Genomic DNA, 118,777 nt, shown 5'->3' on the forward strand with positions numbered 1-118,777 from the left:
AGCAGGAGTTACTTTGTTAAAGAATTTACAACTGATTATCGGGGTCGATAATTTGACATGTTTATTAGTTTCAATTTGTGCATAAAGTGATAAACTCTTGATAAGGATGTGTTTGTGTATTTATAACGATATCATTTTTAGGGTTCCGTAGCCAAATGGCAAAAAAACGGAACCCTTATAGATTCGTCATGTCTGTCTGTCTGTCTGTCTGTCTGTCTGTCCGTCTGTCCGTCCGTATGTCACAGTCACTTTTCTCCGAAACTATAAGAACTATACTGTTGAAACTTGGTAAGTACATCTACTTCTCTGAACCGCATTAAGATTTTCACACAAAAATAAAAAAAAAACAATAAATTTTTGGGGTTCACTATACTTAGAACTTAGAACTGAAACTCAAATTTTTTTTTTCATCAATCCCATACGTGTGGGGTATCTATGGATAGGTCTTCAAAAATGATATTGAGGTTTCCAATATAATTTTTTTCTAAACTGAATAGTTTGCGTGAGAGACACTTCCAAAGTGGTAAAATGTGTGTCCCCCCCCCCCGTAACTTCTAAAATAACAGAATGATAAAACTAAAAAAAATATATGATGTACATTACCATGTAAACTTCCACCGAAAATTGGTTTGAACGAGATCTAGTAAGTAGTTTTTTTTTAATCTATATATATAAATGCAAGTGTCCTGACTGACTGACTGACTGACTGACTGAATGACTGATTCATCAACGCAGAGCCGAAACTACAAAAGCTAGAAAGTTGAAATTTGCACACTAGGTTGAATTTATAAAGTGTACAAGAGATAAGAAGCGATTTTGAAAAATTCAACCCCTAAGGGGGTTAAAAAGGGGATGAAAGGTTGTATGGGGTGCAAGTTTTATTTCAAGCGAGGAATTTGAAACTTTGTAAAAATGTACTATATTAAAAACCAAGAAAATTAATTTCTGCGTTTTCGAAAATTCATCCCCCAAGGTGGTGAAAAAGGGGTTGAAAGTTTGTATGGAGATCAAATATTTTTGTGAGTGTTGGCCTTGAAACTTTGTATATGGGGATATTATTATAAGACGGGAAAAGTAATTTCAGCGTTTTTGAAAATTCATCCCCTAACAGGGTTAAAAAGGGGTTGAAAGTTTGAATCCATTACAAATGCTTTGAAACTTCTTAGAAAGGCATAATAGCCGATGACAAAAAAAAGTAATTGCGACGTTTTAGGTAATTCAACCTCTAAGGGGGTAAAAAAGGGGATGAAACTTTGTCCTGGGGTGCAAATTTTATTTTAAGCTAGGACCTTGAAACTTCGTAAAAATGTACTATATTAAAAAACAAGAAAATTAATTTCTGCGTTTTCGAAAATTCATCCCCCAAGGTGGTGAAAAAGGGGTTGAAAGTTTGTATGGAGATCAAATATTTTTGCGAGTGTTGGACTTGAAACTTTGTATATGGGGATATTATTATAAGACGGGAAAAGTAATTTCAGCGTTTTTGAAAATTCATCCCCTAACAGGGTTAAAAAGGGGTTGAAAGTTTGAATCCATTACAAATGCTTTGAAACTTCTTAGAAAGGCATAATAGCCGATGACAAAAAAAAGTAATTGCGACGTTTTAGGTAATTCAACCTCTAAGGGGGTAAAAAAGGGGATGAAACTTTGTCCTGGGGTGCAAATTTTATTTTAAGCTAGGACCTTGAAACTTCGTAAAAATGTACTATATTAAAAAACAAGAAAATTAATTTCTGCGTTTTCGAAAATTCATCCCCCAAGGTGGTGAAAAAGGGGTTGAAAGTTTGTATGGAGATCAAATATTTTTGTGAGTGTTGAACTTGAAACTTTGTATATGGGGATATTATTATAAGACGGGAAAAGTAATTTCAGCGTTTTTGAAAATTCATCCCCTAACAGGGTTAAAAAGGGGTTGAAAGTTTGAATCCATTACAAATGCTTTGAAACTTCTTAGAAAGGCATAATAGCCGATGACAAAAAAAAGCAATTGCGACGTTTTAGGTAATTCAACCTCTAAGGGGGTAAAAAAGGGGATGAAACTTTGTCCTGGGGTGCAAATTTTATTTTAAGCTAGGACCTTGAAACTTCGTAAAAATGTACTATATTAAAAAACAAGAAAATTAATTTCTGCGTTTTCGAAAATTCATCCCCCAAGGTGGTGAAAAAGGGGTTGAAAGTTTGTATGGAGATCAAATATTTTTGTGAGTGTTGGACTTGAAACTTTGTATATGGGGATATTATTATAAGACGGGAAAAGTAATTTCAGCGTTTTTGAAAATTCATCCCCTAACAGGGTTAAACAGGGGTTGAAAGTTTGAATCCATTACAAATGCTTTGAAACTTCTTAGAAAGGCATAATAGCCGATTACAAAAAAAAGTAATTGCAACGTTTTTGGAAATTCAACCCCTGAGGGGGTTAAAAAGGGGTTGAAAGTTCGTCTTAGGGTGCAAATTTTATTTTAAGCTAGGAACTTGAAACTTTGCAAAAAGGTATTGAATTAAGATACAAGAAAACAAATTTCAGCGTTTTTAAAAATTCATTCCCCAAGGTGGTAAAACATGGGGTTGAAAATTTGTACGGATATCAAATATTTTTGAGAGTGCGGGACTTGAATCTTTGTATTTGGGGATATTATTAGAAGACAGGGAAAGTCATTTCAGCGTTTTGTAAAATTCATCCCCTAACAGGGTAAAAAGGGGTTGAAAGTTTGTATGGAGTTCAAATTTTATTTTAAGCTAAGAACTTGAAACTTCGTAAAAATATATTTTATTAAAATACAAGAAAGGTAATTTCAGCGTTTTTGAATATTCATCCCCTAAAGTGGTGAAAAAGGGGTTGAAAGTTTGTACGGATATCAAACATTTTTTCGAACGCGGGACTTGAATCTTTGTATTTCGGGATATTATTAAAATACAGGAAAAGTAATTTCAGCGTTTTGTATAAATTTGTATGGCGTTCAAATTTTATTTTAAGCTAGGAACTTGAAACTTCAAAAAAATATATGTTATTAAAATACAAGAAAAGTAATTTCAGCGTTTTTGAATATTCATCCCCTAAAGTGGTGAAAAAGGGGTTGAAAGTTTGTATGGATATCAAACATTTTTTCGAACGCGGGACTTGAATCTTTGTATTTCGGGATATTATTAAAATACAGGAAAAGTAATTTCAGCGTTTTGTAAAATTCATCCCCTAACAGGGTTAAACAGGGGTTGAAAGTTTGAATCCATTACAAATGCTTTGAAACTTCTTAGAAAGGCATAATAGCCGATTACAAAAAAAAGTAATTGCAACGTGTTTGGAAATTCAACCCCTAAGGGGGTTAAAAAGGGGATGAAAGTTCGTCTTAGGGTGCAAATTTTATTTTAAGCTAGGAACTTGAAACTTTGCAAAAAGGTATTGAATTAAGATACAAGAAAACAAATTTCAGCGTTTTTAAAAATTCATCCCCCAAGGTGGTAAAACATGGGGTTGAAAATTTGTACGGATATCAAATATTTTTGAGAGTGTGGGACTTGAATCTTTGTATTTTGGGATATTATTAGAAGACAGGGAAAGTTATTTCAGCGTTTTGTAAAATTCATCCCCTAACAGGGTTAAAAAGGGGTTGAAAGTTTGTATGGAGTTCAAATTTTATTTTAAGCTAGGAACTTGAAACTTTGTAAAAATATATGGTATTAAAATACAAGAAAAGTAATTTCAGCGTTTTTGAATATTCATCCCCTAAAGTGGTGAAAAAGGGGTTGAAAGTTTGTATGGATATCAAACATTTTTTCGAACGCGGGACTTGAATCTTTGTATTTCGGGATATTATTAAAATACAGGAAAAGTAATTTCAGCGTTTTGTATAATTCATCCCCTAACAGGGTTAAACAGGGGTTGAATGTTTGAATCCATTACAAATGCTTTGAAACTTCTTAGAAAGGCATAATAGCCGATTACAAAAAAAGTAATTGCTATGTTTTTGGAAATTCAACCCCTAAGGGGGTTAAAAAGGGGATGAAAGTTCGTCTTAGGATGCAAATTGTATTTAAAGCTAGGAACTTGAAACTTCGTAAATAGGTAGTTAGGTAGTAGGTTTTATTAAATAGAGGACATGAAAATCTTCTAAGGGGGTTTAGAGGGATTATATCGAGGACAATTTTATTCAGTTAGGGGCTTGAAACTTAGTAGGTTGTGAAAGACAAGTCTCATGCATTGTATAATATTAATAATTAAGAAATTATTAACCGTCCTACCGCAATCTCTTGCTGCATAATGTTCTAAGCTAATGTAGAATATATAACCACCAATATACAAATCCACGCGTACGAAGTCGCGGGCAACAGCTAGTACGTCATAAATCGCCTAAATACGGAACCCTTCATGGGCGAGTCCGACTCGCACTTGGCCGCTTTTTGTTAGTATGAAGCATTACATTTTGCCATGTTTTATTGGTCGTACTTAGTAAAAATCTCCTTTGCAGATAGGGCGTTTTGCCCTATATTTCGAAAATGCTTTTTCATTTCTCATGCTCTGAAAGGTTCGCAATGTCTAAATATGTATACACACAGACCCACTAATTTCGCAATTTGTTTTAGTAACTTCGACGCGTGTTAATTTTACTTACTTTTTTACACCTTAACGCGCTGTCAGGAAAATTTTCGGGGCATATATACAGGTTGGTCCAAACCTCAACGTTTTTTTCAAGCGGGCGGGGCGGCGGAAAGAGCCGAAATTTTAAAACGTAACAAATATAAGAGCCTCGGTAGAGAGTACCATTTTGTACCATTTGGAGTTGAAACTCTAGGTCCATGGGGTCCCAGCGCGCATAAGTTGTTCGCAGAAATCGCGAAACGTCTGGTAACTGGTGACCGAAGAGCTGGCGGCTACCTCGCACAACGTATCAGCATTGCGATACAGCGAGGAAATGTCGCCAGCATCCTTGGTACAATGCCTCAAGGCCCTCAAGGGCCTATTTTAGATTAACTAAAGCTAGTTTTTAATTTCTTTTAGTAATACCACTGCATATATCTGGTTTGTAAATAAATGATAAAAAAATAAATATTGGACGTCGATGTTTGGACCACCCTGTATATCATCACGGGATTGACAAAATTAGATCAGACAAAGTGTTTAAATTTTATACTAAATACAATAAAATGTAAATTTTACTACCTGTAGCTTCCAGCGTTGGCACTCCGCCAGATTTAGATTAAGTACGATAAAAATAGAACTAACTAAAAATGCCAGTGTTTAGTGACCTTACTAGACAAACCAGCTGATTAGCGGGCTGATAATAATTAGAAACAAAATTTATAGTGCTTAGTGTTTAAATATTAAAAATTAATTGAGGTATTCTAACGGGTAGGTACTTACTGATTTCGACTTGAGCAAGACATTTTTTGACGGTGAAATAGTGAAATAAATAGTAAGTTTTACACTTTAATACAGTAAAACTAATCTGCTGTCTGCTTAAAAATTATGTATAAAATAAAATTAAAGTGTAGATACTGTAACTGTATATACATATCGGTAGAAAAGTATGAAAGTAATAAAAGTTAAGCTATTCTGGACTTAAAAAAGTCTAGACATAAATATTTGAACTAGTGTTCAAATCCCTGTATCAAAAGCATTTCAGAAAATTCCAATGATTACGTCTACTCGTATATTTTACGTATCTCCAACTGATAAATTGGTATTCGATCGATAAAAAGATCTATAAATCTTGCTGAAAAACACTTTTAAACTTATGGCGCGCTGCCAAAACATAGATATATATATATAATATACGTTTACAAACCACTTGTTTTAAATAAAAGCTGTAAGCGATTATTATGATTTATGGTCTGAAACTCTGAAACATGTTATGGAGATAATTGTATTGAATGTTTATTTGATGAACTCTAAATCAGTGGAAGAGAAAACGATTGATGTGTGTGTGTGTGTGTGTGTGTGTGTGTGTGTGTGTGTGTGTGTGTGTGTGTGTGTGTGTGTGTGTGTGTGTGTGTGTGTGTGTGTGTGTGTATGTGTGTGTGTGTGTGTGTGTGTGTGTGTAGGTACTATAATAGGTAGTAATTTAGGAATCTCAGGCGATTATATAAATTTTATACAAATTATAAACACTTCGTTGTTATAATTTAGATAATCCGGTACCTACGCTTATACTTGCCAAAAAGCAAAGGTCGTGAAAAAAGCTTTCTCGATAGACGTACTAACGCCACCTAAGGGCTCATTTAGACGGCGCGCAAACTCGTATGCGAGTTTCATTACATTGCGGGTTTTGATCGGTCGGTTGAATTGGACGTAACCAACAGTCCGCAATGTAACCAAAATCGCATGCGAGTTCGCGCGCCGTCTAAATCTGCCCTAACGCTATAATTTTGTTATGTCATGTATATTATTACATGCATATTAAAAGTCTTTTGCACCCATAAACACTCCAACAGACTTAAACTACATTAAACATGTTGTAAAAAGACGCATCAGAATAGCATCGGAATGTAGATAATAAAAAGTCGCCAAGAGTAAATCTGGCTTAAGCTACGAAAACGCTTAGTGATAGAGAATTGTTTTCTCTTTTGTACCTTGTAGGGAATTCTCCCGGTAGAATACTGTATGGCGAGAGAGAGTTTGTATGGCGAAAACTCCCGGTTCCGGTACCGTATTTGTATAGAAAACGAGTACCGGGAGCACTCCCTAGTACTACCTAGGTACCTTGAAGATCGCTGATGCGGAATGAAGTGAAAGTGACGTGACGATCGGAAAAGTCGTATCAAAACCAGTTCGAACCCATAACAAATTGTTAAATTAGAATTGACCTCCCAGATCGAATTCCAATCCGACCGAGTCGCGGGCACAACTATTATCTAAATACAACTATAAAGCATTAAAATGAAGTGCTTCGGATGCTCACTTTATTTATACCCATAATCAATAACCCTTAATGTTTTTATTTTGCTTATCAAGCAATAAATAATGTATGCCAAATTAAATAATTTGTAATACTGCGAGCACAAAATAAATTACGTGTGGAGATATTTTATTACCCTTAATTCCACTTCCAAGCCCAGTTGTACGGCTACGTATTAAGAAGCAATATAATTATAATAACATACCTACTAAACTTAACTGTAATAACTGTACTTGGTTTACATAGGTACCTGTACTTATCTTGATATATTAAAATATTTAGTAAAAAAGATAGGTACCTACGTATCGTAACATCGATGGTAATTTTGGTTTTTTTTTGCTAAATATCACTGTGTGATCATTAGGTCAAGTAACACAAAATTAATTATGATGGATTTATGTACAAAATTGAATACGAATTTCAAATTAAGATAATGACGATTAGCAAAGAATATGTAATGGATTTAAGCCACATCTAAATTCACATACCTACATTACAACAAACAAACCTACTTATTATGCGAAAAGCTAATAAAATCAGCACGCATTAAATTAAACCGCGAAATAATTTTATTTACCATGTATCATTTAAAAATTACATAAATCGAGATTAATTAACTTCATCGACATTCATTATCGAACTAAAGATAAATTAATATTTAAATGCCTTCCTTTTGCAGATACAAAAACCCAACACCTTCCCCAATTAGCGTCGTTAACCAATATATAACTTATATAACATATGTAGATTTATAAGTTTATTTTAAGTTTTATAATACATGTAGGTAGTTTAGTTAGTGAGGGATTATCATTACGTTATTATCAAACGTAATATTTTTGTAGGAATTTGACATTAATTATGAAAAGGGGTAACCACACTTTGTCATTTCTAATTCATACTGGCTGAAAATTTAAAATAAAACAAGAGTGTTCGCATATACATGTGGAAAGTGTAGTTCAATTCAAACTAGGCTAGTCACGAGTAGATAACCAGATAGAGAGCTAGAAAGCCAGAGAACGAAAATATTATTCTTGTATCCCGGATTTAATGAAAATTCTTCATACGTGCTGGCCGAAAACATTTATTAAGTTTCCAGAGTAAAAAATCAACAATCAGTCACTAATGTGCATTTCATGCATTTGTTTTAAAAATTCAGATTCGTAGGAGTGCGAAAATGTTGTTCCGTATCGAATGAAAATTCTTCTTCAGCGTTCCTTCGGCAGTCCGTCTTGATGATCCATCGCGAGCAGACGCTATCAACAGTGATGTCAACTGTCTATATTTTACGTAAACAAGATTCGGCGAAATAGAAACGTGGATAAAATGTTTTTGTTTTAGAAAAATGTGCATGATGTTTAGATTTGGCGTGATAGCGCTGTTTAGTGACAATGATAAATAATTAACTGTTTATAGTTTTTTAAGGATTATTTAGTGAAAATGTGTGCCGTTTGGAGATTACAAATGTTTGCCGTGCTGTTTTTAATTTTATTAAGTGAGTATGAATTACTATAAAATAAAGCTTTGACTAAACTTTAAGCTTAATATTAAACATTAAAAGTTAATATTGGTTAAAAGTCTTAGTTTTCGTTTAGATATAGGCATATATGTATTATCTTTTAATTACCTACATAAGTAAGATCTATATATAAGGTACATAAATGCCAACTATTAGGTACCATGTTTACGACAATTACTTATGACCATTTTGAGGTTTTCACATATACCTTTTTGTTTTTATTTTTTTAGAAGATATCTAGGTACTGTTTGTACCGTATTTGAAAGTGTAATAAAAGATTTAAGTACCTATAAAACGAGAGTAAATAATACTTATATACCTACAGTACTGACGTGCCGATCTTTGACCGAAGTGTCGAATTTTTAATGCATTTTAAGAAGAATTTATTAATATATACCTACGTCGTATACCATTGTCCCAAATACCTTTAGGTACATTATGTTAAATATATTTTAGGTACAGGCACGTATTTGGATAAAGTCTTATATTATTATTCCCAGAAACAACAATACTACGTTGAACTCATAAAATACGGGTCAAATACCAATTTTACAGCAACATGTAGGTATTGTATATATTTAAAAATGCATTTATGGTAACAACATATTATTTAGGTAAACTCAAGCTTTCGTATGTGTGTGGTGGTAAAAAATCATGGGTTCAAATCTTAGTCGTGCCGGATAGAGCAGAAAACTTAATTCTCGAAAAATGTTCAAAATACAGTAGTAGTAGTAGTAGTGTAGTACATTGTAAATACACAAGGGGGGTAAGTGAAGTATTGGAAACGAGGGTGTAATTAAAGACTCAATTTCGCAATATTCTTACCCCCGGAGTTACACACAATGTATTCATCACACTTGCGAAGAAAAAACGAAATATTAAGGGAAATAATTCTTTCACAAAAGGTGATGTCCGGATGGTACGGTTATGTTTTTATACCAGGGATCAACTAGCGGGCCAGCTAATAAAGCCAGCCGAGCCGCAGGTTGAGTATCGCTGCTCTATGACCAAGAACAATATCTGATTTTCCTATGTTTGAGTCATTAATCATTTCCAACGCTCACGAAAATGAGAAACTTCACATTAGCACGCGACACATATTACTTATAGAAAACACTAATAGGGTCTTTAGTGATTAATTTTTTTCACGGACATAAGCTCTTTTATAGCCACGTATTTTTTGCGGGAAAATTGCGACGCCCCTATGTTGTGACAGGCAAACAATGAGTGACAGTATAATACGAGTACGTATAATTACGTGAATATAAATATGATACGAATAAAGAATTAAGGAGAGGAGGTGTTTGTTTATGTGACGAGACTAATCAAGGCAAAGATAAAGAATTAAAAAAAAGTGATGGGAAATTAACTAAATGAACTAGGCACTAGGTTTTAAATAAAAGGTCCCTCTGAAGTGTCTTTAGTGCTTTTCTCAAGAAAATTCTCAAACGTAAAACTAAACCAACCAAAACCAATGATCTAAAAACACAAACTGAAAAGCTGCTGCTTAAAATACAGAATGCTGCCAAAGCGATTTTTTAAATTATTATAACGGTTTCCACTCGTTCATCGTTCGAACCAAGTAGGACAGCAACGTGATTGTGGGAGCTAGGAAGAACTGAAATGGCCGAATCCTCAAATCACCCCTGCGGCAGACTTGGCAATGGCCGGTTGCCGTTTTAGTTTTTAATTTAAACATTAAGTACCTATTATTAATTATTATCTTAAATTCATTGACATTTTGGTCCGATGTCCTCTGGGTTGTTCGAAGCTTTAACCGAGTGGTTAAAGCGTCTTCTTCTTCTTCCTATTTAAAAGCTGTGTTCTTGTCGGTGGAGCAATCTCCAACTCATCCGATCCTCTGCCAACTCCTTAACCTTCTGGTATGACACGACCTGCCTTTTCTTTTATTTGGTTGAAATATTTTTTCCTCGGTCTTCCTCTCCTTCTCTTTCCTTTAATTTTTCCTTCTATGATGTTCTTAAGGAACAAGTCATGTCTTAGCAAATGTCCAATCAATACTCCTCAATATTGTGTAGTGTATTTTACGAAGCGTCTATGAGGAATTATATTTATCTGAAAACTTAGATCGAACACGGTTAGATGTGTTCTCGAACATGTACGTCCTCCACTCCAGTTAGACAGCATGACTGACGGATTAGGCTGTAACTCAATGATAACGACCAAAGACGCCGCTGATAGTGGTTCCTACACCGCAAACTGACATACGATACGAGTACTTATTAGCGAAATGCTGCTATATTTTTCTATTATACCTATACTGCGAGCAGCTTATCCTTGAAAGTCCCGGCGTACTTGTACACAAATTACTTATAAATTGGGGGTTTGAACTCTTAAAGAAATAAGGGAAAGTTTCAAATTCAAAAGCGTAAAAATCGTGAGATTTTCAATTTTATTAGTACGGTCAAGTTCACAGTCATCTTTACAAGTCAAAGTTCCAAATATATATTTACACGCCTCATCATACCATCATCAAAATAAGGTAGATATAAATACCATACCTCCGGCCGCATCTACATATGAGTATGTCCGCGTAGAAGTAGTACGAAAATTTTAGGTCCGTTTTCACCCCCAGGGATTGAATTGTAAAAAAAACCATTTCATGGTGGAGCTCTAGATACTCTACCATATTTGAAGACATTATGTTTCAAATTGCAAGGTTTCTTTTATATTTAACGGTTTAGGCTTTGTGTTACGGAACTGTTTTATAGGTTTACTAATTTGACAGCCTCCTAGCCAAGTCGCTAGTGACTCTGCCTACGAAACAGGAGGTCCCAGGTTCGAATCCTGGTAAGGGCATTTAGTTGTGTAAACACTGATTTAAACTTTCACGATTTTTACACATTATTAAATTGTACAACGGGACTTAATCGCGTATCTAAGTTTTAAGATTTACCTCCGACGTTTCGAGGACGGCGTTGTCCCCGTGGTCTCGGAGAAGACTGGCTTAAGTTGACATCAGCATCTTCTAACCGCGCGAGTTTTTCGAACTACCCGCACTTGGTCTTGTTTACAGTCTGATTTTGTAAGTTGGACACGCCAAATTGAATGTTTTGTGTTAGTATCGACAGTCGATATTCGTTTACGCTTAGGTACATTTACTAATGGCTGATAAACAAGACCAAGTGCGGGTAGTTCGAAAAACTCGCGCGGTTAGAAGATGCTGATGTCAACTTAAGCCAGTCTTCTCCGAGACCACGCGGACAACGCCGACCTCGAAACGTCGGAGGTAAATCTTAAAACTTAGATACGCGATTAAGTCCCGTTGTACAATTTAATAACATTTAGTTGTGTGTTTATCACAAATATTCGGGTCATTTTTGAGCTCTATATATTTACAAGTCGTTATACATATTTACAATTATCCTTCATATAACATTTCAAAATATATAACAATTAATAATAACATTTTATTTATTACTCCTAATATACTCAGACTCCTATAGTTATTCTAGTTCATTGATATATTGGTACATTATAACTTGAGTAAGACCTATAATGTTTTACTTCTGGTCGTACTCGACGGGTGGCGAATTGGCAGTCTTATTAGCAGTCTATAGGTCGCTGCCGTTACCTACTTATATAGCATCTAATGTCATAAAAACATCAATTGGCCTCCATATGATAGAATATGTATTGTTGCACTAATACAAGATCCGTTTATATGGGCTCGTCTAGTAGTACCTACAGTAGTTAAAGTGACCCCCTCTGCAAACAAATTTCTTTACTATTCTCAGCTTACTGTACTATTTTTGTTAATTATATTAGTTACATAGGCAAATAGGCAATAATAGCCTATGTAACTATTACATTACGCAAATTAAAAATGGGGTATTTGACTGTATTTAAAATAAATTAGGTAAAGCACCGGAAGATTAATAGAGAACCGTAGACAGCAGTATTTTTTAGACAAAACGTATTAAACTATAAAGAGTAGGTATTTTGATTGTGACGTCACATGCCAGTGTTTCATATAAATTCCATAGTAGAAAAATCGTTATGACAGTTCGAAAAAAGAAACTGATTTGACTAGTAGTCAAATACTCGTATCATCATTCATCCATTCATTCATTCATTCGGTCATTGTAATTAATCCTCCGAACCTTCGACAGGCTTGCTATTCTAGACCAAAGAGAATTAAATCACTACGTTCTAGGCTAAACCTGTATCTTGGGGCAATAATTTAACTTTGAAGTAAAGCCACTTTTACTTTCACGTCTGTCTAAAGACAACAAAGTCAAAGGCCGATAATCTCATATTATGTGAAGCGAGGCGACGTACAAACATGTTATACCACGTGTTTGCCGACAATATCTACACTTCTACAGGTGATTACGGTAATCTTTTATCTTCGCTTATCGTATCATACTTACATGCTTGCCGGTATTTCTTTAAAAAACACTCTTTAAGTATGTAGGTAGCTGTTAGCAAAACAAAATGTTGTTTAGAAGGTAGCTTCTAAAAACAACAGGTTTTCAGACAAAAAGTGTACGATTTACTTTTTTCTAAAATTTATTAGGTAGTATCAACTTTTGGGTATTGCTAAGATGTAAATCAGTACACTTTTTCTGAGAATGCCCACAGATCAAAGAAAGCCAATGATAGATGACTTAAGAACTACATATTTGACGATTTACATATTTATCGATAGGTATCGATAGGTAAAATATCGATTTGACAAGCTGTGTAACAAAATTCTACGATATTTTGAGACAGCTGATTAGTGACTATATCCCTATGCGTCGAATCAACGTTTCGGCGTCCGTTCCGGTGTGGCACACTAGACCATTAATAAAGTTGTTACGTGAAAAACGTAAGTTTCATAAGAATTGGAAAAAATACGGCAATCCTTTGGATTATGAATCTTTTAAGATATTACGTAAACGAGCAGAAAAAATGGAAGCACAATGCTACAAAAATTACATTTCTCATTCCGAATATAAAATAAAATCATGTCCAAATTATTTTTGGTCTTATATAAAGTCTATTAATTCTAAAAATAAATTACCACAAACGATGAGATATAAAGATCATACTACCTCAGATGGTGCAGAAATCTGTAATTTATTTAATGACTTTTTTCACTCCGTTTTTGAGGAATCTCATAGCAGCTTGTTTGTCGATACTTTACTGCCACCCGCCGAACCCTTAGTAGATATGTGTACTATAAACATTGATCGAGCATCTGTCCATAGGCTTTTAAACATAATTAATACTAACAAAGGTGCAGGCCCTGACGGCATTCATCCTATTTTCATAAAAAAATGCTCAGCAAACCTCGCAATACCTTTAACTATTATTTTCCAAAAATCTATTAAATCTGGCTGTGTTCCCGAAATCTGGAAAAGAGCATTCGTGACGCCTATCCCCAAGGGTCAAGTTAGCAACAATATTGAACAATTTAGGCCTATATCAAAATTATGTCAATTCAACAAAATTTTCGAAAAAATAGTCACTAGTCAGCTTTCTCAAGTAGTTAAAAACCATATCAGCCCCAATCAACATGGCTTTTTCAAAGGTCGGTCGGTAGACACTAATCTCTTAACTTTTGCTAATGATATTTTAGTCGCAATGGATGGAGGCTCATGTGTAGAGGCTGTGTACACTGATTTTGCCAAGGCCTTTGACAAAATTTGTCACAACAAGCTTCTTCTCAAGCTTTGGCACCTCGGGATACACGGAGACCTTTTCCGTTGGATTAAATCTTACATTGAAAATCGAAGCCAATGTGTAGTATTATCGGGTTACACTTCTCAATGGAAAACAATTAGTTCCGGTGTACCCCAGGGATCTCATTTAGGCCCGTTGCTTTTCACGCTATTTATTAACGATTTAGATAAATACATCAAACACTCAAAGGTTTTGCTCTACGCAGATGACACGAAAATTTATAAAGTCATAAATACGATTGAAGATTATTATTTGCTGCAGGATGATTTAATAAGTTTTGAGACATTCTGTAAAGATAATGACTTATTTTTAAATATAAATAAATGTTCTGTAATAAACTTTACACGGAAAAAATATAATGCACAATATAACTTCACATTATGTAATAATTACCTGCGTAGAGTAACACTAATCCGTGATCTTGGAGTTCTAATGGATTCTAAACTGTCGTTCATACCTCATTTAGATTCTGTCATAAAAAAGGCGTACAAACAACTAGGCTTCATTCTAAGAGTTGGTAAACCGTTTAAAAATAGTACCACCTACAAAATCCTTTTTAACAGCTTTGTTCGCAGCCATCTCGAGTTTGCTAGCACAGTTTGGAAACCTTATCATAATATCCATATTGAACGAGTGGAACGGATACAAAGAAAGTTCCTTAAAACTCTCGATTTTAGAACTGGTCACACACATGTTAGCTATAGCGAATCACTGATCCACCATAAACTTCAAACACTCAGTAACCGTCGAGATATCGCAGATTCCGTCTTACTCTATAAAATTATGCGCAATATGTTAGATGTCCCCTCACTACTACACCAAATACAGCTCAGGGTTCCTCGTAGACGTCAGCGCCACTGTCAGAAGAAAAGGTTATTCTCGATTCCCAACAGTAGAACGTGTTATGCACAAAATATATTCATAAGACGTGCCTGCAAACTATTTAACGAAAATGACAAGCTCTCTAACATAGATATATTTACTTGTTCCACGAATACTTTAAAACGTGCTTTTCTTTAGGTAATATCTTTTCCTTTCTTTACGCTCTCAAATGTTTAGTTTTGGGTAACATTTAAAATTGTAACAGACTGTTGATTTTATGTAACAAATGAAACTCTAGGTCTAAACTTAAGCAATATTGTATATATAAGTACTGTTTGTAAACGACTGTATGTTTCTAAAATATAATAAATATAAAATGTAATAGGTACATTAAATACATCATCATCATCATCATCATATCAGCATTTTATCGCCCATTGCTGAGCATAGGCTTCTCTTCACACATACACATTATATACACTATACACACACTAGATATGAGCGCCGCGCCGGCGCGCCGCCGCCGCCGACAAAATTTTCGCGCCGCCGCCGCCGACGCTGCGCTATCGGCGTGGCATCGGCGTGACCTTGGTAGTTACTACTACTTTCGGAATTAGTTAATATATTTTTAATCGAGTTTAGATCATTAACGGCGCCACTTCAAACAGTTTATAGGCATTCACAAGGTATTTTAGGCCCATATAATTCAAAAATATCGAAGGCAATTGCAAACTTATCTGTCTAGTAACCGCGCTACTAGTCTTGGGGAAACGAAATGATTTAATATGAATTTTAACATCAATATGCTTGTAATAAACATACTGATTTCCTTCCATTTTATTGTGGAACGTTCCACATTACAATTTATAGATTGTATATAATATACACTACACATATGTCAATCACAATTAAAAAATTAACTGTGATCAACTCTGGCTAACGTGAGACTCGAACCCACATCTTTGGATTACCGATTAACCGATCCAATGCTTAACTAATTTTTGCCAGCTAACCATCCGTCATTTACCGCGAATTTAACCATTGCAAGCATGGTTAAAAGTCTTTAAAAGGCATAAAAGGGGGTTAATTTTGAGATATTAAGCGTTTCCACGTCCAAATGTCCGGCCGTTGGCTTCGCACGGAAGGGCGTCGGAATCCGGTCTCAATTAAACTTGGCCACTGTTTAAATTTCAAGCTTTGCTCTCTCGCAGCTTAATCTTTGGCCTTGCATCGCTCGCATGGAATTAAGCCGCTATCTGAACCTGCAAGTTTTTGGCCCTGTTTGGAGCTCAACTTTCGGCCTGTTTTAAAACGCTTGAGCATTGGTCCTTTTCCGATCTTAGCTCCATTGCAGCTCGGCCTTTGGCGTCGCACGAATGCGCCCGCAGGAAAGCTCCAGATCTTTAACACTATGGCTTCAGTCTTTATCGGCCTGCGCCCTCGCTCTGCTCTCTTGCAGCTCGGCCTTGCACAGAAGCGCGCCGCAATCGGCGCTCCAGGCGTTCGGCCGTCAGCCAAGCTTACACTTGGCGTTCGATTCTTAGCTGTATGCTTACCTGCAGCTCATCCTCTGGCCTCGCATTGGGAGGCGTCGAAATCAAGTCTTCGGTGTTACATGGAGCTCGGCGTTGGGCCTCACTTTTTGACAAAATCGGTTTTGTTGAATCGATATTGGTTAATGACGGAGCTCGATTTTCTTTGGACTGTCGACAAGACGTTTCCCTGATACAGTCATTTCGCAATTTTTAACTTAGCTCAAAAGATAAGGGCCTCGCTAAGATCTTACGGCCAGAGCCTCACCAAGATTAAGACCGCCTCTGATGCCGCGCGATACCGCCTATCCACAGTTTATACGATATCATTTTTTTTTCGTACCATTATTCAATAAATTATCATTGAAAATAAAAAATGCATTTATTTCCTAACTTTCCTACAGCAAAAACATGTTTTTTCGGTAAAATTTTGGTTTGAATTCTTTTTTCATTCATCGAAGGTGTTTCAAGGCCACGCCGCCGATTCACCGCCGCCGCCGACCAATTTTGACCGGCGCGCCGCCGCCGGCTAACTGCCTATCGGCGCTCATATCTAACACACACACACACACACACACACAGGACATTATATACGTGCCTGATGAAGTTATTGCCGGCGGCCCGCAATGACCGGCCCAAAATCAATATTTGGCCGATAAAACCGATTTATACATCTATCGCGGTTATATATCGGGCAATCTTTGATGAATTGATTTACGCCTACCCAAATTTATTTACGACTCTGCTATAGACTGGAAGACAAACGATAGTTTTACAACCTTATTATGTAGACAATACCTATACCTATTAAACAATTTTTTTATCAAGCAGAAACGTGTTTATTATTAAGAATGATTGACAGTGGATCGTATTGTTCTTATTTTCCTTCATATTATGACTGTTAGTTTTAGAATTTTATTTTATTGCATGTTATTTTTAATGTTGTATACCTAATAATATATCTGTTATTCAAACACAATGTATATTGTAAATGAATGAATAAATGAAATGAAATGAAACGTCTCGTCGTTTCTTTAATATAAAAAAAAATTAATATACCCAACCTACCTAAGTAGGTACCTAATATAGAGCTGAAATGACATTGTCTCGTAGACACTTGTTCTACTAAATAGGCTGTATTGTTGATTTTATATTATTTATTTTACATAACTGGTTCCTATATTTTATATGCTTATAAATATTAAAATACCTTACTTAATGTAATATATACACTTTTGTCATCCATACCAAAATTAAGGCAATTTTGTAATACTTTATGCTGATTTAGACAATGCGAGAACTCGCATGCGAGTTTCATTACATTGCGGGTTTTGATCGGTCGGTTAAATTGGACGTAACCAACAGTCCGCAATGTAACTAAAATCGCATGCGAGTTCGCGCGCGGTCTAAATTAGCCCTTCAAAAATGTGCATTAAGTATTGTTGACTGAAAATTCTTTAATTACTGTGTATAAGTACATACCAACATTGTCTGTGTGAGCAGAACTTTCGTCGAGGCCCAATGTTCGGGATGCTCAGTATATCTACCGATTGACGCAAACAAACCTACATTGGACTCCTGAGCTATAATTTACGATCGTCGGCCTTCATAAAATCGAATGTTTTAGTGTCGAACGCACTTTTTGTGAAAGGTACGGTTTCCGGGTACCTAGACGATAAAGTATTATTTTTATCTGCCACAAACCAGACATAAACATGACTTTTTGCAATAATCACGATTAAATCTCTTTATTTTACATGTCATCAATAACCATTTCAACAAACTCTGATCATTCATCTCAATTTAGCGCTTCCGAAAACCATTACTCAAGAAAGACTTCCGCTTAAACAAAATAGAAAACAATAAAGATATATAATAGTGGTACTATTTTTTTATGGGTTGATTGATGAAAGTTCTACAATATTTAACTATTTCTCTAAATCAGGTAAATAATGTGACTGGCCTAGCTAGGTAAATAAAAATATGGGTAAGTGTGAATGGCCTTCACATTGGGGCCTGTTTACACATTGATCTGTGTTTATCGCGAGTTTATACATTTGCCACTAAACGCAACTCGCAATAAACATTAATCAATGTGTATACAGGCCCCAATGTGAAGACCAGCCACACTTACCCATATTTACCTAGCTACAATTAAAATAAGATCTATAGGCACAAACAAAATAAATACTAGATTTGTAGAGGCAATTTGATTAAGTAGGTACCTAATAATCTAAAATAATAAAAATACTCATAGACTAAATACGAAATTTTTTATAACTAATTATGAATTAAATATTTAAAAGCTAAACTAAAATTAAAATAAACCTACTTAAAAATTAAACTAATACTTACAATATTATATAAAAACTAAAATATACTAATAAAATAGATGAATATAAAAATAAGTTATAAAAAGAACACCCCCACACACAATACGAAATTAGGTAAATGATAGTATGTACCGCAGTACCGTAAGTGTAAGGTCTGAGTGGACGCTCGAGTTGGGCGTGCAGCGGGGCGGGGCGTGCGGCGTGCATGTTAAACAAATGCATATAGGAGCGGCCTTAGTGCACGCTGCTCAAATTACTTGTGAGCCCGACGCCACGCTGCACGCCCCGCCGAACGCTCCGCTTCGAGCGTCAAACTCAGGCCTTACACTTACACTAACCCTAATCTAAATCTATAGAACGTGGGAAGCCATACAGCAGACAATTTGAGAGAAGGCCGAAAACATACTTTGTAGATAGTTTATATTGGGAGTAGTTCTAATATTAGACTAATGTAGATCGACTCAGATATATGCTCGTAAATAACGGCAATTTTTTTGAGATCAGATGGCAGTCGCTTCCGTAAAAACTAGTGCCTATTCTTGGTATTAGTTGCCAAGCGGACCCCCGGTTCCCATGAGCCGTGGTGAAAAGCAGGGAAGATGCTGCACTTGAAATGAAGCACTTGGAAGATGCTGTAATTTTTTTAAGAATATAATCAGTTTTGGGAAAAAAATAGTACTGAGCCGGATTTAGATTTGAAGTCGTATCAAAACCAGTTTAAAACCGTGACAAGTTGTAAAATCTGAATCGGACCAATAATTCGTATGAAAGCAGTTGTAATATTAAAACGGCAGCAAAGAAGCATACTTACGGCCCGCCTGATGGAAAGCGGATACCGTAGCCTATCGATGTGTGCAACGGTAGGGGTGTCACTTGCGCATTGCATGCAATCTTTATTGTACTCTACCCAAGATCCTTTTTTTAAAGCACCTATCCGAAACTATAGTTCCTTCAAAGATCAAATATTATTATGTACCCTTTATGTAGGTATTATGTTCTTATCAAATATGATTATGTAGATACCCTTTATTATGTTATTTTTTGTGCTAATAAATATTTCTTATCTTATCTTATCTCATCTTTAAATAATCTCTAACTTAATACCTATAGGTCTATTTTTGTTCGATTTGACACACGAACTAAAAGTATTTAGGTACTTATGCATTATTTAATTTAATGTGTACATCCGGGTGGCGAGTTATGTAAATACAAAGTTCTCATCAGTTATTTAAATAACCTATTATCGTTTTGCGTAAACGCCAGGCACTTGCCTGAGATACTTATCTCAAATCGATTTTAATGTTAATTTTTTTACGAACTAGAATCAACTTGCTTCCAGTCTTGCTTCCTATCCGCTGTTTTATGGCATAATAGAAACATCATTTTGGAATTTTTATTGGTCTGGGGTAGATTTATTATGGACTACAATACATACTTAAATGTTTTTCGCAATTAACTTCTGCTTGTATTTTAGTGGGTTCATCATCTTCCTCGAGTTGTCCCGGCATGTTGACCCTTATAATCCATACATATTTCGATGATACATACAGAGGGCCTAAGATGGTATATACAATATACATGACACCGTAAGATTGTGAATCCGTTAGTTTATAATCTAACGTAGGTTAGGTTAGGTTAGATTATAATCTCCCTACCGTCAGTTTATAATGTAGCTAGCGAGATTATAATATGACGAGTGTTTACAATTTTACGGTGACATACATATAGCTTTTATGAGGGCGTAATTTTGTAATAAGAAAGTGTGAGGAGGTTCAGAGTACAGGAACCCGATTCTGATATTATGATTTGCTACGGTTTTGATCTTACTTTGATACGACCGTGAATATCATATGTATGTTTGTAACATGCTTATGTATGTTTCTATGACACTCTAAAATAAGAGGTAAACAACGTTGAGTGTTGTTTTCTAACTAATACATTACCAGATCTTTAAGTATGTTTATTCTGATAACTGATAACACATTACGTGCGAAACTAGCATGCCTAATACAGAGGCTTAAAATATTACGTAACGTTTTGTTGCTGTTACCCAGATTAGCTAGGTCTGTTGCTTTACTGAAACGGCTGGTGAGGATAATGTTTTACGGTGTGTTCAGAAAGTATAGGGACAGACTCGCAGCCATTTGTTCACGGTCCTGCGAGGTCTACTAGTTCCAGGCCAGCTGATGCAGCCTCATTTTCAACTATGCGCCTCCAGTGGGCGTGAGCTACTCTCACATGTAGAAAATGAAACGTACTAAGTGTCGATTTCCATCTGTCCCCAGGAGATCACTATTTTAGTATTCTAACTAGTAAATTGAAAATTTATAGTTTCACTTCTGTCTCTGCTTAGTACTAAAATTAGGTAATTCACTGAATTTCCTCTCTTCAAAAACTAGTGCCCACGCCAATTCCTGGGATTAGTTGAGGATCGCAGGCTCCCATGAGCCGTGGCAAAATGCCGGGACAACGCGGACAGAATTTCCCCTCTAAGCTATAGTTTGTAGTGTCACGACCGACACGTGTCCCATCTTCCTTCGTTCACGACCGCCGCTGTTGACTCCTCACTTAGCGTGCCGTGACACACGCATTAGCTTCGACAGACGTTTGTACCGTCTCCGTGTACTTAATGAAGATTGAAGCGTCTTCTTTGCTAGATAATACATATATATATATATCGAACATTTGGTGTGGGGAGTCCCTTCCAATTTCTAAGCTCCAAATTTAATATGACATCGTAAAAAATACCAAATATAAATCTTTTTGAATCATTACGAATATATTAAGCGCTAAGGAGAGTACTTTTTGTCCAAGATTAAGGGAAATGTATTAGATATTTCGGCAAGAACATCACACATTAGCTTGTATGCTTTTCAACTATTATGAATCATGAAGAATGTTTATGATTTCAAATGAAGTGTCTAAATAGTCTAGTGTGATATTAAGTACTTATAATAATTGGCTATTGGCTACAATCTTTAGTCATGAGTCTTAAGACTTCATCATGCGAATACACAACAAAATCGAAATAAGCTACATAGTTGGAATTGTTGTATTAAATTAGATAGCACGAAATATTGGCATAAATAAGCAATTTAATGATGGAAATTCCTAGTTAATTGGGTCATAGCCTTAACGACCGACTACTGCTTCCGTGACGTTTGTTATTTGTGTAGACTGTCACGATAAGAAACTTTTACTGGCAGGTAAGGGTATTACGTCCTTCTTTAATGCTTTCTAAGAAAAAGTACAGTAAATTAAGTTTACCTTCCAAGAAATTTTCATTTTGCAGCGTAAAGGGGCCCACTGATTACCAGCCTACTAGACGATATCGGCCTGTCAGTTAGAACAAAAATTTGACAGTTTCAAACAACTGACAGGCCGATATCGTCCGGCGCACTGGTAATCAGTGGGCCCCTTAAGCGTCAATAGCCACTTTCATAAATTGTAAAATAATATGAAAGTTTTAATTTTTAACAAGCAGAAACGTCTGCGAAAGATGCTATTAAGTTTAGAATAAATTTAACAGTGGAATAATTTTACTGTCTTGGGTGCGACTTGAACTGACGGCCTCTGGATCTAGAGGCCGTGAGTTCAGACAGTAACTTAATTTTTCCCACACAAAACAGTAGGTAATTTTTCAACTTTAAAATTTAATTTAAGTTTAATATTATTGAAACTACATACGTTTGAAATTGACTAAGGACCAAGACGTCGCATAAGATATGATATTCAGTGCATTTTCTCTTAGTAAAGAGCTACACTTAGCCCTAGCTGGGCTTAATGTTTTCGACGCCGTGTCAAACACAAAAGCTGTCTCTCAGACGCCACGTCACCGAAGTGTCAAAACTGAAATTTAACTTTATGCATATGCACCTAGGTCTATGTTGCTCTGTGCTGGTCTATGACCGATTAATACGTCTTTGGCGTTGGACCTGCGGTGCGTATATATCGGTCATTGGCGTCCAAAAGGTTAAAGGTGTGGCTGCCTTGACGTCAATAACGTGCTAATGCATTATCTGTTACATGCTGCAGCTTTATGGGTACACACAGCAATCGTTGGATCTTATGCCTTTTGTAATAAGGTTTACGAATTGTCATTTAACAATGTGGCCGATGGTACCAAGAAAATATGTATAACACAAATAAATACTGGATTGACACTTGATCAAAAAACTCTTTGGTGTTGATAAAAACAACTAAGAATCAGGTTCAAAGTATGACTACCTATGTGTTTCTGTGTTTTCCAAACTAGTGTGTAAAACCAATTCATGAGCTAAGAAAATAGTTATTTACGATACAAGTGCGGAAAAGAGGAAATTCGAAACGAGTGGCGATAAATTAAGACACGACCGAAGGGAGTGTTATAAATCGACACGAGTTGCGAATTACCTATTCGCACGTGTATCGTACAACGTTTTACAAGTACATATTGTCCTTTAAACTTTTGACATACACACGAAAAATGCTATTTTACGCACTAGTGCGGGAAAATAGGGCCATATGTACTGTAAAATATATTTCTTCGGGATTCACTGTATCTCATATCTGCAAAACAATGCGGATAAAAAATTAATAAGCCAAGAGATAACCTTGTACAACTGTAAAATATAACCTGGATTTTAGAAATAAACAAACCGATTAAATAAATTGAAAATCTCGTTATAGTGTAAAATTCAACGAAATAAAGGCAGTAAAATGAGCCAATGGCAATGACACCGTCGTGGCATTAGATCACTTGGCTTCATAAAGTTGTGACACTATTTGCTGTGCTCGTAAAAGGATCGTGACTAAGTGTCGCTTAGGCATGATTAAATACAGCTTCGGCAAAATTCGATTGATATGGTAAACATACTGCCAAGGGCCGCCCACTAGTGTGATGGAAAAGTGGAGAACGTAATATCGGGTGATATAACTGGGAAAAATGCACAATTACGTAGGCAGGCCGCACCCTTTTAAACCAAACCAAACCAAAACCTACTAAACATGTATTTTTAAACGCCTTGAGTGGTTAAGTAGGTAAGGGATGGTGTGGAAAGGTAAACGCCCCCCTAAGTATACAGGGTGGCCCATTAAGATCGGTCAGTATGGGAAAATCTGAAACTATAAGACATACGACGATCTCTTCTTAGGAACCATGTCATCGATTTTAGTAACAAGAAAAATTGCATTCATACATTTAATTTTTTTTTATGTAAAATGTATTGAAAAAAATGGTGGCCATTTCGAAAACATACTAAAATAAATTAAAGGATATTAATACAATGCATTTTATTCATTTCAGACATCATGTTTCATACATACCATCTACGTTAGATTAATACATTACATTGGTTACATATTTGCTAGATAGATAGCAAATTAAGAAAGGTGTCCAAGTATCCGAGAGCATTAACATAACAGATTATACATTCATTATTAGAATTATTTCGAATAGACTTATATATTTTAAAAAGGCAAAAACAGCATAATTTTTTCGTAGAGTTTGAACCTTCTTATTAAAAAAAGATAAAATCCAAAATATGGCGGGAAAGGCAACGTTTCACCCAGCGCTGAAAAATGTGGAAAAATCTACTGAACAACGCATAATATCTACTGTTTTTCGGTGATTTTCAAACAAATGTAAGTGTCATGAAGCCACCTGTCCACTCGTATCCGAAATGCTGAGTGCTTCATTAATTTTGTTGTACTGTCACCAAAATACTACTGAAAATACCTAGACACCAACTATGTAAAATACTTAGTACAGACATAACACTAAACAAACACCTACAAAATATGTGTAAAACAGACAGCCCCATGTGCAGATCGTGCATGGAAGAACAGGAAACAACTAAACACATTCTCCTAGAAGTATATAGGAGCAAATACCTACAGTGCTCCGTGCACACTAAAAGAGGTAGTTAGCAACCTAAAAACCATTCATGGAGGAGCTGGGGTGGTTAGAGTAGCGCTACCTCGTTTCGCGCAAAATAGGCACAATGGTTGTCGATTTGCGGAAAATGCCCAGAAGCACTATTTTCGATTTCAGCCTGAAGCCCCACATCGTTGCTTCTCCAAACAAGTTGATTGAATCCCTCCACTGACATTGAAATTATTTATCTCTTTGCTCTTTTTATCGCCACAAACGACCTCGGCCTGCCATGATGAATCGTATTTTTACGAATTTCATTCACACTTACAAATACGAGTATTGTAAAATACCTATTTACGGCTTTATCCAAAGATATTTCAAAAATCTGCAATATTCCGTTTTCAATTTGTAGGTACCTAAGATGCAACGGTCTCGTGAGATTGGAAATCTTAACAAATTGTAACTTTTAGAGTTACCATAGTTAGTGATTACTCGAGTGAATATATTAGGCATTTTTGTCACATTTATATTTATTTTTAATGGTAAGTAATGGTCAATAGGTATGTGAAAACATTATTTATTTTTGGAAACGTTTCCTAATTACATTTGGTTAATTGTTTTCATCATATTTGTTTAGTGACAAACCTACGGGTAAAGGAACATTTTAAGTTTAAAGTTACTTATCTTTTAATTTATTAAGCTACCTATTATATATCGGGTACTCTATCCATATATTCAAAGGGCTACTGAGTTGGTAAATAGTTTTCATAACGTTAACATGCAGCGTAAAGATAGCTCCATCATAAATAAGATACCTCCAACACGGATAATCCCGCCCAAAATAGCCCAATTTTATAAATAATTTATGATGTGGTAATTCTCAGTACGGCTCGTTGAAATGTTTTGACAGGCCAGATTAAACTCATGCACGACATTGTCTTTCAAGACGTCACACTACGATATTTTGTGTCTGGCACGTATGTTGCTCAGTGATCGGTCTATTACTTTTATCTGTGCTCATCCGTATATTTTAGTAAATTCTGTCTTAAACATAGCCCCCCCTAGCCCATCAGCTGGCGACGCCCTTGCAGAACACAGACTTGTCATTTTCGCGCTCGCGCTTGACAGACAGCTGAAGTGTGCGAAAGGGAAGCCATCACGTATATGAACATACCATGAGTGCGAAAGAGTCAGACTACCAATGAGAAAACGTGACCACTTTTGACTTTGACGACGGCCGCGGACGGCCAAGAGCGTATCACAGTAATTTTCAAATTGAAAAATATACACGGATTAGGACGAAAAGTATTAAATAAAGTAATTCAGTGAAGATTGTGTCTTGTAGTGTGCCGGATTTCAGTGTTACAGTGCCAAATAATCCAAGCAAACACTAATTTCAGAGGATTTATGATATTCCTAGCGAAATTTTCATAACGATATTTTGTCAAATTAACAGCGTAAAAAGTGTAAGAAGCTGGTTTATAAAGTTCATTATAAGTTTTTCTTCCTTTGTGTGCTAATATTTTATCATATTAGTCTATAATTTAAAATATTTTGTGTAAAAACATAACCTGTTACTTTACGCTAGGGCTTGACAAAATGTTCATATGACAGTATCGATAACTTGTCGGTATATTAATAGCTATGTAATTATTTCTTCACAAGACATCATTAAGATATTAGCTTTTATAACCGACTTCAAATAATAACGATTGTTATACCTTTTTGAAGGTGCTCATGTTTAGCGGTAAATTTAAACTTCACTTTCCAACACAGTAAGAGTTACATTAAGATAAGTCTGCAACGATTTTGATAGTACACGCAGTGCAAGTGTTATTTATACGTCATAATGTCGTAGAATTTTAACGTTTAAAATAACACATTTGAAAAAGTAGTCGATAAAGCAATCAAACATCGACAGATTATTAATATGTTGTAACATGACATCACTATTTTCGATCTCACATAGACAATTTACGCACACACTTGCATTTCATTTTTCGTCGCACTTTTGAAGATTGACAGTTGTTCTAGTCATATTAATTCTATGTTGCAGAATGTGCTTTCAGTACAGAGGCCCATTTCTCGAAAGGGGTTTATTAAAATTATGGAACGGCTTAGCATCAGCACGGTGCATCAGCGTAGTGTTATTATAGTAGCTAGCATCCTTAGAAAATTTGTAAAATAGAGACAGTAGATACCGATGATGGCTCTACATATTCAAAATGGTGCGCGCATGATCCTTCCATTGTGGTAACAAAACAAAATGTAGTTTCAACACTGAAATCTCTGGCCATAGGTCTTTATTTAAGTGTGTTAGTGGTAGGTACTCTTTATAACTTTGTATTAAAAATTTCAATTGCAGCGACCGAAACATATATTTTTTCATGTCTAAACATGCATTTTGCTGCACGGCTCAACGCATTAAACAGGTCGTTCTTGTCTGACCGAAGTAATCCTTAATGCACCTCCACTCAGCATGTCTGCACATCTGGTGTTTGTCCGACTTAATTGTCTGTCAATCAAGCCGATCACTTAAGGCCTTGTACAAATGTCTCTTGTAAAGATGCTCGATTAGACTTTGCATTGGCCCAGATCCTGTTATCACGATTACATTCGACACGTCACTGATAACGCTGTTTAAAATTGACAATTATGTTTGCTGAGCAGTCTGTGGGCAAACAGCGGCTAGCGCCAGGCATTGACAATGTAGGAAACAAGGATACAATGTTTTAAAGCGACATAAGGTCAACCGGGACAATTTCAACTATGGGGCAAATGCAACTGCTAAAAATACAAGAAGGTATACTAGGGCTATGCTAAGAGCCACTTATATTCATGGCACACTGTCGCCAGTCATAAAAGAGAGTTAACAGATGGTATAAACGCCGGCTCTAGCTCTGGCAGCTCCTTGTATTTTTAGAGTAATTGATGAGCATTTGTGCCATGCTTGCAATTGACCAGGCTGACCTTACTGGGATTCTATACACAAGAAGAAATTGGTCACAATATCGCCGGCTGAGAATACCTTTGTGCCATATCCATTTTTGAACAAAATTGTTTTTTAATGATTTCTAAAATAACAAAAAATATGCTATAATTGACACTAATCGGTTTTTGGAAAAACATATTTTTCAAAAATGTTGTGCCATATCCGCATTTTACTATAGGATAATTACACTCTGTTAACAGAAAATTATCACAAAAGTGTGACATATCCAAAACTTTTGTGTCATATCATACATTGTACGTTTAACATTTACTTACTCATCAAAAACGGATATGGCAATAATAAAAGTGCTTTTATTTCATGATTAATCACTATATTTACAATATTTGTATAGTACTAAATGATAAATAAGTTCAATATTTCCTAAATGTAAAACTTTTCGAGAAATATTTTTGTTTGCTTCTTTTCGCTCTTCTGTAAACCAATGTAAGTGGCGTATGGCACAAACGTATTCTCACCCAGCGATATGTAGTAGGTACAGCTTTTTAAAGTACACAGTACAAAATGAAAGTGAATTACAGTAGATACTTACGCACTCTAGCGCCTGGACAATAGAGGCGTGTTCAGATATTTGTAAGCACCTTGGCCACTCCGATATCTGATGGCGACTGTAGGTACAAGCCAACTTACTATACTCTTTGGTACAAGCCACGAGAATGCTTGAAAGCGTCTGGATTCGATCACATGTCGTATAAATCTCAACTACAAAACAAGTGAAGTAATAAAACGGCTTAATTGATGCCATCAACCATCAATTGCCTAATTTAAGCATTCGTATAAAGAGCATAAAAGTTCTGTTTACAAAACTTTAACGTTTTAATAGGGGCTTTAATATATGAATTGGTTAAAAGAATCATTATAAGAGTTCTGACTCTACCTTACCAAACCTTACCTAACAGAAGTAATTTATTCATAAAGTCTATCAAATCTAAGATGACTTTGATTTGATAATATTTGTGTTTGATGGAAAGAGACAAAATTTTGTAGAAGTAAGCAATGTTATTACTACCTGCCTAGGCAATAGATACCTAAATGAGAGGGTAAATTAAAAATGTTTCCTTATGTAAACGTCCCCTAACAATGTAGGCCATATCTTCTTATTGCACAATAGGTATTAAACTATTAATGGCTAATATATCCAACACAAAAGTTTGCTAATGGGGTCATATTTGCGAATATTTATGCCTAAGTATTGTCATGAAGAGTCGTGACCAAGAGTTTTTGCACGACATTGAAGGGAGATAAATGAAGCAATGTAGGTTAATGAGATATTTAAAATAAAGATCAATCAAATGACATTGAGATGTACCTAACGATATATGTGACGTTATCTATGAAAAGGGACCTTATTGTCGATGGCGCTTACGCTATTATTAACGATGCTCCGATGTAAATACAATGCCGCCTGATGCTGTACGGCGTAAGCGCCATCGACAATAAGGTCATAGATTGCCCCATATTATATAATATACAACCTAATGTTAAAGACACACCTCCAACACTACAACTACAAGGCTACCAATTCATAAATGTGCCGATATTTATTCTTTTGTCGATATTATTATAAAATTTTATAATATTTGGCAATTTTGAAGACTCTTGATTCTGGGCGGAATTAACAAGAAATCCCAATTTACGACAAAAAAATATGTAATTTTCCGTTGAATTACGAAAATTTCATGTACGTTTTCATAACTCACGGGAAGATTTTGTAGGACATACGGTGAAATTGTGCATTTATTACACATAATAAGGAACTCTATCTATTCACCAAATTTTATCGAAAATATCAAAACAACAACGAAATTAAAATCGCCCCGAACAAATTACGATAAAAAGTTAATGGATATGTTTATTAGGTATACATATACGTACTTACGAGTACGTATTTCTATTTAATGTACCAATCTGTTGATTTTTCCGTTTCCCTTTGAAGTTAATGTGTTTAACAGTATTAGTGCGTTTAGCGCCCATGGATTCTGTCTGCTGCAAATGCTCTTGAATGACATGTAAACAGACTAATGAATGTGCTCTCAAGTCCGTTCCATTGTACAGGAATAGAACCATTGAACTCGCATCACTCACTTACAGTGAGAATAATTGAGAATCGTTTAAAATACCTACTGTATTGTCACGTTTTGCAAATGATGGTATGAATATGGATAGAAAGAAGAAACAAATGAAAGAATTTAACTGGTGCAACGGAACATACGAGTAATTGGGTAAAAACATACCTAGCAAAACGTACCTATAAATTAAGAAATTGCCCTAATTCGTGATTGCTTGGTACTTCGTATTAGCAGGATGCTCAGAAAGCTGACCGCTTTTCTCCTCTGGTAAGGTAGTAGCTAATGCTTGATTTGCTGAGCGAAATATAGGCCTTTACCATTACCAATTACCTAGGTATCTATCTCATTTGTACAGTCACCTGCAATATTATGTTACATAACAAAGGCCGCAAAAATATCTGACAAGATCTTATTTGTAGCGCCATAACAGCGTGTCACATATTTTTGCGGCATTCGAAGAGTAACATAATATTGCAGGTGACTGTACATATATTGTTTTTTGTCCTCAGGCCGGCGAGCGCTTGGCGAACTGGTGACGGTGGAACTGTACAAGCCGAACATCACGTCACTGACAGCGCACGCCATCCACGCTGCCGGCTACCACCTACACACAGTTGGCCATCTGTGAGTATGTGACATGACGCTGTCCTGCACCTCCTTATCCAGCTAGTTATGTGTAAGAGAGAGAAAGAGGGCAGGTGACGGTACTGACGGTGGAACTGTACAAGCCGAACATCACGTCACTGACAGCGCACGCCATCCACGCTGCCGGCTACCACTTACACACAGTTGGCCATCTGTGAGTAATGTGAGTATGTGACATGACGCTGTCCTGCACCTCCTTATCCAGCTAGTTATGTGTAAGAGAGAGAAAGAAGGCTGGTGACGGTACTGACGGTGGAACTTTACAAGCCGAACATCACGTCAGCCAGTCGGATACCTGTCTGTAGGTATCTTTTGAACAATATCTGATTTTTTTTTTACTTTTTTAAGGTTCATAATGAAAATTCTGTGAAACAGTATTTTGTGAAACGCGTTCGAAATTAAATGAAAGTTAAGGAGTTCAACAATTTTTACAATTTCTACGAGCACGAAGTTGCAGCTAGTTGCAGCAGCTCAAGGCTGGTTTACCTTAAATATGTATAAGCGTTTTAAACCTTAAATATACCTACCTTATTATCATTGTAGGTAGTTTAATTTTGAGCTCTAGATTTGAATCGACAACATAACAAGAGCGATACGCGTGTACTGTCGTAATGCCATAGGGCTTTAGATATCTGCCTACATTCCGTAATTCCCAGAAATCTATTTCGGTCGGAATGACGAGTGTTTTGTTTTGCAGGACCATAAGAGATGCGCCGCTGCTCGAGCATGTCAAAGTTGAAGATCTGACCAAGATGCCTAATCTCAAATCCTTGTAAGTATTGCATTACTTATTATCAATTATTGTCTTTACCTATTTATTGACACTTTATTCATCAAACGAAGACCCGCAGCGAAATTCTTACCTAAGTAAGTGTAAGGCCCGAGTGGACGCTCGAAGCGGAGCGTTCGGCGGTGCGTGCAGCGTGGCGTCGGGCTCACAAGTGATTTGAGCAGCGTGCACTAAGGCCGCTACTATACGTTTGCATTTGTTTAACGTGCACGCCGCACGCCCCGCCCCGCTGCACGCCCAATTCAAGCGTCTACGCAGGCCTTACACTAATACGTTAGTCTATAAACATTTTTTGCGGTTACCAGAGGCCGGTATCACCACGCTGACAAATTGATACTAACAATTTTCTGTACATTTCCCGGTCGATAAGTAAGAACAGTACATATCGTTAATACTTGTTTACTTGTTGGAATAGCAATATACAGAAAAATTGACTCTTAGCCTCGTTAGCCTCACCAGGCATTAGGTACACTAATGTACCTAATCTACTGGACACTGGGTGTTCGTGTGAATAGGTATACCTATTAAGAGCCAACAGGAGCTGAGATTTAAATATTTTAGGTAAATATACCCGTCTCGCTAACGGAAGCTGCTCCTAAAACTAGTGCGATAAGGACAAGGCGAAAAATCCTGCGTAAAAATCTTAAAAATCGAGGTTTCGTACTCGACTGTTTCCTCCTCCAAAACTTAACCAATCGTAACCAAATTTGGAAATCTAAATGATTATGACATTATCTGTGTCGGACCGTTTTGCTTTTTTGGCTAATTGATATAAGTTTTGTATAGCGCGCCTCTCATTGCGGCATAGTCAATTAGGCCATTTTGTCAATTTTTGAAGGGCTCTAGCCTTAAAAAACAAAAATATCAAAAAAAGCAAAACGGTCCGACACAGATATTGACAATATTAATCTGTGTTGAAAAAATCATTGCTCTAGCTTCAAAACCCACGGAGGAAACAGTCGAGTACGTTTGTATGGAGAAATGACCACTCCTGTTGGCTCTTAAGCATAAGCAACATATGTATAATAAATATATGTTAAGCTTTATTATGTAATGTAAATAAAAAAAGTACCCACCTCCAGTTACATAATACTTTACAAATGAGTAAGGTGTAGGTAAAAGTATAAACGTAATATAGGTTTAACGTCGACTGCGCTTGATAAAAGACATATTTTATTTAGTATCTTTGAATGAGTATATATATGTACGGAAAAACCAGTCTTTTGACGTAAACACGTACAAACACTTTGATTTCAGTCGAAATAAAATAAAATTTCTACCGACAACGATACTTGACAGCTAACATACTACTTTCGATGAATAGCATACACTTATTGATAAGATATAGTTCAATTATCTATTGCTATCTTTTTGCTATTCATAGTCATGCGTACCAGGCTTTGGTAAAAGACCTAACATTGGTACCTACAAATATTTTCAACGATGGTAAGTATTGACATAGAGAAATATAGTAAGACAAGAGTGCTCACTCCATACATCAGACTATTAATTTCAGTGTCTACATCTAGCATCGAGTAGCGGAAGCGACTGCTACTTGACAATAGATGTAGCACCGACCGGAAAGTGTTATCTCAACAGCATAAGACTTTCCGGTCGGTGCTACATCTATTGTCAAGTAGCAGTACTGATAGTTCCGCTACTCGATGCTAATAGTCTTTTTGGTACTAAAACTGATCTATGGAGTGAGCAATCTATGTATTTTTTTCTCTATGGCATTGACCATTTGTCTGGATCATTATCTTCGTGACTCAGATTCATTAAGTGTCAATTGAGCCCATTGGATTCCATAAAGTCATTTAGGTATTATTACTTTGTTTGACTACGAATGTATATAGGCACGACACGACATGTGATACAAAGGCGGTGTGAGTAGGTACTAATTAGAATCGGATGTTAGACCTATCAAACTCTGCGCAAACTTTGCAGTAAGTATGTGCCACCGTAAAACTCTCATAGTACTAAAATAATTCGAAATTTATAGTGGCAATCAGTAATCAGTTCCACTGCAAAGTCGACGGTGTCTCTCTGGGCTAAAATTATTTTTTTATTATTATGTTATTATAAATAAACAATTAAGGATTATTTTCAATAGATAAAATTAAAGGAGACTACAAGGACGATTACAATATTGATGATCATGAATCATGATGATATGTAATAGGTACCTAATTAACTTGTTTACCAAAAAACAGATTAAGTATCTATAAATAAATATTTTAGTGCGTAAAATGTTTATCAAAAAAACAGACTTGGGGATAAATGTACGATAAAAGTTGTAAATAACTCCAGACTTAGGAAACTTAAAGTACAATCAGCAGCAGAAGCTACTAAGCGGGCGAGGTGTTCTAAAACTACCTTGACTCGCTCTTATTCTCTTAACAATAAAGTCGCGTCAAGATCATTTTGAACACCTCACCCGCTCAGCAACTTCTGCTGCTGACTGTACCTACTTACATTGTAAGATAATTAAGATATGTGTTTGCGCAGGTACATAACGCAAGCGCCGAAGCTGCAGCGAGTGGCGCCGTTGCCCGCCCTGCCGGAACTACTCACATTGTACGTATGTATGTTGCTATATATTACTATTCACTAACACCACTATATACACAGTAACCTTAAGTGTAAGGCCTGAGTGGACGCTCGAGTTGGGCGAGCAGCGGGGCGGGGCATGCGGCGTGCATGTTAAACAAATGCAAGCGTATAGGAGCGGCCTTAGTGCACGCTGCGCTGCTCAAATTACTCCTGACCCCGACGCCACGCTGCACGCCCCGCCGAACGCTCCGCTTTGAGCGTCCACTCAGGCCTTACACTAAGTAGGGCTACTACTAGCACGTTCCAGGGTTAGTCCCGTATAAACTGTATTGTTAACTCACGAGTTTAGACGGTTAACTCCGAGTTAGTCGGCTAACCCTGGAACGCGCAAGTGGCCCTTAGTGCACTGGTGTACTGGTGTTCAGACTTCTTGACCCAAGGGCCACGATCAGGCCCCTCGGTCTTAAGGGCCTAGCTAAGATGACAATTTTACATCTACAAACGCAAAAAATGTAACGGGATGACAAAAGCTACAAATCCTATCCATATCCACGATTGACATCTTGTCTAGGCTCCCTGTTTTTTTTTGCCGTGGGCAAAAAGGAAGGGCCCACGAATCCTATAGTTTCGAAACCCACGTTATAGTGTTGTGAACTCATGGAGTGCGTTTTTATTCATATAATTTATTCCTTTCCTACATTTTGTTTCGAAAAGTCAGTAGGAATTGGTTTTAATTAGTGGTCGTTATAGTTGGACGATTGTTTAGCCAAAATTCAAACAGAACCATCCACTCGGTCACATATTGTGATTGATAAAGTTGTGTGGGTAATTTACAAAACTATGTGTTTTATGGAATAAAACTTGTATTATTTTGGCAATAAAGGAGTGTACAGGTTTTTAAAAAAAGGTCGGCAACGCGCATGTAACACCTCTGGAGTTGCAGGTGTCCATAGGCTACGGTGACTGCTTACCATCAGGCGGCCAGTATGCTTGTTTGCCACCTATGTGGTATAAAAAAAAATCAGAACCCATGTGTCAAAGTTCTTGAGACATCTTGATTGCTTAGGAGTTAGGACTAGGTAGCCATTTCAAAATAAAGGAGAATGATCTAGAAATCCAATTTATAGCATGATCACGACGTCGGGCCTGGTGGAGGTGCCCAACCTGAGCCACGTGCACGAGAACAGGGTCAACACCTCCGCGGCGTATCTACAGGCCATGTAAGTACCGGATTCTTCCCGAAGACTCAAGAAACTACAAAGTGTGGAAATATCATCGTTAAATGACAATTTTCTATGAAAATATAACGTTTATAATATCACCCCCTCACTTTGTTCTTCTAAGGGTCGGTTGCACCAAAACGTCTGTCACCGTTAAAGCGTTTGCTAAATTTTATTGTATGGGAATTTTCATAGTTCTCTGCCGAGTTATGTTGATCAGTCTGTCAAATGTGGTTGGTGCAACTAGCCCTAAGTCAGTGCAAGTGCAAGGTAGCTTTGACGGACCCTATTAGGTTGGTTGGTAGGTACGATAAGGAAAACCAAACTACGCAAGCCTCTTGGTCAGACCACACCGGATCGTCTGCGATGGAAAGCCACATTATTATTGTTAAAGGACGCTAATAAGCACGAGGAATTTCATTTTTACGCCATTTCCTATCTCTATCTGACGTAGAATCATACGGTAGGTAGTAAGGTACCCTTTATGCATGATCAGACTCTTGGCCAGTTTTAAAACAATAACATTGTCCACAGAGACCTCGAAGGCAACCACATCAGGCGGATCCCGGCGCACGCGCTGCGCGTGCGCGCGGCTCAAGTGTAAGTCACTAGGTACATCCACGAAGCCAATTTTCTTTTCTGTTATTTTTACTTTGCGCTTACATTTTACTTAGAGCGGGGCCACACTAGCGATTTGAAAGTGTGGCAAGCGCGCAGGGAGTTCGCCTGGCTTTCAACTCGCTCGCAAATCGCCAGTGTGGCCCCTTTTTGAGATACCTACCTACCGATTTCCGTGGGTCGGTTTTTATGATGTAGCGCAGCTTAAATGTAAGTTACTAGATACCCCACGAAGCCAAATTTTCATTTATGTTATTTTTACTTTGCACATAACTACTTAGGGTACCTTTTACTTTGAGACCAATTTTGCGTGGGTCGATTTTTTTGATGTCGCGCCGCTCAAGTGTGACTAGTGTGAATCACTAGGTAGGTAGTGGTACATAACGACAAATGCATTTTTTGTATCTGCTGCTTTATGTTTGAATCTGCTTTCCATTGATTAGCCGTTCCCAGAGATTTCCCATAAAAATGAAAATAAAAGATGTTGTTCACATTGGAATAAATTTCCTCGACTCATTTTCTATTTCAAAAGTTTTCATGACGGTCATTTTAAACCCCACCTTCCCCCCTCATGAACATTATTTTCCCCCCTGCCCTAGCTTTTTGAAACCTGTTTGTTTTCTTTGTCATTAAGGAACCATTTGTACATGTAAGCTCATCTTGTAGCTGAATACGCTACGCCGATTACTACCTACTTAGCTACGCTTGTAATGCTACGTCGTAGCCTGTTATAGCCTGTAGCATAGTTTTTCCGGTATGTAGCTAAAATGCTTCGTAATAGTAGAGGCATAACTTGAAACCCTAGCTTACCAACATTCTACCAAATAACTTCCTTAAATTATGAAATCACAATTTCACAATTGTAAAGCAGATTCCACTCCCTAATAACAAACATTTTAGGTACGCGTCTATCTACAATACGTGCAAATTTTGTAATGGGTAAAAACCATGAAAATCTATGGGTTTTCTTCAATAGAGATTCTTCTTTTATTTTGTTACCCTAATCATAGAACTCATTAAAAATAATGAATGTATTCTGGGTCTACGATAATTGCTCCTGTAGGTATAGGTACTCTACTCCTGGTCCTGTCACAGTTACGGTAAAAAGTACCAAAGTGCAAAAATGACGCACGACATAATAGAAGATGAAAGGACGGTCATCCTTGTACTAATGAATAACAGTAATTGTGTTATTGTCACCTAAAAAATACAAAAGACTAGCAAATATAATCCGGTAGCCACCAGATATCAATATGTTCGACCTAACTTCGCTCGATAGCGATAAGATGTTCAAAATAAAATTACGTTCGTTTATCGGTTTATCGCTATAACACGCGTCTTTATTGCAGTTCACTGAACTACAACCTGATTGAAGAGGTGCCGGCACACGCCTTCAAGTTCGCTGAGATTTCAAAACTGTAAGTATAATCCTTTTCACTTATGGTGTTTTTAGAGTGAAAGAGAAGACCTAGTAGTCGGAACAACCACCTACAAAGGAAGTTTGACTGTTTCTAAACATTTAAAATATGAGTTTTAAGATTTACCACCGACGTTTCGAGGGCGGCGTCTTCTCCGAGACCACGGGGACAACGCCGTCCTCGAAACGTCGGAGGTAAATCTTAAAAGTTAGATACGCGATTAAGTCCCGGTGTACAATTTAATAATGTGTAAAAATCGTGAAATATTAAATAAGTGTTATTTAAGATATGCACTTACAGGATAAATTTATATCGTATAGCGTAATGTATGTATATAAATAAATAAGTATTAGGGGACACCTTACACAGATCAACCTAGCCCCAAACTAAGCAAAGCTTGTACTGCTAGGCGACGATATACAATACTTATGATACTTATATAGAAAAATACATACTTATAATACATAGAAAATACCCATGACTCAGGAACAAATATTTGTGTTCATCACACAAATAAATGCCCTTACCGGGATTCGAACCCAGGACCATCGGCTTAGCTTCATAAGCAGGGTCTCACTACCCAGTCTACCCACTAGGCCAGACCCGGTCGTCGATATTATATAATACCTATAACTATAACGCAATGCCATCGACACTACGGTGCTTCTAAAGTCTAAGTAGTTAATTATATTTACGACGTATTGTGTTCTATTTTCAGAAGTTTCAGGGGCAACATGAATCTGAAGCGTTTGGATGAAAATGCCTTCGCCGGAAACCTAGTACTCCGGCAGTTGTAAGTTAAATCTACATTTTCTTTATAACTTACATTGACTAGGTATATATTAAAAAAAAAACACGTGTTATTATGTAAACGTTAGGTACACACATGCATTGCACGCAGTGTTGGCCGAACGTTAATCCCAATTACCATTAAAAATTAACCATTGAAAAGGTTAATTCGAATTAACCATTAACCATTGAAGGAAAATTAATTGTCAATTCGCATTAACATCAATTTGCATTAATATTAATTTATTTCGAACCATTAAAAATTAAAAAGAATTAATGGTTAATGCTTCACAAACCATTAAAAATTAAATCAATTTTTAATGACAATTAAAAATATTATTGATAATTATCAATTAACAAAAATATATCGTAATTTTATAAAGGCGCCCGTAATTTTTATCTAGCTAGTGGACCTCAGGTTTGGTGCAACATAGAAACACGCCGTTTGGTCATCCGACTCGTCTTGATGAGCACTTGGGAGACCAGTACCCAAGATAGAGCTGATGCTGAACCCTGGGTGTACCTAGTGGAATTCAGGTTTGGTGCAACATACACACACGCCGTTTAGGCTATTCGACTCGTCACAATGAGCACTTGGGAGAGCAGTACCCAAGATGGAGCTGATGCTGAACCCTGGCTGTACCTAGTGGAACTCAGGTTTGGTGCAACATAGACACACGCCGTTTAGGCTATTCGACTCGTCACAATGAGCACTTGGGAGAGCAGTACCCAAGATGGAGCTGATGCTGAACCTTGGCTGTACCTAGTGGAACTCAGGTTTGGTGCAACATAGACAAACGCCGTTTTGGTCATCCGACTAGTCTTGGTGAGCACTTGGGAAAGCAGTACCCAAGATAGAGCTCATGCTGAACCCTGGCAGTACCTAATGGAACTCAGGTTTGGTGCAACATAGACAAACGCCGTTTTGGTCATCCGACTCGTCTTGGTGAGCACTTAGGAGAGCAGTACCCAAGATAGAGCTGATGCTGAACCCTGGCTGTACCTAGTGGAACTCAGGTTTGGTGCAACATAGACACACGCCGTTTAGGCTATTCGACTCGTCACAATGAGCACTTGGGAGAGCAGTACCCAAGATGGAGCTGATGCTGAACCTTGGCTGTACCTAGTGGAACTCAGGTTTGGTGCAACATAGACAAACGCCGTTTTGGTCATCCGACTCGTCTTGGTGAGCACTTAGGAGAGCAGTACCCAAGATAGAGCTGATGCTGAACCCTGGCTGTACCTAGTGGAACTCAGGTTTGGTGCAACATAGACACACGCCGTTTAGGCTATTCGACTCGTCACAATGAGCACTTGGGAGAGCAGTACCCAAGATGGAGCTGATGCTGAACCTTGGCTGTACCTAGTGGAACTCAGGTTTGGTGCAACATAGACAAACGCCGTTTTGGTCATCCGACTAGTCTTGGTGAGCACTTGGGAAAGCAGTACCCAAGATAGAGCTCATGCTGAACCCTGGCAGTACCTAATGGAACTCAGGTTTGGTGCAACATAGACAAACGCCGTTTTGGTCATCCGACTCGTCTTGGTGAGCACTTAGGAGAGCAGTACCCAAGATAGAGCTGATGCTGAACCCTGGCTGTACCTAGTGGAACTCAGGTTTGGTGCAACATAGACACACGCCGTTTAGGCTATTCGACTCGTCACAATGAGCACTTGGGAGAGCAGTACCCAAGATGGAGCTGATGCTGAACCTTGGCTGTACCTAGTGGAACTCAGGTTTGGTGCAACATAGACAAACGCCGTTTTGGTCATCCGACTCGTCTTGGTGAGCACTTAGGAGAGCAGTACCCAAGATAGAGCTGATGCTGAACCCTGGCTGTACCTAGTGGAACTCAGGTTTGGTGCAACATAGACACACGCCGTTTAGGCTATTCGACTCGTCACAATGAGCACTTGGGAGAGCAGTACCCAAGATGGAGCTGATGCTGAACCTTGGCTGTACCTAGTGGAACTCAGGTTTGGTGCAACATAGACAAACGCCGTTTTGGTCATCCGACTCGTCTTGGTGAGCACTTGGGAGAGCAGTACCCAAGATAGAGCTGATGCTGAACCCTGGCAGTACCTAATGGAACTCAGGTTTGGTGCAACATAGACAAACGCCGTTTTGGTCATCCGACTCGTCTTGGTGAGCACTTAGGAGAACAGTACCCAAGATAGAGCTGATGCTGAACCCTGGCTGTACCTAGTGGAACTCAGGTTTGGTGCAACATAGACACACGCCGTTTAGGCTATTCGACTCGTCACAATGAGCACTTGGGAGAGCAGTACCCAAGATGGAGCTGATGCTGAACCTTGGCTGTACCTAGTGGAACTCAGGTTTGGTGCAACATAGACAAACGCCGTTTTGGTCATCCGACTCGTCTTGGTAAGCACTTGGGAGAGCAGTACCCAAGATAGAGCTGATGCTGAACCCTGGCAGTACCTAATGGAACTCAGGTTTGGTGCAACATAGACAAACGCCGTTTTGGTCATCCGACTCGTCTTGGTGAGCACTTAGGAGAACAGTACCCAAGATAGAGCTGATGCTGAACCCTGGCTGTACCTAGTGGAACTCAGGTTTGGTGCAACATAGACACACGCCGTTTAGGCTATTCGACTCGTCACAATGAGCACTTGGGAGAGCAGTACCCAAGATGGAGCTGATGCTGAACCTTGGCTGTACCTAGTGGAACTCAGGTTTGGTGCAACATAGACAAACGCCGTTTTGGTCATCCGACTCGTCTTGGTGAGCACTTGGGAGAGCAGTACCCAAGATAGAGCTGATGCTGAACCCTGGCAGTACCTAATGGAACTCAGGTTTGGTGCAACATAGACAAACGCCGTTTTGGTCATCCGACTCGTCTTGATGAGCACTTGGGAGAGCAGTACCCAAGATAGAGCTGATGCTGAACCCTGGCAGTACCTAATGGAACTCAGGTTTGGTGCAACATAGACAAACGCCGTTTTGGTCATCCGACTCGTCTTGGTGAGCACTTGGGAGAGCAGTACCCAAGATAGAGCTGATGCTGAACCCTGGCAGTACCTAATGGAACTCAGGTTTGGTGCAACATAGACAAACGCCGTTTTGGTCATCCGACTCGTCTTGATGAGCACTTGGGAGAGCAGTACCCAAGATAGAGCTGATGCTGAACCCTGGCAGTACCTAATGGAACTCAGGTTTGGTGCAACATAGACAAACGCCATTTTGGTCATCCGACTCGTCTTGATGAGCACTTGGGAGAGCAGTGCCCAAGATAGAGCTGATGCTAAACCCTGGCAGTACCTAATGGAACTCAGGTCTGGTGCAACATAGACAAACGCCGTTTTGGTCATCCGACTCGTCTTGATGAGCACTTGGGAGAGCAGTACCCAAGATGGAGCTGATGCTGAACCTTGGCTGTACCTAGTGGAACTCAGGTTTGGTGCAACATAGACAAACGCCGTTTTGGTCATCCGACTCGTCTTGGTGAGCACTTGGGAGAGCAGTACCCAAGATAGAGCTGATGCTGAACCCTGGCAACCTAATGGAACTCAGGTTTGGTGCAACATAGACAAACGCCGTTTTGGTCATCCGACTCGTCTTGGTGAGCACTAAGGAGAGCAGTACCCAAGATAGAGCTGATGCTGAACCCTGGCTGTACCTAGTGGAACTCAGGTTTGGTGCAACATAGACACACGCCGTTTAGGCTATTCGACTCGTCACAATGAGCACTTGGGAGAGGAGTACCCAAGATGGAGCTGATGCTGAACCTTGGCTGTACCTAGTGGAACTCAGGTTTGGTGCAACATAGACAAACGCCATTTTGGTCATCCGACTCGTCTTGGTGAGCACTTGGGAGAGCAGTACCCAAGATAGAGCTGATGCTGAACCCTGGCTGTACCTAGTGGAACTCAGGTTTGGTGCAACATAGACACACGCCGTTTAGGCTATTCGACTCGTCACAATGAGCACTTGGGAGAGCAGTACCCAAGATGGAGCTGATGCTGAACCTTGGCTGTACCTAGTGGAACTCAGGTTTGGTGCAACATAGACAAACGCCGTTTTGGTCATCCGACTCGTCTTGGTGAGCACTTGGGAGAGCAGTACCCAAGATAGAGCTGATGCTGAACCCTGGCAGTACCTAATGGAACTCAGGTTTGGTGCAACATAGACAAACGCCGTTTTGGTCATCCGACTCGTCTTGATGAGCACTTGGGAGAGCAGTACCCAAGATTGAGCTGATGCTGAACCCTGGCAGTACCTAATGGAACTCAGGTTTGGTGCAACATAGAAACACGCCGTTTTGGTCATCCGACTCGTCTTGATGAGCACTTGGGAGAGCAGTACCCAAGATAGAGCTGATGCTGAACCCTGGCTGTACCTAGTGGAACTCAGGTTTGGTGCAACATAGACAAACGCCGTTTTGGTCATCCGACTCGTCTTGATGAGCACTTGGGAGAGCAGTACCCAAGATAGAGCTGATGCTGAACCCTGGCTATACCTAGTGGAACTCAGGTTTGGTGCAACATAGGCCCACGCTATTTAGGTCATCCGTCACATCTTGAACCTGCAGGTACTGCCAGGGTTCAGCATCAGCTCTATCTTGGGTACTGCTTTCCCAAGTGCTCGTCAAGACGAGTAGGATGACCAATACGGCGTGTGTCTATGTTGCATCAAACCTGAGTTCCACTAGGTACTGCCAGGGTTCAGCATCAGCTCTATCTTGGGTACTGCTCTCCCAAGTGCTCATCAAGACGAGTCGGATGACCAAAACGGCGTTTGTCTATGTTGCACCAGACCTGAGTTCCATTAGGTACTGCCAGGGTTTAGCATCAGCTCTATCTTGGGCACTGCTCTCCCAAGTGCTCATCAAGACGAGTCGGATGACCAAAACGGCGTTTGTCTATGTTGCACCAGACCTGAGTTCCATTAGGTACTGCCAGGGTTCAGCATCAGCTCTATCTTGGGTACTGCTCTCCCAAGTGCTCATCAAGACGAGTCGGATGACCAAAACGGCGTTTGTCTATGTTGCACCAGACCTGAGTTCCATTAGGTACTGCCAGGGTTTAGCATCAGCTCCATCTTGGGTACTCCTCTCCCAAGTGCTCATCAAGACGAGTCGGATGACCAAAACGGCGTTTGTCTATGTTGCACCAGACCTGAGTTCCATTAGGTACTGCCAGGGTTCAGCATCAGCTCTATCTTGGGTACTGCTCTCCCAAGTGCTCATCAAGACGAGTCGGATGACCAAAACGGCGTTTGTCTATGTTGCACCAGACCTGAGTTCCATTAGGTACTGCCAGGGTTTAGCATCAGCTCTATCTTGGGCACTGCTCTCCCAAGTGCTCATCAAGACGAGTCGGATGACCAAAACGGCGTTTGTCTATGTTGCACCAGACCTGAGTTCCATTAGGTACTGCCAGGGTTCAGCATCAGCTCTATCTTGGGTACTGCTCTCCCAAGTGCTCATCAAGACGAGTCGGATGACCAAAACGGCGTTTGTCTATGTTGCACCAGACCTGAGTTCCATTAGGTACTGCCAGGGTTTAGCATCAGCTCTATCTTGGGCACTGCTCTCCCAAGTGCTCATCAAGACGAGTCGGATGACCAAAACGGCGTTTGTCTATGTTGCACCAAACCTGAGTTCCATTAGGTACTGCCAGGGTTCAGCATCAGCTCAATCTTGGGTACTGCTCTCCCAAGTGCTCATCAAAACGAGTCGGATGACCAAAACGGCGTGTGTCTATGTTGCACCAAACCTGAGTTCCACTAGGTACTGCCAGGGTTCAGCATCAGCTCTATCTTGGGTACTGCTCTCCCAAGTGCTCATCAAGACGAGTAGGATGACCAATACGGCGTGTGTCTATGTTGCATCAAACCTGAGTTCCACTAGGTACTGCCAGGGTTCAGCATCAGCTCTATCTTGGGTACTGCTCTCCCAAGTGCTCATCAAGACGAGTCGGATGACCAAAACGGCGTTTGTCTATGTTGCACCAGACCTGAGTTCCATTAGGTACTGCCAGGGTTTAGCATCAGCTCTATCTTGGGCACTGCTCTCCCAAGTGCTCATCAAGACGAGTAGGATGACCAATACGGCGTTTGTCTATGTTGCACCAGACCTGAGTTCCATTAGGTACTGCCAGGGTTTAGCATCAGCTCTATCTTGGGCACTGCTCTCCCAAGTGCTCATCAAGACGAGTCGGATGACCAAAACGGCGTTTGTCTATGTTGCACCAGACCTGAGTTCCATTAGGTACTGCCAGGGTTCAGCATCAGCTCTATCTTGGGTACTGCTCTCCCAAGTGCTCATCAAGACGAGTCGGATGACCAAAACGGCGTTTGTCTATGTTGCACCAGACCTGAGTTCCATTAGGTACTGCCAGGGTTTAGCATCAGCTCTATCTTGGGCACTGCTCTCCCAAGTGCTCATCAAGACGAGTCGGATGACCAAAACGGCGTTTGTCTATGTTGCACCAGACCTGAGTTCCATTAGGTACTGCCAGGGTTCAGCATCAGCTCTATCTTGGGTACTGCTCTCCCAAGTGCTCATCAAGACGAGTCGGATGACCAAAACGGCGTTTGTCTATGTTGCACCAGACCTGAGTTCCATTAGGTACTGCCAGGGTTTAGCATCAGCTCTATCTTGGGCACTGCTCTCCCAAGTGCTCATCAAGACGAGTCGGATGACCAAAACGGCGTTTGTCTATGTTGCACCAAACCTGAGTTCCATTAGGTACTGCCAGGGTTCAGCATCAGCTCAATCTTGGGTACTGCTCTCCCAAGTGCTCATCAAAACGAGTCGGATGACCAAAACGGCGTGTGTCTATGTTGCACCAAACCTGAGTTCCACTAGGTACTGCCAGGGTTCAGCATCAGCTCTATCTTGGGTACTGCTCTCCCAATTGCTCATCAAGACGAGTAGGATGACCAATACGGCGTGTGTCTATGTTGCATCAAACCTGAGTTCCACTAGGTACTGCCAGGGTTCAGCATCAGCTCTATCTTGGGTACTGCTCTCCCAAGTGCTCATCAAGACGAGTCGGATGACCAAAACGGCGTTTGTCTATGTTGCACCAGACCTGAGTTCCATTAGGTACTGCCAGGGTTTAGCATCAGCTCTATCTTGGGCACTGCTCTCCCAAGTGCTCATCAAGACGAGTCGGATGACCAAAACGGCGTTTGTCTATGTTGCACCAAACCTGAGTTCCATTAGGTACTGCCAGGGTTCAGCATCAGCTCAATCTTGGGTACTGCTCTCCCAAGTGCTCATCAAGACGAGTCGGATGACCAAAACGGCGTTTGTCTATGTTGCACCAAACCTGAGTTCCATTAGGTACTGCCAGGGTTCAGCATCAGCTCAATCTTGGGTACTGCTCTCCCAAGTGCTCATCAAGACGAGTCGGATGACCAAAACGGCGTTTGTCTATGTTGCACCAAACCTGAGTTCCATTAGGTACTGCCAGGGTTCAGCATCAGCTCTATCTTGGGTACTGCTCTCCCAAGTGCTCATCAAGACGAGTCGGATGACCAAACCGGCGTTTGTCTATGTTGCACCAAACCTGAGTTCCATTAGGTACTGCCAGGGTTCAGCATCAGCTCTACCTTGGATACTGCTCTCCCAAGTGCTCATCAAGACGAGTCGGATGACCAAAACGGCGTTTGTCTATGTTGCACCAAACCTGAGGTCCATTAGGTACTGCCAGGGTTCAGCATCAGCTCTATCTTGGGTACTGCTCTCCCAAGTGCTCATCAAGACGAGTCGGATGACCAAAACGGCGTTTGTCTATGTTGCACCAAACCTGAGTTCCATTAGGTACTGCCAGGGTTCAGCATCAGCTCTATCTTGGGTACTGCTCTCCCAAGTGGTCATCAAGACGAGTCGGATGACTAAAACGGGGTTTGTCTATGTTGCACCAAACCTGAGTTCCATTAGGTACTGCCAGGGTTCAGCATCAGCTGTATCTTGGGTACTGCTCTCCCAAGTGCTCATGAAGACGAGTCGGATGACCAAAACGGCGTGTGTCTATGTTGCACCAAACCTGAGTTCCACTAGGTACAGCCAAGGTTCAGCATCAGCTCCATCTAGGGTACTGCTCTCCCAAGTGCTCATTGTGACGAGTCGAATAGCCTAAACGGCGTGTGTCTATGTTGCACCAAACCTGAGTTCCAGTAGGTACCTACTGCCAGGTTTCAGGGTCATTTTGTTGTCTCATTTTAAAATATCACGACCTGATAATTCACTGAAGCTTGTATTCATATGCTTATTTTTAATTTTAATACCTAGCTCCAAGTTTCTAAGCAATAGTAACATTAATTATTAGTTTATGAAAAAATTGATTTAATTGCATTAAACGTTAATTTAGATTGACAATCAATGTAATTAAACGTCTCAAAATTCAATTCTAATTAACTTAATTTAAATTGATGCGTAATGCAATTGACTAATTGCGGATTTAATGGTTAATGGAAATGATTAATTGTTAATTAGAATTACACATTACGGCCAACACTGATTTGCACGAAAGTCATGAAACCACCTTGCAGAGTTTTTTTAAGGTAAAATAACACGTAATTTAGATAAACAACTTGTTATCCAAATATTTAGGTACAAAAATATGCATTTTAGTACCTATTTGTATGCTAAGATTAAACGCTAATTAGCTATCAAACCAAATGCGTTTTTTTTTTCTTTTGAAGATGTAAAAGTAGGTACCTATAGGTACCAATATAAACTTTAGTTGCTAACTTTACTGTTATTCATTATTGTTTTATATGTGTTTCATTCTCAACAACGGCTCTAACGATTATACGAACTGAAGTAATATGAAAGACGTGATCTACAATTCTATCCTAGGTCTATCAGTTGTATGTCGTAACACTAAAGTCCTATGATGTAAGTAATTTTCTACCGTATAAGTAAGTTATAAAAGTTCTACGAAACGGCCAATAAGCCATACTTAGTTTTTAAACCAAGGTGTAGGTAGGGTTAGCAGCAAAGTTTTGTTAAATTATATTTTATGTTATTTTATAGTGTTGTATTTTATTGTATTGTATGAGTGTAAAACTTGAAAACAACAATTATTATTATTATATTTGGTTTGTTGCAGAGATTTAAGCAACACCGCAATTACCTCGTTACCTATAAAAGGATTAGAAAAGCTAGAAATACTCAAGATAGAGCGCACCCCCGCGCTCAAATACATCCCATCTATATACGATTTGCAGGTAAACTAGAGGTGTAGGTATATTATGATTGTACAAAATAAAATGTTATAAATTTGATCTGATGGATTTGTTATGAATGTTATGATGTGAATGGTATGTGTTACAGAGCCTGAAGGAGGCTCACTTGACCCACCACTTCCACTGTTGCGCGTTCGCGTTCCCCGAGCGCCATGACCCAGCGCGCCACGCACTCTATGAGCTCTACATAAAACAGCTGAAACAGGTAGAGTTCTTAAAACTATACATTTCCGCTTCTGTCCCCTTCGTCTGCTCCGAACTCTATGAACTCTAGATGAAACGGTTTAACTGGTTTTACATGATGAGGCAGAGTAGGTACTTAACTTAAATGCATGATGTTTTGTATAATTTCCTAATAAATTGAAATAGATGTAATGTTGTATAGATTGTGAGAAAAATAAAGAAAAAATTAACAAATACTATATGCATATTCAGCCACGGGCCAAAATATACGATGTGTACCTAGATCTACATCATAATGCATTTAAGGGTTAAAACACTGACTACGCGGACTCCACTTTATGAAGCGTTTTTTTTATCATAATAACTTTTATTTTTCAGAAATGTGCTCAAGATGCAAGAGACGCCTCTGCAGAGAGGCGACAGAGATCCCTGGAGCCTATCAGAAAATTTGACACGCAACGGTTAATGGCACAATTACAAGGGTAAGCAAAGCATCAAGTATTAATAGCACGCAATAGAACAAAGGTGGCTAAAATAGTACTTAATAATTTTTACCCTCGTGTACACTTCATCATCATCACCTTCAACCCGTAGTAGCCTGCTGAGCGCGTTACTCTTAGAGCGCCGCCGCGCGTACCGTTTCTGATCTAATTATTCACATTTTTTCCGCATCGATGGCAAACAAGGGTACTACAGCTTGCGTGCCATGGTGGGCGGTTACAGTAGCCTATTGACATTCGGAACTCCAGGCGTAACACGCGCGTTGCTTACCCTTCCTTTCGCCCTTTTTGAAGTGTCCCAAACTATAGTGACAATGATAGTCAAATATATATAATCTCATAAACATCGTAAACATCTTTGTCTAGGAATTCAGAAGAAGACGAGTCAACCGCAACAACGAGCGAGGACTACTCGCCGAACATGTTCGACTTCGACTACAGCGGCGACGTCAGCTCCGAATACGGCGACGAGATGTTCCACGAGGCCGTCAACACTACCGGCGCCGAGATGCTGGAGTGCGGCAACTTCAGCACCAAGTAAGATCCGCTGTCAATAGGTTTCTTAATTGTGAATCCAGCGACAGCTATCCAAAAAGCTCACAATATTTATTCACATAGTTTGATTAGATAAGGTATACCTACTATGTTAACCCATTCAGGGCCAGCGACTCAGCGTATGGGTCATGTTCAAACAGTTCCGCAGGGCCAGTGACTCACATGTGAGTCCTGAATAAATTCTGATTTAAACTTAAACGAAACGTAATTTGATGTAATAACGTAAGTAACATATAAGCTAACAATCATTTCTATAAGGCATATTAGGATAAAAATTATAAACACGTTTTTTTTAATGAAAACAGGGTCTCGAATATTCAAGTTTGGTTTACTATCAGTGCAATATAGTAAATATACTGAAATTCTAGATACATAATGCGATGCAAGCAAACAGAAAAATCTATATTGAAAAAATACAAAAAATATATATATTTCAGAAGTTATTGACAGGGCTCAAGGTATGGGTCACCGTGGCCTGGCGCTACTTGTAAAAACTGCTAATGTTTCCGTAGCAGGCTAAAATAAACTTTATTGGCTGGTTTTAAAGCTTATTTCATGTTGAAGCTGTTTGATATTGTACCATTTTACAACTGATTACTGTTTGGATGATGGTAAGCAACAATTTGTAGGAACCAACCCGTAGTATAATAATATTTTGTTTTGTATGAGGGGTAAGGCAACGAGGATTTTTTCCCACTTTACTTTTATGTCATAATATTTGGTGATCGTTGTATTGTATCTTAGGCAATTACCTACAAACAATGATGTTAAAGTTAATTTTTTTTCGTTTCAATATAGAACAAGGCGGTTGAAACAGTCACCACTAACTAATATGTATTGTATAACAAATAGTTTGTGACAAATATTTACAAGTTTTTTCAAACATCGTGGTTTCTACGGCAGATTAGAAAGTAAGTACTATAATACATTTTAAGTTCTATTGTTACTAATATAATGGCGTTTACCAAAACAAAGATAATGACCGACCAGGTGTAAGCTTATCGGACACACTTGGACAATAAACAAGAATGCATCCGAACGGCGGCGGCGGTATTATCTTTCATGTGGTATTTGTCACAAGAGTTCAAGATGTGATTCATCCCATCCCCCCTATTAGTACACTTGCACAGGCTGGGCTATAAAATTTGCTACCAACTTAGTTTGGTCAGACATTAAACGCTTGTAGAAAGTAAAAATATTCACTCCTACAAACTGTAATAATTAGTTTCTTTTTTGATAGGCACAGAAAATCGGTGGTTAGTAAAAATGTTGCATAATGCTGTCCAACTGGCCGGCTTCATAAGCGGCGATTTATTTACCGTTCGCGCCAGGCTCGAGACCCATAAGCTGAGTCATGCGTTTTAGCTAAAAACGATTTGTATGGTGGCCTGGCGTATTGTGTACGCTCGGCGGTTCGTGGCCATGAATGGGTTAAAGCGTAGAAAACTGGAAAATATTTCTTGTCTAGTGTGATACAGTAGGCATGTTACCTATCCCTACAGCACAGACAAGACATCCTCCAGACTGAGCATAGTAGCGCTACCCCCTCTGCCACAAATATACGGTAGTTTTACTCCATTTTCGAGTCAAAGTGTCTTTGTGTGACGTCCGTGTCTTTGAACGGACCAATCACGGCACGGGACTCGCTCACCTGACTCACCTCGTCCCCCGCACCCTAGTATTTTTGGCAGCATCGGTTTCATGAAATAATTGCTCTAAACTCCGTCTAGAGGATTCCTAGTCTATGCCCTACAGTTACGCATTACATGCTTTAGTAAGGCTCAAGAAGGTCATGCGCGATGAACAAGGCTATAATACGCCTGCTGGCTATGAGAAATCTCTCAAGATCATTCAGCCCTCCGAGGCAATAAGGGGTCGAAGTAACGCCAAATTTTGTCAACAGGCTGCGCGTGGTGAACTGCACGCCCCTCCCCGACGCTCTCAACCCTTGCGAAGACGTGATGGGCTGGACGTGGCTCCGCGCCAGCGTCTGGTTCGTGGTCGCCGCGGCCGTCGTCGGCAACCTCGCCGTCCTCATCGTCCTGCTCGCCAACCGCTCGGAACTCACCGTCCCGCGCTTCCTTATGTGCCATCTCGCGTTCTCAGACCTGTGCACTGGAATATACCTCTTCATGCTAGCTGTAGTAGACCTACAATCTTACGGCGCATTCTTCAACTACGCTTACGACTGGCAATATGGAACCGGATGCAAAATTGCTGGATTCTTATCTGTCTTCTCTGGGCAGCTATCAGTCTTTACGCTAACTATAGTGACATTAGAACGCTGGTTCGCGATTACCTTTGCGATATATTTGGAGAGGAGAATCTCTTTGGGAACGGCAGCTAAAATCATGATCGGTGGCTGGCTGTTTTCCATTCACATGGCCGGGTTGCCTCTGGCCGGTGTGTCAGATTATTCTTCTACTTCTATTTGCTTGCCAGTCAAGAGCTCGTCGACATCGGATGCATTGTATCAAGGGTCGCTGTTCCTTTTCAATGCCGTAGCGTGGGTGATAATAGTGGTGTGCTACGTGGGGATATACAGATCGCTTGGAGGCGGTGGAGAAAAGTACGGAGGCAGAGCGGCGGCGGCGGCCGCAGAACGACGCATCGCCATCAAGATGGCTCTACTAATAGGCACAGATGCACTCTGCTGGGCGCCGGTTGCGTTTTTCGGGGTGACAGCGCTCGCGGGCGTTCCTCTAGTCGACGTGAGCCACGGGAAAGTGCTGCTAGTATTTTTCTATCCGCTAAACGCGTGCGCTAATCCGTTTCTGTACGCAATACTCACAAAGCAGTACCGTAGGGACTTGATAAACTTGATCGCGCGCAGCGGGCGCTGCAATTGGTTGGTGGAACGGTACAAGCTAGCGGCCACGCCCCCCGCTACTGCGCACACTCAGCAGTCGGCGCCGGCGCCGCTTCTTCCACTAGTGCAGTATGGGAGGAGCACGTCGCAAATCAGCAAGGAAAATGGGGAACTGCTTTAATTTATGTTTGTTATTGATATTTGTAATTTTATGCTTACCTATTAGATAATTTATTAATTATTTTGTTTTTTATTGAATTGAAAAATACTTTGTTTTTGGTAAATATTATAAAATGACTGTTGTTGGCATTCACTATTAAAATGGTAAGTAATTAATTTGGTATTCAACTAAATCAGACTAAATAAACTATGAAAATGATGCAATGATTAGATACACCAATGAAAATGGAAAGAAAAACTACACTACAAGTGTTTTCGATATCTTTACTAATTTTTTCAATATATTTATAGAATTTCATCAACTTAAGAAAATCTGAGCATTTTCTGTAACACCGCTTAACACTTTACTATCAATGTACTCTACCACTAACTTGTCACCTTCCAGCAACACCTCTTGCCTCATCAGCTCTCCGATCTCCACGTCCATCTTCTGAGGATTGATGCAGTATCCGTCCAACTGACGGAACAGCCTGAGTTTCACGTCACTCATCTTGTTATTTTCATTCTTAATGTCACAAGTGTCACAAATACTGTCTATGGCTCTGCCTAAACTCCATTTTGAGCTTATAAATACGGGCACAGAATCCTTTAAATCAGGATCTAAGGTCACAGATTCCAAAGCCACCAATTTTTCTACATCTTCAATGACTTTGATAGACTTGGCGTCCATGTTTTTTGGTTTTCCAATAGCAAAGTAGACCCGATCTGAAGCGGGGACAGATTTAGGACCTTTTGCTTTTTGTTTTATCCTCATGAGATGGATTTTTGAGGCTGTTTTCACTTTTGCTGTTGATTGAAGTGCATTTCTTATGTTTTCTGTTATCTGCAACCAAGACATGTCTGTACTACTAAGCACATATAATATAAAAAATCAAATAAATTCCTACAAAAAAAGGATTTACTTAACTCAAGTAGTCAAACATAAGTGAAAAGATTGCATAGAGATACTAAGTTGAATAAGACTACTTAGTTTGTCAAGTGAATCTGCAAATTTTTGTAAGCAAATGTAACAAGAATGTACCTTCTCTTGCAAATGCTTGTTCGCCTCATGGAACTGACGTCTTGGGGCTTCCAGCTGTTCTATTTTAGCTGCCATGGTTTCATCATCAATTTCTGGGCATGATCTGAAAAATAATATTTAATAAAAACAATAATTAGATATTTTTAGCTATCAAATGCTGTAAACTCTTTCAAATGATGTAAATGTACCTACTGTAAATTTACACATAACAAAAACGTTGGGTTAGTTCAAGTTTTGCCATTAAACGTAACGTTTGGCCAGTCTAATACATATAAGATTGAAATGTATCATACTTTTTGGAAAAAAAAAGTGGTTTAGACCCTTGTAGCTGAAGGTGGTCACTGTACTATATTAAGAAGTAATTTTAGATATGCAGTGATATCGTAATCCCCGAAAAGGCTAATAATGTGGAATACTTACGGATGAAAACGGTGTTCAATACAGAAGTGTTTTTGACACTTCGGACACAAAATTTGGTGCAAGCTACCCTTCCGACAGCCCTTTGACGAGCAACGGAATATCTGATCATCGCTCTTAAGTTTTATTTCCTTCGGTTCGGGCGCTAACTCACACTCTCCCGACAAGCTGTGCTCAGTAAAATGTTCACGACAAAAAACCTTTCCACATTTACATTGTAACGGTAGAAAATCAATCTGATTGCAGTTTTGGAACGTGCAATGTTCGCCTAATGTAGGAAACTCCATTACACAGTTGTTTTATCAGTCTTTTGCACGTATTTCCGAGTTTAAATGTATTGCTTGGTCATGAAATCCAATGAAAACAAAAATTATGAAACATAACCTACAAACGTCAATGTCAGTATGACAACTAGCGGCATAGAAGGTAGCATCCTATAGAAGTGGTCTACGCGTGCCTCCGTGAGGGACAAAACATATAAATTCGACCAATCATAGCGTCGCATTATGGTGGGCAACAAATGAATTCGACCAATCACGGTGGTCAATTTACGGTGGGGAATAAAACAAGATGTGAGACTGTGACAAGGACAAACAATAATAGCGCTTTCGCTGCTACTCCTACTGAAAGATACATAAGACTATCCCGTTCTGTCAGTTATCCCCACCACTCATGCCCAATCCAGTTATACTAGATTCATGACTAGCGGTCGTTCAGAAATTTTGGCACATAACATCTAGCGTCCAGTAGAATATTTTTCTTTATTATTTATAGCTGGTCAAGCAAATCTTGTCAGTAAAAAAAGGCGCGAAATTCAAATTTTCTATGGGACGATATCCGTTCGCGCCTACATTTTTCAAATTAGCCGCCTTTTTCAACTGACAAGATCTGCTTGACCAAGTATAGCTAAAGGATCATAATGAACGTGTTTCGTTAAGCTTGAGATTTGGCAACTACACTGTACCTGTACACACATATGGGTGAACCTTATTCATTCGCAATAAGGTTTACAATAAGACACCGTTATGACAATGGTTATTGTCAAAATATATTGTTGTGAGCGTGTAGAGAAATGTAGAAGGATACTCACATCATATCTGCAGCATAAAGAGAGCTGTGTTACCTATTTTTCCTTTAATCTAAATTCGGGATGACTAAATTTAGAAAAATAGACACTGTAAAAAAGCGACAATTTATTGCAAAAAACAAAATAAATAAATAAACTAATGTAACAATCTTCCGCTTAATCTAGCATGTTGAATTTACAATCCAGAACAACTTCTTGTAAATTTCGATTAAAATTGCCAATTTGATAACTCAATATACAAAATATTTATTTATCTGTGGTATCACTTGTCGTTAGACAAATACTATTCGTGACCCTAATGCTTGAAGCATAAGGTTTTAAATTGGTTAACAAATTGTCTATCTAGTTGGCGGTTACATGAGTTTCAACGTTTCTATAGCGGCCTGTAACCTCGCGATCTCTCCCTGGGACTGCGTTAGTTTCTCGCTGTTGCCTTTCTGGACGTCTGCGGGCACTTTGGTCGCGTAGTCTTCGGCGGCCATGGCTTGGGATAGCTTGGTGATGGTTTGAGACAGGGTGTCCTTCTTCTTTTCTAGTTTGGTTATCTCCTTTTGAGGGTCGATAAGCCCCTGTAAACAAATTGTAAGTTAAGTTCCAAGTTTTGTTAGAAGCTTTGACTGCTTGAAGTAGTAAAGCCAAATATTTAAAAAAAGTGTTCCGAGTGGCATCCAGTTTGGTGTATTATTACAATTTAATTGTGAGCTCCTTGTATTGCAGTGTGTAGGTTCTTGAACAGGGCCTTCAACTCTAGAACTTTAAGTCCTATTAAGACGGTTCAGGAACTGGTCTTTTGTGTATGACTAGAACTGATAAATCCTACAGAATACTAACCTTAAGCACAAGATGCACTTCAATCTTATCCGACACGGTCAATATCGAGCATCCAACCGGCGGTTTTTCCTCCGACAATTCGCTGTTAGCCAAACTCTGTAAATTCTTAAACAGTCCCCTGAGTTCTGCCACTTTAAGTTCGGGACTCAGCACGAGGTGTGCGGTGGTCTTCTGCTTGTTGGTGAGATTGTACTCGGCGCGGGTTGAGCGGACGAGGTGGACCATTTTGAGGACTGTGTCGACGTCGGATTCGAGGTCTTCTGAACGCCAGGGGGCGTCGGATTCCTGCAAATACAATTTGTTTGGATAAGTGATAGGGGTTGGTGGTAAATGCGACAGTTGGATATTAAATCCATTGGTCGCTTTTATATTTTATCGTGGACATCCAGCTCCGTCCCGTTTACCATTCCGATAAAGCAGGAGCTACCTAAGACTAGTTACTCGTACATCATAATCATAAGTGTTACTTTTACAAATGGCCCAAAAACCCTAAGCCCTAAAATGCCCTAAATCGTCTGGGGTTACCTTTTTCGATTATTTCTTTTAGCATGACACAAAGATACTATAAATTTAAAAGTAATCCGCGTTTTTCTACTGACAAAGTTGTTTGACCGGCTATAGCTACACAGATCGATTCGCAGCTCTTGTCCTTTCTAGGCAGCCTCTGATACAGGTCTTGAGTGAGCAAAGGCATTAAGGGACTAACTAATTTGTGTCCGTAGTGTAACTGCTCTTTTCGTACTAAATACAAAATCAAACAACCTAAAATAGACTTAAAGCCTTGCAGTGTAAGGTTAAAAATCAACTTACAGTAGGATAACTAGCCACACAGATGGATTCGCAGCTCTTATCCTTCCTGGGCAGCCTCTGATACAGGTCTTGAGTGAGCAAAGGCATTAAGGGACTAACTAATTTGTGTCCGTAGTCTAACCGCTCTTTCCGTAGTAAATGCAAAATCAAGCAACCTAAAATAGACTTAAAGCCTTGCAGTGTAAGGTTTAAAATCAACTTACAGTAGGATAACTAGCCACACAGATCGATTCGCAGCTCTTGTCCTTCCTAGGCAGCCTCTGATACAGGTCTTGAGTGAGCAAAGGCATTAAGGGACTAACTAATTTGTGTCCGTAGTCTAACCGCTCTTTCCGTAGTAAATGCAAAATCAAGCAACCTAAAATAGACTTAAAGCCTTGCACCGTAAGGTTTAAAATCAACTCACAGTAGGATAACTAGCCACACAGATCGATTCGCAGCTCTTGTCCTTCCTAGGCAGCCTCTGATACAGGTCTTGAGTGAGCAAAGGCATTAAGGGACTAACTAAATTGTGTCCGTAGTCTAACCGCTCTTTCCGTAGTAAATGCAAAATCAAGCAACCTAAAATAGACTTAAAGCCTTGCAGTGTAAGGTTTAAAATCAACTCACAGTAGGATAACTAGCCACACAGATGGATTCGCAGCTCTTGTCCTTCCTAGGCAGCCTCTGATACAGATCTTGAGTGAGCAAAGGCATTAAGGGACTAACTAAATTGTGTCCGTAGTCTAACCGCTCTTTCTGTACTAAATGCAAAATCAAGCAACCTAAAATAGACTTAAAGCCTTGCAGTGTAAGGTTTAAAATCAACTCACAGTAGGATAACTAGCCACACAGATGGATTCGCAGCTCTTGTCCTTCCTAGGCAGCCTCTGATACAGATCTTGAGTGAGCAAAGGCATTAAGGGACTAACTAAATTGTGTCCGTAGTCTAACCGCTCTTTCTGTACTAAATGCAAAATCAAGCAACCTAAAATAGACTTAAAGCCTTGCAGTGTAAGGTTTAAAATCAACTCACAGTAGGATAACTAGCCACACAGATGGATTCGCAGCTCTTGTCCTTCCTAGGCAGCCTCTGATATAGATCTTGAGTGAGCAAAGGCATTAAGGGACTAACTAATTTGTGTCCGTAGTCTAACTGCTCTTTTCGTACTAAATGCAAAATCAAGCAACCTAAAATAGACTTAAAGCCTTGCAGCGTAAGGTTTAAAATCAACTTACAGTAGGATAACTAGCCACACAGATCGATTCGCAGCTCTTATCCTTCCTGGGCAGCCTCTGATACAGGTCTTCAGTGAGAAAAGGCATGAATGGACTGAGCAGTTTGAGTCCGTAGTCCAACCGCAACTTAAAATAGACTTAAAGCCTTGCACCGTAAGGTTTAAAATCAACTTACAGTAGGATAACTAGCCACACAGATAGATTCGCAGCTCTTGTCCTTCCTGGGCAGCCTCTAATACAGGTCTTGAGTGAGCAAAGGCATTAAGGGACTAACTAATTTGTGTCCGTAGTCTAACCGCTCTTTCCGTAGTAAATGCAAAATCAAGCAACCTAAAATAGACTTAAAGCCTTGCAGCGTAAGGTTTAAAATCAACTTACAGTAGGATAACTAGCCACACAGATCGATTCGCAGCTCTTATCCTTCCTGGGCAGCCTCTGATACAGGTCTTCAGTGAGGAAAGGCATGAATGGACTGAGCAGTTTGAGTCCGTAGTCCAACCGCAACTTAAAATAGACTTAAAGCCTTGCACCGTAAGGTTTAAAATCAACTCACAGTAGGATAACTAGCCACACAGATGGATTCGCAGCTCTTGTCCTTCCTGGGCAGCCTCTGATACAGGTCTTCAGTGAGGAAAGGCATGAATGGACTGAGCAGTTTCAGTCCGTAGTCCAAGGTCGTGTAGAGGGTGCGCCACGCGGCTTCCTTCGCGCTGTCGGTGCCCGAGGCGAACACGGGTTTGAGGTATTCCTGTAAAATAAATAAATATTATAGGGACAATATCAGAAGAACCATAACGTTTACACGGTACAGTCACCTGCAATAATATGTTACTCTTCGAAGGCCGCTAAAATATGTGACTCGCTCTTATGGCTCTACTTATTAAGATCGTGTCACATATTTTTGCGGCCTTCGTTGTGTAACATATTATTGCAGGTCGCGTGAATAAATAATAATAATGGAAACAAAGTCTTTGTTAAGTAACATTCGATGATAGACTTCGCCAGTAGAAATAGTTAACGTTTATTTTATTCCTTTGACAATTCGGAAAATCATACTAGAGATTCTGCCTTCCTATTTTGGTAGATTATTTTGCCCTGTGCCAGTCGAAACAGTATAACGCATGGAAATTGAAATATACCGAAACAGGAAAAGGATAAAGTCGTTTTGTGCATCGTCCACCCAGTTATAGTACTTTTCAAACTCGATGGGTCGGGTGACAGGTGTCATCACCATATAATTTATAACCTAAAAACGCCAAATCTCGCAAAATTGTATTAAGATGACATCTGTCACCCAATCCATCGAGTTTGAAAATACTGAGAATTCTTAAACCTTATTGCAAAGACAGAAGGTTCACCAACGGTCAGTTAAAACTATTGCTGTTCAAAGTGTTGCTTCACTACATAGTATAAAACAAAGTTGCTTCCCTCTGTCGGTCCCTACGTATGCTTAGATCTTTAAAACTACGCAACGGATTACGATGCGGTATTTTTAAATAGATATGTATAATTTGTGACGTCCCACGGGTAAAGGTACCTTATGGCGGTTGGCGCCTACGCTATTATTAACGCCGCTCCAATACAATTGCGGTGCTATGCGACGTAAGCGCCAGGTGCCATAAGGTACCTTTTCCCGTGGAACGTCACATTTGTTAACCCGTGCGAAGCGAGTAGCGAATAAAAAATAATGTCTTACCAAGTAAACGTCGCAGAGGTCATAGAGCCACAGATTGTAGCAGTGCGTGGTGGCGGACGGGAAGTCGTAGCTTTGAAAGCCAGCGTTCACTTTGCTGGCCGCTAGCGCCACGCGGGACAGCATCCAGCGGTCCATGGGGGATAGGCTGCTGGGTACCGCGGGTGGGAACACCTGGGGAAAAAGGTAAAGGTTTTTTTACGAATTAGAATAGGATATTGTCCGGAATATTGTTACAGTTAAGAAGCGCTGGTGGCCTAGCGGTAAGAGCGTGCGACTTGCAATCCGGAGGTCGCGGGTTCGAACCCCGGCTCGTACCAATGAGTTTTTCGGAACTTATGTACGAAATATCATTTGATATTTACCAGTCGCTTTTCGGTGAAGGAAAACATCGTGAGGAAACCGGACTAATCCCAATACGGGCCTAGTTTACCCTCTGGGTTGGAAGGTCAGATGGCAGTCGCTTTCGTAAAAACTAGTGCCCACGCCAATTACTGGGATTAGTTGCCAAGCGGACCCCAGGTTCCCATGAGCCGTGGCAAAATGCCGGGACAACGCGAGGAAGATGATTGTCCGGAATACCCCCTTTCCTTAGCCCAGATAGACAACGAACGTTATTTCAAACTTTCTCTGTTATCTCCTCAATAATAAATAAATAAATCAATTAATCAGTATTATCACTGTGACGCACAGGGATTTGGAGTACTGCAGCTGTGTGTTCATCACAAAAAAAAACAAATAGTTGCTACTCTATCATGTGATCATGTTATAAATAAACTATAAGACACCTCCAGTTTAATATACTTAACATTACAATGAAGCAGATTTGGGAGTTCAGTTTTGATCTCCTAACAGCAGTCCGGGAAAAAAAACCGGAGAAGTGCGAATCGGACTCGCCCACCGCGAGGGTTCCGTACTTTTTAGTATTTATTAAAGCGGCAACAGAAATACATAATCTGTGAAAATTTCAACTGTCTAAGCTATCACGGTCATGAGAAACAGCCTGGTGACAGACAGACAGACAGACGGACGGACAGACAGCCGGACGGACAGTGGAGTCTTAGTAATAGGGTCCCGTTTTTACCCTTTGGGTACGGAACCCTAAAAACAATTGACTTACTTCAAATACGGCGTCCTTGGGGAAGTACATGAGCGCGAACTTGGCGGTGTTCCACAGCTTGTTGCAGAAGAACCGGTAGCCCTGCACGCGCTGCACGTCCAGGTTCAGGTCGCGGCCTTGCGTCATCGCGCATAGGGCGAACCTGTGGACAACTTCACGTTACAGCGCTTGCACTAGTATGGTTTTATAGAAACAGCTTGTTGCAGAACCGGTAGCCCTGCACGCCCTGCACGTCCAGGTTCAGGTCGCGGCCTTGCGTCATCGCGCATAGGGCGAACCTGTGGACAACTTCACGTTACAGCGCTTGCACTAGTATGGTTTTATAGAAACAGCTTGTTGCAGAACCGGTAGCCCTGCACGCCCTGCACGTCCAGGTTCAGGTCGCGGCCTTGCGTCATCGCGCATAGGGCGAACCTGTGGACAACTTCACGTTACAGCGCTTGCACTAGTATGGTTTTATAGAAACAGCTTGTTGCAGAAGAAGCGATAGCCCTGCACGCGCTGCACGTCCAGGTTCAGGTCGCGGCCTTGCGTCATCGCGCATAGGGCGAACCTGTGGACAACTTCACGTTACAGCGCTTGCACTAGTATGGTTTTATAGAAACAGCTTGTTGCAGAACCGGTAGCCCTGCACGCCCTGCACGTCCAGGTTCAGGTCGCGGCCTTGCGTCATCGCGCATAGGGCGAACCTGTGGACAACTTCACGTTACAGCGCTTGCACTAGTATGGTTTTATAGAAACAGCTTGTTGCAGAACCGGTAGCCCTGCACGCCCTGCACGTCCAGGTTCAGGTCGCGGCCTTGCGTCATCGCGCATAGGGCGAACCTGTGGACAACTTCACGTTACAGCGCTTGCACTAGTATGGTTTTATAGAAACAGCTTGTTGCAGAAGAAGCGATAGCCCTGCACGCGCTGCACGTCCAGGTTCAGGTCGCGGCCTTGCGTCATCGCGCATAGGGCGAACCTGTGGACAACTTCACGTTACAGCGCTTGCACTAGTATGGTTTTATAGAAACAGCTTGTTGCAGAACCGGTAGCCCTGCACGCCCTGCACGTCCAGGTTCAGGTCGCGGCCTTGCGTCATCGCGCATAGGGCGAACCTGTGGACAACTTCACGTTACAGCGCTTGCACTAGTATGGTTTTATAGAAACAGCTTGTTGCAGAACCGGTAGCCCTGCACGCCCTGCACGTCCAGGTTCAGGTCGCGGCCTTGCGTCATCGCGCATAGGGCGAACCTGTGGACAACTTCACGTTACAGCGCTTGCACTAGTATGGTTTTATAGAAACAGCTTGTTGCAGAACCGGTAGCCCTGCACGCCCTGCACGTCCAGGTTCAGGTCGCGGCCTTGCGTCATCGCGCATAGGGCGAACCTGTGGACAACTTCACGTTACAGCGCTTGCACTAGTATGGTTTTATAGAAACAGCTTGTTGCAGAAGAAGCGATAGCCCTGCACGCGCTGCACGTCCAGGTTCAGGTCGCGGCCTTGCGTCATCGCGCATAGGGCGAACCTGTGGACAACTTCACGTTACAGCGCTTGCACTAGTATGGTTTTATAGAAACAGCTTGTTGCAGAACCGGTAGCCCTGCACGCCCTGCACGTCCAGGTTCAGGTCGCGGCCTTGCGTCATCGCGCATAGGGCGAACCTGTGGACAACTTCACGTTACAGCGCTTGCACTAGTATGGTTTTATAGAAACAGCTTGTTGCAGAACCGGTAGCCCTGCACGCCCTGCACGTCCAGGTTCAGGTCGCGGCCTTGCGTCATCGCGCATAGGGCGAACCTGTGGACAACTTCACGTTACAGCGCTTGCACTAGTATGGTTTTATAGAAACAGCTTGTTGCAGAACCGGTAGCCCTGCACGCCCTGCACGTCCAGGTTCAGGTCGCGGCCTTGCGTCATCGCGCATAGGGCGAACCTGTGGACAACTTCACGTTACAGCGCTTGCACTAGTATGGTTTTATAGAAACAGCTTGTTGCAGAACCGGTAGCCCTGCACGCCCTGCACGTCCAGGTTCAGGTCGCGGCCTTGCGTCATCGCGCATAGGGCGAACCTGTGGACAACTTCACGTTACAGCGCTTGCACTAGTATGGTTTTATAGAAACAGCTTGTTGCAGAAGAAGCGATAGCCCTGCACGCGCTGCACGTCCAGGTTCAGGTCGCGGCCTTGCGTCATCGCGCATAGGGCGAACCTGTGGACAACTTCACGTTACAGCGCTTGCACTAGTATGGTTTTATAGAAACAGCTTGTTGCAGAACCGGTAGCCCTGCACGCCCTGCACGTCCAGGTTCAGGTCGCGGCCTTGCGTCATCGCGCATAGGGCGAACCTGTGGACAACTTCACGTTACAGCGCTTGCACTAGTATGGTTTTATAGAAACAGCTTGTTGCAGAAGAAGCGATAGCCCTGCACGCGCTGCACGTCCAGGTTCAGGTCGCGGCCTTGCGTCATCGCGCATAGGGCGAACCTGTGGACAACTTCACGTTACAGCGCTTGCACTAGTATGGTTTTATAGAAACAGCTTGTTGCAGAACCGGTAGCCCTGCACGCCCTGCACGTCCAGGTTCAGGTCGCGGCCTTGCGTCATCGCGCATAGGGCGAACCTGTGGACAACTTCACGTTACAGCGCTTGCACTAGTATGGTTTTATAGAAACAGCTTGTTGCAGAAGAACCGGTACCCCTGCACGCGCTGCACGTCCAGGTAGAATACTAGCGACCCAGCTTCGCACGGGTTACACAAAACCTTAACAAATTATATACCTGAAATTTAAATCTTCCACTCTATTGATAGGTGAAAACCGATGAAAATCCGTTTAGTAATTTTTGAGTTTATCGCATGTATGTATGCACACAGACCGACGCGGCGGGAACTTTGTTTTTATAAAGAGTAGTGATGTGTTAGCGCCACTTGCACCATCCCACTATCCTTAGGTTAACCGGTTAAACCTGAAGTTACCATGGTTACTCCAGAGTCCAGATATTAAGATAGTCCTGTTTCTGTCCCGTTTTAGCTCTCTCTATCTCTTTCGGGTCCAGGTTAGACTCCAGCAGTTGATTATGCAGTTGTTCTAAGGTCCACGGACCGCCAGGTCGATCACATTGCCAATTACACACTGTTTTTAGCAAATTGGGTCAACACCTGGAAATCCAGACGTTCCAGAATAAACCTTACCTCAACGCATCGGTCCCGCACTCCGGAATCCCATTAGGATAGTCCTGTTTCTGTCCCGCTTTAGCTCTCTCTATCTCTTTCGGGTCCAGGTTAGACTCCAGCAGTTGATTATGCAGCTGTTCTAAGGTCAACGGACCGCCAGGTCGATCACATTGCCAATTATACACTGTTTTAAGCGAATTTGGTCAACACCTGGAAATCCAGAAGTTCCAGAATAAATCTTACCTCAACGCATCGGTCCCACACTCCGGAATCCCATTAGGATAGTCCTGTTTCTGTCCCGCTTTAGCTCTCTTGTCTCTTTCGGGTCCAGGTTAGACTCCAGCAGTTGGTTATGCAGCTGTTCTAAGGTCCAGGGACCGCCAGGTTGATCACATTGCCAATTATACACTATTTTAAGCAAATTTGGTCAACACCTGGAAATCCAGACGTTCCAGAATAATCCTTACCTCAACGCGTCAGTACCGCATTCAGGAATCCCATTAGGATAGTCCTGTTTCTGTCCCGCTTTAGCTCTCTCTATCTCTTTCGGGTCCAGGTTAGACTCCAGCAGTTGATAATGCAGCTGTTTAAAGGTCCAGGGAACGCCAGGTCGATCACGTTGCTAATTATACACTGTTTTCAGTAAATTTGGTCAACACCTGGAAATCCAGACGTTCCAGAATAATCCTTACCTCAACGCGTCAGTACCGCATTCAGGAATCCCATTAGGATAGTCCTGTTTCTGTCCCGCTTTAGCTCTCTCTCTCTTTCGGGTCCAGGTTAGACTCCAGCAGTTGGTTATGCAGCTGTTCTAAGGTCCAGGGACCGCCAGGTCTATCACATTGCTAATTACACACTGTTTTAAGCAAATTTGGTCAACACCTGGAAATCCAGATGTTCCAGAATAAACCTTACCTCAACGCATCGGTCCCACACTCCGGAATCCCATTAGGATAGTCCTGTTTCTGTCCCGCTTTAGCTCTCTTGTCTCTTTCGGGTCCAGGTTAGACTCCAGCAGTTGGTTATGCAGCTGTTCTAAGGTCCAGGGACCGCCAGGTTGATCACATTGCCAATTATACACTATTTTAAGCAAATTTGGTCAACACCTGGAAATCCAGACGTTCCAGAATAATCCTTACCTCAACGCGTCAGTACCGCATTCAGGAATCCCATTAGGATAGTCCTGTTTCTGTCCCGCTTTAGCTCTCTCTATCTCTTTCGGGTCCAGGTTAGACTCCAGCAGTTGATAATGCAGCTGTTTAAAGGTCCAGGGAACGCCAGGTCGATCACGTTGCTAATTATACACTGTTTTCAGTAAATTTGGTCAACACCTGGAAATCCAGAAGTTCCAGAATAAGCCTTACCTCAACGCATCGGTCCCGCACTCCGGAATCCCATTAGGATAGTCCTGTTTCTGTCCCGCTTTAGCTCTCTCTATCTCTTTCGGGTCCAGGTTAGACTCCAGCAGTTGGTTATGCAGCTGTTCGAGCGTCACTCCGCGCACCACGTCCACGGGGTCGATGACGTTGCCGAGGGACTTGGACATCTTGCGGCCGTGGGCGTCGCGGACCATGGGGTGCAGGTAGATCTCTCTGTTGAATAAAATATCCACTTAGTATTACCTATACAAATCAAGAACTAACTTCTTTACTCATATGTGCCTTTGATTTATAAAATGACAGCTTCATGCATGACTTTTTTATTTTTTTAAATCATTATACATACCTATCGTTTCAGACCGGAAAAAATAAAAATACTTTTATAAACCTTCCCATTATTTTATTAAAAAATATTTAAAATGTTGAGAAATTTTGAGCGGTTGAAACGATCATAATTTTTGGCGCGAATTCGACGCGCGTGATGACGTCAAGCGGCTCATTTGCATGCAACTGACGTATGCCGTTTGCTACTCAGACAAAAATGCCATCCCTTTCACTCTTGGTTGGTCTTAACAATTTTTTGAAACGAGTGACGTCACGTGACGATTCGACCAATGGCGTTGCGTTTCGCTCACTAGCTTCACGCGGGCAAATCTTTGTTCTTTTTATTTATTATTTTAGGCAATTAAAGGATAATTTAATAACGGAAATGCATTTGTAACATGATTACCGTTATAACAAACATCGTAATAAAAAATATTTCGTTCAAATATAAACTTCATGCATGAGGCCTATTGGGGAATGAAATTAATAATATCTTGATGACAATTTGCTGAGAACAGATATGAGGGTGGATAGCAAGGTTTAGGGAATAAGCCTTACTTGAAGGGCAGTTTGCCCATAAGCCGCTGCCCAAAGAACACCATTCGCGCCACCCAGAAGAACAGGATATCGTGGCCGGTTTCCAGCAGTGCCCCTGGGTAGAACGCCTGAATAGAAAAATCAAACATTATTATTGAGCGTACGTATACACCTACCTGATGCAGCGAAAATTAAAATATCCCACCTGCAAATCCTGTCTGGTCAGGCCACCCGAATATAGCGAACGGGAATAGCCCAGATGAGAACCATGTGTCTAACACATCGTCGTCTCGCACCAGTTTCACGTCGGAGGCCGGTACGTTGTATTTGACGAAGGCTTTCTTGAGCGTTCCCTACGTCTACTCCCTATCTTTTTATCTCCCTCTACCTACTCTACAACGAAAGGGATGCAGCGAGAAACAAGGATCGTACCTGTAAGTCCTCAGTCTGGTCAGGCCACCCGAATATAGCGAACGGGAATAGTCCAGATGAGAACCAAGTGTCCAACACATCGTCGTCTCGCACCAGTTTCACGTCGGAGGCCGGTACGTTGTATTTGGCGGAGGCTTTCTTGAGCGTTCCCTACGTCTACTCCCTATCTTTTTATCTCCATCTACCAAGCCTAAAACGAAAGGGATGCAGCGAGAAACAAGGACCGTACCTGTAAGTCCTCAGTCTGGTCGGGCCATCCGAATATAGCGAACGGGAACAGCCCAGATGAAAACCACGTGTCCAACACATCGTCTCGCACCAGTTTCACGTCGGAGGCCGATACGTTGTATTTGGCGAAGGCTTTCTTGAGCGTTCCCTACGTCTACTCCCTATCTTTTTATCTCCCTCTACCTACTCTACAACGAAAGGGATGCAGCGAGAAACAAGGACCGTACCTGTAAGTCCTCAGTCTGGTCAGGCCACCCGAATATAGCGAACGGGAACAGCCCAGATGAAAACCACGTGTCCAACACATCGTCGTCTCGCACCAGTTTCACGTCGGAGGCCGGTACGTTGTATTTGGCGGAGGCTTTCTTTAGTGCGTCTTCCTCTGTGTGTGCCGATACCCAGAGTTCGTCGCTGGCTTGCGTCTGTTAAAATGGTGGGTTAGATAGTGTGTTGTAGAAGTATCAATGTTTAAATTATGGTTCTGAACAATGTTATTGATTTCCAGATTTGGAAAACAGTAAAAAATTTAGTAAAACGTTTAAAAAATATAAATGCACGTGTATATTTTATAAATATTGGCGAGCATTATTATTAATACAATAATGAGAATAGTAACGCTGTTGATAAAACAATATGAAAACCATGCTGCAAAAAAAAACAATAACACAACAAGCGCATAACACGTAATATTTAACTAATTTTACAACATTAGTAGTTACTTGCATTTTTTTTTTCGTGTGGGTGAAGGAATTCAAATTGTAAAGTGTCATTCAATAGAACTTGCGAACTATGTAAACAAAACTTACTAGTAATTTGACACTCAGTGTCAATTTTAGTATGGCGGTTTGTTTACATAGTTAGCAATTTCTATTGAATGACATTTTAGTGATATTCATCACGCATTTAATAATGTATGTGTATGTGTAAAAAATTGATTTATGTGTATAATGTTGGATGTTTTCTGTGTTTTTGATGTGATGAGTTATGAGAGAATTTTATATTATATATGTAGTGTCAACGAAGATGGCAGCTGAACACAAAATGTATCTTATTATGTATATAAAACATTAATATAAGAAAGCGAAGGATTTTTAACTTTATTTTTTTAAATGATATATGTACCATTCGACATATATCTAATCTAGAATGCCGTTGGAATTCATTTAACTTATCACTCCTTTAAGTTGGTATCCCAGGGGCCCGTTTCTCAAAAGCTTGTAACTTGTAACACAAGCGGATGTCACTTTTTGACAGCTTTTGTTAGAAATGGCCTTCCACTTGTATGACAAGTTACAAGCTTTTGAGAAACGGGCCCCAGAAAGAGACACAATTGAACAACGACATTTTAAGACGAAACAGGAGCTGAGATTTAAATATTTTAGGTAAATATACCCGTCTCGCTAACGGAAGCGGCTCCTTAAACTAGTGCGATAAGGACAAGGCAAAAATCCTGCGTAAAAATCTCAAAAATCGAGGTTTCGTACTCGACTGCTTCCTCCTCCAAAACTTAATCAATCGTAACCAAATTTGGAAATCTAAATGATTATGAAATTATCTGTGTCGGACCGTTTTGCTTTTTTGGCTAATTGATATCAGTTTTGAATACTACGCCTCTGATTGCGGCATAGTCAATTAGGCCATTTTGGCCATTTTTGAAGGGCTCTAGCGCCTTAAAAAAACAAAAATATCAAAAAAAGCAAAACGGTCCGACACAGATATTGACAATATTAATCTGTGTTGAAAAATCATTGCTCTAGCTTCAAAACCCAAGGAGGAAACAGTCGAGTACGTTTGTATGGAGAAATGACCACTCCTGTTGGCTCTTAAGTTTGATGAGTTATGTTTACTGAGTTAGCCAGGCTACACATGCACTGGTGACACGGGACATACGGCGTGCTTGCGCGAGCGGATGCGCGCGCTTTTCTTGCGTCCGGAGCGCGTGCGGCGCCGCCGCGGCGCAGCTTTCGACGTGTCCTTGCAGCGTTAAACACACCTATTAAATACACTTAATATCTTGGAGACCGAGCTTTGCTCGGAAAACATATAAAAACTAAAAAAAATGAGCGTTTTCCCAGAGATAAGACCTACCTAGATCGATTTTTCGCCCCTGAAAACCCCCATATAGCAAATTTCATAGAAATCGTTAAAGCCGTTTCCAAGATCCCCGAAATATATATATAAATAAATAAACAATAATTGCTCGTTTAAAGGTATTAGATTAGATAGATGGATATCGAGCGGGATATGAACCGTGATTACCTTATGTTCATATCCCGGTCGATATAAGTCTAGTGAAACTAACCGTGAATAATTCAAAACTGTTACACCTATTAAATGTTTATTAACATTTGCTGCCACAACGGCAGGGTTCAATTTACAGCTTGACACCAAAATAAGTGAATTTACAGATAGTTTATAACAGCGGTCGGCAACCTTTTAGCAGCCAAGTGTCACATAGTAGGTAACGAAGTTGACGCGGGCCGCACTTTGTTAATATTTATGACTAGACTAGACATTGTCGTTTGTCAATATTACATACAAAATAGCCAGGGAGGCTTGCGGGCCGCAAGTGACAGGTTCACGGGCCGCATGCAGCCCGCGGGCTGCGGGTTGCCGACCGCTGGTTTATAACATTTAAAACCGCGTTTTGAATACATATAAAATTTACAATCGAGTCGGGTAGTCGCACAAATCTCTATTTTGACATTTTGCTGGGACGTCAGTTAGCCGCGACCACGACCAGTGAAATCTGTGTCGAAACGTCGGTAAATAAAAATAACAAAATAAATTCGTGATAGACCCGCTTGTAAATGTGATTTAATATGATACATATGGTCTTTCCAAATTTTTTTCACTATCTCGTCATTGGTCCCATAATAAAAGTTGTTCAGTATGACTCATAGACTAGGAATCCTCTAGACGGAGTTTAGAGCAATTATTTCATGAAACCGATGCTGCCAAAAATACTGGGGTGCGGGGGACGAGGTGAGCGAGTCCCGTGCCGTGATCGGTCCGTTCAAAGACACGGACGTCACACAAAGACACTTTGACTCGAAGATGGAGTAAAACTACCGTATATTTGTGGCAGAGGGGGTAGCACTACTATGCATAAGTCTAGATGTCTTGTCTGTGGTATGACCTATAAAGTCACTAAGCAGAGTATGTGTATTTTATAATTATTGATGTGTTTTTTTTTGCTGTATGTAAATTCCATATTGACGTGTAAAAGTGCCCTTGTGGCCTATTTGCTGAATAAATAAAAATATTTGATATTTGATATGGCTGGTGGTTCAAATTTCACCGTGTATAGCGTTTGGATTACCTCTGAGTGCGGCAACGTGACACGATAGGCCGGTATGCGATGCCCCCACCACAGCTGTCTTGAAATGCACCAATCACGGATGCTCTCCATCCAGTGGTACCAGGTTTTCTCGTGCGCGTCTGGTAAGATCTTGAGCTCGCCGGTTTTGACGGCCTTAATGGCCTCGGCGGCCATTTTGTCGCAACGGATGTACCTAGGGATAAGTTGCAGACATTATTTTGTTCTATTACAGAAAGTACCTATAGAAAAACACCGGCCAAGTGCGAGTCGGAATCGCGTTCCAAGGGTCCCGTAAATTAAGTCCGTCTCATGCTTGACTGCACATTTCTAATAGGTTTCCTGTCATCTATAGGTAAAGAACTATTTTGTCTATTTTTTTCTAAGTTTAAGGGGGGGGGGGGGGGGGAGGGTCGCACAGACAGACGTACGATGGATCCTATAAGGGTCCTAAAAATTGTGATACAAATACCCATAATTTTAATTTTGGTACAGCCCAAAAGAGATAAATTGAATTAGGATAGACTCTGACCAAAATAAGTCAGCATCAGAAATTAGGGACTTTTGTTTTATTTTTCAGAAACAAGAGGATCAATTTACTCATAGTAGCTACAACATGCTGGGTCTCGAACTACCGGTCTTCGGTCACGTTCGAAACTCGAGAAATAAAGAAACGTACGCGATTTAATCCCACCTAAGTCACAGAATAAATAATAGTACGAGGCACAGATGATTTACTCTCTAACAAAACGCGTCTATTACGACAGATTTGACCGCTAGGTGGCGCAAGCGCGAGCAGGCGTCCGTTCCGCAACTACTATGGCTAGACAAGTAGACACCGAAATTGGTGTGGGTCGCACGTACTTGTAGCGACGCGACGAAATCGCGGAGTGAGCCACGCCTGCCTTGATAAAGAATATGCTTCTGTCACCATTTCACTAACCCGAGGTTAAGCGGTTAAACCGCTAACCTAGTGTCAAATTGTACTGGTAACCATGGTAACCCTAGGTTTTAACCGGTTAACCCCGGATTTGTGAATGGTGCAAGTGGCGCTTAGTGTTCACTTATCTTTTCCAAATGATAATTATCACTTACCATTGTGGCTTAAGCATGGGTTCCACCACGTCCTTGGAGCGACTGCAGAGCGGTACCACCATAGCGTGGTCCTTGGTTTCCTTATACAGCTTTAAGCTGTCTAAAGTCTTGATGATGCTGCGACGGACGTCGAAACGTTTCATGCCCTGGGGAATTTAGACTTAATTGTAACTGGATAAAGTTGAAAATACATTGGCGATACATTTATAAAATTTAATCAAAGGCGAATCAAAAGTAGTACGTGCGCCGTTAAACCATATGCGTTGTCAGACGTTTGATTTTCAACCTTAACTCTATATACAGAAGGTGGTATTGTAATTACTACCAAGACTGACCAAGGGTCAAGTGTCCTAGCCGTTTGATTTTCAACCTTAACCCTATATTCACAAAGTACTATTTCGAGAAAGGGCCGCTAAGTTCGAGCATCCGGCCCTGTACTAGACGTTTAATTTTCAACCTTAAACCCATATCCATAAGGTACTGTACAGTGTACAGCAGCATCGTACCCTCCCAGCTACAAGTGCCGTTTGATTTTCAACCCTAACCCTATACATATTAGGTACATACCGAGAATGCACCGCAGTTGTCAAGCGTGCGTCCCTCGTCGTCGAAGATGGTGATGAATGGCAGGTTGTGCCGCTTGCCGATCTCGTAGTCATTAGGATCATGGGCTGGAGTTATCTTTACGGCACCTGAGTTGGTTTTGTATTTGGGCGTTTTTTTTTTGTTGTCCCAAACACTTTTTTTTTTTCAAATTTGGGTTTTTTTTATGTTATTCCTACTCAGAATCACGAGCTCTTTCTATCCTAATAGGAGAAAAAGTGTCCCAAAATTTCCATACATTTTTCGATCTTTCCATTACGCGACCACCATACAAAGTCTATGAAAAATGGTGACGGAATGGAAATAAAAACCTTAGGACACTTTTTTTCTCCTATTAGGATAGAAAGAGCTCGTGATTCTGAGTAGGAATAACATAAAAAAAACCCAAATTTGAAAAAAAAGCGTTTGGGTCAACAAAAAAAAAACGCCCATTTGAAATATTGTCAGTATAAACTAGTGTATTTTGGAAAAATGTTATTCATGATTTATGGCAAATTATACAATACACTTACGAGTATATGTCTACAATAATAGGTGTCAATATCATTGGAGCTATAGATACTTAGTTAATTACGTATTTTTATTTCAAATAAAATCATGTCAATACAGTACAAAATAAAAACTTTACACTATAGTGACTATATGTATAGTAGTCTAGCTTAATAGTTAATTGAATAAACTTGTACTTTGTGACCTTTGACCTTGAATAACATACAACCCAGATACGAGATTTTGAGACAATTTTCAGGACGCCATAACGAGTTTCTAGCTTATTAGCTCTCATTTCAAGGTGATATGACTGCATTATGAGGATTAGAACATCACCTCTTCGAAAATACATATGTATATTTAGGCTGCCCGAGTTCCGAAATACAGACTTTATTGGTAAAATAAACAATAAATAAACATAGTACACGTCATAAACCAATCAAGAAATGAAAAAAACCGGCCAAGTGCGAGTCGGACTCGCGCACGGAGGGTTCCGCACCATCAACAAAAAATAGAGCAAAACAAGCAAAAAAACGGTCACCCATCCAAGTACTGACCCCGCCCGACGTTGCTTAACTTCGGTCAAAAATCACGTTTGTTGTATGGCAGCCCCACTTAAATCTTTATTTTATTCTGTTTTTAGGATTTGTTGTTATAGCGGCAACAGAAATACATCATCTGTGAAAATTTCAACTGTCTAGCTATCACGGTTCGTGAGATACAGCCTGGTGACAGACGGACGGACGGACGGACGGTCCCGTTTTTACCCTTTGGGTACGGAACCCTAAAAACAAATGTGTATAATGATAATACTCCAAGTAATTATTTATCAACAACTTACCAGTTCCGAAGTTCATGTCGACATATTCGTCTGCTATGACCGGCATCTTCCGTTTGCAGATGGGATGTATCAGGTGCTTGCCTATCAAGTGCTTATACCTGACGATAAAAAGTTCCAGGTTTTAGAGACTAATGATTTCAAGCAATTCAAAAATTGCGCTAAAGACTACTGCTAAAATGTATATTGCAGTATTTAATTTACTAGAGTATTTATGTACTTGAAAGTTAGTCATTATTTCAAAATATATACCGCCCGCGAATTTATCCATATAGACGTCGCTTAAACCATACGCTCCCTTCCCCATTCCTCATAGTTCCTTCAATGGTGATTTCGCAAAAAATCCAAAATAAAAAAAGTATCCCCTGCCTTTTTCCTGGTTATAAAAATATATGTGCCAGATTTTATACGAATCCATTGAGTACCGTAAACCGGGGTGACTTTCAAATGCAGGGGCGACTTCGATATTTCAGTTTTTCAGCCGTTACATATTTTTATTTGGATTTTTTAGTAGTAGGTAAACAAGTATGTATAATAATCTAACTTGTTACACGAACAGTTCGAGAAAATAATGAATAATGATAATTTAGTGGCAGTTTTAAAACTATCAAAGTATCCCCAAAATTTCCTAAAGTCACCTCGTTTTACGGTATGTTATGTATGTACTACATATTAGCGTGCGTGACCTAAAATATCCAAACTTTTACAAATATAATTATCAGTATTTAGGACCTATTGTTTAGGTTTGACCAAGTAATTTATTTTTGTGTAATATTTTGACATACCTATGTTGAATTGTTAGTTTGCTTTTGTACTCGTAAATAACTTATTATAAATATTGCTTGCCTCCTCTGGTAGAACATAAGACACGCTTTTAAAAATGTTATCACCTTATGTATACATAATTTAACTATTATCTTGCAATAAAAATTTTTTGATTGATTGATTAGTAAGTTAAAATACCTGTCATCGTTAGGGTGCACAGCCACAGCGACGTCACCGAGCATGGTTTCCACACGAGTAGTGGCCACGACGATCTCATCGTCAGACCCTTCCGCCTTGTATGCGAAGTGTACCAGCACACCAAACTCCACCTATTAGAAAATAGTGAGGGCATGATGCAAACTCTAAAATGAACTTTATTTTGTACATAATAAGGTTAACTTTACACTGAATTTGTTGATTATGAAAATTTGTTATTTGTAGTCAACATTTGTCATCATCACAACCTTCTGCCTTGTATGCGAAGTGTACCAGCACACCAAACTCCACCTATGTGGAAATAGTGAGGGCATGATGCAACGTCTAAAATGAACTTTATTTTGTGCATGTTAAGGTTAACTTTACACTGAAATTGTTGATTATGAAAGATTGTTATTTGCAGTCAACAATTTCATCATCACAGCCTTCCGCCTTGTATGCGAAGTGTACCAACACACCAAACTCCACCTATGGGGAAATAGTGAGGGCATGATGCATCGGGTAAAATGAACTTTATTATGTACATGTAAAGGTTAACTTTACACTGAATTTGTTGATTATGAAAGATAGTTATTAGTAATTTCATCATCAGAGCCTTCTGCCTTGTATTATGCGAAGTGTACCAGCACACCAAACTCCACCTATTGGAAAATAGTGAGTCACGCCCTCACTCTCTCTCTAAAATGAACTTTATTTTGTACATATTAAGGTTAACTTTACAGTTACACTGAATGGTTTCCAAAAGAGTAGTGGCAACGATCTCATCATCAAAGCCTTCTGCCTTGTATGCAAAGTGTACCAACACACCAAACTCCACCTATGTGGAAATAGTGAGGGCATGATGCAACGTCTAAAATGAACTTTATTTTGTACATATTAAGGTTAACTTTACACTGAATTTGTTGATTATGAAAATTTGTTATTTGTAGTCAACAATTTCATCATCAGACCCTTCCGCCTTGTACGCGAAGTGTACCAACACACCAAACTCCACCTATGTGGAAATAGTGAGGGCATGATGCAACGTCTAAAATGAACTTTATTTTGTACATATTAAGGTTAATTTTACACTGAATTTGTTGATTATGAAAATTTGTTATTTGTGGTCAACAATTTCATCATCAGAGCCTTCCGCCTTGTATGCGAAGTGTACCAGCACACCAAACTCCACCTATGGGGAAATAGTAAGGGCATGATGCAAATTCTAAAATGAACCTTATTTCGTACATGTTAAGGTTAACTTTACACTGAATGTGTTGATTATGAATGAATGGTTTCTACACGAGTAGTGGCCGCAACGATTTTAACATCATACACTTTTCCGCCTTGTACGCTAAGTGTGAAAGCACCTATAGAAAAATAGTGAGGCCATGATGCAGTGAATTTATTAGTAGTTTCAAGTTTTCAACTTTATTATGTAGGTATGCATGTAGGTTAACTTTATACAATCAACTGACTTCTTCATTAAAATGGAATCAGTTGGGTAAGGTTCACATACCTATTCGCCAGTTAAAATTTTCATAGCGTGATGTAGCGTGTGCGTCATTATGGGCCATTGTTGCCTATTAAATAAGACTAATCTAGACTTTACAGCTTAGAAATGTATAAGTCGTGGCTTTAGGTCAATCCTTTATGTGAGTCCTGACATCTGTTAATACAGTTCCAAATTTATTTTTACCTAAATAATAAGGATAAATATAAAATGTACCTTCTGCTCATATCCCGGTATAGCCAACATAGTCCGTCCTGGCAACTCCACTTTATCAACCTCAATATCCGATATAGCGCTCTTGAGCGTACAAGACCAGTTAACCAGTCTGTTCGCCCGATAGATGTCGCCAGCGTCATGCAGCCGTATGAAGGCTTCGTTGACGGCGCGGCACATGGAGGGGTCCATGGTGAATCGGGCGCGAGACCAGTCGAATGATGAGCCTAGTGAGCGGAGCTGCTCGTAGATACGGCCGCCTTTTCTGGAAAGAGATTTACGATTGTTTTAAGTAAGAAGTTGTCCTGCGGGCGCACTGTCACTATGCCCGTCACTTTCACACTTACATACGTGTTAGAACGTGACAGGCACGGTGACGTTTCGTTAACTGACGACGTCATACAGAGGAACGAACAAATGAAGTGGTTCGTGGTTATCTGGCGAATGCGACACTTGAATTCATGATGCACATTGTACTACAAGCGAACATTATTACGGCGCTCACTGGATATGGAAAGATATGAAAGTAGTAAATAGTGATAGTTTAACACATTAATTGCTACCCAGCCAAACAGACATCCGCGTCAGACCACAAAAATTTCGTCATATAAAGCTGTAGTATTACGATCCCGACTAACGGGTCGTACGGCCTGGGAACGAAATCATAAAATACCCGATAGTCGGGTTTTCGGCACTGAATGTGTTAATAAGTTTTGTGAGTGAGCAAACAGTTGATAAGACTTCTTAGCAACATTATACTAAAAAGTTCATTCACTTTACTATATTGTTAATAACTGATACTAAAGGTGAACCTAGAAACAAAAATTTGTAGTAATGTAATAACAGATAGACTTAAGTACATAGTTTACACCAGCGGTTCTCAATCTTTTTTTTTGACGGAACCCTTTTGGAAAGCGAAATACTTGATGAAACCCTAAAATAAAACAATAGTTTTTAGAAGTGTATTTTTTCATTAACAAGCATAATAATTATGCTTATTTTATTATTCTAAATTATTCTAAATTCTTGCGGAACCCCTGCAGGGGTGTCGTGGAACCCTAGGGTTCCGCGGAACACACTTTGAGAATGGCTGGTTTACACAATTGTTAAAATTAGATTTAGGTATCTTTCTCCTCTTAAGTTAACTTGCATGACATACAATGTACATCTGGTCTCCCGCGATACAGGCCTAGCCTAGTGCGGGGACTCCTGGAATTTCGGCATGTCAATTTAGTTATGCACAACTCTTACCAGTAACTCGTGTTGTAACCACTGTTGTATCCTTTCCGTGCAATAAAATATATTTTTATCTTATCTTATCTTAACTTACTCATTCTTCCACTCCCAGATGCGCTTGATGAACTCCTCCCTCCCCAAGTCGTGTCGCGTTTTCTTCTCTTCGCGCCACAGTTTTTTCTCCACTACCACTTGTGTGGCGATGCCTGCGTGGTCGCAGCCGGGATTCCAGAGGGTTGTGCGCCCGTTCATTCTGGAAATTATGGATGGTGGCTATTTTAGTGATCGTTATCAACAACGTGCTGTATGGTTGACAAAAAAACAAATACGCAAGTATTTTAAACATTATATATTTCACAAATTATGAGATTTATATACATATTTATAATCACTTATCCAAATTACACTGAATAAACGACTAAAATTTGTTCAACAAATTTGGCTGTCAGTCGTTCACGTTGAATGGAAAAAATCCATTTTAAATAGCTAAATGACCTTTCTACGTTAACAGAAGTCACATGAAGGTTAATTTAAGTCTCTAAAATATTTCTCACGCAATATTTTTATGAAATTTAATGTGATTTGACATACATTGTTTTAAAAATATATTAGGGCGGAAAATGTTTTGTACCGCAAAGAGTAATATTTAGAGGTGTAATCCTAAGATAAGTATTTATTTTATAGTTAAGAACAAAAGTGAATATTCAAATGTATTTGTTTTTCTGCCAACCATACCCTTTGCTACGAAAACTGCACGTTGATAACGATCACTAGGCCTATTATACACCATCACAAAATAAGTAATAGTATTATCATACAGAACGGCCACGCACCGCCCCGCCCCGACTCGCATTACCTCGCCCCGCGACTGGCCGCGACATGAATCTGGCGGACTTCTGGCGTCCTCTCAGTAAAGCGACTTACCCACACATACACAATGACGCGTGTACAGACGTGCCGCGCACACATATAAACGCAAATGATTTCTGATGTATGGCGTGTCCGCCCTGTGACACAATGCCTTCAGTGTAGCTTTAACTGCCATTTGACTTTGATCCTTATTCTTTCACTGATATGTGTTAATTTGTTAAATATCAAAAATTAACACCATCTACTTGAATGCCAAAGGTATGGTGTCTATCTTTTCGAGCAATGGCGCCATACCTTTGGCCTACTGTCGAGTAGATGGCGTTAATTTTTGATATTTAACAAATTGACACATATCAGTGAAAGAACAAGGATCAAAGTCAAATGGAATTCTAACAGTTTTAGTCTTCTGTCGACAGATGGCAGTAAATGTGCTGTGGCTACAAAATAGATGATGACAGTAACTCTATTACACTCTATTCTCTTTGACTATACATAACATGTTATAATGACTATGAACAAACCTGTGCCATCTAGTAATAGAGTCCTGCACAGCGTTTGTGAGTGCGTGGCCAAGATGCAAGGAGCCGGTGACATTGGGGGGAGGAAACACCATCACAAATTTGCCTTTCGGGTTCGGCTCCAATATGGACTTTCTCTGAAATTACAACATTTTTATATAAAAAGACTTATATTGCTGTATTTGCTGTGTTCCTACTGCAAAGACTTGAAATTTAATTAATAGGGAATATTCCATGAAAGTCTGCGTAGGTGGCGCCACTCCCACAACAAGTCACAATCTAAGAGTCTATCGCAAACAAGAGAGTCGATTTTTTTTTATCTAACCTCTCTATCACTCTCACATATTCAAGCGATAAAGAGGAAGATAGCTGAGTTTCGATTTCGAGTTTCTAGGTAGGTCCTTTGTAACAAACCACCTTGAAGTATCAATGTCATATTTGATTGTCTATGAAAACTTGTCAAAAAACAGTTTAAGGTACGTAAGTGTACCATAGAGTAACTGCACTCTGGCGGCAAAACTTTGCAGTAATACTCCCTATTATTAAGAAATTAATGAAATTATTAATTATTTAATCAATTTTGGAGTCATGCTCACATTATTGCGAGCAATTATGCAATTTTGTCTGATCTCAGATGATAAGTCATTGAGCAATGTTTATCTTATCTTATAATTTAAAATAAAATAAAAGTATTTTAAGACATACTCATTAATAAAAATTTGTTTGCATTGGTTGACATCCTAAATACAACAGAATATTATATGAACTTTTTAGTTTTCATTGAATAATATCTAATCATAGGACAATCCTAATTCTTTTAGATGAAGAAAAACATAGAACATTAAGAAGATAATTTCAATAATTTAATTACACTTGCAAAGTTATCATTTCGCTCAAGGACAAACTTACCCCATATTCAGGCTTGAAGAAACCCTGCTTCTCCCACCAGGAATACCAGGCAGCTTCCACATATCTGGGACTGTACGCATCGGGCATAGCCCCAGTGAGATCTTTCTTATCACCAGGCGCTGTGTTGGCAGTATACACTGCAGCCTCTTTTGTATCCTTTGCCTTTTTCTATAAAAAAAAAAAGTCATTAAGTGTGTTTGCTGACGCAACACAATAGACAAATTACTAAATTACTCATGCAAGGCTATCCATGTACTTGTGGTGAGGGTACCACATCACTGTACTTTCACTTTACGTTCGCAAGTAAATCAAACAATTGTTATTACTACTAAGAGACGTTTCAAAATTTTGTATATTAAATAAGATATATTGTATCGTAAAAAAATAACCTCAGGCTTATCTTTTTGCACAGCTGGCGCGGTGCTTTTTTTGTCCAACTTGGCTTTTAGTTTGTCTAACTTTGCAGCTTTTTTGGCTTCCTTCTCCAGCTGCTTGGCAGTCTTCTCTTGGGGTTCGTCCCCCGTTGAACCATTCTGTACCTCGTTGTCAGTCATGTTTTCAAATAAATTTAAACCTAGAAACTGTTCACTGAATACACCACACTACAACGAATATGAAACATCTGGGGAAGGTGGATGACGAAAAAGTGACGCATTATGAGCTTTTCGTGGTACGCATAACGAGAGTAAGATTAAAAATGATAAAAATATTTTTTAATCAATAGTAAGCCCCTAAAAAGGTTACTGTACGCAGTAACTGAATAATCATTTAAAGTATAAAATGATTGACATGTCAATGTGTTTATGATTTTATAAATTATATAAATGAATAGTTTTTACCTTTTTGCGAAAAGATGCGTAGAACGAAAAAATCTTATCAATGACAGCTGCGTTTCGTTCCCTGATAAAAATATCTTTGCAGTTTATATTTTCTCATTATTAATGGAATTTTGTATCTTTTCCGTGTAGTTTTCAAATAAATTATGTAAAAGTATACTGCTATATTGTATTAAAATTGTTTTAATAATGATTGAACTATATCTATCAACATCAAATTGATTTTAATTGATTTGGTTTGCCGCCTTTTACAAAGCATAGAAACAAAACGTACAAAAGCAAGCGCCAATCGTTGTGCCGCCATTTTGTTTTTCAGTTGGTGTTCACAGTGAGGCGTGCGCGTGTGATATTATTTGGATTTCTGCGGTTAATAATAGATTAAATACGCGTAAATTGTTTTGCTTTCATTGTACACGCCATAGAGATCATCATGTCAGATCGAGAGGTACTATATTAGCGTATTGTTAGACAATCGTTGGGTACAAGACCGCGTGTTTTATTTGGTCGTATTTCGTTTGTTTGCTATATTTACTGACGAGCGTGTCGTTTCCGTGGTTTCAGAGGAGTCGCTCGAGGACTCGGAACGGTTCCCGCGAGGTAGCACCTAAACCTCCGACGATGTCACGGGGCCACAGCCGAAGCCGGTCTCGGACGCCGCCCCCGCCAAAAGCTTCAAGCAGGAAGTATAGAAGCCCGTGAGTACTTATTTGCTTTGTAACATGACTGACCTTCGAGCGCGGACAGTAGATGTAGTGCATTCTATCGATTTGTAATTAACACAACAGTCATATTAGTAATTACTTAATCTGCATTTAGTATATTACTAAACGACATGTAACCTCGCTGTCAAGGTTATGTGATTTTTGCGTATACCTTCATTGCGCAATTTTGCGTATACCTACTTCATTGCGCAATTTTGCGTGTATTTTAATATCGTCCTTGTAAACGCGTGTTGTCGCCTAACAACTTGATAACATCTATTGCTATGTTGGAATCACTGACCGATCAGTTGTTTTTTTCCGTGTTATAATTCCCTTTTTAAATGTAGCTATGAGATTGTTTACATCCGTAAATTCAAATTCAGTACATAGTAGAAATAATGAAATAGGTAGTGAAATCATGGTTTGTTTGGTCAATAACAATCATAATGCTATGGCAACCTGTTTTATCAATAGCTACATTACAAGCACAACCATCCTATTATTATCATGGGCTGATAAGAATTATGGTGCGCGCGATTATAAACATTTTATGTCCAACCTAAATGGAACTGCTGAGTTTTATTAATGTTTGCATAAAACCCTGAGTTTATGCATATCAAGCCATGGAGAATAAATTAACTCTTAACTCATGGATTCAAAAATACTATCGTGGGATTATTCGTATTTGCATTATTTGACATATTATGACTGACGTATATAGAGATGTAACTAACCCAAATCAATTGTCACAGCAAGCGATTACAATTGGATGGCACATAGTGATATGTGATTTTATCAATTGAAAATTTTATAGAAAATGTATTCAAATTTAAGAACCCTGGACACCCTGGTGTTTGAGGGTATAAGTTAACCAAAACCGGCCAAGTGTGAGTCGGACTCGTGCACGGAGGGTTCTGCACCATCAACAAAAAATAGAGGAAAAATATCATGTTTGTTGTATGGGAGCCCCCCTTTATTTTTAGTATTTGTTGTTATAGGGGCAACAGAGATACATCATTTGTGAAAATTTCAACTGTCTAGCTATGGTGGTTCATGAGCAGTGATCGGAATCGGTAGTGCCATTTCACGGGACTTCAGTGCGTAAGCTTAGTATGGATATACCTTTTCACCCCGGGTTTTCATATTACCTACTTCAATAGGGCTGATGACACATGTTGAATTTTATAACAAAATCTAGTAAAATAGATAGCAAATGAGCAATTTATCACAATATTGTGGATATAAAAAAAAATATGGAAATAATACAAAAATACAGCACCTGAAAGTTTCAAAGTTTTTTTAACTTTCAAAAACGCAATTAGTAAGGATAACATTCGATTCCTTATATTTTATCCAAAAAAAGATTGTACAGCAACTATACCTATACATAAACACAATATTTCACCGACAAAAATGCAATTTTCTTGTTTTATTCATACTTCAAGATGCGATGTCAGTGACCTTGACGTCACGTTCACATAGCGATTTGTTTGGGGCGTTTCGCGAGTGATGTACGACTGTCGAACTTTGACTATCATTTCTGATTTTTGTATTGCTTTAATGCAATGGGTCCCATATAGACATTTGATCCTAAAAACAAACCAGATTGATTTATATCATAAATGAAAATTTGGCATCTAGCCTATTAAAGACATGCCAAGAAATATTTTCGTGAAAAAATAAGAGTCTTGGAATCCCGAGTCTTATCCATGTTAAGTACAATGTTTGAGGTCATTCACCCCAAATGGCACTACCTATTCCGATCATTGTTCATGAGATACAGCCTTGTGACAGATGGACGGACAGCGAAGCCTCTAGTAATAGGGTCCCGTTTTTAACCCTTTGGGTACGGAACCCTAAAAATTGTTATTTGTTACTCATTTTTGTTTACCAAGCCCTTGCCATGAGTAGACGTCGCAAATTTTTAGACATAAAATGGCATTATTGTTTGGTGCTCTTAATCTGACCCATTAGGTAGGTATAATGGCTGGCAAGCTCAATACATTAAATAATAATAGCATCATGATTCATTAACGTGATAAGAGTTGCCATTTTTTCCTTGTCTGAATGCATGTAGACTAATCAGCATGTTGTAATTATCCTTCTGTTTGTTTTACATGATTTTAACATTCCATTTGACTCTTAACACTAAATCTATTAGCTAACATATGTGAAGAGCTGTTTTTAAAATTTGAACTATACCAATATTTATTCAGATTGACACAGTAATAGCACCACTTGGTGAAACTTAGCTAAGAAAACAACTTCAAAATACCCCGTTGTTGATGTATGTCATGACGTGGATGTTATTCCTTTCATTTTTAGGGTTCCGTACCCAAAGGGTAAAAAACGGGACCCTATTACTAAGACTCCGCTGTCCGTCCGTCCGTCCGTCCGTCCGTCCGTCCATCCGTCCGTCCGTCCGTCCGTCCGTCCGTCCGTCCGTCCGTCCGTCCGTTCGTCCGTCCGTCCGTCCGTCCGTCTGTCACCAGGCTGTATCTCACGAACCGTGATAGCTAGACAGTTGAAATTTTCACAGATGATGTATTTCTGTTGCCGCTATTACAACAAATACTAAAAACAGAATAAAATAAAGATTTAAGTGGGGCTCCCATACAACAAACGTGATTTTTGACCAAAGTTAAGCAACGTCGGGCGGGGTCAGTACTTGGATGGGTGACCGTTTTTTTGCTTGTTTTGCTCTATTTTTTGTTGATGGTGCGGAACCCTCCGTGCGCGAGTCCGACTCGCACTTGGCCGGTTTTTTGTTTATATTGCATGATTCCTAGATTCCTACCAACCAGGCCTCATACCAAAAGATCAATTTTTAATTTATAATATGTAACTACTTTATATAAGCTCAGATATCTTTGGGATCTACTTAGTCTCCAAAACATGCTTTGGCCTGATCTAATAGTCGATTTAGACTCTCGCGCGAGCCACGAGACGAGCCGCGAGCCGAGCCACGAGACGAGAGTGTAAGCGCCAAGCGGTGGGCTCGCGGCTCGTCTCGTGGCTCGCAAGCTCGTCGAGCTAATATAATTTAAACACTAACGGCACGGCATAAGGTTTATAACCGAATGACAAGCCGAACGCGAGTGTAAACGGTGGACTCGCGTCTCGTGGCGCGGCTCGCGGCTCGTCTCGTGGCTCGCGCGAGAGTCTAAACCGAGTGTAAAAAATCATGCAAAAAACCTAGTGCAGTTGTGTTGTTAAAATAGTCAACCTGAAACATTCCTATATTTATCACTTGACATTTTCATGTGCCTCCCGTACTCCTAGTCCTACCCGATCCCAGCATGATACTGACCACCCATGTTGCACTGACGCTAGCTCGCGCTCCAGGTCGCGCTCGCGCTCGGGCTCGGCGCGGCGCGGGTACCGCGCGAGCGCGCGCTACTCGCGCTCGCGGTCGCGCAGCTACTCCCCGCGCGGCTCCTACCGGCGCTCCCACAGCCACAGCCCCATGTCGTCGCGCCGCCGCCACCAGGGGGACAGGGTGAGGGTTGCTTCATATGTACGTGAACAATCTTGTGGTGCTACGCGGCGTGTAATAAACAGAGCGACAGTGACAATACATTTTGTAATTAAAACAGATATTTTTCAAAATCTCTTTGCTCTGCTTTTGAGGTCCCGAAACGTTAGCTAAGAAACTACTTAGTTGTAGGCTTATTTGCCACAATGGCACAGAATAAGTAATAGTATACTTCTGGCATGCTCTCAGTAAAGCGACTTACCCACAAACTTCAAACTTACACAATGACGCGTATACAGACGTGCCGTGCACACATATAAACGCAAATGATTTTTGATGAATGGCGTGTCCGCCTGTGACAATTATAAAAAATTAGTTACGATGATCTATACTACAATACATATATTTCTGTTTTTAATCGTCATTCTACATCAGTCCTTAGTTTTCATCCTTAGATCATCGGTAAATACATATATAACCTATTTTAGTTTATTCTAGTCACATAAATTATTTTGTAGTATATAAAGGATATAAATTAGAAATTAATTAAATACATGTTAAACAAGTATTGAAACTATTGAATAGATTTTTTGTCAAATACTCATTAAATTATTGCTCATTATTGCTTTCTTAAGCGTCGTCTCCATATTGCGCGGCAAACCATCGAACATTGGCTCGCGCGGCAGCCGCGCGCAATGGATACCGGGTTGGCTCGCGAGCCAGCGAGTTGGCTCGCGAGCCAACCCGGTATCCATTGCGGGCGGCAGCCGCGCGAGCCAATTTTCGATAGCTTGCCGCGCGATATGGAGACGGGGCTTTATGTAAGAATAGAATACGAATGTGAGAAATTTTCTGCAATTTGATTGTTAGCCCTTGAACCAACCAATTCTAGCATTACGAAATTCAGTAGATTCAGAGTTTGTAGGATGAAAAACATGCATATTTTTCGACCATCATAAAAAATGTGACACGAATATAGCAATTTCCCATTTACATTCAATAGCAGGTCACAAGTAATCAAATCAATTGACTCTGTAAGTCACTCTGTAGGATGTTTACGGGTAATTCCCCACACACAGACAACGGAATGTAAAGTATTGGCAACAATTGTTTTTGGTTTGAAGTGGCACTCTGTTTCTTACACCGAGCTCATGCACGACTTATTTAATTAGATATAATTATAGCTTAAGATTTATTTATCATGTTTATATATTTAAGGTCTGAAAATTATCTGTCAGATAAAGACAACAGCAACACTCTTTTTCTTGCATGTGAAAAAAAGGGTGCAAGCTAAAAGGTTTTAATTAGATACATACAAGAAAATATTTATTAACCAGTTACAGAATTTGTAGTTTTGTGAGTCATGACTCATGTTGACTCTAATAATTTCACGGTTTTCTTCACGTACATTTTGCAAACTCGATACTTGAAAATGGATACCTCTCTTGAAAGTTCCGGAACATGCCACGCGCAGTGAAAAAAGCGTAAAATTACGATAATATTTATTTGACAGATATATATATTTTTTTTAGTCCATTTCTTTTCAGATTAGAAACATTATATTATATCCTCAAAAGTAGTGATAACTTTCTCCCCAAAATTAAATCTAAATAACTATGCACTGAATTATAGTGTCGTTTATATATCTAATTATTATTGTACCGCAATATTAGATATCATAGAAACCCTAGCAATGAAAAAGAATATAATTATTACCACTACTTTTGAGGTTAGAATAATTCTAATCTAAAAAAAAGCCGGAGTATAAGTGTTAGAGTAATGTTTATTTTATTTGAACACCACATGCGACCCATCGTATCAGAGCCTAGTTTCTTTAACCTAGTATTTCATCGTATGTAGCACAATATAAACTACAAACAGTATTTTAACTAAATTTAACGACAAGAGTTCCTCTGGCGTTTCTTTTAAATATAAATCTTTAAATATATTATCGCCAATATTGTGGCGTTTTCGTTGCAGCATAGTTGCTAAAGTATCTATCTCTATACTCTACAATATAGCAAATGTATGGCAAATTAATCAAAAGAGGGGAATAGAAGTGCTGTGCTCTCGGCCTTAAATAGGGAACCCTCTCTGGCTCGGGCTATAGCATTTAGCCTGCTTTGTCTACATATTTCCAAAATTGCGAAATTTCCACATTGAAAAATTCACACATCGGAAAATTCGGCAACTTCTCAGTATACATGGGGATAAAAAATTTCCGTTTCCAAAATGAACATTTCCTTAATTTCCTATGGAATTTTCGAGAACTTTTCCATCTTTTTTGCAACTTTCCGCTACATGCACATCTGTAGTTACGCTCTGTGCCCTGTTTATCAACAGCTTGTATTACAAGTTACGAGCTTTAGATAAATGGGCACTGGTCTGATCATTATCAGAAATGTTTGCCGCCATATCATTAAGTTTCCTCGTGTGAGTAAAACCACGCTTTGTGTGAACCTGTTTCTGTTTGGAGTTTATATACTGCTTCCCGTATTTTGTGACTGTAGTAGACCCACTTTGCGCGTTATTATTTCCCAAAGCTTGTATGTATGTTGGCTTAGTCTCCACCAATATTTTGACACATTTGAATTGAGCAATGCATTTAATAATACCTTTTGTTTTCAGCAGCTGCAGAAGGCAGGAGCCTTGAGATAAGATTGATGTCGTGTTCCTTTGCAGCTTTTGTTTAATTGGAGACAAATATAGCTTTAGTAAGGTCAATACGGGTAACTGTAGCAGTGGGGTAAGCGCGGACGTCCTTCACATTGCGGCGTGTTTACTGTTTGATTAATGTTTATTGCGAGTTCTTACATTTGTCTCTACACGCAAGTAACAAGTAGCAGATGTATGAACTCGCAATAAATACGTTAGTGTGTAAACAGGTCTCAATTTTAAGGCCAGTCACAACCGTATGCCACACTTAGGTATTGACCTTAGGTGTATCCAAATCATAGCGGTAACTCAAGCATTTTAAAACCTCATCACTAATTTTATCAGCATGATAAAAGCTGTAAAGCTTTTGGTAATGCTCTTATATCTTGTCTACAGGAAAACCCGACGCCGTCGCGGTGCCTGGGGATCTTTGGGCTCAGCCTGTACACCACGGAACAGCAGATCAATCACATCTTCGCTAAATATGGACCGGTGGAGAAAGTGCAAGTCGTCATAGATGCTAAGGTGAGTCACACCTTTTCCTGGTTAACCTTGTTTACAGAAAGAAACTGGACAAGTGCGAGTCTGACTCGCCCACCGAGGGTTCCTACAGTCACGGACAGGCAGACGGACACGGACAGACACATGGACAGAGGAGTCTTAGTAATACGGTCCCGTTTTTACCCTTTGGGTACGGAACCCTAACAACGTACTCCATTTTTTAACACGAGTATTTTCTAAATTCTGAAAACAACAAATGAAACGCGACATGTACTTTTTAGTTTATTTATTATAAAATAAAGACTTCTCATGCTGTGTGGTGCGATCATTAAGTGGAGAGCCAATAACCATTAGACCCACCTATTAATGCACCTAGCCATTGACATGCGACCCACCCATTAGTACAGTGATCTATCATGTAACTTTTTGCGTGATAATGTAAACTACGCTACAATAGGTAGACGTGGGATCATAAATGATAATTGTATCACTTTTTCTGGGCGAAGTATTTTTTATGCTTTAAATGGCATTGCTTGTTACATCGCAGTTCTATATACCAACAACACTGGCATATAAACTATGAACATAATTATCTAGACCCTACAGAAGTCCGCTTTATTATAACTATTATAAGTACTGAGGTTTTTTGGCCCGCAGCCGGAATTAAAGCCCTTTTGGTCCGCAAAAAGGAAGCGGGAATGCTGATGGTCTGGCCGCGACCTTACCCTTTCGTATTTCGTATTACCCTTACGATCTTACCCTTTCGTACCTATCAGGGATGTTGCGAATATCCGCATCCGCAACCGCGGAACTTCCGCATTATTTTCAACATCCGTATCTGCATCCTCAACTCATCCGCATAAAATCAATGCGGATTTTAATGCGGATGTGGAACAGGTCGGTACAGGAACGTCTTAGCATCGGCGTAAGTGCCAGATTGCTAGGTATTAATTTAGTCATTAGCCAAAAAAACCTATTAGAAATGAGCAGTCAAGCGTGAGTTGGACTTAATGTACGGAACCCTTGGAACGCGAGTCCGACTTGCACTTGGCCGGTTTTTTGAAATAAAAATTATTAAAATGTAATATTTGACGTTTTTTATGTACCTATCTTGACATCCGCATCCGCGGATGTGAGCCTTTAAAAATCCGCATCCGCGGATGTCAAAAAATCGGCATCCGCAACATCCCTGGTACCTATGCCTTGTCCCGTATACGTACCACAAAATGTACAGTTTCAAGGCTATTAATTCAGTAGCAAATTTTTGACAAAAGGCATATGAAGGGTTAATATCGTACTCGCCACTGCCTTATTATTAAAAACAATTAACGGGGTCCCGTTGTTTCCCATAAAGTTTTAAGTCATAATGTATTGTTTGTCATATTATCGTTAGTCATAAAACTGAAACCGTTAACATTTCAGGATTTTCAATAGATTATCTTATAGATAGGTTAGGTTAGGTTTGTTTTATGGCAATCCTGAAAAGTGACGCGTTTCTGAACCAAATTAATTATGACTAACGAAAATGCGGGCAAACAATACATTATGGCTTAAAACTATTTGGGAAACAATAGAGACCCGTTTTTGGGCGTTTTCTAAAATAAATATTGAAAACCCGATTCTCCCAGATCCTGGTGTTTTTGGGTTCTTTCAACTCAGAATCACTAGCATATTCAATCCTGATGGTAAAAAAATTGTCCCAAAATGTTGTATGAAAATTGTACATTCCACTACGTCACGTTACATACAAGTGAAAAAATTTCTCATACTAAAAACGTGACGTAATGGAATGGACATTTTGGGACATCTTTTTTTAATGGTAGGATGGAGAGTGCTGTCGATTCTGAGTAGAATGAGCCCAAGAATGTCCAGATTTGAAAGAATCGGGTTTTCGATATTTATTTTAGAAAAAGCCCTTTTATTTAACTGCAGTTTTTCTTAGCCACTCGTTCATCAAGTAATTTATTACAGACCGGGCGATCCCGAGGGTTCTGCTTCGTGTACTACGAGTCGCAGGACGACGCGAAGGTGGCCAAGAACGAGTGCACCGGCATGGAGATAGACGGGCGCCGCATCCGAGTGGACTACTCCATCACGCAGCGCGCGCACACGCCCACGCCGGGCATCTACATGGGCAAACCTACGTGAGTACTACTTTAGTTGGTAGTACAGTCGCCATCGTTTATACAGGGTGTCCCAAGAAGTAGTGATATACTGAAGCTACCCAGCTATAAAATTACCCAGTATGTTCACAACTTCAAGGGCGCTTAGAAAAATAAAACATACTGGGTAATTTTATCTTTCTTGCCATTAATTTTTTTTTAAATTCCATTCAGAGATCTAACGATAGTAAATGTTACCATACTGAATTGGCCTATCTATCAGCTTAGCACACAAAAAAAATCAAGCATCTACCGCAATAATTCACGTCACCATAAATAAAAATTTCATCGTACTCGGCGATAGGTGAAAAATTAAAAAAAATCATAACTCCGAAAATACGAAAAATCGCGGAACATACATGGGAGTGATTCAGATAGCCCTCTAGGTCCTCTACCTCCCAGCTTCAGTATATCACTACTTCTTGGGACACCCTGTATATCGAAGCGGCCAAGGCGCTCTCAAATAACTGAACACGCCTCTTTTGTCAAGGCGTTACAGTCGTGTTCAGATATTTTTTAGCACCTCTGCCGCTCCGATATATCTGATGGCGACTGTACGTCTTTTCTGTATTGACCTTCTGTATGTTCGTGGGATTTGACAGTTTAACTAATGATCTGGACTAAACTAGATAATTGTTAAACTATATTGGATAGGGACATGAGGGGAGATTAAGAGTGACAGAGAATAATGATACCAAAAATTTGAAATGCATCTAATGGCATGAAAGACACATGAGAAAGCATTTGTTTCCATTATAACTACTCCTGTTGCTCTCCCTACCATAGAATCAGAGTACAAACTACACATTTGCAACTGTGTATATGTAAACTGTTTATACGACAACGGTTTCACTCACTTGAATTTTTAGTCTCTATTGGCGACATGTTTCGGGCCCTTCGGGGGTCCATCCTCAGGCTCGAGTGCTCGCGGCGACTGCAACTCGTGCACGAGTTAAACAGTATAAACAGTTTAAAAATGTGTATATGTAATTGAAAGATACATAGCAGAGGCAAATCATTAGGGGCACAATCAGATCTATATTGTAGCAAAAAGCGACTGATTCACCAATGTGATAGCAATTATAAACAAAATTATTGTGTAGTATCGTCACAACAACTCTACACAATGGCTGTCCAATGGATAATCGTATCATACATCTGTAACAGCCGCATATCTCGTTGTTTGAATTGGTATCCAACATGAAATGCTTTCGTAAACCTATTTTTCGCGAAGCCCCTATCTATGTGTTGGTAGATGAATGAGCAGATTTAGAGTGAGCCAGCCAAAAGATTAGCTGGATTACTAAAGGCCTGGTCGTACATTGTGTTGTAAAACACTCTTTACTTGGGTAATTCGCCAGTAACTAGTTACCGGCCAATAACTGGCTACCCTAAACTAAAAATGAATTCTATTCACCTATAAATAGAATAGTATAAGGTTTTAATAACTGGCCAGCCTTCAATAACTAGCCACCTTATACTTAAATGAATTCTATTTATATTTTAGGTGAATAAAATTCATTTTTAGTTTAGGCTGGCCACCCTAAACTAACTACTGGCGAATTACCCTATTTATATTATGAAACTTGTATCTTTGTGTTTTCTTAAAGTTGCAGTTTATTTCTGTTTACATTTATTTACTCTTTAGATCACCATGCGTAAATTTATTTCTGTCTAATGTAGGTTTTTTTGCTTTTTTGTTGATAATTTTTGTTATCTGTCGCGATTGTTTCACCGGATCGGATGGTATCATCAGAAAATCAGTGCTGGATGTTGCCAGCATCATGTTTAGGGCTCATTTAGACGGCGCGTGAACTCGCATGCGATTTTAGTTACATTGCGGGCCAGTTAGGTTACAACAATTCAACCGACCGATGAAATAACGCAATGCCATGAAACTCGCATGCGAGTCCTTAGATTCTCATCTCCCATTTCGTGGCACTTTCTCCTTCCTATGTTTTTCTCTCTTGCGTCTGTGCTTACGAATAAATTATTTATATTCTATTCTATTTCAAATGCTTGGGTGCATTCGATTGAGTTTGATTTTTCCTTATAGTGTGAGCGGTCGAGGTGATAACGGCTACGAGAGGCGAGGGCGAGGGGATAGAGAGTAAGTTATTTCAATTATTGTTGATCCTAGTTTAATGTTACATTTTTTTTTTCGATGTATGTGTATGTATTTAGATTACTAACATTAGGGACGGCTGTCGTTATTTAGGCATCATTTAGCATTTAGTTGTTAAGTATAACTGTCGTTTTCAAGCAAAATGTGCCACATTGTAATAATAGTAAAAAAATCTAGTCGAACGAAGGGGCTCTCTCTATCAATTTTTTTTTCATAATCTACAGAGGAAAATGGGGACTACGTTTGTATGGAGTGCCGTCGGGTATTTTATGATTTCGTTCCCAGCCCGGACGACCCGATAATCGGGATCGTGATACTACAGCTTACGACGAAATTTTTGTGGCCTGGCGCGGATGTATTGTTTGGCTGGGTGGCAATGAATACACTCTTTCCCTTACAGCGACTACTACTACCGCGGCGGCGGCGGCTACCGTGAGCGTGACTATTACCACCGCTCGTACCGCCACCGCTCGCCGTCGCCACACTACCGCCGCTCGCGCCGCTACGAGCGGGAGCGCTCCTACTCGCCGCGTAAGTCTTATTATGAACGATAAGGATAGATACACATTCCTACTGCCGTCCCAGGTATCATCTGGTTACATAGTGTTGCGAGTTAAGACATGATTCAATGTTAACCCTAGAGTAGTCGCTTTTCCATGAAACGCGAGAGCTCGCGTTGAGAGCATTTTAGCACCGTTCTAAGAATGGATTCCAGAGTTTAAATAGATAAGAAAATATTGTAATAGTAACATTTATTATAGTTTTACACCAAGTAGTTAAAAAAAGTTAGTACAAAATAGAATAAAATTTAGCGAACATTGACAGACGGTTTGGTGCAAGCCAGCCATTGTAGTAAAAAACCGGCCAAGTGCGAGTCGGACTCGCGCACGGAGGGTTCCGCACCATCAACAAAAAATAGAGCAAAACAAGCAAAAAACAGTCACCCATCCAAGTACTGACCCCGCCCGACGTTGCTTAACTTCGGTTAAAAATCACGTTTGTTGTATGGGAGCCCCACTTAAATCTTTATTTTGTTGTGTTTTTAGTATTTGTTGTTATAGCGGCAACAGAAATACATCATCTGTGAAAATTTCAACTGTCTAGCTATCACGGTTCGTGAGATACAGCCTGGTGACAGACGGACGGACGGACGTACGGACGGACAGCGGAGTCTTAGTAATAGGGTCCCGTTTTTACCCTTTGGGTACGGAACCCTAAAAAATGGACTTCCGGTTCGAGCGCCATCTTGATGGTTAGCCTCGTGATTAATTCCTTTGTTTTTTGCTCATTAATATTGTTTACAAGCCTAATACCTTACCTTTATCGATACCTTATTATACAGTAAACTAAAAAATGGTGGTGTGCAGTGAATGGAGAATTAATCTTGAAATTCTTGAAGCGCGTTTAACCACCATTTTGGAGTCAACGGCCGGTAGTCCACATGCTACTTGTAAAGGCCGCTATCCCTATACAAGAGCTAATAAAACCACCGTACACTGTCTTGTACTACCCGTACAACCTTTCTCCTAATAATACCTTGATACTGGCGAAATGGTCCCACTGGACTAAAGCCATAATTTTAAAAGAATGAATGAATAGTAGAAAAGCTATTTGGGAATCGGTCATGCCTTAACTTGCAACACTACACAGATCATGTGTCAATGCTGTGGCTCTGTAGTTTAGATTATCGCCTAACGCTTGGATTCTCGTAGTCTTTAACAAATAGACATCTTTTTTTAAATGCTTGGTTTTAAATAGCAGCCAGAAAATATTTCGCCAGTGCTCACTAAAACGTAACAAAGCCAAGAATGTCACTAAAACCAATATATGAAACAGAAAAGAGAAACCTGTAGTTTCTGCTGATATTATTATTAACTTTCTTAAAAAGTGCCATAGTTAAGTATCCTTGAGAATATTTATCGCAAAAACTAAATGCGCCCAAAATATTATGTCATCCCTTACATCTCCACTATGACATAATTTTTTTGCATGATTCTCCTGAACACAATAACTATGCCGAGTCCTTGTCCGAGTCCGAGTCATTACTCTACGCTATTTCTAGTAAATCAATTCTGTAAATATACAGTTGCATTTTAGTTAGCTCATGTTTTTCTAGTCTTGCTAAGTACAACCAATGCAATCATAAACTAGGCAATACATTCAAACCGTGCATGTCGTTATCGATGTCATAAAAGGTCTGAACAAATAACATTTGCTACTTGGTTCGCTGTTGTATCCATGCGTGTTTCTTTAAACAGTTATATTACGCGCATAAGTTGATTATGTAATATGAATTTCACAATTGTTAAGGAAGGAAACATGTTACAATCAACTAAAACTACCATAGTACCATCATGAACATTGTTAACTGGCATTTTTTAAACCCATCGGACATAAAGTCCATAAATCTTTTATCTTGTACCAAAGCAACGATTTCTCGGCGCTGCATTTCTACTTTTCCATACGAATACGATAAAATGTTAATCAACGTTTGTATCAGCGATAACGAAATTTTAATGAAACCTTTTCCCATAGCAACGTATGAATTTAACGTTCATCATAATCACTTACTACTATTATGAGACGACTTAAATCGACTTATGCGCGTACTATTAAAATTGATAGGAGTTTTTAAATTGGTTTTTAACAATTATGTAAGATTGATAATTTTACAATATACGTGATGGTTTTACTTATTTATTATTTCTTGTTCTGCTTGGCATGTCAAAATATCAATGCATCAAAACATCTATTATTCCTTAGTAATAAAATTGTCATTGCATGGAGCCACAGAAATTAGTTGTTGAAATATGATCTTACTAGGATTTTTGAACTTCCAACGTATGCCTAAAGCAGGCATATTTATTCCCGTTCAAGTGGAATGGTGTAAAAGAACATGTACCATTTTGACATCCTTTTTTTCTTTTACCCCATTTCAACTTTGTGAAAAACTATACATTGTTATGCAAGCCAAAGAAAACTGGTAGTTTTTGATGTGCATTTTTAGTGATATCAAATGAGACGTAATAAAAAAACTTAAACCAATGTCTATATTTTGCAATTAGATAAATACCAAATTTTTATTTTGTATAATTGTTAGGCCTAAGTTTAATTCATTTTCTCATTTCAAATGGTGTTTGTCCATCAATAGAAACCATATAAGTTTAAATTAAACGGTCGTTGAATAATGAATAGTTTAAGGTACAATTGGCAGACAAGCACCAGTCACTTGCGCGTCTCACCATGCCATGAACACCCTGGTTACTCCCCTCTTTGACTTTGCAGGTCGTTATTAATAGTTCCGTGATGCTGAGGTCAACTTCATAGCATAGATTTTGATACAACCCTCCCCATTGTATCGCTGGCCTCCTTTGTGCATTTAAACGGTTTCTGCGTAGGCCGGCGTAGTTTATCGAATATTGTTAATTTGATATGACTTTTGTAAATAAAATGGATTTAATATCGATCGTTCGCCACGGTCGCGCGCTCTGATGTCCAGTCAACGAGAGGAACTCGTTTTTGTTTTAACATTAGACGCGATGCTGAAAGGGTCTAGATGTAAGTTAGTCTGTAACGCCCCCACCGGGGCATAGTTGCCTCTAGGTTGTAAAATTATAACTAATAAAGTTTTAACACTAAGTCTAATATTGATTTTGTTTGTTTGAAAAGGTATTGAAACAAGAAGTAAAGGATGAAGTTCCTTGAAACTAACTGTGTTGAAGTTTTGAAAATGTTTGATTGAAAAGTCCTTTCGAAATGGAAAATCCCGACCGGTTGGTGGGTGCCGAGACAACAGTTCGGTGCCGAAGCGAAGCTTTCGGAAAATGTTGGCAAATGTCTAAGCGAAAAGAATATGATCGAGTCGGCGGCGTAAAGTAGGCAGCGACACTGGCGGGAGCGCTGATCATATTCTTATCAAACGACAACTAACTATCAAGTCTAAGCATCCACTTCTTTATACTACTTTTCAACGTGATCTTATTGCATTTTTTCAGAGACATAGTATGTATTTAAATATAATTATATATCGAAGTATTGAGTATGACATCATATTTCATATTCTCTAGTGTAGACTTGTGTTGTGAGCGACTTGTTAATAAACATTAGTTTTGTAATGTCATTATGGTTCTTCATTCAGTATTCTGTCCCACCTGTTCTTGTCCAATCATCCCTTCACCTTCCGACTGATGTTGCGGCGGGACGAATTGATGAGCAAACAGTTAATACCACTTGCTCTGAATTCTTCATGTAACACACATGGTTTAATTTATAAACTTGAAAAAGAAAAGACACAGACGAGAGGTAGTGCGATAAAAAAGAACTGAACATTTTTGGACATGTCTTCGATAACATTTTACAGTAATTACATTAACCTAGCCTGTGTCTTTGGGTTGGAAAAGTAGACTAGCCCATTTGGTCATTTGTATTTAGTGTACTACTATTTATGATGTATTATAATTCTATATTGTATTTTAAGTAGATTAGTGGGGTATATTCGCTGTATCAATAACAAACATCATTCTCTATTGGGTTTTTATTAAAATCCTTAACAATATCTATGTATAACTATAAATAATAAATATTACATACGTGTCACATTGGCACTCCTTACAATGGCAACTTTTCTAATGTCCTTCCAAATCATGTAAAAATATAAAATAATTATTAAAAAAAAAAAACAATAAAAACAGTCCAATCGAGTTCAGATATTTTATCTAGGACTAATTATGGAATTTTAAAAAGCTAATAAGATATACAGGACCCCCCCCCCCCCTTGTATAGTTGTTTCATGTAATTCGTTGATTAGACTATCGTAAATTGCACTAAAGTGTATGGTTTGTATAAATAAGCACTCATTTTGGCTGTTAAAATAATAGCACTAGCATACGAAGAATAGTAAATATGCAAAGAACTAGCTTTGGACGCGTTACATTTTGTAAATTTCTTAAAACTAGGTAAAACAGTAATTCATTTCATGATGCCACGAGACTCTTGAACCTGAATCCTCTATTAGCGGAGACATAATAACACACAGTTTACGGGTTACCTTGAACGGCGTACGCCAGTCATTACATGACTATCGCAAACAATTGATGATTGGATCCTGTAAGTAGATCGCCTTTTTCGATGGACGCAATAAGATTTAAGGAGTTAAGGAGATATCGTGGTCACGGCACCAACGCAAAACTTGTTGGCAGTCAAATTAGGGGTTATCAAAGAAGGTATAAAATACCACAACACAATTGTCAGACGTAATCCATTATGAGTTATGAGGATATCTCGTGGCAACGTTAAATATATCAAAATAATAACATAACTTGGAATGTCAAATAATACTGAATAACAAAAACATGGAATACAAAGTATACATAAAAACTTTGCTAACAATACTCTGATTGGATGGCAAGATTGAGCGCGCATAGCTATCATTATCATACTTGGCCAGAAACTTATATCTAATGGCAAGAATGAGATGAGCTACATAAGAATACAAATCGTGACTGCTGCAATTTCTTAGAAACAATAAAGTAAGCAGAGGTAGCGTAATTTAGTATTTCCAATTAACACATTCAGTGCTACACGCTACGAACGCAGCCGATAACATGCAAAATCCCGTAGATAAAAACAGAACACGACTATCGGGTCACTGGCACTGACCGTTAATAATTTTCATAAAATAAATGAAAGCCTGAAAAGTTAAACTTACTAAATCGTCATGTGTACAGTGTAGTAATATTTTGTCTGATTCATTGGTGAACTAGCTTATTGGGACCTATTTCATTAGTCGGATAATATTTCGATGTTTTGTTTCAAAGTCATGGTAGTAGGTAGGTATATTTAACTATTATTTGAAAAGGTCTCTGGAACATCCAGTCTTCAAATACTGTGGAAGCGGTTGCCTTTCTTAAAGTAGGACAAATTATTTATACTTTTCACGTCTACCACTTTTTGTTCTGTTAGGTACTTATGTGTATGCTCGGTATATACATAATGTACATATAATATTTATTAGAACGAAACTAGTAGGAGGGATGAGAATGATATGTAGACACCTTGTATACAAATCTTGTACTGGTCATAAATTCTGCAAATTGAGATAAAACATTTGCAAAGGGCAAAGTAAAAAAGTACTTTGGTCATAAAATAAATCTTGATCAAAATATAAATGGGATCAAGGAATACTTTTCATCTTATTTTAATCCCACAAACACCTACTATAATAGAAGAGAAATTACCGAAGCAGTCCTAGAGTTAACACTTTACTGCCAAAAGTCTATTTAGTACGGGAATTGGGAAGCATGGAACCGAAAGTTAAGACATACAGTTCCTAATAACAATAAAAACATACTTATATCTAATATATCTGGGATACAATACTTGATAAATAAACTAGCAAATACGTTTTTGTATAATTAAAAATCTATGGCAAGGTCAAGACCCTATTTAGGTAAAAAATAAAGTATTTTAGCGTGACTGGACGAGTGCTAAGCACAATTTGTGGTAAGCACCTACATGATGTCGCAAAATTAATTTATTTTATGATTTTGTGACATCTTGTATAAATAGTGAATTCTACATTATAATAAGAGTATAAAATAAGGAATAATATTCCAATTACACATCTACCTATTACTTCTAGACGGTATCAGAGATTGACTGCGTCACAAGCTTACACTAGAATACCGAAACAATACACCGCGTTCCACTTAGTCATTACCTGGTATGAGTTAAGGATACCTACTTTATTTATCTATACTGAACATAGCCGCCATGATGCCCATGATATTTCAAGTTCCATGCCATTATTTAACACATACAAGCATACACTTTTGTATTCAGTATTCGCTTAATGTATCTAACACTATGATTGGTTGTTCTAAACTATAACTTGAGGAATGGTTCTTATGGCGGTAGGGTATATCGGCGACGCATCTGAAGACTACCGCGAGAATTTTGGCAGCGCAGGTCGCGCTCGTGCATAACCATTCATCGATAGTATAAGGTAGGAAAAGTGTAAGAAAAATGTGCTCCCTAGTGTAACTGAAATAAATGTCGCGTACTGCGTTATTTGACACTTGGTCTTCAAATAAACTTAACCAGAAATACCGCATAATGAACGCAGCCGGAGAGCGCCATTCGTTTTACTTTTCGTCAAATTCGAAGCAGGAAACTTCGTCGTCGTAGACTTCACTCATCTTTGGTAAAACTTATACCTAAAAGGGCCCAGAGCAGGGTCTTCATTGGCATCAGAAGCCTCACTATAAGTACACGTAGGTTTATATAAACGTAGCGGCAAGGTCGCGATGTAGCGGCCGCCGTGAGTTGCTCTACTGGTATAGCTATTTCAGCCCATAGATCAGACCTCACTCGACTTTCCTTAGCCCCGCAACATCTGCGTCTAGGAAACATTCCTATCCTCGTCCTAGCTTTACAGCCGAGTACGTAGGACACAGACAAGGCATCCTCTAGACTGAGCATAGTAACGCTACCCCCTCTGCCACTTATACGGTAGTTTTACTCCATCTTCGAGTCAATCCCGTGCCGTGATTGGTCCGTGTCTTTGAACGGACCAATCACGGCACGGGATTCGCTCACCTCGTCCCCCCGCACCCCCGTATTTTTGGCAGCATCGGTTTCATGAAATAATTGCTCTAAACTCAGTCTAGAGGATCCCTAGTCTATGACGTAGTATTATATGATGGTGGCGGCGTGGTCGCGGTGGAGCCGGCGGCGCGCGCGCAGGGCGGCGGCGGCGAGGGGGTCGGACGGCGCGGGCGGGCCGGGGCCGCGGGCCGCGCTCTCCTGGTAGTAGATCTGCGCGCCGCCCATCGACACGCCCACCACGCAGCTCTCGTCGCTCCTGGAAACGGTGTATTTCTTATTATCCAATAGGGATGATGACACATGTTGAATTTTATAACAAAATCTAGTAAAATTGATAGCAAACGAGCAATTTATCACAATAATGTGGATATTAAAATAAAATATTGAAAAATTGCAAAAATACAGGCCCTGAAAGTTTCAAAATTTAAGTTTTTTTTTAACTTCCAAAAACGATAAAAGTAAGGGTACCATTCGATTCCTTACATTTCATGCAATAAAATATTGTATAGCAACTATATACATAAACGCAATATTTCACCGACAAAAACGCAATTTTCTTGTTTTGTCCATACTACAAGATGGGCGATGACGTCACGGCCCTTGGCCGTTTTGTATAGGGCGTTTCGCGATTGAAATGCGACTGTCGGCCTTTGACTACAATTTCTGACTTTTGTGTTACTTTAATGCAATAGGTCCTGTAAGAGGGATATTATAAGTAGACTATGGCAACACCAGACATTGTCATGATGGCTTCATGTATGAAGACAGTGTTGATTAAATAAAGATAACTTTTAATAAAAACATCTTCTTATTTACATGGCGCAGTCGAATCTAAAGTGAACGAACGTGAACAGTATTAGGAGAAGTAAATGGGCGCAGTGGTTAGTGATGTGAACTTATAAAATGGAAACTCTAAAACAACCGCCGCCATTATCCCTACAAGGAGATCCATCGGAAAATTATAAAAAATGGCTACAAAGATTTAAACTCTATTATACTGCCACGGGGGCAAAACAACGATTAGACGAAGAAAGCAAGATTGCTTTATTTCTTCATTGCATTGGTGAAGAATGTATAGAAATTTACAATAATTTTGACAATGAAAAAATTAAGACCTATGAAGAGCTCGTTGAGCAGTTCTCAAAATATTTCTTGCCACTAAGCAATGAAAGTATCAACAGAAATGTCTTCTTTAGACGTAAAATACAAGAAGGGGAGACTTTGGACGAGTATGTCAACACATTGAGGACCCTAAGTGCAGACTGTAATTTTGGAACACTTAGGGACAGTTTAATAAAAGATCAGATAATTAGAGGAATTAAAAAGAAAAATGTTGTGGAGCGTCTACTCAAAGAATCTGACCTGGATTTGCCAAAATGCATAAAAATTTGCAAAACATATGATTATACAGAAAAACAAATTAAGGACTTTGATGTTGAAGAACAAGCAGTAAGTGTAGTAAAGAAGGACAAAAGCTATAGTTATAGATCTAAAGAAAATACTGAACAAAGAAAACAACCAGAGAGAAGAAATTATGGATCAAGAAATATGAGAGATCAATCTGAGGAAGCAGGTACAAGTGGATATCAGCGGTCACAGTCTACTACCAGACCTCCATGTCACAGATGCGGCTTTGTACATGGTTTCAAGTGTCCAGCGTTTAATCAGGTTTGCAAAAAGTGTAACAAATTCGGGCATTACGGAAAAATGTGTAGAAATGTCAAGAATGTGAATGTAGTAGATCTGTCATCGGATGAAAGTGATATTGTGTTAGGTATGGTGCAAATTAATTCGATTCAAAGGAAAGAAGACTATGAGGCCATTCAAATACATGGTCACATTATAGACTTTAAATTGGATACTGGTGCGGACTGCAACGTGCTTCCATTAAGGTATGTTAAGAAACTCGGATTAGAAAATAAAGTGGAAAAAAATGCAAACAACTTGTATAATTATGAAGGAACAGAGCTGAACTGCGTCGGTAAAATTAAATTAACTGGAAATTTTATAAATAATAGACAAGTACAATTGAAATTCTATGTTATCGACTCAGTTCGCCCGATTCTACCAGTGTTAGGTCGTAAATCAATATTCAAGGAAGAACTAATGGAAAGAAAATATCTAAATTGTATAAAAAATGACTGTAATAATCTCACAGAAAATTATAAAGAACTGTTTGATGACAAAATTATAGGCACTTTAAGTGGTTCAGACTATAAAATCAAGTTAAAAGAAAATGCTCAGGGCAAAGTGGAATCTTGTAGGAAAGTACCAATATCATTACACGAGAGCTTGAAAAGGGAATTAGATAAAATGGAAAAACTTCAAGTTATTTCAAAAATAACAGAGCCGACTGAGTTTGTTAGCAATATAGTTATTGTAAAAAAACCGAATGGGAAAATTAGAGTTTGTTTAGATCCAGGAAATTTAAATAATTGTATTATGAGGGAACATTTCAAATTACCTACCTTTGAAGAAGTGTCTAGTAGAATGGCAGGTGCTAAAGTATTTAGTAAACTGGATGCATCTACAGCATTCTTTCAAATTAAACTTCATGAGGATAGTGCTAAACTGTGCACGTTCTCTACACCTTTTGGTAGATATTATTTTAAACGTCTACCATATGGGCTTTGTTCTGCACCAGAAGTTTTTCATCGTAGATATAAAGAAATTTTTCAAAATATAAATGGATGTGAAGTGTTTGTTGACGACCTAGTAGTATATGGTAAAGATCAAGCAGAACATGATGAACGTTTATTAAAAGTATTACAAATGGCAAAAGAAAATGGGGTAAAGTTTAATTCAACTAAGTGTGTATTTGGAAAGTCAGAAATAGAATATCTAGGACACCTACTGACTAAAGATGGTATAAAGCCTGATCCTACAAAAATAGACTCTATAATTAAAATGGAAAAGCCACAAAATGTAAAAGAATTGCAGCGCTTGTTAGGAATGATCACATATGTGGCCAAGTTTATACCATCTTTATCACAAGTTTGTAGTCCTCTAAGAAATTTAATAAAAAAAGATGTAGAATGGTTGTGGTCAAAAGAACATGATGATTCCTTTTGTGAACTTAAAAAAATATTAGTTTCAGACCCTGTGCTGCAATATTATGATGTCAGTAGACCAGTGAAATTGTCAGTAGATGCTTCAAAAGACGCTCTTGGAGCGGTATTATTACAAAATGACTTACCGGTAGCTTATGCCTCCAAATCCATGACCAGCACTCAAAAATTATATGCTCAAATTGAAAAAGAACTCTTAGCCATTTTATTTGGATGTTCTCGCTATCATCAATATATTTATGGTAAACAAATTGCAGTTGAGACTGACCACAGACCCTTAGAGTCAATTTTTAAGAAACCCATATGTGATATACCATTAAGATTACAGCGCATGCGTTTACACTTGCAGAAATATGACATAATTGTGAAATACAAACCTGGAAAAGACCTTTTGATAGCTGATGCATTATCTAGACATAATTTAAAAACAAATGATAATCTTCTAGAACAGGAAATTGAGGCTCAAGTTAGGATGGTTGTGAGTTCTTTACCAGTAACAGATAGGAAATTACAAATTTTTAAGGATGAGACAAATAAAGACACAGATTTACAACAAATAAAATATTACATTTTGAATGGATGGCCAAGTATTAAAGATATTCCTAATAGTTTGAGACCATACTTTACATTTAGTGGAGAACTGTATGTGTGTGATGAACTGATTTTCAAGAATAACTGTATTATTGTTCCACAAACCTTAAGATCAGACATGTTAGAGCGTATTCATTACAATCACATGGGATTAGATAAGTGTAAGGCTAGGGCTAGATCATGCATGTTTTGGCCGTTCATGTCAAGAGACATTGAAAATAAAGTTTTGAATTGTAGTACATGTGATAGGTTTAAGAAAAATAATATAAAAGAACCTATGCAAATTAGGGAAATGCCAAATAAGCCATGGTGGCACTTGGGTACAGATGTATTTCACTATAAAGGAAAAAACTTTATAATTGTAGTGGATTACTATAGCAAATACTTTGAAGTGTCAGAATTGAAAGATTTACGACCAGAAACTACAATAGATGCATTGAAAGCTATCTTTAGTAGATTTGGGATCCCTGAATATTTGTATAGTGATGGGGCGACTAACTATACTAGTATCAAATTTAAAGAATTTGTTACTAGTTGGGGTTTTGTACACAAAACAAGCAGTCCTACCTATGCCCAGTCTAATGGATTAGCGGAGAGATATATTCAAATAACTAAGAATCTTTTTAAAAAAGCTGATTATGAACAAAAAGATAGATACTTAAGCCTGTTAGAATATAGGAACACACCAATTTCAAAGGAATTTAATTATAATACGCCTTCAGAATTGTTAATGGGCAGGAAAATTAAGGGTTTGTTGCCTAGTATTCAGAAACCTAGTAAAGAAAATTGTAATGTGCAAAAAATATTGTATGACAATGCATGGAAACAAAAACAGTACTATGATAGAGGATCAAAAAACTTGGGAAAGCTAGATGAGGGTCAAAAAGTTGTATTACTTAATAATAATAAACCTAACAGCTATGCTGAAGTAGTGAGAAAAGATAGCAGACCCAACTCTTTTCAAATTAAAACAGAAACTGGACAGAACTTGTTTAGGAATAGAAGGTACTTAATAAATTGTAAAAATCAGAGAGAAATGAAAACTGTAAGAGATAGCCCAATATTGTATAGCGATGAGGAGGAACCGTTGACAGTATTTGAAGGGTATAGAAGAAATAGTATTGCTGATATGACAGATGATAGCTATGTTTCAGAACAAAGTAAGAATATTGTTGATGTTCAGAACTACACAGAACAAAATGAGAATGGTCAAAGTATTGCTAATGAAAATAACAATTCTGCTATAAGAACTAGAGCAGGTCGACTGATTAAGAAACCTAGCTATCTCTGTGATTATCAAACTGATTAAATTTGATAGTTTATGCTTTTATATGTGTTTTAATTATTTAGCTATTATTGTAAAAAGTCTACTTGCTAGTAGACAGACATGTCATGGTTGTAGCTGCTTGAAAAGAAAGGGGATGTAAGAGGGATATTATAAGTAGACTATGGCAACACCAGACATTGTCATGATGGCTTCATGTATGAAGACAGTGTTGATTAAATAAAGATAACTTTTAATAAAAACATCTTCTTATTTACAGGTCCCATATAGACATTTGATCCTAAAAAAACCCGATCGATTGATACCATAAAAATAAATTAGTCATGTAGCCTATTGTACAGCGGGACTTAATCGCGTATCTAAGTTTTAAGATTCACCTCCGACGTTTCGAGGACGGCGTTGTCCCCGCGGCCTCGGAGAAGACTGGCCAAAGTTGACATCGGCATCTTCTAACCGCGCGAGTTTTTCGAACTACCCGCGCGTTCTCGAAACGTCGGAGGTGAATCTTAAAACTTAGATACGCGATTAAGTCCCGTTGTACAATTTAATAATGTGTATAAAATCGTGAAAGTTTAAATCGGTGTAGTGTATTTCTTGTCAAATCTACAATTGAAAAGTCCTACTCGAGTCTCCGCCGAGACCAGGGGGGTTTCACTCCGCAGTTTAGGTACATTTGGCCGGCGCGCCCACCGGACAGGCGTATAGGAGTGGGCTGCCGCTCGGCGCGCACAATTGTCGTGTCACGTGGCGCTCGCGCAAAATTGAAAATACACAATGGCTTCGAAACTTACTTCCGCGAGAATCAGACATGCTATCTTCGGATAAAAAATGTATGTTTACATAATCAACGTTTGTAATTCCTACATATTTATCTTTAAAACAATAAATCAGTGGGTATAGGTATAAAAACTTGTCAAGTAATAACCCCGTGCCGACACTCACAGCTCGGTCATAAAACTGCGGCGCGCAAAGGAGATTCACGGTTCGTTCGCGGTTATAAGTTTCAATTTTGCTTGCAGGCGGCGATATAGGTGTAATTTTATACCTAAACCTGACTTTTGTGAAGGAGTGAATTTTCTGTACGGTAGTACTATTAGTTATTCTGTGCCGAGACCCTAAAACGAACGCACGCAAACCAAACTGACGATCGCGGTCATATCACTATCTCTCTCACTCTACCTAAAACCACGCGAGTGTGAATGAGAAGTTTTACGACCCCCGTCGTCAGTTTCATTTGCGTCTACTATACAGGGTGGATTTTCTTTTTGGGTCAGTGAGGGCAGCTACCAGATCCCGTGCTGCGACGAGAAAACGGTCTTAGAAGACCTTCCTTCGATTTCAAATGAATGAAGATTGGCTTTTACAGATTTTGGAAAAACATACAGGGTGCGAGAAAAAGGTCATTTTTGACAAACTTTTTTTTTGATGCCAATCGATCCCATTCCTATTAAGGATCAAAAGCTTGTATGGAACCAAAAAAATTTTTCCGGCTAGAAAAGCCACAAATCGAGGAAAACTTTTCCCATACAGTTTGTATGAAAATGAAAACTTGAATTTTTCACATGCTATTTTTGTATGCCAATCGATTCCATTCCTATCCAGTATCAATAGTTTCCTAGGGGTCAACTTACGGTAATGTACTTAAAAGCCACAAATTAATAAAAAAAAATTCCATACTTACTATGGAGAAAATGTGAAATGTTATTCTCAATTTTCTATCTCGCCCATCAGTCCTACAGCAATGTCTTCATACAGTATTATGATCCTTAAATGTAACAGGACTGCTTGGCCAGATAGAAAAATGTGAATTAAATTTCACTTTTTCTCCATAGTAAATGTATGGAAAAAGTTTTCTTTAATTTGTGGCTTTTTAGTACATTACCGTAAGTTGACCCCAAAGAGACTATTGATACTGGATAGGAATGGAATCGATTGGCATACAAAAATAGCATGTGAAAAATAAAAGTTTTCATTTTCATACAAATTGTATGGGAAAAGTTTTCCTCGATTTGTGGCTTTTCTAGCCGGAAATTTTTTTTTGGTTCCATACAAGCTTTTGATCCTTAATAGGAATGGGATCGATTGGCATCAAAAAAAAGTTTGTCAAAAATGACCTTTTTCTCGCACCCTGTATGTTTTTTCCAAAATCTGTAAAAGCCAATCTTCATTAATTTGAAATCGAGGGAAGGTCTTCTTAGACCGTTTTCTCGTAGCAGCACGGGATCTGGTAGCTGCCCTCACTGACCCAAAAAGAAAATCCACCCTGTATAATATCGCCGAAAAAATCGTAACAGCGATATGTGGCCTCAACCCCTTTATAAGAAAGAAAGAATATCAGATATCACAAATTAAAATTGAACCCTATCACTTCGAAATATAATTCAAAATCATATTCTCATCCTGCTTTATAAAGACAACACTTCTATGGAGCACCACCACCCAATTATACAACTGACCTTAGAATCATCTCCAACATATCTGGATCGTTAGCCAACTCGTGATGTATAAGTCATAGATTAGTATATGTTATTGTATAAGCCCCCGGGCCCAGGCCCGCCTTTAACAACATGGCCCCTCGGCATTAAGAATGAAGCAGTCTGTATGTATCGAGAATGCAAGAAACTTTTAGATAAATAAATAATAAATAAATAAATAAATATTATAGGGACATTCTTACACAAATTGACTAAGCCCCACGGTAAGCTCAAGAAGGCTTGTGTTGTGGGTACTCAGACAACGATATATATAATATATATAAATACTTAAATACATAGAAAACAACCATGACTCAGGAACAAATATCTGTATCATCATACAAATAAATGCCCTTACCAGGATTCGAACCCGGGACCATCGGCTTCATAGGCAGGGTCACTACCCACTAGGCCAGACCGGTCGTCAAAGTTGATGTCGTTAGATGAAGTTTTACCTTAGAATCATCTCCGACATGTCAGGATCTTCAGCCAACTCGTGATGTATGAGCCCCATGGTGGCTATATCGAGCGCGGCCCACGGCCCGCCCTTGCGCACCGTGCCCCAATCGGGGTCGAGAGTGAGATAGCTGTAGTCGCTCGCGTCGTCCGCGCCTGCGCCGAGGGGCTCCATGCATTTTTGCTCGATGGGGCCCAGTGCGTTTAGAGAGGTTTCCCACTGAAAATAATATAAATTATTTAAGAAAAGCAAAGTTGTTTATGCCTCGTAAATGTTCTAATATTGAGACGTATGAGACCCGAGCGGACGTATGTTCAAAAAATTAAATCTTGAGAGTAACGACGGGTTCTATTGGACATGATAGGTGAACACTTGCCTGCGAGTGAAACACTAAGGGTCGGTTGCACCAAACTGTTCGTATCGTTACAGAGTTCGCTACAGTGTTTCTTTTCTAAGATCACATATTTGACAGTTATGAATTCACCCTTATAGATATGATGCTAAGATTACCGTTTAACTGATAGCCTTAAAGTCATATATATATATATATATTAAACGGTAATCTTAGTAACTTATAAGGGTCAATTTGTAACTGTCAAATATGTGATGTTAAATATATTAGAAACGGGTCACTCACGTATTTTAAGTCGAAAAACGCTCGACATGTTTCACTTCGTACCGAGAAGTGTCATCAGGAGCTTGCGTTTACGGTGGCGGCCCGGCGCAGACTGCGGGCCGTAGCTCTCCGCGCCCGATGACTCGGCGCAGGCGCCGGTGGCAGCAGGGAGGCGTGAGTGACCCGTTTCTAATACATTTAATATGTCTTTGTCTCACGGAAGTTTTGTTATGTGATGTTAGAATAATTTCACTGTAAATTTTTATGTATGGAAAGTTTCATAGTAGAGCGCCGAGGCGCGCCGGCTGACGTTGATCAGTCTGTCATATGTGGTCGGTGCAACTGGCCCTAAATGACGATACCCATGTGAAGACCCTCTGCCCCTACAGGGTGCGTAAGAATAACAATATAAGTTAAGATCTAACTCACCAAGGAGTTGATGACGTCGATGTCGTCAGCCGCGCCGACGTCTACGAGCGCTAGTAGCGCCATGTTGTGGAGGCCGCTCACGAATAACCCGCATTTGACGGCGTGTTGCGTGTAGGAAGGTAGCCAAGTCTCAGTAATGTCTCACCAAGGAGTTGATGACGTCGCTGTCGTCAGCCGCGCTGACGTCCACGAGCGCTAGTAGCGCCATGTTGTGGAGGCCGCTCACGAATAACCCGCATTTGACGGCGTGTTGCGTGTAGGAAGGTAGCCAAGTCTCAGTAATGTCTCACCAAGGAGTTGATGACGTTGATGTCGTCAGCCGCGCCGACATCCACGAGCGCTAGTAGCGCCATGTTGTGGAGGCCGCTCACGAATAACCCGCATTTGACGGCGTGTTGCGTGTAGGAAGGTAGCCAAGTCTCAGTAATGTCTCACCAAGGAGTTGATGACGTCGATGTCGTCAGCCGCGCCGACGTCTACGAGCGCTAGTAGCGCCATGTTGTGGAGGCCGCTCACGAATAACCCGCATTTGACGGCGTGTTGCGTGTAGGAAGGTAGCCAAGTCTCAGTAATGTCTCACCAAGGAGTTGATGACGTTGATGTCGTCAGCCGCGCCGACATCCACGAGCGCTAGTAGCGCCATGTTGTGGAGGCCGCTCACGAATAACCCGCATTTGACGGCGTGTTGCGTGTAGGAAGGTAGCCAAGTCTCAGTAATGTCTCACCAAGGAGTTGATGACGTCGATGTCGTCAGCCGCGCCGACGTCCACGAGCGCTAGTAGCGCCATGTTGTGGAGGCCGCTCACGAATAACCCGCATTTGACGGCGTGTTGCGTGTAGGAAGGTAGCCAAGTCTCAGTAATGTCTCACCAAGGAGTTGATGACGTCGATGTCGTCAGCCGCGCCGACATCCAAGAGCGCTAGTAGCGCCATGTTGTGGAGGCCGCTCACGAATAACCCGCATTTGACGGCGTGTTGCGTGTAGGAAGGTAGCCAAGTCTCAGTAATGTCTCACCAAGGAGTTGATGACGTCGATGTCGTCAGCCGCGCCGACGTCCACGAGCGCTAGTAGCGCCATGTTGTGGAGGCCGCTCACGAATAACCCGCATTTGACGGCGTGTTGCGTGTAGGAAGGTAGGTGCTCTAAATCAGAGTCGGAATCGTAGTCCGATTCTGAGTCTTGGCGCTGGGTTTTTGGTCTGAAACGATATCAGGTACAGATCACATGGACCTTATATTTAAACTGGACGCGTCTAGCTAGGTCATTCTGATGAAACACAAAATGACCTTGAATGATATCCAAACTCATTTTGCATTTGATCACAGAATTATTTTTTTGCAGTAGCTCTAAGGCAGCATTAAAAAAACTCAACGTGATCTACAGCGTACTGCCGTTTTCGTAGCGCTACGGTCGTAGCCGATCTCAGAGTTTTCCCGCTTTGTAGAGGAAAGCGACTACGAACAGAGTCAGCGTTCCTTCAATTCCAAAGTGTATCATTCAAGGCATTTCGCAGTTCAAGGAAAATGGAAGGAAGCTTGAATGAAATTTCTTGTTTGATCAAATATTTATAAATCGGATTATTTTGGTGTTGAAACAGGTCTGCCAGAGAGGGATCTGTCTAGAAATATAGAAAATCGACAAATTATTTACAGTATATTTACCTGTCATTGAACGTTATTTGTCGTTCAGCCGCCGGAGTAAACTCTCTTAGCTCGAGCGGCGTCATAACTCGACTGCTGTACCCGCTCGACTTATCCGAAAACGCCAGGTGACTTAGCTTTTCCATCAGCGGCGTCAATTGCACACCACTTAGTTTCTTCTTAAAGCTAGCCGACGAATCCGAACCGATCTGCGAATCTGAGCTTTCCGATAAAGACTTTAGAGGTAATGACAACGATTTTCGCCTGGACTGATCAACGGTTTTAGAATCTTTAGGGATTTTCTTTGGTGTCCGTTGAGGCGATTTCGTCAACTCCGAATCGAAGCCTTCGAATTTATCTTGCTCACATAGCTTCATGTTAAAAGTGAACATGTTGTCTTCTTTGGATAAATCCTGTTTCATGCTAGCGTAGTGTTGTTCTAGATACTGGTTGAATAAGGACTCTGATATCTCGATCCCGTCATTTCTGAATACTGGAAACGAAGGATCGTTAATTGTCATCGTACTGACGCTTTTCTGCATTTGGTCTGGAGACATATCATCGCTCAAAGGGACATGTGATCTTTTTAATTTGAATTTCGCTGTGGCTCTATTGGTCACGTTTTTAAAGGTTTCCTGTATGTCTATAACGCTCGCCATTTTCCGAATGGGTTCAGGTTTGTTTATGTAATGATCAGCGATGCAGTTTATGTCTAAGACTATTTTGTTGTCTCGCTTTTCGTTCTCAATGACTTTGGCACAATTTTCTATGTTCTTTAGGACGTCGGGTTCTGATTCTAGTTTCTCTTTCTGCGGGTCGGGGTTTTGGCAAATAGATAACATGTTTCCGTGGAGTCTTTTATATTCCAGCATGGGTGTGGAGCAGACACTAGTTTGTCCTGTGAATACTGTTTCGTTTTCCTTTGATTCCTCGTCCACGGATATTTGTGTTTTGAAGCTGAGAGACAACTTATTTGGTCTTGGTCTAGGTTTGTTGGTGAAAGGGACTACGTCGGGCATGGTTGGGGGAGGGGGGTCGTGCGGGTCGCGGGTGGGAGGGGAGATCATCGTGTGGTCCTCTTCTGGCACGGCGGTGAACAGGAGGGATTTGTCTCGCTTCATCCCGGTAGGAAAGTCGCGCTTGTCCCGTTCGGATTCTTGGTTCTGCAGAAGAACAGACATAGTTACTTTAGACTGCTGTTGATATAGATAAAGTCCAGTGGTCTAAGGTCCAGTGGTCATGGGTTCAAGTCCCACCCAAGACAGTAAATTTACCACGTAATAATGTTACCTTTTTAAACATAACAATCATCCTCCCCATTGTGGCTGAATACTTGCATCTTGTCTACTTTTGCTTCTTAGCAACGGTAAACGACATATAGCTGAGCGCCAAAGATGTTTCTGTCTCAGTACCTACTATGTAGAATATACAACATAATGTTACCTTTTTAAACCTAGCAATCATCTCCTCCCCATTGTGGCTGAACTCCTGCATCTTCTCAGCTTGTTTCTTGAGGCTGTTATACATCTTCTTAGCCACGTATACCACCAGCAGCTGAGCGCCTAGCGGTAGTGGTGTTTCTGTTTCAAGGGTCTCTGCAGGAGACTTTATCCGGTACGGGTCTACTACGGTTAGGTAGGACGTGAGGCTTGGTGGTAGGAGTGTTGCGACGATTCTGTGGAATAAATTAAGGTTTTTTACAATCTTAGTACATAGTTTAATTTTTCAATCTTTTTCATGACGCGACCCCCTTAGTATGTACAAAATTGTTTGCTTTTGTGTTGCCTCACAGCTAGTAGAGGCTTCCCACCCACGAGGCGAGGCGACCCACAGTTTGAAAAACACATTTTTAAACTTTAAAAAGTCGTTATAATGTGCTTACGTACCAGTTTTAAGCTTTAGTTTACATGTGTTGGTATGTCTTGTTCCCTATTTTATATGAGATATGAGTTTGAATCCATCGAGTCTATCAAAGACAATATGTGTCGAAGTCTAGTCAAAGGCCCCACTTTGTCACTTACTACAAGGACGAGATTTGCTTGTATATTTATACGAGTAACCTGTCAAAGCATCTTTACGGTAAGCGACTAAGTGGGACATATTGCTTAGAAACGACACATATTTTACTTATTATGCCATATAAATGCACGGATCTTTGTCATGTGATAAATATAGCCGTGTACGACATTAACTGGAGACTAAAGTCTTAAGTCCTAGTATTAAGTTCTCCGGTTTCCAAACTTTTTAGATCCGAGAGCGAAAGCCAGCCTTCCATACTTTCTTGTGGACTGTATTTTTTTTAGGGGACATCTTACACAGATCAATCTAGCCCCAAACTAAGCAAAGCTTAGCCCCAAACGAGTTGTGGTTTGCAGAAAGCTGTCCTAAAAGGCAGGGTCTTACTTGTTATTGTATAGCACGACACCACCCAACACGCCGCGGTTGCGACGACACTGCTCCAGTATCTGCATGGATTCCAGATACACTGATGTGGCACTCTGTAAAAACATGGGCGTGGCTTAATTAAAATTTAATTTTAACCACGTCTATTCGCTAGGTGCACGACTGGTGCTGCCCTCATTCTGTAGGCTTTTCTACGTTAAATCTTATGGAGTAAAATTAGTTCAAGCGGCTGCCGCTAGTACTAATGTCAGACATTCCATAAGATTACCTGTGTTTGTGACAATCAACGCCACGTCTCCCTCCACCGACTTCGCACCTTGCCTATTGTCGACTTTGAACCTTGTCAGAATGCACGAAGGTTGATATTGGGCTGTACATAGCCGCGCGTGTCAGTTGCTTTGGCGTTCAAACGGTTTATACCATGATAGGAGGGGCTGATATGACCATAATCGTTTTAGCATGTAATATATTTGTACCCACACACATCTATGTGTGTGTATAATACGTCAGGAGCGATATCAGTAAAAATTTCAAACCTTTACAATGTACTTGACGTAAACGAACCTACCTATTCCTTCATTACGTAAACAGTTTTATAAGAAGTTTTTAAAGCAACTGTTTGAGGCGTGGACATAAACGGAGAGGTTTTTATTTGAACCTTATTGAGTTATTCTGAATTTTAGTGCCAATAGTTCTGCTACTTACCTACTACTAAGTTTATCTGAAAAACATCGTTCATTTAAGCAAGCGGTCGGCAACCTTTTAGCAGCCAAGGGCCACATAGTAGTTTACGAATTTGACGCGTGCCGCATTTTGTTAATATTTATGACTTTATCAGACATTGTCGTTTGTCAATATTACATACAAAATAGCCAGGGAGACTCGCGGGGCGCAAGTGACAGGTTCACGGGCCACATGCGGGCCGCGGGTTGCCGACCGCTGATTTAAGCGATCAGATCGACCACAGATTTTCCCACAATTTTACGATTTGTGACTTGTATTCTAGGTGTGTCTAAAGTGAATTGTATTAGATTCAGAGTCAAGGCCCCTAAGCATGAATAGGGACAAAAACAAGTAGGTAACGAGTAAGGTAACGTAATATTTCCACCCTCTTCGCAAACACATTATGTCGTTGGCCACCGGCCGGCAAAGCAAACAAATAGGTAGGTACTCCAAACATTATCTTATCTCTGTCTACGGTAATTCTGTATTTATTTTGTAATATTCTGGCTTCTGTTAATAGCGACGTAGCTAGTGACTCATGATTTAAAAAGATGTAGGTATTACTGATAAATTTAACTATCACTTAATTAATGCAGAAGATTTCCGAGTTTTGGTACCGTCCATGATCAAATATGTTGAAATATTGACCGGTTAGTATTTTCACGGTTCATATGGGGTAGGCACGTCAAAATAAGACGGTTTCTAGGTATATATTTACTTCCGGAAAGTACTTGATCATAGTCTAGATAAAATCAAGATTAGCTTCGATTTTATCCAGACTAAGATTTGAAATATTGAGTGTAGTCAAGACATATTAACACAAAGACTAGAGGTAGACTTTTGAAATCTAAAATAGCTTGGAACTTTTTGCTTCATAACGAGGAGCTTTACCGAGTGGGGTTTTGTGTTGGCTGACCGACGCAGCTGGCTAGCTGCAGCTTTGATGTATGGCCATTGACTGTCACTCAGGCCCGGATTTAGAGCCTTGGTATGGCACTTAGAATCTAGGCCCCGGCCCCCTTCGTCATCTCAAAACCATTGCTAGGTTGCCTGGGCCCCTAGCCCCAAGCCTTGTGTCACTCACCTTTGGTAGGCTAAGCATTGGCACACGCTGGAAGATATGACATCCATACTGCAGCACAGGCAAGTACGTCTCGAAGATCTGATACAGCTTCTCCGAGAGCCGTTTCTGGTCTTCCATCTGAACAGCTAGAGCTTGCAGGTCCCCGTGGTACACTTTGATCATGGACGTGAGGAGGGACGCGCGGTTTTTGAGCACCCAGTCGGGAATGTTGCGGTCGCTGCCTATGGCCTAGGGTAAAAGTTTATATTAGACTAAACACAAATCGTTATAATCTGTATTATATTATGACTGTAAATACTTGAGAGCTTTTTTAGGGTTCCGTAACCAAAAGGTAAAAACGGGACCCTATTACTAATTTAAATAACTAGCAACCCGCCCCGGCTTCGCACAAACCAAATTACACACCTAAACCTTTACTCTATTGACTGGTGAAAATTACCTACATATACACAAACAGACAGACGCGACGGGGACTTTGTTTTATCAGGTGTTGATATGGGTGTTATGTTACAAAACCTGTTCAGAAGCAGTTATAGATTGTAGAAGAAAAAAAATCGAGGCCCCAAGGTTTAATAGTTTACCACGACCCGCATTACTTATAAGATATTTCGTCACAGCGATATCAATATCACCTATGTACAATTATACTCGTACAGTATCTAGAACAGTCGCCCTGGATAAAACCGCAATAGTCTTCTTATAATGCGGCCGAAAAATACTAGCTCAGTTTAATAATAAACCGCCTGTCTATTTGAAATAAAGTTATATAACAATTTACATCTATTTAAATAAAATTTTAAACATTTATTATTAACTGGTATAAAGATAACTGGTGGTAGCTATACAGATACATACAAAACCAGACTCCGCAATGTCACATGGGTGGCCGAACGTGCAACTAAATAACTTATGTAAACATGTCATGTTCGTCGTGCCTCCAGCAATAAGGTAAGGGTTTGTAGATAACCCTGGGTTATCTACACCTATAACTATAACCATAAATCTTTACGACTGACACGCCTATGCGTATCTATGCTCTTGACCATTGGTGGAGCTTATCTCGTTGCAATAAGGTTTCGAATGGTTTAATAATAGTTGATACGCGACGATGGAAAAGTGGATGAGTGAATGACGTCAGTAAACTACTTTTATTTGCGATTAAATGTCGATTAGCTCCTGTTGCGATTAGTTTAATACTAATATTTAATGAACACGTAATGGTTGAATTCAAGTTTAACTATTATTAAAATGTAGGTACTCAAAAATTGTTCCAGCGTAATAATTATCAATGTATGATACCCTGACCACATACTCGATGAGTGGCAGAGAGAGAATCTAGAACTGTATGGGAGACGAGGAGACGGAATTGACCGGGTCACTCGAAACGCGCACAAAATAAAGACCATCCCTCACACACTCAAAAAGACAGCAAAGTCTATCCATATTACAGCACCTGTAGTCTATATTAAGTTGTCAAAATCCATAACAGAGGCTGTAAGCGATCCAAGTTTTAAATATAAATTAAAAAAATGGCTTATTGAAAAATGTTTCTACAGTTATAAATAATTTATTGAACATAAAGAAATAACATTCAATAGTGTGTATGAATAATTATTAAATTATATTTTATATTTGTTTGAATAATTATTAAATTATAACAATTAAATAATGAGTTATAAATAATTGCAAGCTATTATTTTTATAAATTGTGATGTGACCGTAATGAACAAATAAGTTGTGTGTAAATAATGTCGTATGTATAATAATTGAATAATATGTAAGTTGTGACCTGTAATTTATCATTACCAATAAAGGATGTCTATGTCTATGGCATGGGAAGTAGGCACAGACGTAGTGTGGCCGCGCTACTCGTCATGCCCACTGCTCTATTTTGCCGGTTTTTTGGCGCGAGTCAAAGGAAAGTATGGAGCTCCGCGATTAATCGCGCGAGTAGGGCAGTAAGTGGCCGGAGCGAGCAACATCGCGGCAGCGCGAGGAGCAGCGCGATGGGCATAGTCTGGCCGAGGTATGAGACTCACCAGAATGTATCTGCCGTACTCCCTGATGATGAACTTGCCGCTTTGTAGAGTGATGGCGGTGGCCTGAGAGAACAGCGACTTGACGCAGTGCGCGGCGCCTACCACCTGCGAAATATGGCTGTTAGGTGTGCGATGTACTGATCAGTGGCCGACCTTATGTCTTTGGAATAAGGTTGACGAATTGTCAGTTAACAGTGGACGTTGATATATTTAATGTCCGGCCGAAGGTAAGGTTTCAGTTGCGCTTTCGGTTTCAGCCGAAACTAGAGCAAAGAGAGGGTTCTGTTTCGATTTCGGTCGGTATCGAACTGACGATGAATAAAGTAGGCATTTTAGACACGTAGATAGAAGCCGAAAATGGTATTGAACCTCACTAGGTACCTAAATAAATGATGACTGTTTATAAAAATTACATTTGTTGAACTAGAAAATTTGGAAAGCAACTTTTTTAGGGTTCCGTAGCCAACTAGGAAGCCTTATAGTTTCGCCATGTCCGTCTATCTTGTCTCATTTGGCATGGATCCATAAATCAATCATGGAGACAAAGTCGTAAAATAAAATTTACATTTTTTTTAAGTAGATCTTACAAAAACTCCGAATGTATTAAAAAATTAATGGAATTAAATTATCTAGGTATAACAGCCAAGGCTACTCATAGAGCATTAGTGTGTTTTAACATCATTGTGTAATCTTAGACGCAATTAAATTGGTCAGAACGGGTTTTAGATAATTATTAATGAACCTGTTTGGTCGCATTTTTAACAACATCTTCACTGGTAGTGAGACTTTCTAAAAACGACATTTTAGAATCTATATTTATAATTAAATAGTTGCTTTATAAATAATTTCAGAAGGTAGGACCCTAGGACATTTAAATTTGAAAAATATACCTATTTTTAAAATGTTACCGAGCACTACAAGACAGGGCTTCTACGCGGGAAGTATCTGGTTACTGTAGTTAGTTTATAATTATATCAGATTATATAATACATTTTACATTTGAACACCCCACAAAATCAGTCAAGCAGTTAAAATTTCCACTGTAAAATTGAATAATGTGTAAAAATCGTGAAAATTTAAGTCTGTGATCAGTCAAGCCGCCTGATGAGAAGCGGTCACTGTCGCCCATGGACATAAGCAACATCGGAGGAGCCACTTAAGCCACAGAAGTATGTGAGATCATGTTTAATACCAACTCAGCATCAATTATTAGTCAGCTGAGTGTTAATAAATTGGGGCATTATCTATGAAAAAGGACCTTATTGTCGTTGGCGCTTACGCCGCACAGTGTCGCGCGGCATTGTATTTATATCGGAGCATCGTTAATAATGGCGTAACCGCCATCGACAATAAGGTCCCTTTTCATACATAACGTCACAATTGCAGTTCTTACCTGTCCAGCTAAGGCATGCCGCTGCGTGTCGGACACCCAACCAGGGTGGAAGTACAGAACAGCGTTGATGGGGTCATCCTCCTCGGCAATGCAGCATTGTGTGTCATACACAAACACTATCATCATTTCCCTGTTAGACAAATAATAATAATTAATAATAATTTGAGCCTATATACGTCCCACTGCTGGGCACAGGCCTCTCATGCGCGAGAGGGCTTGGTCTATAGTCCCCACGCTAGCCCAATGCGGATTGGGGACAAACATGTCAATATTTTATTTTAAAAGCGGCCAAGCGCGAGTTGGACTCGCCCATGAAGGGTTCCGTATTTAGGGGATTTATGACGTATTAAAAAAACTACTTACTAGATCTCGTTCAAACCAATTTTCGGTGGAAGTTTGCATGGTAATGTACATCATATATTTTTTTTTAGTTTTATCATTCTCTTATTTTAGAAGTTACAGGGGGGACACACACATTTTACCACTTTGGAAGTGTCTCTCGCGCAAACTATTCAGTTTAGAAAAAAATTATATTAGAAACCTCAATATCATTTTTGAAGACCTATCCATACATACCCCACACATATGGGTTTGACGAAAAAAAAAATTTTGATTTTCAGTTCTAAGTATGGGGAACCCCCAAAATATTTTTTTTTTCTATTTTTGTGTGAAAATCTTAATGCGGTTCACAGAATACATCTACTTACCAAGTTTCAACAGTATAGGTCTTATAGTTTCGGAAAAAAGTGGCTGTGACATACGGACGGACAGACAGACAGACAGACAGACATGCCGAATCTATAAGGGTTCCGTTTTTTGCCATTTGGCTACGGAACCCTAATAAATGAGTAATAAATGCTGAATATGCCTTGGAGGTGGTAGGTAAATACTTGCTTATGAGTTCCTTGGAAGTTAATTAATTATGTATGGGAGAATTGCTTAATATCCCTCGAATTATGGAATGATTAATATCTTTCTTGACTGAAGAGGATATCATGGTTATCGTATTATATTTAAAAATAATATACATGTTAGTAACATTAAAAACAATATACTTAAAGGTACTTCACTAGTTACACTTTTGATCTTAGATAATATAAATCTAATACCTTTAAACGAGCAATTCTTGCATATTTATTTATTTATATACATATATATTTCGGGAATCTCGGAAACGGCTCTAACGATTTCGATGAAATTTGGTATATAGGGGTTTTCGGGGGCGAAAAATCGATCTAGCTAGGTGATATCTCTGGGAAATCGCTAATCTTTTTAGATTTTATATGTTTTCCGAGCAAAGCTCGGTCTCCCAGATACTATCTACTTTAATGTCAACATATTGATTCCCTAATATTACATATAAATTTGGTTTTCAATTCTTTGTTATTATGTATCACAAAGAAAATTATATTGAAAAATTATTATAGGTAACACATTATTTAAACATTAGTAAATAATAAATACGCTTTATGTATATACATGTGGAAAACCACTTAATGCAATGTTTACATTCCAATACAAATTCGTGTCGAAAAGACGCGAAACAATTTTAACGATAATATTTTCATCCGTATAAAAGTAATAACAAGTATCACTAATAACGATTGCATTATGTACGCATGAATTGTGTTGTATACGGAATCAATTGTCCGCGAAGGTACACACGATATAGCATAGCATGCTCCGATAATCTTATTAGATGATCCTACTGTTTTATAAAATTAAACTACTCACTTGGCCATCTTGCTAGTAAATTCCAACTTCGTTTATAAATTTTGTCCTTTTTTACATTGGATTTATTAAAATTCACTTAAGAGGTAACTATACAATGTAAAATTATCGTAGACGATTTTTTTCACATGATTTCGCTCATTACTTCAGCGATCGACCGCTTTGCAAACACTGACATATTTGATTGATTTGACAACTCTTGACAGATGCAACAATAAATGTCCGCGTTGTACTATTTTTTTGTTTCAATACGACCCAAGTATAAAGCAAAGTACCGGGGTGTAATTCGGACCGGGGTCACACTATTTGAGTCTTAGTTTAGCACGCTATAAGCGGGATGTGTTTACAGCGCCATCTCTTAGCGAATAGATACCATAGATATAATAACAATACTTTTATGTGCTGCCATCTACAGGGGAATAGAATGCAAATAAACCATTTATTCTTTTTTTTAAATGTTCTAATGACTTTCACGTATTCTTCATTCTTATTCATTTCTTATTAGTTGGCAGTCACCAATAAAAAGTCATATTAATTGTACAAAAAGTTTGAATAGCATAAATATAATGATTGAACATTTTAGTCAAAGACAAAGAGTAAAGTAGTATAAATAATAATAATAATAAGTGTTTTTATATTTTACTTTTATATTCATATTATAAATAACCTAACGTAAGAGGAAAGATAAATAAATGAATAATAATAAAAATCATACCTATAAATAATAATAATAATAACCCCGCGGGGGCCGCTTGTGGCGAGCTGA

The 118,777-nt window shown here is 39.5% G+C and overlaps 5 protein-coding genes across 10 annotated transcripts; 2 read left to right on the plus strand and 3 right to left on the minus strand.

Annotated features, from left to right (window-relative positions):
* The first annotated feature begins 8,111 nt into the window (after positions 1-8,111).
* Positions 8,112-51,258, plus strand: LOC134653144 (lutropin-choriogonadotropic hormone receptor). 2 transcript variants are annotated; one of them, XM_063508470.1, is made up of 13 exons: positions 8,112-8,382; positions 30,227-30,341; positions 31,060-31,134; positions 33,661-33,729; positions 34,833-34,925; positions 35,460-35,525; positions 36,893-36,961; positions 37,680-37,754; positions 46,838-46,955; positions 47,062-47,178; positions 47,535-47,638; positions 48,023-48,193; positions 50,115-51,258. In XM_063508470.1, the coding sequence occupies exons 1-13, from the start codon at positions 8,328-8,330 to the stop codon at positions 51,199-51,201; spliced, it is 2,214 nt and encodes a 737-aa protein (XP_063364540.1). In that variant the 5' UTR covers positions 8,112-8,327; the 3' UTR covers positions 51,202-51,258. The 2 variants fall into 2 exon arrangements, with proteins under 2 accessions (XP_063364540.1, XP_063364541.1); XM_063508471.1 differs by lacking the exons at positions 8,112-8,382; positions 30,227-30,341; positions 31,060-31,134 and having other exon boundaries at positions 33,678-33,737.
* A 219-nt stretch (positions 51,259-51,477) lies between these two features.
* Positions 51,478-53,011, minus strand: LOC134652636 (AN1-type zinc finger protein 1-like). The gene is made up of 3 exons (XM_063507796.1): positions 52,642-53,011; positions 52,222-52,324; positions 51,478-52,023 (listed from the first exon to the last, which is right to left on the minus strand). Exons 1-3 carry the CDS (start codon positions 52,923-52,925, stop codon positions 51,499-51,501), a joined length of 912 nt encoding a protein of 303 aa, XP_063363866.1. The 5' UTR covers positions 52,926-53,011; the 3' UTR covers positions 51,478-51,498.
* Positions 53,012-53,848: 837 nt separating this feature from the next.
* On the minus strand, positions 53,849-78,635 carry LOC134653128 (valine--tRNA ligase). Of its 2 annotated transcripts, XM_063508432.1 has the most exons (19): positions 78,407-78,635; positions 78,018-78,185; positions 77,112-77,245; positions 75,815-75,973; positions 74,488-74,749; positions 72,762-72,892; positions 71,802-71,899; positions 70,436-70,560; positions 69,869-70,014; positions 68,777-68,969; positions 67,345-67,428; positions 65,682-65,876; positions 64,816-64,922; positions 63,919-64,146; positions 59,398-59,539; positions 58,281-58,451; positions 57,138-57,332; positions 54,557-54,841; positions 53,849-54,294 (listed from the first exon to the last, which is right to left on the minus strand). In XM_063508432.1, exons 1-19 carry the CDS (start codon positions 78,569-78,571, stop codon positions 54,079-54,081), a joined length of 3,204 nt encoding a protein of 1,067 aa, XP_063364502.1. In that variant the 5' UTR covers positions 78,572-78,635; the 3' UTR covers positions 53,849-54,078. The 2 variants fall into 2 exon arrangements, with proteins under 2 accessions (XP_063364502.1, XP_063364505.1); XM_063508435.1 differs by lacking the exon at positions 67,345-67,428.
* Positions 78,636-79,136: 501 nt separating this feature from the next.
* Positions 79,137-94,592, plus strand: LOC134653160 (transformer-2 protein homolog alpha). 4 transcript variants are annotated; one of them, XM_063508506.1, is made up of 8 exons: positions 79,137-79,298; positions 79,415-79,548; positions 82,888-83,071; positions 86,081-86,209; positions 88,157-88,329; positions 90,404-90,457; positions 90,873-91,003; positions 93,758-94,592. In XM_063508506.1, exons 1-8 carry the CDS (start codon positions 79,284-79,286, stop codon positions 93,766-93,768), a joined length of 831 nt encoding a protein of 276 aa, XP_063364576.1. In that variant the 5' UTR covers positions 79,137-79,283; the 3' UTR covers positions 93,769-94,592. The 4 variants fall into 4 exon arrangements, with proteins under 4 accessions (XP_063364576.1, XP_063364574.1, XP_063364578.1 ...); XM_063508504.1 differs by having other exon boundaries at positions 94,142-94,592; XM_063508508.1 differs by having other exon boundaries at positions 82,888-83,053; positions 94,142-94,592.
* Positions 94,593-98,164: 3,572 nt separating this feature from the next.
* On the minus strand, positions 98,165-118,194 carry LOC134653168 (uncharacterized). The gene is made up of 10 exons (XM_063508516.1): positions 118,015-118,194; positions 116,281-116,410; positions 114,888-114,992; positions 112,849-113,076; positions 111,042-111,136; positions 110,082-110,313; positions 108,660-109,801; positions 108,013-108,196; positions 105,951-106,171; positions 98,165-98,333 (listed from the first exon to the last, which is right to left on the minus strand). Exons 1-10 carry the CDS (start codon positions 118,020-118,022, stop codon positions 98,165-98,167), a joined length of 2,514 nt encoding a protein of 837 aa, XP_063364586.1. The 5' UTR covers positions 118,023-118,194.
* Positions 118,195-118,777: the final 583 nt, after the last annotated feature.

Source organism: Cydia amplana, chromosome 12 (genome assembly GCF_948474715.1).
Source record: "Cydia amplana chromosome 12, ilCydAmpl1.1, whole genome shotgun sequence".
Lineage (NCBI taxonomy): Eukaryota > Metazoa > Arthropoda > Insecta > Lepidoptera > Tortricidae > Cydia > Cydia amplana.

What these genes read in the sequence shown, in the direction of transcription:
- LOC134653144 (XM_063508470.1), top strand. Translation starts at nt 8,328, where the DNA reads ATGTGTGCCGTTTGGAGATTACAAATGTTTGCCGTGCTGTTTTTAATT. An exon ending in GCTGTTTTTAATTTTATTAA is followed by an intron (nt 8,383 to 30,226) that starts GTGAGTATGAAT and finishes TTTTGTCCTCAG; the next exon opens with GCCGGCGAGCGCTTGGCGAA. An exon ending in AACCTAGTACTCCGGCAGTT is followed by an intron (nt 37,755 to 46,837) that starts GTAAGTTAAATC and finishes GGTTTGTTGCAG; the next exon opens with AGATTTAAGCAACACCGCAA.
- LOC134652636 (XM_063507796.1), bottom strand. Translation starts at nt 52,925, where the DNA reads ATGGAGTTTCCTACATTAGGCGAACATTGCACGTTCCAAAACTGCAAT. An exon ending in ATTGAACACCGTTTTCATCC is followed by an intron (nt 52,325 to 52,641) that starts GTAAGTATTCCA and finishes ATTATTTTTCAG; the next exon opens with ATCATGCCCAGAAATTGATG. An exon ending in ACAAGCATTTGCAAGAGAAG is followed by an intron (nt 52,024 to 52,221) that starts GTACATTCTTGT and finishes TCTTGGTTGCAG; the next exon opens with ATAACAGAAAACATAAGAAA.
- LOC134653128 (XM_063508432.1), bottom strand. Translation starts at nt 78,571, where the DNA reads ATGACTGACAACGAGGTACAGAATGGTTCAACGGGGGACGAACCCCAA. An exon ending in TGCAAAAAGATAAGCCTGAG is followed by an intron (nt 78,186 to 78,406) that starts GTTATTTTTTTA and finishes TTTTTTTTATAG; the next exon opens with AAAAAGGCAAAGGATACAAA. An exon ending in AAGTGCATCTTGTGCTTAAG is followed by an intron (nt 54,295 to 54,556) that starts GTTAGTATTCTG and finishes ATTTGTTTACAG; the next exon opens with GGGCTTATCGACCCTCAAAA.
- LOC134653160 (XM_063508504.1), top strand. An exon ending in AAGTCGTCATAGATGCTAAG is followed by an intron (nt 86,210 to 88,156) that starts GTGAGTCACACC and finishes AATTTATTACAG; the next exon opens with ACCGGGCGATCCCGAGGGTT. An exon ending in GGAGCGCTCCTACTCGCCGC is followed by an intron (nt 91,004 to 94,141) that starts GTAAGTCTTATT and finishes TTGTTTGAAAAG; the next exon opens with GTATTGAAACAAGAAGTAAA.
- LOC134653168 (XM_063508516.1), bottom strand. An exon ending in GGCATGCCTTAGCTGGACAG is followed by an intron (nt 114,993 to 116,280) that starts GTAAGAACTGCA and finishes CATATTTCGCAG; the next exon opens with GTGGTAGGCGCCGCGCACTG. An exon ending in CAAATAACGTTCAATGACAG is followed by an intron (nt 108,197 to 108,659) that starts GTAAATATACTG and finishes ATATCGTTTCAG; the next exon opens with ACCAAAAACCCAGCGCCAAG.